Genomic DNA, 144,179 nt, shown 5'->3' with positions numbered 1-144,179 from the left:
CCACAAAGCCACTACTCTCTCTGAGTAACAGCCAAGTGGATATGAGCCTGTGACACAATAGAGGTGACATCACAGACACTACATGTCCCTGACCAGGGCTTCTGCCTCAGCCCCTGCACACAGCTAGCACTGTCATTGTTATATTACTAGATTACATACTGTATGTATTGGGCATATATATAACTGCTTATATGTAGAATAAATGTAACACTATGGGGTCTAGTTACTAAGCAGTGTTAGGAGACAGAGTGAAAAGTGATAAGAAAGTGATAAGGTGCCAGCCAATCAGCTCCCAACTGTCATTTTTCAAACACAGCCTGTGAGATGGCAGTTGGGAGCTGATTGGCTGGCACCTTATCACTTTATCACTCTGTCTCCTAACACTGCTTAGTAAATAGACCCCTATGTAATAAGTGTCACCCCTGTAACTATGGTCATACATGTAAAGACGACTGCTTCCCTGCGTCCCTGGCACAGTAGTCAGACAACACTTACACAGGTTCCCAGATCCGCTTTGCTGCACTTTACTGATTTCCTAAATGGTGGGTGTGCAAAGTCTGCAGGTTTCCTTATAGTGTCACTGAGTTGTACACGGCCACATACTGCACCTAAAGGCGCACATCCACTAGCAGATATTAATGAGCTCTTGCACGATTCCGACATCGTAATCATGCAATTGCTTATTAATCGTGCACTATAATGTCAAAAACTACTAGCAATGTGCGCTCCCGCAGGCCGTTTCCGACATCCTGATAACGACAGATTGACCATGTTCAGGAATGATGGAGGGTGTCTACACTGAATGTCTAATCGGTCAGTGTAGGCACTGCAGGGGAGGGGGAACGATTGTACGATTACAATGTTGTAATTGTACTGTCCTTACCCCATCGCCTAGTGGATGTGCACCTTTACACCAGCGGTTCTTAGTCATGGCCCTCAAGGCACACTAATGCTGGCCATACATGCTACAATTATCGGGGCAATCCGCCTGATATCCGCGGATCGCCCCAATAATTGTAGCGTGTGTGCGGGCAACCGAAGGTTAAATATCGTTCGGTCGGTCATACCGGATTGTCCAGCATGCCCGTCCGATGCGATATTTATGAGTTAAAATGTCGGTGTATGCCCAGCCACGGCCGACATTTCCTGTGTTCCTTCCCATGGAAGGAACAGGGAAATATCTCCTCCCCTGGGGCAGAGCGCAGATGTCGGGGGCTAATACACTGTGAGGTATCTCGCTTTGTATACCGCGGACATCTGCAGCTGGGCAGGCTGCCAGATAAAATGTCTGTCGATCTGTTAGGCATTTTATCTGGACGTGTATGCCCAGCTTTACAGTCCAAGTTTTAAGGATAGCCATACTTGTGCACAGGTGACTTAATTAGTACCTGTTATTTTGATTTAACCATCTGTGCTCAAGCACTAAAACCTGGCCTTGAGGACTGAGGTTGGGAAACACTGCCTTAAACTAGGTACACACTGTAGGATTATCTCTCCAATCTGGCTGGTTGGAATGAGAATCTGGTAATGTATGGGGGCAAATGACAATCGACCGTTTGCTCCCAAACACTGGAATACACAAAAATGGTCTTTCTAACAAATTGGTTAAATCCGTTTAATTTAACCAATTTTTTTGAATTACCTTTTTTGCCCGTATTCCAGCATTTGGGAGCAACGGTCAATTGTCATTTGCCCCTCATACTGATGTATGAGAATCATCAGAGTGTGGAGAAAAAACTGATCAGGGGCGGGATGCACTAATACTTACCGCCGGATACCGCAGTTGTACAGATCATATATGCACTAACATATGTGATCAGTACAGCAAAGGACAGCTCTTCCGATAAGAGCTGTCCTTTGCGATCTCTCCTGCACACTGGACTTCCGGGTTTATGACCCGGGAGTCCATCTGTGCATGTGCAGACTGACGCGGCGGCCGCGGGGCATGCTGGGAGGGATCCAATCTGATCTAGAATGTGTGGGAGGAGACTGGTCAGATCTCTGGGCTGGTAACACACAGTGACATGATGTGAGGAGGAGAGCAGGGGGTGTATTTATAGAAGTTCAGGCTTTTAGAAGTGGAAATGTTGCCCATAGCAACCAGTCAGATAGCTATTATCGTTTAGAAGGTGCTAGATAGATGTTAAGTAGAATCTGATTGGCTGCTATGGCCACTTCTAAAAACCTGCACTTTAGTAAATATACCCCTAGGAGTCTAATAGAGGCTGATAGCTCCTGACTCCTCCACTGGGCAGAAACATTTCCCTCATTAGTCTGTACTGACAGAGGAGGTTGTAGAATGAGAGACTGCGTATAAGCATTTTTTTGGGCATGGTATGGCTGCCGGAGCAGCACTCCTGCTACAATAACGATTATGTAACATTCTCAGCAATAATTTTTTTTTTTGTATATTCTGTTTTTATTAGAATATTTAGAGAAGAAAAAAAATACAGTTGAAATAAACATTGTACAGCTGACAAAACTGAAGCAGATAATAAGTCAACGTTCGTTTGCTTAGAAAAATCAGGTTAATAGCACAAATACCACAATCTATATCAGATATACAATATATCAAAAAAGATGAATCACAAAACAAACAAAAATAAATATAATAAAAAAAAAAAAAAATAGAGAAAGAGAAGGACAAGAATAGAATAGCAGAGAAAGGAAGAGAAGAAGAAAGAAGAAAAGGAGGGACTATCGCGTGTGTAAGCGTAATCATAATTGTTATTCTAAGGATCATAAATTATATTGTGGATGAGGTGGAAGACATATAATTCCTGTATGTATCTGAAGACTTATAGTCTAGCCAAGGAGACCAGGTATTGACAAATTCAGAGGGCTTATCTAGAGAGGAATATAAAATATCTTCCATTGACATAAAATAATCAAGCCTAGAAAACCAGGCTTTACGTGTAGGAGGAGTAGCAGATCTCCAAAGTACAGGTATCACAGCACGAGCTGCGTTACTCAGATGGCGAAGTAGGGATTTCTTGAACTGGGACAATGGGACCGATGAGTGGTTAATTAACCAAAATTCTGGGCCTGTGGGAACGGGGAAGCCTAAGATTTGTTGGGAGATAGAGATAACATCTGACCAAAAATTTGATAGTGAAGAACAATCCCACCAAATATGTCGGAGAGAACCCACAGCGGAAGAACATCTCCAACAGGTGTTGGGAACTGATGGGAAAATGGAATGTAATATGACAGGGTGACGATACCATCGCATTAGAATCTTATATTGTGTTTCCCTAACGGTAATACAAATAGAGCTAGAGTGGGTTTTAAGAAAGATAGTCTGCCAGTCCGAGTCAGAAAGAGTTAAATTTAAATCTCTCTCCCAAGCCTTAGCCCAAGGTGGAATACTAGACACTTGACTGGATAATAATAGTTGATAAAGGGCAGATATTGTATGTGTGGGGGATAGTGGAGTAACACACAATTTCTCAAAATTAGTGAGGTCCCTTTTTGCTAAGGAAAGCCTATTATCTGAGGTAAGGAAATGGCGTACTTGCAAAAACTTCCAGAAATCCGACTGAGGAATGTTCCATCTTTCCCGGATCTCTGAGAACTGTTTAATGCCAGAAGCATTTACCAGCTGACCAACTCTGAAGAGACCCGCCTCGGTCCAGTTGGGAAAAGGGTCAGTACCTGGCTGGAACCTTGAATTAGCCAAAAACGAAGTGAGAGGGCCAAAAGGTGAGGAGATGTTAGGGATAAGCCTTAAAGTCTTCCATAAAGAAAGGGTGGGAGAGATAGTTGGGTGAGGAGGGGATATCTTAGGAAGAGACGGCAACCATGGAACTATCTCAGGGTGTTGTTTCATGAAGCAGCCTTCAATGGCAATCCATTGTTTAATATCTCTGTCTCTGGTCCATTCAAGGATTCTATTTAAATGGGTGGCATGATAATAGGATTTAATGTCTGGGAGCTGAAGACCACCTAACTGTTTTGGGTATGAAAGTAAGTCACGTCTGATTCTAGGTCTCTTTCGAGACCAAATAAATTGACGGATCAGTAAGGTGAGTGAGCGGAACCAAGAATTCCGGAACAGCAATTGGCAACGTCTGGAGAACATAGAGCAGTTTGGGTAGAGTGTTCATCTTCACCACATTAATCTTTCCTAACCACGAAAGCTGCTTCAGGTGCCAGTGGGAATAATCCAAGCGGATTGAGGAAAGAAAGGAGAGAAAGTTTGTTTGGAATAAATGAGACAGATTTCTAGTAAATTTAATCCCTAAATATGTGATATGGGACGGGTGCCAGGTAAATGGGAAGGAACCTTGTATACTCGCTATTGTAGGGGAGGGAGCAGATAAATTAAGGGCACTGGACTTTGAAAAGTTAATTTTAAAATTGGATAATTTCCCAAACTTTTCAAATTCCACCATCAAATGCGGTAAAGATGTGACCAGTTGAGAAATAATAGCTAGGAGGTCGTCAGCAAATAATGCGAGTTTATATTCTGTCCCGCCAGCCTGAACGCCTGAGATATGGGGGTTGATTCTAATAGACCTCGCCAGAGCCTCCATGCAAAGCACAAAAATTAGCGGGGACAATGGGCATCCCTGTCGAGTACCATTACTTATTAAAAAGGGATCTGATAAGGTGCCATTAACCCTTACTCTTGCTGATGGAGACTCATATAGGGCTAAGATCCTCTGTATAGCAAGAGGACCCAATCCCACGTGACCGAGAACAGACCTCATAAATAGCCAATTAATCCTATCAAACGCTTTTTCAGCGTCAGTTGATAGAAGAATGGTAGGTACATTTGTCTGCGACACTAGCTGAATCAGGTTGAGAATTTTAGTTGTATTGTCACGAGCTTCTCTGCCCCTGACAAACCCTACTTGATCGTTGTGAACCAATTGTGGGAAAAGAGGGTGTAATCTATTGGCTATGAGTTTGGCGTACAATTTAAGATCAACATTAAGGAGTGAAATGGGTCTGTAACTCGGACACAGGGAGGGGTCCTTACCTGATTTAGGGATTACCGAAATAAATGCTTCTAGAGATTGTCTAGAAAACTGAGAGTCGGCGGAAATTGTGTTAAAGGCATTTAAAAGCATAGGGGCCAGTTTATCCTTAAAAGTTTTATAGTATGCGATGGTTAGACCATCTGGGCCAGGGCTTTTACCTGAAGGGGAAGAAGATATGACAGAATCGAGTTCTGTCATTGTGAAGGGAAGCTCTAGGGCGTCTCTATCTGATGAAGACAAGGTGGGAAAGGTAGCTGTGGAGAGGTAGTCTAATATGTCTTGGGAAGAAACAGGAGGTGTTGATGTAGAAGAGGAACCCGCCAGGTTATAGAGAGTGGAATAATATTGTCGAAAACAGGAAGCAATTTTAGATGATAGTGAGTGAGATGTGCCTGAACTATCTTTAATAGTTGAGATAAATCCAGATGCTCGCTGAGTCCTCAAAGCCCGTGCTAGAAGCTTCCCTGGCTTATTACTCCACTGATAAAACCGGGTCCTACATTTCCGTAAAGATAACTTTATGTCGTCAGAAAGTATCTTATTGAGTTCCGCACGAGCTTCTGACAACTTCAAATAAACATCGCCAGATAGAGATGATTTATGTGAAGTCTCAAGCAAATTGATACGCTGGAGTAAAGTCGAGATCCGTGCAGATTTCCGTTTCTTAACGTAAGAGCCGAGTTGAATAAATTTGCCTCTAATTACACATTTATGAGCTTCCCAGATAGTAATCTGTGAAACTTCGGGAGTAACATTTAAAGCTAGATAGTCCGAGAGTGCTGCGTCAACTTCTGTCTTACAAAAGGGATCTTGTAGTAGAGATTCGTTAAGCCGCCAAGACCATTGTCCGAACGAGAACCCAGGTAGTGACAACGTCAAAGAAACAGGGGCATGGTCCGACCACGTGATGGGACCAATATTGGCGTCAGCGAGCAAGTGGAGATGTCTGTGACTCAAAAATAAATAATCCAAACGGGAGTATGTCTTGTGGGGGTTGGAATAGAATGAATAGTCTCGACCGGTGGGATGCAAAATTCTCCAGGAGTCGGCCAGCTGGTGATTATGGAAACTCTGTTTAACCTGTCTGTACTTAGCCTGTGAGAATCGAGGGGAATTAGAAGAAGCATCAAGTATAGGGTCCATGGTCCAGTTAAGGTCTCCCCGTAAAATTATAATACCCTTTAACCGAGTATCAAGCTGGTCTAGGACAGATTTCAAAAAGTTATGTTGTGCCTGATTGGGGGCATATATATTAATAAATGTAAAGTCCTGGTGGAAAAGTTGACAAGTAATTAGAAGTACTCTACCCGGGATCAATTTATAAATTTTAGCATCGGAGATGGGTAATCGTTTTGAAAAAAGAATCGCAACTCCCTTAGATTTCCCTTCAGGACTATTACTAAAGAACACCGTAGGATAATGACGGTCAAGAAGGGAAGGGGCGCGAACCCCAAATTTAAAATGGGTTTCTTGAATCATAGCCACATCGACTTTATCTGCCCATAAAGAGCGTAAAAGCTTAGATCTTTTTTCCGGGATGTTTAGGCCTCGGGCATTAAAAGAGGAAACTATAAGCTTGGCAGCTGTAGTCATTTGAGGAGATTTGTAGGGAAGTATGGTAGTGGTCCCTGGGAGAAAGAGAGGGAAAGAAAAAGAAAGGGCAGAAAAACAGGAGAGGAGGAAAAACAGAAGAAAACAAAAAAGAGAGAAAAAACAAAAAAGCATAAAGATACAATATAATACAACATCGAGCACATTAGAATTCCCGCGTCTGAGACAGTGGAAAATTTATAATAAACCAATATCTCAGTAAATGGTAACATAGATAGCGGGTTGGGGGTCATAGGGGGTCCTAGTCAAATGCGGTCCTAATATAAAACAAAAATAAATTTAAACAGTGACATCTTAGCAATAGAAAAAACAAATGCGGATATTAAATGTCTATAAACTAGAAAATGTTAGTGAGATTAGGATTAGAACATGAAAACATGTAACTACAGAGAGGGTAATCAGTCGTCCCCGAAATGTAGGACAGAAACAAATAATCACAACCTACAAGACTATAATGGCCTAGCCAGTGTGATTATAATAAATCACAAATTTAGATATTACATCAAAAATTATTTCCTAGAATACGAATAATATAATAAACCTGAACATATTAGAAAACATTAGGCTTATAGCAAAAATATATTCTCAGGAAAAAACCTCAGGTATCTTCCAATTCAGGCGGAAGAGGATGATTTTGCAATCGTCTTCTGGAATGCTGAACTAAATGCCAAGAAGAGTGGTTTTCTGAGCGAGGAGGTAAGACCAGTTGGGCCAGAGGATCCTTCCATTCAGGCGTTTCAACAGCTGGTAGGCCTAGCATAGAGCAGAACGCTGGAAGATCTGAGGGGGTATGGAGAAGATGTGATTTACCGGAGAAAGTAACCTGAAGATGAAACGGAAAGCCCCAACGGTATTTCAACTGCCTCTTGCGGAGTTCATCAGTGAGCGGTTTTAAGGCTCTGCGAAGCTGAAGAGCATGCCAAGATAAGTCTTGATATATGTGAATAGTCTCTCCATTGAAGTCGACACCTTCCAATTGCCTGACTTTACGCATAATATCATCCTTTTGAGAAAAATAGTGCAAGCGACAAATAACATCCCTTGGCTTATCCGAAGAAAGACCTCGATGACGTAAAGCCCGATGAGCTCTGTCAAAAACAATTTTATCATGTGGGTCATTGCCGAGGATCTTGTTGAATATTTTAGTCAGGGCATCGATAAGGTTAGGAGTTTGGACATCTTCGGGAAGGCCTCTGACGCGGATATTATTTAGTCTCCCTCTGTTATCTAGATCATCCACTCTGGATTTTAGAGATTGCAATTCAGCGGACTGTGATGAAATAATATCTGTCAACTTAGACAGTGTTGTGTCCGTAAATTCTTGAGACTCTTCCAGTGACGTGAGACGGTCTGAAAGTAATGACAAGTCCCGCTTGACAGATGCCATTTCCTGCCTGATGGTCGTTTGTAGGTCCTGTTTGGTAGGGAGTGTCTTGATGTATGTCAAGATTTCTTTAATCTCGCTGCCCAGTTTAGAAGAGGATTGAAGGGTGGAATCCTCAACTGAGGAAGGGCTTGGCGGGTTAGAAGAATTTGAAAGGGAATCTGATGGACTGAGTGCAGGAATCTCTTTGGAAGGGGTTGGGAGAAGGAAGGGTCTCAGGTCCGATTGAGACGCGTTCATTTCGGGGACGAGGATCCTCCCTCTTTTGCCCATGTTCAGATATGATAAAATAATATGAAGGCGAAATGGGCATGCGGAGTGTGGTACTTAAAAAGATGTCACATGGAGGAGCCTCAAAGGAGCATAGACCCCCCGAGGCTGCTGGCTAGGTATTCATGGCGGACGCCAATATCACATTTTCAATGAAGCAAGTATCAAAGTCACGGGTAATTCCGTATATGAGTATAGTAGTATATGAGGTATATATAGCAAAAAAAAAAAAAAGAACTCAATATTTTAAAGTGAAGTGATTGGTATTAGTAATAGAGGATTTGTAAAATGTGTAAATTGTGGTTATATCTGTATACCACAAGGTGGCGCCAAATCTTCAGTCAGGGAGAAGTAGAATTGGGAGACTTGCAGAGTAGCTGTTATTTAACTCCCCTGGAGTGATCAGCTGGCTGGGATAATAGTAATTGAGGACACCAGGGCAATGGAGCATCAACACTCACCAGTGGTGCCAGGAACCAGCAAGACCTCAGGGTCGTCCCATCCGGACCTTATCAGCTGTCAGAAAGTGTCCCAGGGGCTTCAGTAGTGTCCAGCAGCTGTATGACTGGGTGTAGGGCACAGGGACAACACAAGATGTGTTGCAGATAGATTGCCCCAAGCCTGGGGTATCAGCAGCAGCCCCAGCTAAGCAGCCAGGCGGTAGCAGCAGGGAGCCGTGAGCCGCGATCCAGCGAGGATGGCGCGGTACAGGAGAGCCAACAGCCGCAGTCCCAGTCAAGCGGCACCAGCAGGGATCCAGCCGCCACCTCTGAGACCAAGCGGCGTGGCAAGGTGAAGCAGGGAGCCGTGGCCCCAGCTAGACCGCCAGGCAGCAGTGACAGGGAGACAAGCCGGAACCGAGGGCGGGCAGCAGGACCGCAGAGACCAGGAACAGCGGCCTCAGTCAGGTGGTCAGGCGGCGGCAACAGGGATCCGGCATCCACCCCTGGGAAGGCGCGACGTGTAGCAGGAGATCCGGAAGTAGCGGCCCCGCACTGGCAGCCGGGCGGCAGGAGCGGGAAGCCGGAGGTCGCGTCTGGGGCCAGACGGAGATCGCAGCCAGGCGGACCCGTCCGGGGCAACCTCTCTCCACCCAAGGTAGGTGAAGGTGACGCTGAGGGTCCGCGGGGGCTGTGAGGAGACTCCGGGGGAGCCCGATGTGGGATGGATGGACGCCAGGGAGCCGGAATTTCTCTCTGGGTAGGGTGGCAAATTTAGTCCCAGGCTGAGGGAGCAATTAGGCCGCAGTCTGCAAAATCACATAAAGTGATTCCCGACTCTGCTAAGCCTTGTCCCATTAAGTTCAGGTGGGCTTCTGGAGTAGGTGGATCCCCCTCAAGACCAGGGGAAAGACATCAGCGGGTCAATTAGACTCGGTACTTCAGGAGCCGAAGTGATATACGTCCGTTCCCTAGACCAGCCAGGCCACGCCCCCCCTCAGCAATAATTTTATTGCTCCTGCACTGGAATTTATGGAATGTCGTAAAAGTCAAAGCAAAACTCAAGATCCCTTGTTACTCCAGTCCAAATTGGAACATATTCTAACATCCACTAGTGCAGCTGCTTCTATCTCCCCAGCCGAAGCTCTGCTCCTTTGTCTGATATGGACTACTCCATGGCGTCATCACCCCACTCTCCTTGCTCATGGGGCATGCACACTAGATGATAAAAGTTAACAATCGAATAGCGTCCCGCGATCTCCCGTCACTTTAGATGAGAGAACGGGCACGCTATAACAATTGAATAGCGCCCTTTTAAAATCCATCAATATTTGGAGGTATAGCCTCTGTTCCTTTCCATTGATCTCTCCTTTATGTAACCCTGATTCTCTCCTGGGCCTAGATACACATACATTTTGACTATGGAACTCCCCTGAGATTTGAAGGCTAAACAAGTTAGATTGTTCAGGAGGGACTAGGAAAAGGCCCAACTCCATTCCCAGATGTGAGAATGGAGTTGGGTCTTCCCCAGTCAGAATACTGGTCATACCTTCAGCTTGTGTCCTCTGTGAGGAAGGCAAATAAACAAGGTATATTACCTAGGGGGTCTGACTTTTTTTGAGACCATGTGATCACAGAAAGAACCTCTCCACCATTCCATTTCTGTGCCTTATAGATGATTGGTAGATAGGACCTTTACTACATTTCCCAAGTGTACCAGGGCTTGGAGTACTGATCTGAGTGTGTCACTAACTGACCATCAATGGCCTCAGGCCTCTCACTACTTACATGTTTCCTCTGGAAGTGTTTTGGTTACTGAGACGCCCTATAAGGTTGTTACACGGTGGTACAGGTGTCCCAGTGTTTTTAGTGAAATGTTTCCAAGTCTCCCTAATATTTGCTGGAGATACAATGGGCGCCCAGGCTCTGCTGCACATATTTGGTGGCTTTGCCCTGGAACCAAATTATTCTAATTATAAATGACATTATGGAAGACTGGGCCCCTGAGGGCTCAGAATTTTGGATCCTGAATGTTGTTTCTTGGCCTATTTCTAAATACAAAAAGTCCCTCTTGCGTCATATGAACAGTGCAGCCAAGGTGGTTCTACCAATCACATGGAGATCACCATCCCCTCCGTCCATCAGAGAATGGTCACTCCAATCAGGCATGTATATGACCATGGAGGGGATGGCTCTGCCCGCAGAAGATCGCCTTTCTACTTTTACCACAGCATGGTGTTACTGGCTAGTATGTAACATATACTATATAAGGCCTATATGGCCTGACCTAAATTACTACTGTCCCACATTGTTAGTTAGAGATGTGTGTAGTTTGGTGCAGACCTAGGATACCCTCCTTTCCCCCCTCACCATCCCCCCCCCTTGTTTGTGTAACTGTTTGCTTATTATTTAAAATATAGAATCATCTGTATAAATGTGTCTCCGATTTTATATTTAAAATATATCTTTATTGTGTTTGTTTATTGCATTTTTATATAAGATGCACAGGGATTGGGCAGCTCCTGGTAGATGAACTGCCGCAGCCTCTCCACATACTGTGCATAGAGATGAAGGTTATCATGGTCTCCTCCTATCACCCACAGGGGCTCTACAGCCTGAGGACAGTGTTCATACAGCTCCAGCGCGTGGGAGAAATCAATGCTTCCATTTTCTGTTGCATGCATGATGAGCACCGGAGAAGAGATCTTACAGATTTTCTTGATGCTGCAAAGGACAAGGTACAAAGGACATTTTACAATAGAAACAACATGGAGTCATCACAAATAAAAAACTAATTCCTGGGTGTCTTCCCCATTACATTACATAGGTAGAGGGACTATAGGGACACAGAACACACTATATGATGGGGAGTCATCCTGCACATAGCCTTATACTAATTCCTGGGTGTCTCCCCCATTACATTACACAGGTAGAGGGACTATAGGGACACAGCACACACTATATGATGAAATAGACGGCAAATCACAACCAATAATCCCCATAGCTGTACGTACTACTTGCTCTAAGAGCTTACGATCACCCTTAGTGCTGTTTCCGTACCAGACTGTAATACAGTACGTCAATATACTTTCAACAACACAACGATAAAACCTAACCAAATTTTCCTTAGATAAATTTGCTGCGTACAATTTTCTTACAAAGAATAAGCGCTGTTGAGCCTTCTTCGCCATTGATCTAATATTGGAGGTCCACATCCGATCATCGGAAATAAGAGTGCCTAGTAATATAAAATCATTAACTCTCTCTATCACAAAGTTATCGATAGTAAGGGGTAGCAATTCAGACCTACGCTGCTGTCTAAAATCAATAATTATCTTTTAATTTTTTTTAAATAAAGAACGAAGTTGTCTTCAGTCCACTTAATCAACCTAGCTACCTCATCACGGTATGCCTCTTCATTGTTGTCCTTAATAGGACACACAACAGTTGTATCATCTGCAAATTTAATAATTAAATTTGTACTAGACTGGGGAATCCAGTCATGTGTAAACAAGGAAAATAAGAGTGGCCTTAAAACACACCCCTGAGGAGTACCAGTACTTATTCTAATAGCAGAGGACTTCAAACTACCCATTCTAACTTGTTGAGGTCTGTTGATTAAAAAATCTAAAATCCAATTACATAAATTTACAGAGAATCCCAGACTTCATAGTTTAGTTACCAATGTAATTGGAACAATGGTATTAAATGCCGAACTAAAGTAGATGAAAAGTACTCTGGCATAACTATTAGGCTCTTCTAGATGACTAAGAGAATAATGAATCACAGATAACAAAGCATCCTCTGTAGATCTGTTTTGCCTTTAAGCAAATTAATAACACAGGTCTGCGAAATTTAAGGTATTGAAAGCTTTTTAATAACACTTTTATATTCTTAATTATACTCCTATGTACATCAAGAAATAGTATATTAAAAAAAAATTACCACATTACATTTACCTATAAGGAGGTTACATACATTTTTTTTTTATTTTTTTGTGAAATCAGAGGTGTAGATTATATCACTGTGTTTTTGTCTTACTTACATAATAAAATAACAATAAAATCAAACAATAATAGAAACAAAACCATAATTATTGAAAAAAAATCGGTAATATCTTGGTTTTTTTTTTGTCTTCAAACTTTGTTTTGTCGCTTTTCGCTTGTAAGCTTTTTCTTTGTCATGTCTGTGTATCATCCAGCAGTAGTCAGCCATCATGCTGACATCCCAACGGCCCTGGTATCTTCTTTCTACATCTTTAACGTCTTGGTGGAATCGTTCACCCTGTTCTTCACTGTAGTCTCCGAGATTGTTCGGGAAATGTTCAATATGGGAATTCAAAAAATGGACTTTTAAACTCATATTGCAGCCAAGGTTTCTGTAACTATTAAGCATTTCCCTGACAGTTTATTTGTAGTTTGGATCCTTGACATTGCCTAAAAATGTTGAAATCACTTGTTTGAACGAAGTCCACGACGAAAGTCCCACTATAATATTCATTACACGCTCAAAATGTTAAATCTTTTATTAATTTTCTAATGTCAGGGCCTGTAAAAATGCCTTCCTTCAGTTTAGCATCAGATAGGTTAGGGAATTTGGTGCAAATATATTTGAAAGAATCTCCATCTTTAGGCAGTACTTTTACAGATTGTTTCATCAGTCCTATATGAGTGGTGTGTACTGTATATGTACTGTGTGTGTGTATGTGATGGTAGGCAGGGGTTAAACTGAGCAGGCGCAGGGCAAAACTGTGTTGCATCTGTTGTATTTGGTTTCACCTTTGCCAGCTCACCTTGTAGCTGTAGTTGTGTGTATGTGAAATGTTCCTTTAGAGAGTATGGGGTTTAGTCCCTTTGCAAATTTCAACTCCAGGACCATGTGGACCTTAATCTGGCAATGGGCGGGGGGAAGTTTTAAGACGAGAACTGAATTGCAACGTTCTATACTACTGACTGAATTAATTTAAGACAATGTTTTATAATGTAGGCAGAATACATTTATTACTTTAAAGAATATGAAAAAATTACTTATTTATAAATACACGTTTTGCAGAAAAACGTGGTGTGATATGCAAAATCGGGAGTCATTTTCGTGTTCTGAAGCCAAAAATCTATAAGTATCACATAAATTCGTTAAAAAAGTTTTTTCATAGCAGCCCTGTGTAATTGTCAAAGCCAGCAGGCAAATGACCCTTCATCTGCGCCAAAACCATCCTCTCAAAGCACTTCATTATAAGAGGGGTCATAGGCGATAGGACGAAAATCATTCAGGCTCGTAACTTTAGAATCTTTAGGAATAGGAACGACTACAGTAGATTTAAAACATTCTGGGACAATACAAGTTGCCATAGACAAGTTAAAAATGTATGTAAAAACGCTAGCTAACTCACTAGCACACCCTTTCAAAACTTTCCCTGGGATCCCGTCTGGCTTGGACGCTTTCCTAACACTAATGCCTAATCTGTTTCTAACCACACATTCAGCGAGGACTAATTTAGGCTCCTTGCTTGAAAAAGGTAATTTAATTAGAGAAGAGGTATTATCTCTATCAAATCTAGCATAAAAATTACTTAGCTCTTCTACCAGAGAGGCATTAACAGGGCCAGAAGAAAGGGATTTATTTTTGTAATCTATCAGGCCATGGCTTCCCTTCCACATACTTCTAGAGTCATGTACGTTATTGAACTGAAGTTCAATTTTTTCTGTAAACTCCTTTTTTGCCCTATTTATCCCCCTCTTCAGATGCAATCTAGCCACTTTATACACATCATGATCCCCTGCCTTAAAAGCCTGATTCCGCACACGAAGCAGAGAACAAACCTCGCTGGTCATCCACGGCTTCTCGTTAGGAAATTGTTTGAAATACTTCATTATGGTAACATTACCAATACAGCACTAATATAAGATAATACAGAAGAAGCCAGGAAAGCAACATTAACCCAAGAATCCTCCATATGAAGAACAAATAAGTCCCAATTTGTAGACTCGAAACAGTCCTATAACTTAGCCAAGGCCTCTTTAGGCCATACACAAACTGATCTATTTTCCACTTTCATATGTTTAACCAGGGGCCTATACTTTGGGGCAAGAAACAATGATAAATGATCCGAATTTCCAACATGAGGACACATAACTTGATAATCCTCCTTAACACTGCAATAAATCTGATCTAAGTAAAATGTTATCCCCTCGTGTTGGAGCAAATACATTCTGATAAAATTTAGGTAATACAGACTTTAAATTAGCTTTGTTAAAAATGCCCGGCAACAATAAACAGTCCATCTGGGTAAATCAATTACCTTTTAGAGATAGCATTGTATAGGATTTCCAAAGCAGCCTTGGAATCATCCAGCTCAGGAGAACAGTGGCTTTCCAATATTGTTGCATTAGTGCAATAATTGTTGTTATTATACATGCACAATCCTTCACCTTTGGATTTTCCAGAGTCAGCAGATCTGTCGGCCCTGAATAAAGTTATTTCAGGGAGCTGAGCACCACAATCCGGAACATTAGGGGAGAGCCAAGTCTCAGATAGAATAATGACAGAGCAGGAGCTCATAAGGTGGTAGCCAAAGACCCTGAGCAGCAACTCATCCATCTTATTTGCCGGGGAATGAACATTAGCAAGGAAGATGCTAGGCAGGGGGGGGGGGACACTTTTTCAACCTACACATAAGCAGCTTTGAATGGTGCAAAGAGAAAGCGAGAGTGAGTCCGCACTAGTAATATAGCTATTACAGATAACTGATAAATGATAAGATAATTGAAGGAACCAACATACTAGTTAATCACTTGGACAATCCTGGATAACTGATGGTTGGTGGTGCACCCATAGACTTTGTGTAATACACAGAGAAAAAATACCTTCGCACTAGGCAAAGACAAGGGGAAAGACAAATAAATGTCTATACCGGGGTACTCTTTAACAGCAATACAATAGGAAAATGAGGAAAAAAATGATAAAACTTAACCTTTAATAATGAACCTTAAAAAGGGAAAGGTAAAAAGGGGGGATTGAAAAATCTCTGGGTGAAAAAAAATGAATAAACAATTAACTGATCATGGTCGTCATAGAGATGTGCATGATAAACTAGCGACATATAACTATAGTATGAGCATTATGTATTAATCAATCCACTTGAGATAATTATATTAGGGAGACGAGAGCTAGCACAAACAAGATTATAGGATGAATATTATATAGACTCTGTTGTAAAATAGTATCCTAAAGTGCCCTATGTTATGAATATCAGCAGTTCATACAGTATAAGTTATTAAGGTCAGTTTGGTCACTAGAATAAGGAGTTATCTAGCACATAGCACATGTCTATGTACAAACACAAGTATATAACAAAATTGGATATAGATTCTGTACCCAGGAGAAAGAAATAACTTTTGTTTTAACAAATATGAGTTACGTACACATATAACAATTATTAGTATAAATCATCAGGTTAATACCTCACATAAACAGAGTTATGTAAACAAAAATGTATTAAGCAAATTCTGGTGACAAGAGAGACTTATTTATGATACTTATAATGACTGTCGCACAACAACTTTCAATATATATCATAAGGCGAAAATATTACTGATGCGATCCTCTATAGTTTTATATTCACTAATTAAATAAAATTGAGAATGGTGTCACACAATAAAATAACAATAAAACAATGTGCAATGCATTGAATATAGGAAACATCCACAAAGTATAATGCAATATTGGAAAAATTGTAAAATCTAAATCCAATCGCTGCTTCACAAAAATAAAGAATAATAAATGAGTGAATGATCCTATAAGTAAATAATGATAGCCTAAACCAGACAGAAGAAAGTAAGACCTGGGATATAATTGCGCAAAACACACTTCTGCTGTCGCCTGTCTAATCCAACAGGGGATGAGAGAGTGTGTATTACGTTGCTCCCAGGTGAAAAGAAAGGCAACGCTTCTGCTTTCTGGGATTTCTAGGTGTATCTCTCCTCTGATACAGATAGCATTGCAGAGGGAGTAACAGATAGGGGACCCAAATGAGAGAGCTTGTTGGAGGGATAGAAAAGATGTCAGATGTGTGTGCTATAGTGAATCCAATCTGCCCCTGAGATATAGGTGAATAAAGTAGGCTGGTACAGAGATATATCTCACACAAAATAAGTGCTAGGTCAGTGATATAGCACAAGGAGAAAGGGCACACACATATATCTATAAAAAAAATATATAAATAAATGTAATGAAATTAAATATAATTATAGGTATAGAATGTATGGTGGCAAATGTGTAATAAAGAAGGGGGAGGAAGAAAGCAAGTCCTGTGACCCAGGAGCGTGACTCCCTCCGACTGTCCCCGTCTATATCAAACAGGGGAGGAACGGAGGGGTAAGCGCTGCGGTCACAGGAGAAAAAAAAGAGACACTGCTGACAACTGAGAGGGCAGCTGTAACCCAACCCTGTTACCAGCCGGTATTGCAGGGGGAGTCACCCGCTGTTTGCCTCAGTGCAGAAGCGCGGTGGAGAGACAGTGAGATACCTGAGGTCTGCAAAACAGTATGGAGCACATGTGAGTGGAGGGCAGCTTTGAATGGTACAAGATGCATTTTTTCCAGTCTGTATATTTAGTGGCCCTATTACATGTTGGTTCTGTTGTATAATTCCTTTGTATCATGTCCTTTGCAGCATTGACACAATCACCAAGGTGACCTGTCCTGTGCTCATTATACACGGCACTAATGACAAAATTGTGGATTTCTCCCATGGACTGGCACTGTGTGAGCACTGCCCACAGGCTGTGTGGCCTCTCTGGGTGATAGGAGGAGGGCACAATGACTCGGAGAACCGTACCCACTCGAACATGTAGGGCCAAATGTAATAGGGTGAGAGTTTAGAAAAGTGAGAGTTTCTGACACTTTTTAAACTTTGCCAATGTAATAGAGTCCAAAAACAAAGTAACAGTGTGAACTTGCATGTTTTTTTAGACTTAAAAAAACTCTCGCTATTTAAAATCTCATTCAGATGTTTTCCCATTTTGAAGATAAAACTCAACCAATGTGAGAGTTTACTGCTAAACTCTCACATTTTCTAAACTCTCACCCTATTATATTTGGCCCGTAGGATCAGAGTCTGACTCTGGTTTTCCCGCCAAACTCGGAATCCGGGTTTTGGATTCTATAAAGGTCCCAGTGATTGGCGCCATTTTCACTCCGGCTGTGGAACAGACGTGCTCTCGTCTACTCTGTTGTTCAAGGGTGCAGTGTTGCAATTGTTAAAGGGTGCAGTGTTGTCGGACTGGGGCTGCAGTACATAAAGTAGGAGGGTGCTGCTATGTCACTGTTGTCCTGTCAATCAAGGGGCTAGGGCTGCAGTTCATAAAGGTGCTGTGTCGTCCAGGGGTGTTCTGTCAACCCAAGGGTGCTCTTCCCCGGTGTAAAAAAAATTAAAGTTAAAACTAATAATTATCATTCCACAAAAGATTAAAAAAATTTAATTTTATATTTCTTATTTTTTTGTTTTGTTTGTGCTAGTTTGCTATTATTGTTCGGTGACTCTGCCGGCCAGACCTCAGTTTATCATCCACGTATTTGTGACTCTGCAGGTGGTCCGTACAAACTCCACAGGGGTGCTTTGTTGTTCATGAAGGGGTGCTGTGTTGTTCATCAAGGGGCTGCTGCCTCATCCAAGGGTGCACTTCCCATGTGTTAAAAAAAATAGTTAAATAAAATTTGCATTCCACACAAGAAAAAAGGATATTTTTTTTTTCAGTTTTCTTTTGTGTGTGCTAGCTGCGCTATTATTGTTCGGTGACACTGCCGGCCAGACTGCAGTTTATCATCCACGTATTGTGACACTATAAGTCGTACCGCAGTGTGTTATTATTATTAATAAAAAATCTTGTGACACTGTAAGTGGTAGCGAAGTGTGTTATTCTTATTCATAAAAAATCTTGTGACACTAAGTGGTAGTGCAGTGTGTTATTATTTTCTTATTCATAAAAAATATTGTGACACTCATAATAAATCTTGTGACACTGTTAGTTTTAGCGCAGTGTGTTATTCTTATTCATAAAAAACACGACTAAGTGGTAGCGCATTGTTTTACTCATAAAAAATATTTTGACACTGTAAGTGGTAGCGCAGTGCGTTATTCTTCATAAAAATATTGTGACACTAAATGTCACTAACTCCAAGTGTGACATGCCTAACAATGCAGCAAGGTGACCCCTCAAATGGACCTTGGGTTGGGGTCACCAAATGAGGCTTGGTGCAATTTTGCTGTATTTGTTCTTTTCATCTTAAGTTTAGATTAATCATTCCATAGATGTTATATTACTCCTCACCCTTGTATTGTATTAATACTGCCAATTTTGCCTCTGTATTCAGCTTTTCTTTTCTTTCCTCTGGATGTTATACTTCTACAGGTTGCACATTCTGCCAGATTTAACCTATGCGGTGCACCCAAGATGGCTGCCTCAAATGGTGCTGACATTGGCAGGATGAGCAACATGTGGATCTATTCATGCAGTACATATCATACCACACATGTTTCAGTGACCCGTATTTGTTCCTAGTATGATATCTTACACATTGTAACCTTTGTAGTGCACCTAAGATGGCTGCCTCACCTGGTACACCTGTGGATGAGATTAAAAAAAATAATTGGCTCTCCTGGCTATGTAAGGTCTCTGCTCCTAGATTTACTAAGCTGCATCTTCCCCATTTTGTGTTATCTTTCCTAAGTGTTACCTATTCCACCCAGGGTAACCTATGTAGCTCGCCTAAAATGGCTGCCTCGCTTGGTACCCTTCATGTGGAAAAGAGTAACATTGGGGATCCTTAGGTAGTCACCAGTGACCCCTGTAGATAAGCTTTTTTCTGTCGTTCACCGTTGCCAGGCACTTCCACTTCCTTCCCAGATCTTGTGATGCCCTCCTGGCGGCCTCCTGCACATCTGGACAGTACGTGCTACGTGCTCCCTCTAGACCACACCATATGTCTCTGTAGTCAACTGCGTTTAGCTCTTTGTAGGATACAAACTCCATGGTTGCATTAATATGCCTCAATGTTCCCCATACAGTATATCCGTAGATATGATCAGATAGCCTGCTCCTACCAGCATCAGCTTCAGAAGATGTTTCTTTGCCAGCTTACAGTAAATAGCCTGTATGTAAAGTCTGTCCTGCCACTCAGTGCCCTCTTCCAGGTTTATGGCTCTACAGCCCAGGTGAGGAAGGCATCGGTTTATAAAGATGACAGCAGCGGACACAATGTCCATATCCTGGCTCTGCAGTTTGATCATTACTAATTGGCTGTACTCTTTAATTAACCTCTTGATGGGACTCCATGGGAACACACAGTATCTGTTTACTAACTCTCCAAATAATATAGTTGTATACAGCTGGATGTCACGGTTGTTATAGTCCATATATTTTGTAATGTGATGGAGGAGTATGTTATAGCTCTGATGCATTTTATGATGTTGCATCTGTATTACCACCACTAGTATTCTTAGTAGCGCTGGGAGCAGTTTCAGGCTACGCTTATTCATTTTTTGTAGAATAGACGTTATAAAGACATCCCGGTATCGCACTGGGGATGTCCTGGCGGACTTGGAGATGCATTCCAGTACTTTGATGCAAACGTCGAAATTGGTGTTATCCAGCATGCCTAATATCTCCATAATTACACTGTCATACAAGCAGCCAGTGACACAGTTCGGACACGCCATCAGGGTTGCGCAAATACCGGCGCTGGAAGTTTTGGCGAGCATGTTACATGAGTTGCTTAATGGCATCAGGTGACACAAAATCTCCTGCCATTGCCTGGTCTGAATAGGTTGTGGGTGAAGTTTTCAGCATAGAGACAGATCTGTTGGACGCCATGTCAGGTGCAGATGGTTGATTTATTTTACCAATGCCAAAAGGAATTAGTGGTGCTCTGGCACTTTCTTGGTCTGTGCTCCTCATGGATGGCTCAGCCAGTAAAGCCTCTACTTGTGTTATGGTGGTTGCTATTATATCTTCAATTTCTGCGTTATCACTGTTCTGAATTTGCCAGTTGTTGAGCAGTAAAGAGGCTTTGGTGAAATATTGCTTTATTCTGGGCTCTTGCATATTAGTATGTCCCATGGTCAGAGCTGTATTATGAATCACCATAACAAAATTCTCTGGGTCTGGGAATCGGTTGCAGTTTCCATCAGGGGATTGAATGATGAAATATGAATAGGGTAAATTGAGTATTAGTTTGCATGTGATCAGCTGCTTCCAAGGGCCAGTCATATAGTTTGGGGGAGTGGTTATAGTGGACTATATAGGAGCCGGGGGTCCTTGGGATCAGCCTCTTTGAAAGAAATTTTGAAAAAGCTAAGTACCAGTGCCCCTGTTGCTATAGCCTAAGCAGCTCACTTTTCTTCCCCCCTTGTTCTACATGCCTCGCCCACGTCGCTCTGCTCCCCCTCCCCGTCAGCTGGCTGATTATGCTAGCACCCTCAGCTTGCCCCCTGCGCGTCCGCGCCCCCCCCTTTCCCCACCTGTGCTGTCCCCGCATCCTCCTTCCCCCCCCACCTCTCCTCTGATACAGCCGTCCTCCCCGTCGGCTCCCCCTCCTCCCGTGCACGCTGGCGCGGCTGCACCAGCGCCTCATGCGGGTCCCGCTACCACGGCGGAGGTTGTGCCCTCAGCAAACTCCCCGGGCCGACTCACCCCTCACGCGGCTCCGGCAGGAGCGTCCGATGGACGCTCCTTGCCGTCCCACAGCAGTCACGCAGCCGCTGGCACTCCCGCTGGTTACTCTGCATCGGGCCCGCCGACGGGAGCGTCCGATGGACGCTCCTTGCCGGCGCCCATCAGCCACGCGGCGGCTGCCGCTTACGCTGCACCGGCGGGGGCGCGAGTGCTCGCGTCTCCCACTGGTTTCTCTGCATCGGGCCCGCCGACGGAAGCGTCCAATGGATGCTCCTTGCCGGCGCCCATCAGCCACGCGGCGGCTGCCGCTTACGCTGCACCAGCGGGGGCGCGGATTCTCGCGCCTCCCGCTGGCTACTCTGCATTGGGCCCGCCGGCGGTTAGCGTCGTGGGTCACGTGGGGTCATTAGGCTTCGGTCCCTGGGGAGCGGGGGGTCCCGCCGGCCTGGTCTGCACGTCGGGCCCGGTGGCCATCTTAACCCCGGCGGCCATTTTGAGCAGCACCCCTGGGTCAATCAGCCCCATGATTAGTCAACCTGCCCAATTTTGGCCAAGTCAAGCTGTCCCTTCCACCTATCACAATCCATGGTTCCCCGCCAACAGTGCCCCACCTCCCATTTATAATGCGCCCCCCTTGTCAGTCGGCTCATCCTGGGGTCAGGCTTCATGGAGCTCCGGGGCGGCCCCCCCCGTTTGTCCCTCCACCTCAGTTGTGTCCTCTCCGCCTTTTTATCCCAACTACTCTGGGGCCACTTTTGGACCTTACCCTTTCTCAGGTTTTCATCCGCAGCTTTATTTCCCTTATTTGCCAATTTCGCAGCAAAGCGCATCATCGGCTCCCATGCCGATGCTACCTTCCGCATCGCCTGTCATGTACAGTCAAACCTCCACCAGTTTGTCCGCGACGCCCGACTTCCGGCTCGTCTGTTAGCCGCGCCTGCACCCCTTCCGCCTACGCCCGGCATTCCCACCCCCCCCACGCAGACGGTAGTGACTTCCAGTCCTGTTGTTCACCAGTCTACCCCGGTTGCAGATAATCGAAGGGCGATCGAGGCTCCTTCAAGCGAACCGTTCACTGTTGCAGCAGCTGATCCGGTGTGCGCGGAGAAAGGGACGACAGGCGAGTCTTCGGCCACGACGAATGAGCAAGTCGAGGGAGCTGTTCCTGGTACATCTGGTTCTGGTGAGCATGAGTCTTCTTGTTCGTCTATGTCTGACTCCTCCTCTTCTTCTCATTCTTCTGGTTCCCCTGCGCGCCCGCGTAAAATAGCCAGAATGGTTGCCAGGCGTTTAGCCAAGAAGTCAGTGAGTACAGCTGCACAGGGCATTAGTGCTGAGCTAGCTACAGTGGCGGCAGGAGCTGATTCAGTGCATTGTGCGAACACCGCCGTTCTTCGCAGCCTGCGAAAGAGTGTGAGGGGGAGAATTCGTAAAGGTAAATTTGTCGACTTCTTTACGCTTACCGAGGATATGAAAAAGGCTTTTGGTCAGGCTAAGAAGGCGGGGGGTATGGGCGAGGAGGCTTTCTGTAGTTTCACCAGTTGGTTGAAGGGCATGCTGGTATTTGCGGCGTGCTATTTGGAGACGCGAGCGGATGAACATGTAAACATAGTGAGATATATTTTTTTAGTGCTAGACATGTTTGTCCGTTCGCGGGCCTTGGCATGGCGGGAATACGACGTGCAATTTAGAAGAAAGCATGATGGCAGCAAGATTATTCCGTTCGGAGCAAAGGACGTAGAGGTGTGGTTAGAGGTGTCTCAGCAGCGTCGGCCCCCTTTGGACGGGATGCATCCTCGCAAGGGTTATGCTAGTGGTAGGACGGGGGCGACGGGAGTTATGAAGGGCAAATGTTTTGCTTTCAACGACTCCCGGTGTACACGGGGGTCGTCCTGTCGTTTTCGTCACTCCTGTCGTCTCTGCGGAGGGGAACATCCGGCCAAGGATTGCCGTAGAGGGTCTGCTAGTGCCACCCAGGATCGTGAAGGGTCAAAAGGAGCTGGTTAAGGCTCATTCGCCTATTTGTTTAGTTGCACTGGCTCGCTGGTTGGTTCTATATCCTCATAAGGAGGACGCTTCTTTTTTGTTAGAAGGTTTTTCGTTCGGTTTTTCTCTGCCAATATTGGGTCCTTTATGGGTCCGGTCTCCCCGTAACTTGCGCTCGGCCAGGGACTACCCAGAAGTTTTGCAAGCGAAAGTTAGGGCCGAGGTGCTGCTGGGGAGGATGGAGGGTCCTTTCCCTGTTCCTCCGTTGCAGGATCTTTGTATCTCTCCGGTAGGTGTGGTACCCAAGAAGGCCCCTGGGAAGTTTCATTTGATCCAACACCTATCATATCCTGATGGGCGTTCGGTGAACGACGCCATTCCTGATAGTTTTTGTAGAGTGAAATATCAAAGTTTTGACGAAGTCTTAGGTTTAGTGCGCAGTTTTGGGCAGGGCGCGCTGCTGGCTAAGTTAGACATTGAGTCAGCCTTCCGTTTATTGCCGTTGCACCCAGACGCTATGCAGTTTATGGGATTCAAACTAGAGTCAGGTTACTTTGTTGACAAATGTTTGCCTATGGGTTGTGCGGTTTCCTGTGCCTATTTTGAGAAATTCAGCTCTTTTCTACACTGGTGTGTTCATGCTGGCACAGGACAAGTGGGCGTGGCACACTATTTAGATGACTTTCTCTTCATAGGTCCAGGGGAGAGCGACGTGTGTGCAGACCTCCTGTTTTCCGCTCAAGCTCTGTTTCGAATTTTAGGGGTTCCCATTGCGCAAGATAAGACGGAGGGTCCCATTTCTTGTCTGTCGTACTTGGGAATTGAGATAGACACGGTTGTGGGTTGTTGTAGGTTACCAAGCGACAAAGTGGCTAGATTGTTAGAACAGATTGCGAGTTGTTTAGCAGTGGACACGGTAAGATTACGTGGAGTTCAGTCACTGCTGGGTTCCTTTAATTTTGCTTGTCGCATAATTCCCATGGGCAGGGTTTTCTGTAGGAAATTGGAGAGGGCCACTGCTGGGTCGAGACAGCCGCATCGTCATATTCGTTTGTCGTCAGAGATTAAGCAAGATCTTCGGGTTTGGACCAAGTTTCTGGTTCATTTCAATGGTGAACGTATTTGGCCAGCGCCTCCAGTGGCAAATGGGTCATTGCAACTGTATACTGATGCGGCTGGATCATCTGGTTTTGGGGCTTTTTTCAATGGGGAATGGTGCGCTACTGCTTGGCCTTTAGTTTGGCGCGACGAAGGCTTAACTAGTCATTTGTTGGTCTTGGAACTGTTCCCAATTGTTGTTGCTGTGGAGCTCTGGTCAGCACGTCTGAATAACCGGCATGTAATTTTTTGGTGCGACAATTTGGGGGTGGTGCATGCCATTAACAACCAGCGATCGTCCTCTCCGTTAGTTTTGCGTTTGCTTCGTCATTTAATTTTGCGCTGTTTAGAGGCCGACATACGTTTTAGAGCTCGTCATATACTGGGTGTTGTTAACGAGATTGCAGACGCATTGTCTCGTTTTCAATTTGAACGTTTTCGGGCGCTTGCACCGTCTGCTTCTGCTGTTGGTTTGACATGCCCCCCGTTTGTGTGGCAGATCATCAGGCCGGCTTAGAGGCTTTGGCGATGCAATCGCTCGCTCCATCAACTCTCCGCAAATACTCGGCCGCATGGCGGGATTGGAGCAGTCACTGCGCGCGCCAAGATTCGGAGGGTAAGTCTCCGAAGGAGTTGCTGTCATCCTTTGTGTGGGAGAGATATCAGCAGGGGAGGTCCAGGGCCTACGTGGCGTCGGCGCTTGCGGGAGTCTCTTTTTTTTGCAAACTAAAAGGTTTGCTTGACCCAACCAGGTCTTTTCTTCTTGCTAAGGCTCTAAAAGGTTGGGCTAGGCAGGCTCCTGCTCGCGCCGATTCCCGTCGGCCGGTGGACACCCAGCTTTTGGCAACATTGCTTAAGGTTATGGAGAAGGTAGCTTCTGATGCGTTTGAGGCTGCTCTTTTTCGTTTAGCTTTTTCTTCTGTGTTTTTTGGAGCTTTCAGGGTTAGCGAATTAGTGGCAGTTAATAGTTTATCTGAGTCCTCCGGGTTGTTGTATAAGGACATTGTTTTTAGAGATGCGGCGGTGCTTTGTAAGCTCCGTCTCTCTAAAACGGATCAGTCAGGTAGGGGTAAATGGGTCACGCTTGCGCAGCAGCAGGATCGCAATATTTGCCTGGTTCATTTAGCATCGCAATACATGTTGGTGCGCCCAGTTGGGGGATTCAGTGGTTGGTTCATGCGGATGCTAAGCCTCTCACAAAGTTTCAGTTCACTGCGTTATTTAAGCGAAGTTTAATAGAATTGGGTTTAGATCATACAGATTATGGCACCCATTCCTTTCGAATAGGGGCAGCCACTTGTGCAGCGCTTGCAGGGGCATCTCCTTCGGATATTCAAAAGGTGGGGCGTTGGAAGTCAGGGTGTTATAAGAAGTATGTTCGCTGCGACAAGTTGTAGGTGCGCACCCTGCGATAACCCGAAAACGTTGTTTACCTGCCAATTGGGGGTGTGAGGGGATTTTTTAATTTTCCTCCCGTTAGCCATGATCTGGCCCAATTTGGTTCACGGGTTGGTTTTTGTTTTTTTCTTCTTCACTCGGGTTCCTGTTTCCCCCTTTTTTGGCATCCCTGCTAGTTAGTTGCTCTGTTTTGTTCTTAAGTTGTGTCGTTTTTGATCCAGGTTGGGTGTGGTTTCTCATGTTAGGGTTTCTTCTTTTACAGTGTTGACAAAAGAAGACGGGCAGGTGTGGTTGGTTGGCCACTCCTACATTTTTTGGGCGGAAAAACATGTCTCGGGTCGGACTAGTGGCTTGCCAATTGGTAGTCGGAAAGTGCGTTGGATTGGAGTGAGAGGTTTGCGAGTGGACGGTGTCTTGGCACTGATTGTTTCTGCGGTGGCAAAATGGGGAATGCCCGAATGGCTGGTGCTTCACGTTGGTGGCAATGATGTCGGTCAGCTGACAGGCGTGGGTTTAATCGTGAGTCTGCGTGAGATTGTGGATTCGATTCGTACAAAATGGCCATCCATTCAGATTGTGTGGTCAGAGATGACACCCCGCTTGACGTGGAGAGGAGTGCGAAAGTTTGGGGCGTTGGAAAGAACACGGAGGAAGGTGAACGTGGCAGTGTCTAAGCATGTCGTGTCGATAGGTGGCTTGGTGGTGCGTCATGGCTTTTTCGAGGGTGATCTTGTACGTTTCTTTCGTCACGATGGCGTGCATTTGAACGGCCTGGGTATGAATCTTTTTGTTCAGGATTTGTTTTCGTTTCTTGGTTAGTTCTTTTGGGTGGCGGGCCAGTCTCTATTAGGGCCTGGCTTTGGCGGGAGTACGCTGCAGCTCAGTGGTTTTATGGGACGCAAGATAACTGTGGGAGCACTTGCTCTCGATGTACAAGGCGGATTTGTCCTGCTCCGCACGGGGGGACCCGGGCGTTTTTGCATGAAACGCCTCGGATTGGCCCAGGAGGGAAGTGAGACCGGTTTAGGCGTTCCCTGAGTATTTTGGAGTAAGTTAAAAAGCTAGAACTGAGTCTGCAGCGTCTCTTTGCCACCCTGGTTAGGTTAATTGATTCAATTATAAATAAAATCTGTGACCTTTTTTTTAGCCAAGCTATGGTGTCTGTGTCTTTATTCGTAGTTAAGATTAAGTAAGCTAATCAAGGTTGATAAGTTTGGAAGTTATAAACGTATGTAATTCTTAATATTGCAGGAAGCATATATCCCAAGTAAGTGAGCGGCACACTTGTGTATGACACAACAGCAACCAGGGTGGTGGGGGCTGAAAGTGGAGGGGAGCCCGAGGAGGCCTGTATGCAGTTTTGTAGCTCCCAGAAGGTAATGTCCGTATAGTGACTGGCTAAAAGAAAGAGGACTTTACATCCCACAAGCCATGGGGAGTCATGCCCAGCCTGCTCTGCCTCCACCATTAGATTTACTACGAGAGGTATAGTATTCTCAGTAAACAAGATGGCTGCATCTTTCCTCACTTCTAACACGTGGCAGTAAAAATCCAATATAATGTGTGCCTCCCACATAGACAGCCAATTGTGGCGGAGGACATCAGTAAATGCATCCATTTTGTACATAAGATGTTCGGGCGCCATGTTGTCTATGATCTCAGGTAAATGTTCTTTTAGCAGCGGGGAGCACAGAAGCTGCAGAGGCTGAAGGTCATACTTGATGTTTCCAATGAATTCGCTGGAAGGCAGCATGATGGGTCATTTTACGCAGCTTTCTTCATATAGAGCCACATTAGACATGTAGTTTAGTCATAGTTTTCTATTAGAGGTACCGTATATACTCGAGTATAAGTCGACCCGAATATAAGCCGAGGTACCTAATTTTACCACAAAAAACTGGGAAAACTTATTGACTCGAGTATAAGCCTAGGGTGGGAAATGCAGCAGCTACTGGTAGTAATCCTCCCTCTGGTACTGTCCCCAGTAGTAATCCCCCCCTGGTAGTGCCCCCAGTAGTAATCCCCCCTGGTAGTGCCCCCAGTAGTAATATCCCCCCCTGGTAGTGCCCCCAGTAGTAATATCCCCCCCTGGTAGTGCCCCCAGTAGTAATATCCCCCCCTGGTAGTGCCCCCAGTAGTAATATCCCCCCCTGGTAGTGCCCCCAGTAGTAATACCCCCCTGGTAGTGCCCCCAGTAGCAATATCCCCCCCTGGTAGTGCCCCCAGTAGCAATATCCCCCCCTGGTAGTGCCCCCAGTATTAATCCCCCCCTGGTAGTGCCCCCAGTAGCAACATCCCCCCTGGTAGTGCCCCCAATATTAATCCCCCCCCTGGTAGTGCCCCCAGTAGCAATATCCCCCCCTGGTAGTGCCCCCAGTATTAACCCCCCCTGGTAGTGCCCCCAGTAGCAACATCCCCCCCTGGTAGTGCCCCCAGTATTAATCCCCCCCTGGTAGTGCCCCCAGTAGCAATATCCCCCCCCTGGTAGTGCCCCCAGTATTAACCCCCCCTGGTAGTGCCCCCAGTAGCAACATCCCCCCTGGTAGTGCCCCCAGTATTCCCCCCCTCCCTTGTAGTGCCCCCAGTAGCAACATCCCCCCCCTGGTAGTTCCCCCTTTATTAATCCCCCCCCCTCTGGTAGTGCCCCCAGTAGCGATATCCCCCCCTGGTAGTACCCCCCCAGTAGAAAGAAATGTAAAAAAAAAAAACTCTTACCTGTAACCCCGCTCCTGGTCCCGACGCTGCTACAGGCTCCTCCGCCGCTTTGCATAAAGGGAGAGACGTCGTCATGACGACGTCTCTCCCATTACCCACTGCGGGAGCCGGAAGATGGCTCCCGCAGTGGGAGCAGCAGTAGCCGCTGAGAGTCTGACAGACTCTCAGTGGCTGCTGATTTCACCAAACACATAGCTGCCGGCTCCGGCGGCTGTGTGTTTAGCAGTGTGTAGTGCTGACCGAACTCCGTCCGGTCAGCGCTACACACGCGGTGCAGGCTGTGTCACAGTGACACAGTCTGCACCGCGGCCCGCATGGTACGCTACTCAGCAGCGTACCATGCGGGCATGACTCGAGTATAAGCCGAGGGGGTGCTTTTTCAGCACAAAAAATGTGCTGAAAAACTCGGCTTATACTCGAGTATATACGGTAAGCAGTCTTACCCGTTGTTTAATGAAGACGATATCTGATGGTGATGTTAGAAATTGTCATCCAAACTCGTTGTCAAAATCCATAGCCAGTAGTCATTGCCAGAAATCACATCTCATAAGAAAAAGGCAAAAGAATCCCATATGAGTACACACTGTCTCACAATATATTAAATTAAAACATAACCTTTATTATTATTACTTAAAACACAGTGAAATATAAAGAAATCAAAAATCATAAGAGAAAAATCACATAAAATCTAAAATCTGCAGTAGTGCTCAGTCCAGTGTCTCTTACTTATACACGTAATAGTGATATAATGTATATGTGTTCAATTTCATATAAAATAAATCTAGAGTGTCATACCCACTGATATATCAATCTACAGTAAATTGACATTGGGGATCCTTAGATAGTCACCAGTGACCCCTGTATATAAGCTTTTTTCTGTCGCTCACCGTTGCCAGGCACTTCCACTTCCTTCCCAGAACTTGTGATGCCCTCCTGGCGGCCTCCTGCACATCTGGACAGTATGTGCTACGTGCTCCCTATACACCACACCATCTATGTGAGATCACTCTAGTCAAAATGTCATATTGATACCTCAATGTTATCCAATTATCTTGTAGGGGTGCAACTCTGGGACATATCAGTAATCACCATTGCATAAGAAAGAAACAAAGAATCCCATATGAGTGCACAGTCTCAAATAAATTTTAAGTTAAAACATAACTTTTAATTACTTGTTAATATCCACTTATATGGTTCCTAAAAACACAGCAAAATAAAGACAAAAATAAGAAAAATAAATACATACAGTATGATTTAAAATACACTGTAGTTCTCAGTCAATATGTCTTTTATTTATACACTTTATAGTGTTTTATTGTGTGTGAATTACATTTGATATATTTAGTTGTCTAGTGCAGTATATCCATACTTCTGCAATTCTATCAATAAATGTAATAGTGGTGTGACTGCTCTGATTTAGCCACTCCTCGTATTATCCAGATATCTATAATGTCCGTTCCTGTAGTTACTAGGACCACTATCTCCCACAGTGATATGTGAGCAGCGTTCTGTTCGTAATTAAACTATGTTGCATACATTGATCTCCCCCAATGACATCCCTATGATCAGGTAATATGCCAGTCTCGTATTGTGCATGTATTTCACTTCAAAGTTCAAACCTACTAGAAGTGCTTCTGACCTTTATTTCAATTACATGTTACTCATAGTGACCATCTAATTCACTCCCATTGTACTTTTATATTCATGCACAATGCTATATTTCCAATCCGGTCTGACACAGGGCACTGACACAGCTCCTCTTATTATCTTTTGTTATACGGAGCTGTCAGTGTGGACACTATAGCTGACTGTTTTCTATTTAAATTAACATACAGTAGCTGCTCTTATCAGCTTTCTCACCTGTGGGTCAGCATGAGCAATAAAGGCAACTCTAAACCAACACAGTCCCTCTTATCAGCTATCTCCGATGGGCTGGCAGCGTGAGCTGTGAAGGTAGGCAGCTGCTCTATCTAATTCTGCAAGCATTGCAAGAGCTAATATGTATGCAGTCGGACGCTTTTTTGCGCTCTGCGCTTGCATCGCAGCGACCTAGCCACTGCGATCAGGAATGAGAGCGCAGTGTGTACGCAGACCTATTGCAGAGTGATTAACAGGAAGTACCATTTGTGGGTGGCGACCGGGGGGGGGTGATCTGGCGAACACAGGTGTGCCATTGCGTTGGACGGCGTTGCAGGGGTATGCATAAATTATCCACTGCAATACCATACGCAGCCTGAGGTCTCATAGCGTGTACTGATGTCAGCTTTTCCTGAATGAGGTCTGACCTGCCTTATCTGTGCGTATGGGTCTGATGTTACTCGATGTTACCGATTGTTTCGCTATGTTGCCCAAGTATACGGATGCGTGTAAGGGGAAGTGGCCGTCCTTATGTTAGGCTGTGTTCATAATGCAATTGCAAACATTTGCATTTCACCGCTGAAATTAATATTACCAACTGCGTAGCGTGCGTATTAGCAGAATAGCGATCCTTGCTGAATCAAGCCCACATCCCACACAGTTGAATTCATTATTAGCAGATACATGTTAAAAGATCCACTGATGGTCTGGAAACCAGAACGGTTAGGGGTCAGAGTAATTTCAGAAACACTGCAAGTCTAGCAAATAAAATTGATTTATTTTTTTGCCTAGCACTTGTTAAAGATGGGTAAATGTGTCAGGTTACTAAAATAGAAAATGGTCCCTATCATTAAAGGGTTCCCATGAAACAGGCAAATAAAATGTCTTCCTGGTAGTCAGTGCACATTTTAACTATAGGATATGATTTTGGACATTTGTATACAAGAGAGAACTGTAGACAAACGTCTTTATTAATGGCGTAGCTATGAGTGCAGGGTGTGTGGTGCACATGAGCCTCTGGGTGCAGCGGGGCCCACACTGTACACCCTGCACCCATTTCTGCAATACTTACCTCTCCGGAGTCCCTCATCAGCAGTAGCAGCGCTGTACAAATCACCGACAAGATTGTGCAGTGGCCATTTTACCAGCGTTTTGCGCATATGCAGTAGGGAAATCACCGGGAAACTGTCTGATGCGCCATTTCCCCTGTGACCTGCGCATACATAGTAGACTCTGGCAAAGCGCTAAATTCTACTAGTGCCCAGAGTCTACTACTGCGCTCAGTGTTCTGCTGGCCACCAGGTATAGATGAGGTGGCCCCGGACGGAGACTGCACACGGCCCCCCTTCTCTCTTAATAGGCCAATGGAGGGACTGTAGGGGTTATCTTATAAAGAAACATTGCAGTGGTTCCTAAACTATCGGATTGGTGTGCACCCGTACACACTGTGCAATTTTTAGCTCAGTGTGTGTGATGTCTTCAATGGGATCAGGAGGTCAGGAACGATATGACCATTGCAGAATTTGTAGCCGTTTATTAGCTAATGCTCCTGCCAGGAGCGGATTGGCCATAGGGCTCACTGGGAAGATCCCTGGTGGACTGTCAGGCTAGACCGGGAGGGGTTGGGGGCAGCTCCACCTCCCTCACCTCCTCTCAGCTTCCACTAGCTTGGAAGGGTGATTATTGAAGGGACCAGGGAGAGTGCTGTGGGAGGATGATTATTTAAGGGGCCGGAGGGAGTGCTGTGAGGTGATGATTGACGGGGTGCCTCCATCAACCAGACTTCTGCATTTGTCCCTGTCTATAGTTATGGAGAAACGTGTGGTTTCCCTACCCTTGATTTGCCTTATTTCCCACAATGAATGGACAGTGGCAGGAATACGTTTTATACCTTTTGTTCCATCGTTATCCTTCACTATGAAAAAAAGGTGGGTACAGGGTACAAAGGCAACATTCAGCCTCTTGCAGTGTGTGTGTGCTCCGCTTCCCTTCTGTCCTTCTATAAACCTGGCATATTACAGTGCCACTAAAGTAAGGGGCGCTGAGACCCCTTCCAAACGGAAGCAGCCCACAGCTGGCAGGCACATGATACACTGTTCCTGTGTCTGGCTGCTATTTCTATCCTATGATTATTGCCATGATTATACTCACTCTTCCCACTCAGAGCCGTAACTAGACTTTTTGGTTCCCTGTGCCAGAGAGAGCATTTGTGCCCCCCCCCTCCCATTTATTAAATAGGGACATAAAATAGTGCACCTGAAAAAGGGCCATGGCTTCATGGGAAACGGATAGGGGAGAGATAGTGGAGGCCAGGAGATGCTGGGGATAAAAAAAGGAGTAAGCTACAAGTGATAATAAAATAAACAACCTGGCGCCTAATCAAGTAGGGACAAATGTCTCTCTAATGGTGCTTACACACGGTCAGATCTGTCAGCTAAACGATTGAACGATTTTACCAACAATTTGAATGATTTTACCAATGATTTGAACTATTGAACGATTTCAGACAGTATTAAAATGAATGAAATCGTCAAAACCTGACTGCAAACACAGACTATGTCAGATATCGTTATCTGACATGCGGGCACGCGGACCACATGTCAGATTTTCTTTCAGATATGAACAATTGAACGATTTTTAAAATCGTTATTGTTCATATCTGACAACGAATCTGAACCGTATGTATGCACCATAACCAATCAATGGGAATTGCCACACCTTAAAAGACTTGAGAAATAAAGGAAAAATATAGGAAGCGCTGCTAATTGGAAAACTGTTTACATCAATCGTTTTCAATACAGTTTATTAATACATAATAATATGGCCATATCATAGACACAATGAAACACAATAAAATACATAAATGACAATATATAAAAATGTTTTGCAAAATATCAGGTTTATCTAAGCGTTTAGTTTAGCAGCAAAGAGTACAGTCCAAACCTTTACAAAGGTTTCAGTATAGGTTTGCCCAACTTGTAATGTATCTCAGCGGCTTCCTGTGGGTGACAACCCACAGCATTTGCGAGCGGCCAGGTGATGGTCGCGATGGTCGAGACCATCACGACCATCGGGGCTTGCGACGAGACCCTTGCGGTAGGGTCTCGTCCATCGCAAGCCCCAGGGAGCTTCCTGCTCTAACAGAGCAGGAAGCTCTCCACTGACATCACGAGTGATGTTAGTGGTGCCATCACGACATCACGAGTGATGTCAGTGGTGCCTCCCACTAACGGCAGGTGTTCCTGCAGGAACTCCTCCGTTTGGCCAGCCACCCCCCTCCCCACCTACAAAATGGGGCGAGCTGTCGATCAACATCGACAGCCGCCCAGTTTATTACGAGCACCGGAGTGCTTTTTGCGCTCGCTCCGGGGCTTGCGCACACGTAGTGCGCACGCTGCTTGTGCGCACTGGGCCACAATCGACCCGCTTGCGAGCGCAGAGCGCTCGCAAGCGGGTATGAATCAGGCCCAGTGCTCTTTGCTGCTAAGCTGAATGCTCAGATAAACCTGATATATTGCAAAAAAATGTTTATATATTGTCATTTATGTATTTTATTGTGTTTCATTGTGTCTATGATATGTAAACTGTATTGAAAACGATTGATGTGAATAGTTTTCCAATTAGCAGCACTTCCTATATTTTTCCTTTCTTTTTCAAGAATGATAATAAACAGGAAAATTGACATGGCCAAACAGAACCCCCTGCCCTGCGGTGCCCTGTGCCATGGCACAGGTCGCAACACCCCACTCACATTAGTCTGCTTCATAATCTACAACACATTACCATGGATGGCTGCTATAGGCTATGCCAGTGGTTCACAAACTTCTCTGAATCACGGCACCCTAGAGTATCTACATTGTTTTCACTGCAACCCTAGGCCGAAAGTTTCTTATTGAGAAAGTCAAAATAAAATATAAATTAAGCAAATTGTGCTTACCTGTCATACTTAGGTTCAGTTTTGTGGTGGTGGAAAGGGCTACGCTTCTGTTTGTACACTAATATAATGATTGGTAGTCACCAGCACTGGTTTTGCCTATCACACTGACCATAAATAATTTGATTTGGTCCTGGACCACCAAATTGTGGCTACCCTGCAAGTGTCCCCACGGCTCCCAGCTTGGGAACCACTGGGCTATGCCACCAAGCCTGGGTTGGGAAGCTCTGTCAGAATAAGGCCCCACAGCTTTGTGCCGAGTGTCAGCCCCTTCTGTCGTAACACAGAGCAAGTCAGCCAGCGCACTAGTCCTGACTTCCCCATTCCTCCCCTGCTTACACCTGATCCCAGTGTCCCCTCCATGTAATTTTCACCCTCTATTTGTGTCTGTGACTCACTGCTCCCTCCTTTCCCCCAAGTTGTCTTTCTCTCTCACCCACTGTCACGGTCTCAGACTTTATGTTTATCACTCTCCAATGTTGTGTGTATATAACTCTGTCTCCATATAATTTGCTCCTGTCCCCTTTTTTCTCTTCCTTTGTATGTACCCCACCTCAGTTGCTGCCCCTCCTTCCTATTCTATCTACCCCACCACCCTCTGTCCTCTTGCACCACACCTTCTTTCCCCTGCTCTTCCATTACACCCCTCTTCTCACCTTTTCTTGCTCCTCTATTGCTGGAGTTTAGTTATAGGCAGAACCATTGCTGGTGGCTATAGATCAGGCGATGTGGATAAACTGAGGAACAACCATGGCCAGCGCTGGCTATCTGAACCCCTAAGGATAGAAGGTAATATTAAAATAATGGGTGTTTTACATTTTATAATATTGATGAGGTGGGTACCTGGCATGGCATTTTACGTGAGGCTAAGCCCCTACACCGAGAGTTAATCGAATTGGTCCGACCCTTATAAGATATGGAGAAAAGGGCTTGTTGCGAGTTTGCAAAACATCACCGACTACAATCAAAATTCTCCAACTAAATAGTAATATCACCAGGAATTGAATTGGTTGGAATTAGTTTTGTCAACAAAACTTGTCTAAACACCTGCAAATGGCAACATGAATCAAGCCCATTGTATCTATGAGATCGATTCTATTCTCTGCGTAGTGAATAGCTCCGGGAATCAGCTCCCGGAGCTATTGAATACACCGCGCAGCTAACCCTGACTAAGGATTTCTTCGCACCCTTGGGGATGCGAGCAGAAATCCGACAAAAGTTACGGCGCGATGCTGTGTTCTGCCCTTCGCGCCTGGAAAACAGCATCGCGTAGGAAGTTAGGTCGGGGAATGCCCATTCTCGCGCCTTAAACATGGTGTTTAGTTGCGAGAACGGGCATTCTCAGACTAAACACTGCGCACAATTGAATAGCACCGGGAGCTATTTCCCGGCGCTGTATACATCGCGGGCTATTGAATCGAGCCCTATGTTTGAAATTAGATGGTTTAGTTCCCCTTTGTTAGTCCATTTTGTACTGCTATTTCTCCAGTCTCTATCTCTCCTCAGTCAATAAAAGACAAGAAGAGGTGTCGCACATTTCAATATACACAAGCAGGAGGGAGTGTTCTTTGCACAGGAACTTGGTTAAAATGTCCTCTGTTACAGGGTCAGTATTAAGTGGGTATGTGGGTTCTAGTGTAATGATCATTGTTTATAGCACTGAAGAAGACTCTCCAGGTAAAGGGTACAATGCTATGGTGAGTATATATAAAATAACACCAAATGCAAACCAGTCTATACCTGCAATGTATTGCTGGCAATTTATCAGTTTAGCAGCAGTATAGCCAGGTGTCCCAAAGTCTGTGGCATTGGATTCTCCAAACACATTCCATAGGGCCAGGCCAAATTCTGTGATCTTAACATGACCCTCTGTGCTCTGAAAAATGTTTTCCAATTTTAAGTCTCGATGAAGGATTCTTCTTGAATGCATGAACTGCCACCCACAAAGCAGTTCAGCTGCTACAAATTTTATTGTGGAGAGGCCCACCAATGAGGTCTCATTTACAAATTCAAACAGATCTCCTCTGCCAGCCAGTTCCATTACACAGTATAGATAGCTATTGAAGCATAACCATAGACAGGGCTGCACTGCCCATCTGGCACTTCTGGCAAATGCCAGAAGGACCGATAGCCAGATGGGCCGGTCCGGCGTCAAACCCCAGCCGAGCAGCTCCACCTCCTCGGCGCTCTACTCAGCCAGTGATACAGAAAGACGGGGACTTGCCATGAGGCCACACCCCCATGATTTGGAGCACGCCCCATGTGGTGAGGCCACGTCTCTTTAGAGGTGAGGTCATGCTGCTTTTGCAGGTGCATGCGCCCTTTGGTGCGCGCACAAGGGGACTGCCAGGGTTGGCCCCATTCCATCCCTGACCATGGATGAGAAAAATATTCTCATGTGCCAACTAAAGTACCCGACACTCCACCAAACTGTCCTCATATTCCATTAGTGCTCTCTTCTTTAAGATTTTACTGCCACTCTTTCTCTTAGCATTCCATCTGTTGCCAGCATCACTTTACCATAATGTCCCTTTTAAAACATCTAGTGGAAAGTAATTTTATGCACTGTTAAAGGGACAGTGTGTGTGCTTTGATGGCTGGTGGGCAGAGTGCAGCTCTAGCCAGGAGCAAGGGCGCAACGGTGCCACCCACAGAGCCTCTGTTTGGCGGCACCAGTTGCCCATAGCTAGTTACGATCCCGATCGTGATCACTAGGTAGCTCATCACAGAGGTGGGCTGCTGTCTCTGGAACCTATGAAGTTGCTGCACACTGAGATAAATTCTATGATAGTTTTGAATTTAGGGCCTGATTCAGACCCACTCGCGAGCGGCTGTCCGCTCGCAAGTGGATCGATGGTCCGCACTGAGCATGCGCACGACGGAGGGAGCTCCGTCGTGCGCATGCGCCAGACGCGACAAGCGAAGGACTTTCCTTCGCTCGTTGTGTCTGATCAAAGGGGGCGTGCTGGCGATGTTGATTGACAGCACGCCTCCTTTGGTGGGCGTGCCGGGGGCATGCCTCCCTGACGGGGGCGTTCCCAAGGGAACGCCTCCCGTCAGAAGCCGGCCCACTGACATCACTAGTGATGTCAGTGGGAGTGATTTTGGCTCTGATAGAGCCAAAATCACTCCGGGCCTTGCGGTTGAAAACCTCAACCACAGGCTCCGGCTCGCAGTTTCGATGGTCGCGATGGTCAAGACCATCGCGGCCATCAAACTGCACGCTCGTATAGGCTGTGGGTGGTGACCCACAGCTATACGAGCGTCCAGGAGGACGCTCCATAATTATGGAGGGCGGCCCTCATTCAGAGCGTGCGCTCTGCTCAGAGCGTACGGCTCTGAATGAGGGCCTTAGTGTGCTGCTGCTGTCAGATTTTGGATGGCGATCCCTCACAGCAATTACTTTTTCCGGACTACAGTGATAGTTGGGAGAAATACCCTGCTTCATGCTTCTTATATATTTATATTCATGATACATAATGAATAGTGTTACAGGATCATATCTGACTGATCTGAGAGATAAAAAAGTAAAAAACATTGTAGGTATATACGTTAATGGTACAACCTGGTTTGATGACATAGTACTGTTAGAAAAATAAAATAATAATAATAATTTAAAAAAAAAGGTTAAAACGGTTTTCGAAATCCAATTTGCTGTAAGTTACTGGCATAACTTTCTGTATCTTTTACTATATTGCTTTGTTTTTCTGCCTTTATTCTCTACTTTTGAGTTTTGACCCATATCTTTATATCATCTGGCAGAGTTGTCTATTTTTGTTGCCCTGCTATACAACACAATGCTGTGATCTGGAAACAACTATCTGATCTGTATCTGTACAAATGTACCTGATGCACAAAGCACAGCAGAGCAGTATTGTAATCTGAAGCAGAAAAATGAAACCACACTACCTGACTATACAGAATAAACACATGGGGCTTGATTCACTAAGTGACGTTTTTTGCAAAGTTGCTAATTCTCAGCAGGTTTGACCTTGAAATTTAAAACGACACCAATATTATATGTAAATACATTTAAACGCTGCAGAGAGCTATGTAAATACCTGGTAATAAATAATTATATCTATATATTTATTGTTATATGTCCTTTATTGCTGTTATGCAAGGCTTCTCAGCCAGGGGGTTGCTAACCGTCTAAAAATTATACTTTGCTTTCTAAAACTAACCTCTACTTCTTTCTCATGTTATTTATACCGTATTTTTAAGATATCGCAAACATAGAGGGCGTGGCTTGACTCTCAGCCTGGATGGACGTGTCTTGAGGGAGCTCCTGCTTTGACCCTTCATTAAAACGTCCCAGCGGCTATTTGCAGACTCCCACACGGCTGCCTTCGCTCCCCTGGGTGTCCGCACTTACCTTGACCTCCTTGCTGGACTCAGGAGGCGATCTGTGGGGTCCGGCATCCTGAGGTCTGCTCCAATTCCAGGAGCCGCGGCCTTGATTTCTGAGCTCCGGCGGTGGACCGCATGACGTTACCACTACAGCTGCCGCTGTTTTCGCCTGTCTCTGCCTGCTGGCCTGCCGGAACTGCCCTGACCCTCAGTGGAGGCACCTCTCCCTAAGGTACCAGTTATAAACACCCGCGAATCGCGGGAGGCCGCCATCTTAGGTCTTCTTCCCCAAGCTACAGTGTCTCTGTGTGTGCCTGTGTAGTGACTGCCCTGCTCTTTTTACCAGCTGAAACAGCTTCTATGGCCCTAAGACCCCTTGACTCCATCTCTCCCAAGGCTGGTGGCTGAATGCCCCCCAATTACACTCCTCTGCAGGGTTGCCATAAAAACTACCCTTGCTCCTACCTCCATGTCACGTCCGTGAGCTCCTTTCTCCACACACCCATGAAACCTCTGCTGCTCTTACACCTCTGATCTAGAACACAGTGCATCCATACCACAGTCCCTTTTCTTACTACTTGCAAATCTCACCCCGAAGGATTGTCATGCCTGTTAAACAAGGCAAACTTTCCACCCTCGCACCGCCTATTAGATTCACCTCTCAGAAAACGCCCGATCCAGCCACTATTGGAAAGTCTCCTGTGGCATCGACATCCTCGATTGCTGCATCGCCTAGTTCTGCCCCTGGACCTGATCTCTCTGATGATGCTCCACTTACGGTTCGCACGTTGCACCAGATGCACCACATGCTCCAGGCGTTTAGGTCAGACCTCACCTCTGACTTCCAGACCTTTGTCAGACAACTCACTGGTGAAGTGGCAGATATTGGTGATCGTACAAATCATTTAGAGAACAAAATGCAGGAGCTGGTCTCTTCCCACAACGATCTTCTCCTTTCCCATAATTCAGTTCTGGCGTGTTCGATTGTCAAAGACAAGCTTGCTGATCTGGAGGACAGGTCCAGAAGGAATAATGTTAAGATCAGATGTGTCCCGGAGTCTGTATCAAATGACAATCTTCGGGATTATGCTTTGACCCTTTTCAAAAAATTATTGCCTTCTGCTGAGGATCGGGATTTGCTGATTGACTGGATTCACCATCTTCCTAAACCCCGCTCTGCCTCCCCGAGACACACTTGTATGTCTCCATTTTTTTCATATTAAGGAGGATATTCTCAGGGCTGCACGCTTGGTGGAGGACATGGATGTCTTGAATGGCCTGCAGAGCTCTTCCCAGACTTCTGAATCCATACTATAAACAAGAGCAGGTCCGTCCCACCCATTATGAAAGCTCTCCGGGACCATGATATACAGTATCGCTGGAGGTTCCAGGTTAAGCTTATAATACGGAAGGATGGATCCACTTATGTCATCTCATCCCTGGAGGCCGGTGCCAAACTCCTGACTGAATGGAACATTACCGTCTCGATTGCCTCAGCATCTCAGGGACTCCATATTCAGCCTGACTGGTCCCAGGTAGGATGAAGATGTGCCTAGTTTCTCCACTTCGGTTTTTCAGATTTTACATAGAAACATACCAGTATTTGCTGGTTACAACGAAGTTGGCTTGGACTGAACCTCTGCAAACTATTCTATTTCACTCTTTCAGCTTGCTGATGGTTGGCCTATCTCTCGGGACACCATTCTCTCTGCTCCTTCGTTCCAGCATATCCATGTTTCTACCTTGGATGTCGTGTTCTGCCATTCTCGGGCGCAAGTTTTCAATATTTACTGCTGGACTTTCAATGTGCGATATGTCTGGTTTACTTTAATATTTTGACTGTAGTTTTTCTGTTCTCTCTCTCTATTTTTCTCAATACCGTATTTTGCAATGCAAATACTTTTCTAAACAAAAACAAAAAAAAATTCTATGTTTTTGCTTTCTATGATATTTCATCTCTAAATTATATTGAGATTTTAAGATATTGCAATATGTTCAACTTTTATATTGTGCTAATTTCTGTGTTCTTTTTTATAAATGGTCTCAAGGGTGGGGAATTTATCAGCCCACCCCACACGTGTTCATTATGTTGTACTATTTTTGTCCTACGGCAACTACTGTGGCCTGATATACTGGGTCTTTTGGTTTTTTTCTTCCTTTTTTTTGTTATTTTTCCCTTACCTATGTTTATTCTTGTTTTTTCTTTTCATTGTGTTTGACAGGTACATCTAGGGCATCTCTCATTATCTTATATTATATAATGGTTAAAAATGTTTTCCTTAATGTTAAAGGGCTTAACTCCCCACATATGAGGTGGTTAGCCCTTTCCACTTTTCCCCAACATAAGGCCAATATTGTGGTATTACTCCCGTCGGTGAGAGGTTCCTACCTAGGTCAATTCCATCTTGCACCTCTTTTCTTTGCATTATGTGCTGTTTGAGGCATTGCAGACTGTCTTTTTGTGTAGATGACAAACATTATTGTTATAGTTTATTAAACTGCCATCCTGTCTGCCACTGCAGTGCCATTCCTAGATGTGCCATGTAGGTAATTGAACTGCCTCACCTGATCATTGTCTGATCGGTCTCATCGCTCCGTGTGTAATCTATAATGCACTATATATGGCTCCCTGCCGGCTCCCACAGCGTGTCCCTGTCGTTGATCGTGGGTCGCTGGCCCGTCGTTGGTGGGTTGGTGGTGTGCTGGATTAACGAAATCGATCATCCAGCACAGGGAGATCAGTCAGCGATAACGATATCGTGTGTACGCACCTTTAGCCACTACCGAAATGGATAGGGTTAGGCACCAGGAGGGAGGGTTAGGCACCAGGAGGGAGGGTTAGGGTGAGGAATAGGGTAAAAAGATGTCGACCATTTTTTTGTGTCTACCATTTGCACCCATCAACCTTCTTACATGTTGACCTTTAGTGTGTCGACATTTTGTCCCTGTCGACTGTCTAACATCTGGTGTCTATCTAGACCAGTGATTTTCAACCTCTTCAACTCGAGGCACACTACACAAGATTTTAAAATTGCCAAGGCACACTATCTGGCTATGCGGTGTGCGTGACCAATAAAAAAAAAAAATTTGGTTCCCACATGAAAAATATACACACATATTGGCCTCCACAGGGATAAAACACACTACACTGGCCTTCACAGGAATAATACACGCGACATTGGCCTCCTCAGGAATAAAACACACTACAGTACTAGTGCGCTGAGCTGACCACCGCAGCACAATTGATACCTGCTCGCAGCACAGTGGTTGAAAAACGCTGATCTAGACATTGTCAAGCTTTTTACTGTAGATCTTTCAATCCACACCCTCAAAAAAAAACCTCACTTGCATAACTAAATATTGTGCAATCTATACATTATACCTTGCTAGCGAACACTGGCATCTTTGCAGATCTGCGGGATTAATCAGAGCAGCCCAGAAAGTCCACATGCAGCTAAATGGCTGTAAATGCGCTGTAATGTGGTGATCACACTTAGCATAGGCTTCACGTGACACAACTATGAGGGGTATTCAATATGAAACGTTAACTTCACTGTCGAAGTTAACGTTTCATATCGGAGTTTTTACCTGCGTTAAAGTATCGGGCGCGCTCTCGCTTATCTCCGTATTCAATATAAAATTAACGAAAACGGGATCCTCCGAAGTTGGATTTGCGTAAAGTTACGAATTTGTCCTTAAAATAATTGTAAGACCCGCCCTAAAGTTGTAAAAACATGGGGGATCACTATGGGTACCCCCGTTTTAGCCTTTAAATGAAAGTCGGGGATTTAAATAGCCGCAGCAGGTGTTTTTTTCCCGACATTGAAGAAGTGTTGCAGAAGAGCACTTAGGTTATTTTTTAAAAAATTTTAAGTGGTCCCATCAAATTTGGGGTACATGAAAATGGGTACTAGCATATTTTTAAGTCCCTAAAGTAAGTTTTTAAAAATTCTGCAATTGTGCACCTGCCGCTATAAATCTATTCTAGAAAACACCTGCCGCATACTTGCAGAATAGCCCTGAACCTATTTCCCTATTGTTAATGATTTTTTTCCCATTTTTTTTTTTCACCCCAATTTTTAAATTAATTTTTTGGGGTGTCCCTATTTTTTTTTTTAACTTTTTTTTGACACAGTTCTTTTTTAAATGTCATTCCCAGGGGTGCAGGCTATTTTTTTTAAGCCTGCACCCCTAAACCCCAATTCTGCACTTTTTTTCGACACCTATTCAATGGTGAAAAGTTATCCCCGCTTTTTATCAAAGACTTTTCAAAACTGCGATAAGTCTTTGAAATTGAATACAGTGTAAAACTAAAACCTGCGATAATGACGTCATACCTCCGATATTAACACAAAAACAGACTTATCGCTCCCATATTGAATACCCCTGTATGTCTGACTACTGCCGCATGGACATACAGAGTATAATAACAACATATACAGATCCCAGCCAGCGCCCAATGGCATTAACAAACACCTAGAGGTAAATTTACTAAAGTCAGATTTTTAAGAAGTGAGTTTTAGAAGAGATGTTGCCCATAGCAACCAATCAGATTCTAGCTATTATCTTCTAGAAGGTGCTAGTTAAATGTTAAGTAGAATCTGATTGGTTGCTATGGGCAACATCTCTTCTAAAACTCACTTCTAAAAACTCTCACTTTAGTAAAATTACCCCCTAGCATCACCTACTGCTAGTAATCCTAGGCTGAGTGACCATTGTATTGAAAGCACACATTCTACAAAGTACAATGGAAGTACTCATTTATACTGAAGTCAATCCCAGGACAGAAACCTCCTCTTTCAACGCACAGAACCTGCCTGTCCATGATACACAGTACAGATTGGTTACATAGGGCCTTTACCAACAGGAAAACAAGGTCAAAATTATTCATAAGTGGTCGGTGATGTGTTCTGAAAATGGTCTGACAACCTGTTCATAGAGATGATGCTGAAACCACTGTTAGAGCTTTAGAAAAATATATATTCTGCATGTGGACATATACGCTAGGATTCATTATCTCTACAGGAAGCCATTTTGCAAGTAAAACAACATGACACAAAAAAGATGACCAACAGCTGACAGATAACAAAGATACATTTATTCATACCTCACAAACCATCCCATTTACAGCGGAAAAGTCCCACTTTTGGGACACTGTCCTGCTGTCCCACATGCGGGGGTAAGCTTGGGGAAGCAGAGCAGCGAGTGACTACTGAATAGATGCCATGCACATAAATATAAATATCACACGATAGAGAAAAGATTCCCTTCTGCTTTTTATGGAGATAACACCGATCCTTCTGTTCCTGCACTTGTGTCAAGAAAAGCTTCTGTGGATTTTACAAACACATGACTGGGATTATATGGAGTTGGACGTATTGGGTTTAATTATATGAGGAGCAATATGGACAAGGGCCCTCATTCAGAGCCGTACGCTCTGAGCAGAGCGCATGCTCTGAATGAGGGCCGCCCTCCATAATTATGGAGGGTCCTCCTGGACACTCGCATAGCTGTGGGTCACCACCCACAGCCTATACGAGCGTGCAGTTTGATGGCCTTGACCATCGCCACTGCGAGCCGGAGCCTGCGGTTGAGTTTTTCAACTGCAAGGCCCGGAGTGATTTTGGCTCTATCAGAGCCAAAATCACTCCCACTGACATCACTAGTGATGTCAGTGGGCCGGCTTCTGACGGTAGGCGTTCCCTTGGGAACGCCCCCGTCAGGGAGGCACGCCCCCGGCACGCCCACCAAAGGGGGCGTGCTGTCAATCAACATCGACAGCACGCCCCCTTTGATCAGACACAACGAGCGAAGGAAAGTCCTTCGTTCGTCGCTTCTGGCGCATGCGCACGACGGAGCTCCCGCCGTCGTGCGCATGCGCAGTGCACAACATCGACCCACTTGCGAGCGGACAGCCGCTTGCGAGTGGGTCTGAATCAGGCCCAAAGTGCTGTTCCGCAGCAGCATATTGCATCCCTCTACATATAGTAGAGAGGCCTGATAAGGACTTTCCTAGCTGTATTTCTATATAGATATCTACAGTATCCACTACATGTTTTCTTGCGTAAAGGTACGGGCCGCCCCAGGCTAATACAGTGTAGTGTCCCCCACATCAATGTTTATGCTCATTGTCACAACAGACAGACAGACATTTTAGATAACAGATAACTAATACAGAGTGCATATATCTGTTGCGGTCCCCGGAAAATGCATCCAGGAGATACTTAATATTTCAGTGGACCCCCTCCCCCCAATGGTGTTTTCTGGGGATATTACTCAAATATTCCTTGATACATGTACATACTATACAATAATTGGGCCTATCTGCCAATAATCGGGTGATCGGCCTGATTTATTGTACACTGTGTAGAAATTAAAGAGTTTTGACATCACGTCGATAAAACAGTTGAAAAATGTTCACAAGTGCATTTCTTCCATTATCTGATCGGTCGCCCAAGACAGAGAATCCCAGCCTCAATCTCCCGATATCGAGCAGCGTGTGCATTTGTGATAATCTGCCCATATTTCCTAGGTTTTCCCGTGACTACTTCATTCTCCTTGTGGGCGGACATACGCAAAGTCAGTGTGGTGCGGCCGAAAATAGGTGACTTTTAATTAAAAAAATGCATAATGTGTAGCACAGATATTTGGGGCTTTCGATTTGCCGAAAAATCGCCCTATTTGGCAGCCCGATCAAAAATATTGCATAGTGTGTACCTAGCCTTAGTATTGTAAACACTTGCACAATATCGGCCTGATTTGGGCAAATCGGAACGACAAATCGGGCATATCGTGCAGTGTGTATCCCACAGGTCGCATGCAATATCGTGTGATTGGCCGTGCTGCAGATGGCCAATCACACGATATCGCATGCGAGGCTGTACATATTAATGAAGGACGAAACAGTGATCATTCTGTAGTTCTTTAAATCTTTTAAGTGTATACTGGCAATCTCCTTTGGAGCGGGGCAAAGGGAAATCGCCCTCTCCATCGGCACAATTGTCTGTCGCACAAGTCATGTGTAGCCGGCCTTCAGTCTCAAAATTTTGTTTCATTCATTGTGTAACTGGCTGCAATGACAGAGGTACAGCACAATACTTAAACTAACCAGGACATATCTGAAATCTGTCCCACAGGTAACGCTGTACATAAATGTCCCTACTTGTGCATTTAATGAACTTGGCTTGAATATACTTTAAAGTTTTAAAACTACTATTGCTATAGCATACAATTCATTTTAGAACTGAATAGTTTGACTGTTCCAATTGCGGATCTGGATAATCCCACAACCTGTTCCCTCAAACGGGACAGCCGCTCAAGGTACTTAGATCATCCCGGTTCTATGACATTAAGCGTCAGGCTGCTCACAGGGGTCTATTTACTAAGCAGTGTTAGGAGACATAGTGATAAGGTGCCAGCCAATCAGCTCCCAACTGCCATCTCACAGGCTGTGTTTGAAAAATGACAGTTGGGAGCTGATTGGCTGGCACCTTATCACTTTTCACTCTGTCTTCTAACAATGCTTAGTAAATAGACCCCAATCAACTGGCTATTTGTGTCACAGCTTTACGGCTCACTATATAGATAGTCCCGTAGAACCCGGAGAGAAATTACACAATCTTTTTAATAGGACCATCAATCATCAGTCACACAGACCGCCACAACCAACATGGCTGCGCCGGGCGTCCGCCAGGCAGTGACGTAATCGACTGTGCGCCAGCTCAGGGCCGGGACTTCTCCACGTGAAAGGAGTGGGGGACTTGCGGTGACTCGGTAAGTTCCGGGGCTGCTGTACACCGGGGCCCTGTGGCTTTATATAGACAGCAGAGGCTGACTGTGTGTATGGGGAGGTGGGGGGCTCTCTGTGTGTGTGCAACGGTGGGGGGCTCTCTATGTGTATGGAACGATGTTCAGCGCGGTGCTGTTAGTCCCTGTCTGCAAATAAAGCAAAAGAGGAAAGATAAGTACTGTCATATAATGGTGTCATAAAACTTAATATTTATAGTTAAAAAAAGATGTCCGATGAAGGACAAGTGCCAGCGAAATATAGAATTAAAATAACCAACATTACAGATGAGAAAGATTGGTGAGAAGTGTATATCACTTGGAAAAAAAAGTGCTTTAAAATAAAACAATTGTTCCACTGTATGTCTCCTGTTATTTCATTTGTGTTATTATTTAGGTTATATTAACTCTTCATCAATACTGTGGGGTTGTTCTGTTATCACTTAGTTAACTCGATCTATACCTAATACACAATATTGGAGATATTTATTATCTATTGCAATTTGGTGGCAGATAAGATATTTTTGCAACCAATCCTTATCAGTACACACTGACAAATATATCGACCGTTCCATGTTGCTTTTGATATACACTTCTCTGAAATCTTTCTTATCTATATTTTTGTTTTAATTCTATATTTTGCTGGTACTTGTCCATCATCGGACCTCTGTATTAAAAATTATATATAAGATTTGTTGGTTTGTATATCCGGGTACACACTAGACGATCTGTAGTCCGATCCGGTGGATCGGAGCCACATATCGGGCACATCTTCTAGTGTGTACCTGCTATGTCGCTGATGATGCGCGCTACCGCGTGTCTTCAGCGATATCATCCATCTGTCCTGCAGGTCTGACATGCGATATCGTTAGTGGGGCCATGCTGTCGGTCCGTCACTGTCTGCTTCAGCAGGTGTGTATGCACTTGCCGTGTCTAGTGTGTACTGGCCTTCAGTCTGTCCAGTTATGCATTCGATCACCCCTGCACCGATTGGAATGAAACCAACGCAAGTTGGTCCTGTTGCATGCCGGCCAGGTTTTAAAGGGGTTTGGGTCCCGGTTGGACCTCATGTTGGTGTTCACTGGGCAGAACTTTGACCTTGGCAGCATATTCTGGGCCTTCCACTGAATGGATTTAGATGAAAACTTCGCAGAGGAGTGGCAATTGGTCTGGGATGTTTAATGGAGTGCGCAGGGCAGAACTTGCCTGTTCTGGACCTTCCACTGGATGGATTTGGATGACATCATATAATTTGGATGAAAGGTTCAGAGTGGTATTGTTGGATCCCAGAAGACATACTAGGGGGTTGAGATTCGGTCAGATCTCCCATTGGTGTATGCTGGGCAGAACTTTGGCCCAGGGAGCCTGTTATGAGCCTTCCACTGGATGGATTTGGATGTAAACTTCACAGAGTGGTAACATTGGATCCCAGAAGACCTACTAGGGTGTTGAGGTCCTCTCTGACCTCCCGTTGGTCTACGCTGGGCAGAACTTTGACCCTTGGATGCTGGACAGAACTTTGACCCAGGGAGCCTCTTCTGGGCCTTCCACTAGATGGATTTCGATGACATCACATAATAAAACTTAAAGATTTAAACCCAGGCTACGCTGGGTACTTCAGCTAGTAAATAATAAAAGTAAAGATTTATGAAAGTTAGAAAATTTACTTTTATATGTGTGCCATTTTCTGCCGATACTCACCTTTCCTCTTTTGCTTTATTTGACTCAATTTTGTTGTCATTGTCAGCATCCTTGACTACAATACATATTGTGCTTATGACTAATACAGGGTCTCCCACAACCTTTATGGTTAATACAATTGATGATCTATTAATGTGTTTTTGTATCTCTTTTGAATCCCTGAGCTGTAACCTGATGATATAATATGGAAATGCCTTTCTGCTCTTTAAATTAGCGTGGTTGATGATCCTGTATTATTTGGTTCTTAATGATGTTATAAATGCAGTAAATCATGTCTAACAGACATTGAAGTCACTTTGCATTATTTAGGGATGACTCACCTCGGGCTAATGTAACCCAAGGGGGCAGAATGCCTCTCATTCTTTGTATAGCGCCTGCAGACGCTTGGATGTAGACACAATCCCGACAGCGGAATGGCGATTTGGGATTTATGATAGGCGTCAGTATTTTGACGCCTATCTTAATCCCGACGTGGAGGACACCATCCCAAATGAAGATAAGTCCAGGGCTCCCTTAGTCGCGGTGGGGGGGAGGGATAGGATTAGGGAGTCTAGCAGGGTTAGGTTTGGGGAAGGTGGGGGGGGGAGATTAGGGTTAGGCAACCATAGAAGGGAGGGTTAGGCACCTCCAGTTAGAGGTTAGGTTTCAGGAGTGGTATGGGGGGGGATTAGGGTTAGGCACCACTAAGGGAGGGTTAGGGGGGAACAGGGGAGGTTAGGGTACTTACCTGCCCCTGTCGGGATCTTGATCCTGTCGGGCATCCGCTCTTGGGATTTGAACCCCCATTTGAATCCCATTCTGCAGGCACCATAGTGTTGCATTTGCTAACGAGCATAATGGTAAAACAAGGCTGGGTATTAACTAGCTTTTTCTTACAGAATGGGCTGCTTGACTGTGAATAACTATATACAGTAGTATATTATTAATCATATGAATGTGTAGCTATAATATAAAGGTGATGGCCTTTATAAGGTAGGATGTGTTTTATGTAATTTTGTCCTGATGAAAGTGCCATGTTGTGAATAACGGCACTGAAACGTTGATATATATGCCGCTGTAGCTGTGATGGCTTTACACTGGGAGTGCTGCGCCATGTTTGGATATATACATTGAAATTTTAAGTGCGGGCACTTGGGTGACCCCAGGGCAAGCCGGACCCCTCTGTATAATATAATGAATTTATTTATTTTAACCGGCTGCCCTGTTCTTCAAAATTAATTCTGTCATCTAACGTCATTGACCGGTGCAAAAATATGTGTCACTTGCTCACTGTGCCCGCATACATGGCGTGTAAGCCCAGAAGCAGCTTGGGGCTGCTGTTTCCTATGCAGGGCAGGGACTGTGTTTTTACTTGAAGTAAGGGGACCTAGGAAAACATTTTCCATATGTAGTGGGCTAATATAGCAATTCATACATTTACATAATTTTAAGTATACCAAAACTGTATTATTTGCACAACTGTATACTACTACAGTTTATTTAAACGTTCACGTACATCTATCCTCCGTGTGCTACAAGTCTGACTCTGTAGCGCCGAGCGTCTTTTCATGCAATTTTATTTTTTAACCTTCAAATGCGTCTTATTCGCACAGCGATGCGAATAGATAGTAAAAGCAGCAGCTTCTGCTGATTAAAATGATAGACATGCCTATGCTCTGTGTGCGACTGCGGGTTAGCTACAGCCGCTGACACTGTAACGCAGCGTTTTGCATGCAGATACACCCACAGTCGCTCACAGAATATAGGCATGCTGCACATCATTTTAATCAGCATCGCTGTGCAAAAAAGATGCATTTAAAGGTAAAAAGTCGCACGAAAAGACACTTGGTGCTACCGAGAAACTCTCCCTCCCTCACCTCCCCCCACCCCTCCCCCCTCGGCACTAAAGGGACAGAGCGCCATAGGGAAAAAGGAGTGCGGTCTCGAAAGAAATGGGCATGGTCACACAATGGTATCCCCCAATTCAAATGGTGCCACAGTAGCACAATCTTATTCACATTACACTGCACATAGTGCCCCTATTCACATTAATGTCCCTTGTTCATGTTATGACACACAGTAGTGCCCCTTTTACACAATGGCCACAGTAGTAGTGCCCCTAATACAAACAATGCCCACAACACTAGTCTCCCTTATGCAATGCCCCCAGTAGTAGTGCCCCTTACATACAAAAAAAACCCAGTAACAAACACACAATAAGCCCCACTCCTGCGTCCGCTGCAGTCTGCCGCTCCTCGGAACTATGGGAGAGACATCATGACGTCTCTCCCATATTGCACTGCAGAAGCTGGAGCTCAGGATAGATCTCCGGCTGCCGCTGTAGGGAATGAGCTGGACGCCTGCTAGTAACAAAATCTCAGCGGGTGCCTAGCAACTCCCTACAGCGCAGTGCTGACAGCCCGGGTCAGGTGGGTTGAAGGAGGCAGAACTGGTTCCGTCTCCAAATAGTACTGACTGAAAGCAGTTCCGTCCCCTTTAATCCCTGCTTATAGGACTCCATCCAAACCTGATTTAGCCTAATTGCATCACATGAAATCAGAAATTGCATCACATGAAAAAGAGAAATTTGCCTTCAGAGTGTACGTCTGGGCTAAATTAAATCTCATTCAACAGCTCATGAACCCCACAGTTAGCCAAGGACCTGTCACAAAACCGTGCCGGTCTTCAGCTCTTTACCCGGTGCCCACCTGATTATTGCTTATGGAACAGTCTCCAGTACTGGTGCTGCACCAATTTGAAATGTTTCTACAGCTTGTGCTCTTTCCGTTAGGTCATAGTTTATATTTTCCACTAGGGCAAGGCTTTTCTGCGGACTGTTTGAGATGGATACAGTCTATATAGTAGTGAATCTGACAGTATCTGTAAAGCACAGTGGTTTTTTGTCCGGGATTTTATCCCTCAGAACTTATTGCTCTTTCTTATGCAACCTACTGACATCAGCAGGTTTGAATTCTACAGATCACACACCCTAAACAATTGGGTAGGAGGCATATTTTACAAATATGATCATTTATTGGCATTAACTAGTCTTTTTTAATAGTATTGTCGCATGAAAGCAATGCGTTGGGGATTGTAATGTTTGCTTACTCAGAGGGTAAAGGAACATGGACTGTTATTTTGTTCTCCACAGCTAGAACTTACCTGTTGTACATCCTAGATATTGACATAGAGAAGACATCAGCGACTTCATTCTGCCGCAATGGGTAAAAAAGGAAAAGTTGGAAAGAGCCGGAAGGATAAATTTTACCATCTGGCAAAAGAGACAGGTAAGCCAGATATTGCCTTACTTTAACAAAACATTTTACAGATATTATTATATTTTTATTGCATGGCGTTTTTTTCACTATCACCGATGGCATTTCAGTATGTTCCTGTGATGACTCGTATTTTAAATAAACTGCCTGAAAGATGAATATTTTATATAAGGTTTGGTTATGCCGAGTAGAATTCTACACTTTGCCCCGTGGGGGGGGGGGCAGTTGTCCTAAATATGGTATTTATCTGCACATACATTAGTCTTTTATACAGAATCTGTTTAATATGCAGAACATGTATAGTGTTGCCGTTAGGCTGTTTTAGCGGGGTGTTGCGCCCTGCCCAATTTGAAAGCGCTAAAATGTGCCCTGCCCTTATGGCAGCGTCACGCTGAACCAGCCGTTTTTTAATTTTGAGCTTTAACCACTTATAGTAAATAAATCCCATACACTGAGGAACCATCTTTTGCCCACTCGACAGTGTTTAAATACCCTGCATGATAAACCAAAGACCTCACATTTTAATCATTGGTCCATAAGACCACCTAGTGGTCAGTAGACCACTGGTGGTGCTTCATGGTCCAGGCAAGCCTCTCTTTTTTTTATTGCTGCAAAATAGCTGTAAGGCTTTTGCCCATTACTTGTTCCCGGAAAAAGGCCTTTTCTACTTCAGGGTCCATAGGGTATCCACAGGATACCTTGGGGTATAGGTGTGACGTCAGTCGCTGGGCACCATAGAGTTAAGCTTTTCAGCCTCCCAGGATGCACTAGGGTCCCCCTCCTATACCCCGCCCCCGAGCCAAGGCACCTCAGTTTAGTTTGGTGCCCGGCCGGCGTCTGGTGCACCTGTCGGAGTGGGGGGCTAGAAGAGCCCCTGAAGCTTTCTTCAGTGCAGCTGTGGCTGCACATCTGGATGTACAGTATGGACAGTCAGTCCTGACGTCCATGCTGTCTTCCCTACACCCCCGCCGGTACCAGAACGCCGGTACCGATCCGGGGATGCTGGTGAGCATCTGGGGTCACAGCTAGCGGTGACCCCAGATGTTCCGGACCATGGCCGGATCCAAGGGGGACAAAGGTAAGCAGCGGGGTCCCGCGGTGGGTCCCCGCTGGTCACATGGTCCTAAGTCCCCAGGCAGGGGGCTCCCTGGGGACAGGCTGCAGCGTGGAGCCAGGCGACCAACCTGCGCTTTCCACTACCCCCTGGGACAGCGGACCGCAGCAGAGCGGTAGCGCTGCGGCGTCCCAGGGGTTAAATGCATGCCAGGGGAGCGCGCCTTCCCTGTCTCACAGCCGGAGCCTCCCCCGCTGCACACAGCCCTCTCTGCATGCTGCCGACTGGTCCTGTGGCAGCGCTCCTCCTCCAGGCCAGCCTCCTCTCTGCTCCTCGGCTGCCATCTTCTCCAGAACGCATGGTGAACGCTGCTGGAAGCGCTGGACGGAAGCATCGTGGTCTGGGTCCCCCCGCATACCTCTCCTCCGCTGTGGCTCAGGTCTGTGTATGCAGCGCTGTGTCCTACCAGGCCCTGTGTCTGTGTAGTTGAGTGATCAGCGCTGTTAGTGCAGGAATTGTTATTTCTCTGCATTGTATGTGACTGTGCTAGCGCTGCCTGTAACTTTTCTTCTCTAAACTGTCAGCTTTATTACTGTCCCTGTTCTTCTGCTAAAGCCCTTGCGGTGAGGTGCTGCAGGGTGGTCTCTCGCCTATTTAATACTTAATTGGTGAGAGAGGTCACATACGTGGTGCCATCATGTCTGAAAGTGATTTTCCCCTCCGGCTACAGTGTACCACGTGCAAAGTACCGTTAGCGGAGGGGGAGGGTAGCGCGGAGGGCCTTTGCCGGCAGTGTTTGTCCATGGCGCGGCCTATTACGGTTACAGCACCGGTACAGGAGCCGCCCTGGGCTTGTTTCGCTCAGGCGTTAACAGCTTTAGTGGGCCAGTTAGCTCCGCAGCCCGCGTTTACTCCGATGGGTTTGTCCCAGCAGTCTGTGGTGTCGTCACCCATGCAGGGGTTCCCACGACAATTGGTGGTACCCCACAGTCTCCCTATTTCCCCGCTCCCGGGTTCTCAGGAGCCAGCGTGAGTTAACTCCCTGACGAGTTCTGTACAGCACTTGTCGGATGTGTTGCAAGGGGAGTCTGTGATGCGGCCTCATAAAAGGCCGGTGGCGTCTCTGTCCGCTCCTTATGAGGATGACGAAGGGACGTCTGATGATGGGGAGATTCTGGATCCTTACGATCAGGAACCTCTCCATACTAAGGACGCTGATGCTAAGTCCAAAGTATATATTCCTGGACTTATTCGGGCGGTCCGCACAGCCTTGGTGATTGAGGACGAAGTTCCCCCAGCGGCTAAATCTAAGTATGCCTTTTTCAAAGATGTGAAGGGCGATGCCACAGTCTTTCCTCTTTCGGGTCAGTTGGTGGACCATTTAGAGGAGGCGTGGAAACAACCTGGCAAAAGATACCAGCCGCAGAGACGCCTGGCGGTGGCTTATCCGTTCGCGGATAATTATTTTGCTAAGTGGGAATCCCCTCCACAGGTGGATTCTCACGTGACCCGTCTTGTCCGTAGTGCCACATTGCCGATGCCATCCATGTCCTCCCTTAAGGATGCTACGGACCGCAAGGTAGAAATCTGCCTGAAGTCCGCTTATTCCCTTGCAGGCCGGCCGGCTATGGCCATTTGCTGGGTTGCCAGAGCGATGGAGCGCTGGGCGGATTCATTAGAGGCTTCTTTTGAATCCGACTGTCTGGCCGAACAGGCGGAGTTGATTGGCAATCTCCGTGATTCAACCACCTACATCAACGAGGCGGCTCTAGACATTAGTACTCTGGTGTCTAGAATTTCTTCAGCAGCGGTAGCTGCTCGTCGCACCTTGTGGCTGCGATCCTGGAAGGCGGACGCAGATTCCAAGAAAGGTCTGGAAGCGTTGCCGTTTACCGGAGAAGTTCTCTTCGGTCCGGATCTGGATAAGATTGTGGCCACGCTGGCGGCAGCCAAATCTGCCTGTCTCCCGTCGGCCGCTGCTCCTTCTGGTTCGGGACCATCGTCCTTTCGGTCATCTAGGGCCCAGGGCAGGCCCAAACCACAGTCGTTTCCTCGACAGGCTGGCCCTAAGAAATCGGTCAAGCCCCGGAAGCAGGCATGGAGTACCAGACGTCCGGCCCCCAAGCCAGATGACAAGCCTGCGGCCTGACGGTCCGGGCCTCCCTTTGGGGGATCCCAGGGTGGGAGGCCGCCTGCTACAGTTCGCCCAGTGTTGGTCGACCACTACGACAGACACTTGGGTTCTGGAGGTGGTTTCCCACGGATACGCCCTCTCCTTCCGGCACAGACCCCCGGCTCGATTCTTCACCACGGGTCTCCCATCAGACCGGAACAAGGCTACGGAGCTGCGGAAGGTATTGCACACTATGCTCCAGGCTGGAGTTATAGTGGCTGTTCCATTCTCCCAGAGGGGCCAGGGTTTCTATTCAAATCTATTTTTGGTACAGAAACCCAATGGGTCATATCGTCCGATTCTCAACCTCAAAGCACTCAAGTCTTTGCGGGTCCCGAAGTTTCGGATGGAGACCCTACGGTCCATCATTCTGGCGCTGGAACCTGGGGACTACTTGGTGTCATTGGACATACAGGACGCTTACCTGCATGTCCCTATTCTTTTGCGCCATCAACAGTTCCTCAGGTTTGCAATCCGCAGCGACCACTTCCAGTTTCGGGCGTTACCTTTTGGCCTGGCAACAGCACCACGTGTTTTCACCAAGGTGATGGCGGTCATGGCGGCTTCTCTGCGGCTGCAGGGAGTCCGCATGTTGCCGTATTTGGACGACCTGTTATTGGTGGCAGGATCTCCAGAGCTCCGGTTACGCCACTTGGACCTGACCATTGCACTGCTGCAACGGCACGGCTGGCTAATCAACTGGCAGAAGTCCACTCTAATCCCGTCTCGGAGGATTCTGCATCTTGGAGCCTTATTGGACTCGGGACAGCAAAGGATCTTCGTGACGGAGGACAAGATCTCTGCTTTACAGTCAAGGGTGCGCAGTTGCCTGCACAGCCGCCGGGTGTCCTTACACTCGGCGATGAGGTTACTGGGCTCCATGGTGTCGGTGTTCGACATGGTGGAATACGCTCAGTTTCACTCCAGACCTCTGCAGCACCTGATCCTGTCCAAGTGGAACGGGCTGCCTCAGTCTCTGAAGTCCCAGACGATTGTGCTCACCCATGAGGTTCGCCTGTCCCTTGCGTGGTGGTTACAGACGACCCACCTCAACAAGGGACGTCCGTTCTGGGTTCCAAATTGGGTCCTGTTGACAACGGACGCCAGTCTTCGGGGCTGGGGAGCAGTTTCGGGTCCACACTTGTTCCAGGGCAGGTGGACGCCGACAGAAGCGGAGCTTCCAATAAATATCTTGGAACTCCGTGTGGTCTTCAATGCTCTCCAGCAGGCACAGCGGTTTCTCCAGGGTCGCCCGGTGCAGGTCCAGTCGGACAACGCTACCACCGTGGCCTACATAAACAGGCAAGGAGGAACTCGCAGTCGGGCGGCTCTCGTAGAGGTCTCTCGGATCCTGGTTTGGGCGGAGCGCAATCTTCCGGCCATATCAGCGGTCTTCATCCCGGGAGTGCTAAATTGGGAGGCGGACTTTCTAAGTCGCCAGGACGTTCATCCGGGGGAATGGTCCCTGCAGCCGGACGTTTTTCAACTACTGGTGGACAGGTGGGGTCTTCCAGAAATCGACCTCATGGCGTCCCGGCACAACAACAAGTTGCCGGTGTACGGGTCTCGCACAAGAGACGAAGGGGCGTCTCTGGTGGATGCTCTGTCCGTCCGGTGGACGTTCCGGTTCGCATACCTGTTCCCTCCGGTCTCCCTTCTTCCACGGGTAATCCGGAAATTCAAACAGGAAGGAGGGACGCTCCTGTTGATAGCTCCCGCGTGGCCCAGACGGCACTGGTTCTCAGACCTTCAGGGTCTGTCCGTGGACAGTCCTCTGCGGTTGCCGATACGACCGGACCTTCTGTCTCAGGGTCCTTGCCTTCACCCGGACCTGACTCGGCTGTCTTTGACGGCGTGGCTGTTGAGACGGCCATGCTGAGGTCCCGGGGGTTTTCCAGCTCTGTGGTGCGTACCATGTTACGAGCTCGGAAACCGTCTTCCGCGAGGATATACCATCGCGTGTGGCATACGTTCTTCCAGTGGTGTCGACCGAGAGGTTATGCACCGCGGGAGTTTCGTCTGTCTCGGATTCTCGCCTTCCCGCAAGCGGGACTAGATCATGGGCTTCGCCTTGCTTCTTTGAAGGTACAGGTTTCGGCCCTATCTGTCTGGTTTCACCGTAGGATTGCTACAATCCCGGATGTGCGCACCTTTATGCAGGGTGTTCTCCGCATTCAGCCGCCCTTTGTTCCACCTGTGGCGCCTTGGGATTTGGCTGTGGTCCTGAGGGCTCTCCAAGGACCGCCGTTTGAACCACTGGGCTCAGTGGATCTTAAATGGCTAACAGCTAAGACTGTTTTCCTTCTGGCCATTGCTTCGGCCAGACGTGTTTCTGAGTTAGGGGCTCTTTCTTGTAGACCCCCTTTCTTGGTTTTTTATGGGAACAGGGCAGTGCTCCGCAGTCGGCCTGAGTTTCTTCCCAAAGTTGTTTCCCAGTTTCATGTTAACGAGGAAATAGTTGTTCCGGCCTTTAACTCACCGGGTCTTTCCGTGGGTGAGGCCTCTTTGGATGTTGTGCGGGCCTTAAGGACTTATGTTGACCGCACTTCTTCGTTTAGGAAGTCGGACGCTTTGTTTGTCCTCTATGGCTTCCGTAAAAAGGGTTGGCCTGCTTCAAAGCAAACTTTGGCAGCCTGGATCCGTATGGCTATTTCTGAAGCTTATCTTCATGAAGGCCTACTGGTCCCTCCTTCTCTGAAGGCTCATTCCACTAGGTCTGTGGGTCCTTCGTGGGCAGCTCGACGTGGTGCCTCGGCAGTTCAGATCTGCAAGGCTGCTACGTGGTCCTCTGTCCATACCTTCGTGAGGTATTACAGGTTTGACACCTTCGCCTCTCAGGATGCTTCCTTCGGGCGGCGGATTCTCCTTTCTGCACAGGAGCGTCCCCACCCTTAAAGGATACTGCTTTGGGACATCCCCAAGGTATCCTGTGGATACCCTATGGACCCTGAAGTAGAAAATATGAGATATGGTAAGAACTTACCCTTGTTATCTCTATTTCTACGAAGTCCATAGGGTTCCACAGGACTCCCGCCCTGTCGCACCTGTGCTGCAGATGGGCTTTGCTCTGGTCACCGGTTTTCCGTCTCCCTCTGGTGAGAATGTGATTCTTGTATGTGTCCAGATCTTTGTTCTCTCTCTTCCTTCTCCTCCTCCGGCCTATGGCTTGATAACTAACTGAGGTGCCTTGGCTCGGGGGCGGGGTATAGGAGGGGGACCCTAGTGCATCCTGGGAGGCTGAAAAGCTTAACTCTATGGTGCCCAGCGACTGACGTCACACCTATACCCCAAGGTATCCTGTGGAACCCTATGGACTTCGTAGAAATAGAGATAACAAGGGTAAGTTCTTACCATATCTCATATTTTTATGATACTGAAATGTACATTATGTTTCAGTGTTTCCTAACATAAACCCCTTTGTTTAACCTCTAGCAGTTAACCCCTATTATTTCAGGTTATTTCACTGGGGATGTTCTAAAATGTTTGACCTGCCTGATTTCAAAACGGCACCATGCTCCCTGCCCTTATGGCGGCGCCCTGCTGAAGCAGCCTCCCAGGTGCTGTCCCACCCACGGGCCGCAGTGTCCCGCAGGGGGAAAAGTTGCGTTGCAGTGCTCATGGAATCTATTCACAGTAAGGTGAGATCTTGGGAGCAGCCCAGCATGTCTGTAAGTGCTGGACACGCCCCCAAGATTGATGACCCCTCATCTCGTGACCACACCCCCTTTTTGGACGCACGCACGAGTGCCTTTTTTATGGTCCGGTGTCTATAATGAACATAGAGGGCGGAATTCAATTGATTACGCGGTCCGGATCTCCCTTCAAAAGTTACAGGAGATCGCGGGCCGCCATTCAATTGCTGCCATTTTTCGCGCTGATCGCTCCCATAGAGGTCAGGTTTAGCCGCGTAAGGCAGCTAAACCCGACCGCGAAAAGTGATGTTTGAGCACCCAAACAGGTCACATTTCGCACATTCCAGCTCTCATCCCCCTGGGGCTGCGAGCTGAAATGTAGCGCTGGCAGCTGATTGCGCCCGACAGGAGCAAGAATTGAATAGCTCCGTCGGGCGCGATAGAGGCTGGAAACAATTGAATTCCACCCTAAATGTCTAAATAAATGTGATACAAAACGATTATGCAGAGACAATGCTTTGCCTGTACATTTTTTTTTTTTTACTTGTGTACTTTTAAAAAAAATATTTTATCCATAATTCCAGGGTACCGTTCCCGTTCAGCTTTTAAGCTCATTCAACTTAACAGAAAATTTCAATTCCTGCAGAGAGCTCGTGCTCTTGTTGATCTCTGTGCTGCCCCAGGAGGGTGGTAAGTGATTTCCATATTGTATATATAGGTTATAACAATATGTACCAATGCATTTTCAGTCCATACACTTGTTTAAAGTCATAACCTCTGTCGTGTATATTTTTGCCCTGTATATTGTCCTTCAGCAGCACAGCTATAGGCAAGCAGCTAAAACCTCTTAAAGAGGGGGAAAAAAAACAAGTCCCAAGTCGATCATTGGGATGGCGGGTGGAACATAGTGGCCCCTCTAGATCGGCTCCATAAAGCGTCAGAATCAGACCAGCTCAGTGAAATGATTACTTGGTTTCCACAGTCCAGGAAGACAAATATATCATCTTTTTTTTTTTTTCTTTTGAGTATGCATATTTTATTTACATTTGTAAACTATTTACAAAACCAGGTTTGGTTGGGCACGGAAACAAACACCTAGAACATAACCGACAAACATATCCAAAGAGAATAGAAAGGTCTTGTGCGTTTGCCAATAGACACGTTTGTTAATAACGAGTGAGGAGGTCGGCCAGGTCTGCCCAGGGAGGTGCAACCCAAGCAACAAATCAATATATTAGATTATGCCTAAGGGTAACTGGTACTGCATATCCTCCCTCTGCCCCTCTCTCCATATCAAATACACTGTATGTATGCAATTCTACCACAGGGCTAACAAGCAAGCAAAGATTTCATATTATTTACTGACATAAGTACAGAGCAGTGACATAATAAAGGAGCTGGTCACCCTGGGGAGTTATCCAGAAGGAAGATTTTTCCCTGCATATCCCAGACTTTTTCTCAAACATATGGGGGTAGGGGGGGTAAGGTGCGCTCTTCCTGCTAGTACTGGTGATGACTTGTGTGTGTTTGTGAGTGGTGTTAATTAGAATGTTTCTTCTGGTGGTGGTGATGTTTTGGGAGTGAGGAGGGTGTGATTGGGTATGGAGTGTAGTTTGGAGTAATGTGAAAAGGGGAATGGAGTAGGATCAAAATGAGGCCAGCGAGACAGTAATTTTGGGCAAAATCTTTTTTTTTTTTTTTGCATTCTGTTTTTATTAGAGGTTTCAAACAAAGAACGTACATCATACAGAAGCAAAACATTATCAACGTGTACGTGTCCAAATGTACGCAAATTAGAAACCACTTTTTTACATTTCAATAAACACATATCACACAGTATAAAGAAGGTAAAGTAAAAAGAAAAACTATATACTAAGTAACAAAAAATGGGGGAACAGGGAAGGGTCTTCATGTTTTAAAAGTAAGTGGTTAGCCAATATAAAGAAGCTGCAGTCTATATTACGGGGTAATTACGGCTGGAAACATATAATTTCTATATTCCATAGAGTTTTTGTATTCCAACCATGGAAGCCAAGTATTGGTGAGAATAAAAGGGCTATTGATGGAGAGGGTTGAAGAGTCTTCCATTGACATGTAGTAATCGAGTCTTTGGAACCAGTCCCTACGTGTGGGCGGGTTACAAGAGTTCCAAAGAATTGGAATGACAGCTCTTGCGGCATTACTCAAATGGCGCAGCAAGGACTTTTTGTAGTATCCCAGTGAGGACTCAGAATAATTTATTAACCAAAATGCTGGATCAGTGGGGACAGGCGCGCCTAAAATTTGTTGTGAAACGGAAATGACCTCCAACCAATATTTAGATAGCTGTGGACAGTCCCACCATATATGTAGTAATGACCCTGGAGCCCTAAGACATCTCCAGCAACAGTTGGATTTTGTTGGGAACATGGCATGTAATAGTGTAGGGTGTCTATACCATCTCATCAAAATTTTGTATTGCGTTTCCTTGATAATTGAGCAAGTTGAGCTGCAGTGTGCCTTGAGAAATATTGTTTGCCATTCTTGCTCTGTGAGGGTAATGCCTAAATCTAATTCCCATTTTTTAGCCCAAGGAGGTATGATACAGGAAGGGTTGTTAAGGAGTATCTGGTAGATAGCAGAAATTGTGTGGGATGGATCGGTTGGTGAAATGCAAAGTTTTTCGAAAGCAGTGAGATCTCGACTAGAAACATTCATTCTACCCGCAGAGGACAGGTAATGGCGAACTTGCAGGTATTTCCAAAAATCTGAATGAGGTATTGACCACCTTTCCTGGATATCAAGAAATGCTTTGATACCTGACTTAGTCACCAGCTGGCCAGTCCGAAAAAGGCCTTCCCGCACCCAGTTAGGGAATTGATTAAAATCAATACCAGGGGGAAAATCCGGGTTAGCCAAAAAAGAAGTAAGAGGTCCAAAGCGTGAAGAAATATAAGGGAGATTTCTTAAAGAATTCCACACCGAAAGGGAAGGAGAAATTGTTGGATGATGGAAATCTAGTTTAGGAATGGAAGGAAGCCAAGGTGTTATTTCAGGGGGAAATTTCATGAAGCGACCTTCAAGGGCAACCCATTGCTTCACCTCTCTATATCTAGTCCACTCAAGAATTCTATTAAGGTGGATAGTGTGATAGTATGCTTTGATATCTGGGAGTTGGAGACCACCCAGTTGTTTTGGTCGAGTTAGAAGAGTACGTTTAATCCTAGGTTGTTTCCTAGACCAAATAAATTGCTGAATTAAGACATTTAGCGAACGGAACCAGGAATCTGGAATCTGAATGGGCAAAGACTGAAAGAGGTAAAGCAATTTAGGAAGCGTATTCATCTTCACCACGCTTATTCTACCCAGCCAAGAAAGTTGTTTCAAATGCCAATGGGAATAGTCCATTCGAATGGAGGAGAGAATGGGAGAAAAATTAATATTAAAGAGATGCGACATGTTTTTAGGAATTTTAACCCCTAGGTAGGTAATATGAGAAGGGTGCCAAGGGAATGGGAAAGCCGACTGCAAACCCGAAACTACAGAAGCATGCGCAGACAGATTTAAGGCCCAAAATTTTGTGAAGTTAATTTTAAAGTTGGACAACTTTCCAAAACGGTCAAACTCATGCATCAAGTGAGGCAGAGACGTCACCGGGTGGGAAACAGTAGCCAATAGGTCATCCGCAAAAAGAGCCAGTTTGTGTTCCTGTTCACCTACCATAATCCCAGAAATAAGTGGATTGGCGCGTATAGATCCGGCCAGAGCCTCCATGCAAAGGATGAAAATCAATGGCGACAGAGGGCAGCCTTGTCGCGTGCCATTGTGTATGGAGAAAGATCCAGACAGCTCACCATTGACCCTCACCCTCGCCGAAGGACAGGAATAAAGGGCCAGAATTCTATGCAGTGTCACGGGACCCAATCCCATGTGTACCAGCACAGACCTCATAAAAGACCAATTAATTCTATCAAACGCTTTTTCAGCGTCGGTGGAGAGTAGGATAATAGGGATCTTTGATTGAGTAGTAGCAAAGTGTACCAAATTGAGGACTTTTGTGGTATTATCACGTGCCTCCCGTCCCTTAACAAATCCGACTTGGTCAGTATGTATCAGCTGAGGAATGAGGGGGTTTAGCCTATTAGCTATTAGCTTGGCATATAATTTAAGGTCCATATTTAATAATGAAATGGGTCTGTAGCTCGAACACAGGGAGGGGTCCTTACCAGCTTTGGGGATGACTGAGATGTGTGCCTCTAGGAATTGTTTAGAAAATTGCGATTCCACTGAGATATGGTTGAAAGCCTTCAACATCATAGGGATTAGTTTATTCTGGAAACTCTTGTAATAACCTATGGTTAAGCCGTCAGGGCCAGGGCACTTTCCCGTAGGTGAAGAGGCTAATGCTAACTCTAGCTCACGCACAGAGAATGGAACCTCCAACGCCAGCTTATCTAGAGGTGAGATAGTAGGAAAGGAAATGGAAGCCAAATAATCAAGAACGTTTTGTGAAGTAAGAGGATTAGAGGATACAGGATTAGTATTAGGTAGGTTATAAAGAGAAGAATAATATTGTTGGAAGCATTTTGCAAGTTTAGAGGTTTCAACTTGAGGCCTTCCCCCACTATCCTTAAGTGTGTGTATGAATCCACATGCTCGCTGGGCTCTCAGCGCTCTAGCCAAAAGACGTCCCGGCTTATTACCCCAGTGATAAAAGCGACTTCTACACTTTTTAACGGACAACTGTATGTTGTTTGAAAGTAATTTGCTAAGAATATTACGAGATTCCATAAGCTTATGATAGTCCTCTTTAGACATGGTTTGTTTATGCGACGCCTCTAGTAATTTAATTTGTTGTAAAAGGGTCGAAATCTGTGCGGATTTTTGTTTTTTAATATAGGAGCCCAATTGAATAAGCTTACCACGGATAACGCACTTGTGCGCTTCCCATATTGAGATTGGGGAAGTTTCTGGTAAGTCGTTGTGGGTAATATAGTCAGATAGCGCAGTATCGATTTCGGCTTTACAGTATGTGTCCTGTAAGAGGGATTCATTTAATCGCCACGTCCATTGTTTAGAGGAAAAATGTGGAAGGATCAACGTCAATGAGACCGGAGCGTGATCTGACCATGTTATTGGCCCAATGTCAGCTTCAGCGAGCATGTGGAGGTGTCTATGGCTGAGGAATAGATAGTCCAGGCGAGAGTATGTGTTGTGAGGATGGGAATAAAAGGAGTAGTTACGGCCCGTGGGATATAATGTCCTCCAGGAGTCTGCCAGTTGGTAATTATGAAACAAAGTCTTGACTTTTTTGTACTTAGCAAGGGGATACCTAGGCGCATCCTTAGATATATCTAGTGAGGGGTCTAAGGACCAGTTAAGATCTCCTCCCAAAAGAACAATACCCTGAAGTAGGGGGTCAACCATATCCATTGCAGACCGGAGAAAATCATATTGGCCCTTGTTGGGGGCATAAATATTGATGAAAGTGAAGACCTGATTATATATGTGGCATGTAAGTAAGAGGAGTCTACCCGGAATCAATCTATGTATGTTTACATCAGAAATGGGGAGTTTGCGTGAGAAAATAATTGCGACGCCTTTCGACTTCCCCTCTGGGTTATTATTATAATAGGCAGCAGAATAATGTCTATCACACAAAGACTGAGGGCGCGCTGCAATTTTAAAATGTGTTTCCTGAACCAGTGCTACATCAACTCTATTTGCCCATAGAGCGCGCAACATTTGAGAACGCTTTTCTGGAGAATTTAATCCTCGGGCATTGACGGAGGAGATTAAAATTTTAGTAGGCAGGGACATTATGGATGGCAAAGAAATAATGGCATTCAAAGACCCAAGGGAAAAAAAAGAAAAAACAAAGAAAAAAAAAAGAAAACAACATTGAAAAACAGACATTAACAAGATATGCAAGATAAACAATACTGAAAAACCCGCGACTGAAACCACGGAACAACAATTATGGTCCGAAGTCTCAGTAGTAATATACATTAAGCGGGTGAGGGGGCACAGGGGATTGGTGTCAACTTCAACCTCAAAGGTTAGCAAGGTATAAAACTCTAGATATAAACATCAAGACATATTAAAGTTTAGTGAACATTACATTATGGGAAAATATAACACTGTCAATATTAAATATAAATTAGCTCTCTATAGTGAACATTATCCTAGAAAAGGGAAATGGAAATACACAATCAGGTAACTTCTGCTGCGGAATGATCTGGGGAAAACCTGTTTCGACGTTGAGGATTCCTGACCGTCTGCCAAGAGGAAGGCCGTGATTCAGTTGAGGGCAAGTCCCATTGAGCTAATGGTTCTTTCCAATCAGGAGTTTCAATTTTCGGAAGGCCCAGAGCAGAACAAAAGGATAATAGGTCAGAGGGGTTATAGAGAGTGTGCGATTTGCCCGAGAGAGTCACCTGCAGGTGGAAGGGGAATCCCCATCTGTACTTTAATTGGCGTTTGCGCAACTCATCAGTCAGTGGGCGTAGAGCTCGGCGCTGTTGCAGAGTGTGCCACGATAAGTCCTGAAAGATGTGAATAACATCGCCATTAAAATCCACACCATCTAGTTGCCTGACTTTCCGCATTATTTCCTCTTTTTGGGCAAAGTAGTGTAATCGGCAGATTACATCTCTCGGGCGGTCGGATGAGGAGCCACGCGGCCGCAAAGCTCGATGTACTCGGTCAAATTGTAGCTTGTCGTTTGGGTTATTGCCGAGAATTTCATTGAAAATCTTTGTTAAAGCATCGATTAAGTTCGAGGGGAGGACATCCTCAGGCAAGCCCCTGACGCGTATGTTATTTCTTCGGCCACGATTGTCCAAGTCTTCCATTCTGGTTTTAAGCGAGAGTAGTTCCCTTGATTGTTGGGCAACTATTGTTGTCAACTTAGACAAAGAGGAATCTGTGTGTTCTTGACTATCTTCTAGGGACGTAAGGCGGTCCGACAGTAAAGAAAGATCTTGCTTAACAGACGCCAATTCCTGACGAAGAGTATTTTGGATGTCTGACTTTTTTCGGTAATGTCTTGACGTATGTCAGAAGTTCTTGTATGTCATTGTTGGACTTCGCAGAGGATTGCATTGCTGGGGTCTCCATTGACATAGGGCTAGGAGGATTTGATGGATCTGGTGAAGATGCTATTGAGTCAGAGATAGAGTCTTGTTTAGCAGGAGTTGGCAAGAGAAATGGACGTAGGTTAGATTGAGATGGTTCTGTTCTAGGATGAGGAGTCTCTTTCTTGTGAGCAGATTTCCCGGTTTTGCCCATGGCATATAGGTAGCTGAAAATGTAGGTTAATGATAGGCAGTAAACGTTCGTTTAAATGTTACGATGTCATATGAAAAGTTGAGGCAGTCGATCACCAACCCCCAGAGGCCAGGGGATTATTATATAGCCATTATGGATGTATAACGCCTTGTTTCATGGTAGTATGTTAGAGACAGTCATTGTGGTTAAGAGCCCTTTTTACATAAATATCGCTCAAAAGTGTTGTCGACAAAGGTGAAAAATATAAATCTACTGCCAAGTGCTGTTATGGCATGCAATAAAAGCTATGACCACCGGGGGGAGCACCAGTATCACTGGATCAGAGAACACTGTAATGGAGAATAATTACTGAGTCCAGCACAAGTTAAACAGGATAACGGACACCACAGAGGGTTATACAGAGAAAGAAGGCCCAGTCATCTCTTCAGAATGTTCCTTAAGGCAGACGACTCCCTGGAGACAACAACCCACACTTATAGTGAGTATGGACTGGGAGGGGTGTTATAGGTTTCAGTTGGGGCTGGAGGCTGTGTACATGTAGCCAGGGGGACACATCCGTGCGGCCTGCAGGGCTTTGCAAGACCCCCTTAAATGGTCACCAAGGAGGGCGGTGGGGCAGAGCCCAGTGTTAAAGCCTCTTCAAAGGGGAAAGAGCTGTGGGCTGATGTGTCACTTCACGGGGCCCAGCAGGAGCCAGCGGCGGCGGCAGCCGCGATTAAAATAGCGCTCCTTAAAGCGGTGTCCAGGGGGCTTATAAGACGGAGTGGGAGAGGCACTCACCGGAGGATCCCCACGGAGGAAGGTAGCGGCACACCCCGGAAGATAGCTGGGGTCAGGAGCGGCAACATTAGCGGAGGCACAACCCGCGGACCACGGAGGCTCCAAACTCGAGGCCGCGGCTTCAGGGGGAGAAGTAGGCCTCAATCGAGCAGGGGGCTCAAATCGCTCCAATAGTCCGGGCTATGGAGCCAGGGTGGTGTGGGCTCCCACAGGTGTCTGAGCAGCGATGTGTCAAGTGGGTAAGACGCAGGCTCTTCTCTATAAAGGACAGGTAAGGCAGGAGCTGTATAAAGCCACGTCTGTCCACTCTGCCAGTTAGGCCACGCCCACTGGGCAAAATCTTTTATTGAGTAGTCACAATGCTGCTCTGTTAAGATCCCGGGCAGGTGGGTGGGGTTCAGTGATTGGTGATGAGACTGGGGAGGTAGGTGGACCCTTTTAGGGGGCTCCTTCCCGTGCGGTTCAGTGACCTTGCACGTCACCCCTGCTGGACCTATGGTCGACAGTCTAGGAAGTCTCGGGGGGTGGGGGGATTTGCAGAGTGGGTTGGAACACCTGTGCGGCGTCCCGCGTGTTGGTGTGAGTCTTGGCAGAACTTACCTACCGGTAGGTTTTTTGTTGTGGTGATGTAGGTCGACGTTGCGGCCGTTGCAGATTGGTTGGAAGCTGCAGGTTTGTTGGTGAGCTGGATCAGCGTGTTGCTGGTGTGCTGCAAGTGCACGGCTGTTCTGATTGGTCTGCGGAGGTCAGCGACCGTAGTATGCAGCCGAAATTGGCTCTTGGTCGTGCCGCTGGTGGTGCGGAGCCAGAGGTGTGGCCCAAACATACCCACCCATTGCAGTCAGCTCCCAGTATGGCCGTCCACGACCTGGCACTGCGGACCTTGACCAAAGTAAGTAAATTAAACTCATTGTCTGTAAGATTTACCCAGAATCCACTGCCGTGTCAACCCAAATATAAACATTTTTCTCTTTTGAATAAAGAGGTTGATGTCCATGTGGTTATAGTATATATGGTTACGTCAGAAACATTATAGTCACCTATTGTCTGAATCACAACAGCTTGAAAGCAAATAACTACTTGTCCGGTGGTGTCGCATCAGAAGCCACCACGTCAAGCTGGGATTTCCCTGATACGTTCGCATCTGATGCGACAGTGTCAGCCCACCGTCGGATGCTGGAAGGTAATCCTCTCGCAGTCACCGAGCTAATCTTACCCTGCCGGGCCCCTCTACCCTGGGTACAAAGGGTTAGGATCACCCACCCATGGACATGGAAAGATAATCTTCAACCTTCCTGCAGGCCAAGCTTAAGGGGCTCATGGCAGCTGGCACTTTCAATTGTGTAAAGCAATTTTCCAAAAATGTTCCAGAATTCACTCTGGTTTTAATCGCTATGATTTACGTAACTTGGTAATAAAAAAAAATGTCAATTTGGGAACATTTTTGGAAAAAATATCAGTTGGGTGGTTAATTTTCAGAGTTTTTGCAAACCAGCGGCCAAACTCCTACTTCATAGTAGAAAATGGGCTACAGGAGATGTCGGCTAGAATGTTCAGAGGTCTGTGGTGCATTTAAGTGAAAGGCCTTCTCCATTACCCTGATCACACGCAAGAATTTGGCTTAAAAAATTATGACCGGTATCTTGTATGTTTTAAGAGAAAAAATATCATGAAATCTAGACATTGGTTCCAACAAAAGGCACCTGGTGCAAGAGCCCGTCTACTGGGCAAAGGGGACAGGTGCATCAGACCAGACATGCAGAGCTGCCATGCGGAGCGCTACCAGCACCTTTATTTTACATATTCCGGTTGGATTAAGCAATGCCTTAATGTACAGACATCAGTGGCGTAACTAGGGTATTTGAAGCCAAGGGAAAGATGAAAAATGGAGCACCCCTCCCCCCCACCCACTATGTGCATGTGGGACGTGGCCACTGAAAAATGTTTGTAAACATGACACACAACTGTTTCTCGTCACTCTGGGAACATGTAGAGCCCCTCATGGAATGCCCACTATAGTAGTACCCCTTTTGCAATGTCCTCAGTAGCAGTGCCCCCTATTGCAGTGCCCCGTACACATAAAACACAGTCACACATTATACTTAGCCAAATCCTCGCTACTGCGCCCGTCGCCGTCATAGCTTGGCACTATGGGAGAGACGTCATGACGTCTTTCCCTTCACCCACTGCGGGAGCCAGAGTCTGTCTGACTTTCACTGGCTGCTAAAACACACTGACGCCGGGTAGTACACTCACTGTCACTGAGTGTACTACCCGGTAGCGGTGTGTTTGTTTTACTATGTACGGTCCGCACTAAACACTGACCTGGCCGGCGGTGCTTCAAAGGGCCCCAGGGCACGTGCCCTGCCTGGCACCCCCCCCCCTCCCTTACACCACTGACATACATATGTGTCTGCTTTTGTTTATGGAACTTCCTTATTCCCTCCTTTTATATTTTAGGCTCCAGGTTTCCTCAAAGTTTATGCCAGTCTCCAGTCTTATAATTGGTGAGTGGAATTAGGGAGCAGAGGAGATAAGGTAAGAGGCCATGTTTCCTCCAGTTATTTTCATGCTTTTTTTTTGTCTTTCTTTCAGGGATTGATCTGGTACCTATTAAGCCAATTCCCAATGTTGTGACTATACAAGAGGATATAACCAGTGACTCCTGCAAACAGGTGATCAAATGTGCATTTTTGCAAGACACTTCCTACTTTCTTAACAGTAGCTTTGGTCTGTTTTATTATTATTATATTCCATGTCTAATCCACCACAGTGCTATGCAGTACCAGGCGGTGGGGAAATAATACGTGGCCATACTAGGTAGACCGAATAAATGCAGACATGAAAGCTGTCTGGTGTGAAAGCAGCATGTTTGCAGTTATACTGCCGACACTGTTAAAATGCTCTAATTAGCATTTTACTTGGGCCGACATTGTGATGTCGGGATTATAAGAACATTGTTGATGATGATCTTGGTGACATTATGACTGCGTACCATTCTGGTAGCTTACATGAGGGTAATACAGGGTGGGGAGTTTTGGCAGTGGTGAGGGTACACCAGTGTAGACCATATAGGTAGGAGCAGGGTGAGGCCTAAGAGCGATTAACGTGTGTAGGCTGCGGGAGAGTCTGATCAGGCATGGTAAGGAATTCCATAAGTGGGTAGCAGCACAGGAGAAGCCTGATAGGTGGGAGTGATGGCTGCTTACCAGCGGCAGGGTGAAGGTCGGATAGAGATATAAAATGGATTCAAGGACAGTATTTATTTAGTGATGAGATCTGTGTAGGAGGAGGTAGTGCTGGTAAGGGATGGTGAGTAAGTAATTTGTATTGTGTTTTGAAGGAGACCGTAGCCAATGTAGGGGTTTGCAGATGTGGAGTGGCAAGAGAAGAAGCTAAGTCTTGGCACAGATTTAAGATACATTGGTGTGTAAGGTGAAAGGGGTGCCAGATAAGGATTGCTGTGGATGGTGGTGATGATGTGAGAATGAGGAAGGAAAGAGGGCGTATTCTGGCAATATTTATAAGGTGGAGGTGACAAGACTGGGAAAGAGACTGGTTGTGAGGAATAAAGCAGAGGGCGGAGTCAGGTGTGACACTAAAGCATTAGGGTTGGAAGACAGAGGAAATTATGGTGTTAGTGATGATGAGGGGGATTTAAGAGGAGTTGGTGACTTAGGGTGGAGGGCAGAAGATAAGATCTGTTCTGGACATTTTGAACTTTAGGTTCAACCATATGCAGAAGAAGCTGATAGTACATATATAAAAAAAAATATAGTTTAAACCACACTGATAAGGTCTTGGATAACCGCACTCTGCTACCTTGTGTAACTTGTGGCAAATAGGAAGTGTGTTCTTACTTGGGTCCCTACCCTTTCGTGTAGCACTGGGACTTTATCTTTCAGAATTGTGTTTTTTGTTCATGGTGTTCTTCTAAAACAGTTCATTGCTTGTTACATTCTTATTGTACGCCGTGCTCCGTGATATCCATATTACGGGGCATCTACCTTTCCTTTCTCTTGCCCACTTTCTCTCCTTTTGGGTAGTTTTTGCTGCATCTAGTCCTCTTGAGTGCTTCTGCAGTGCAGTATGGCTACTGGTGGCTCCCAGCTTAAGGTAACTGAGGTTGGATCGTGTCAGAAAGGCCCAGATTTGGTTTATGGGGGAGTGGCAGGTGCCATTTCTCCTTCATCCACTAGGGGACACTGGAGCCTCAGTACAGTGGGGTATATAAGTGGGCTAACCGGGAGCTGGCACCTTTTAATAAAAAACTTGAATGGTGGCTAGCTCCTCCCCCTCTATATAGTCTAAACTGTGCCCTAGGGGAGCTGGAAAGTAAGGAGAAGAAGACAGAGAAGCCACAACAAGTCGTGACATTGTATCATTGATGTAACCACAAGATTAACCTGAATTAACCTTGCGGCTACGTTGCGGTTCCCAGCATAGACTTCAATGGTGAATTCTCACCATAGAAGTCTATGGGAGACACAGGCTGACCGCATTCAGCCAATCAGGGAGCTGCTCCAACGGAGATGCTCCCTGATTGGCTGGCGGCCTCTTCAATGAAGGGGCACACGTGTGCCCTGTTCATTTACGCGGAGCAAAGATTGGAATCTTGCGTGGTTTTTTTTTGTTTTTTTTTTAACCCCTGGATTGCCTACTTGGACAAGAGGACGCGATCTACGCATAGGAGAGGTGAGTATGGATTTTTTTTTCAGGTACCCCTTTGGATTACTTCGGATACTACGTGAGTATGTGTGAGTGTGCATGTATGTTTTATTAAAATTTTACATTCACGGTGTCTGTTTTTTTATTTACCTATTTCTTTAGTTGTGGAACTACAAGTGCCAGTGGGCCCGTAATGCCCCGCATGCTGGTATTTGTGGTTCTCCAAATACCAGCATGCGGGGGAGGCTTGCTGGTACTTGTGGTTCTAAAACTAAAGACAATATTGAAACTTTGCTTTTACACAAATCACTAACACTAACCCGGCACCCACCGCCCTAGGGTGCTGGGGATAGCCCCGGGCTATCAGTCTAGGCCTGGGGTGCCGTGGAGAGGGGTATTCCTTTATTGGGGGGGGGGGGTACCCAACTCCTCAGGGATCCCCTGCCTGGACTGAATAGCGGTCAGGGATAATGCTTTGGCCGGGGAAACCGGTGAAAGGTTTTCCTTGGCTGTGGCATTATCCCCCCGCTAGACAGAGTTCGGTGCTGGTTTTGGAATTTTCAGGGGACCCCTGCTCGTTTTATCTCCTGATTTTCTGGAACCAGCTCAACAAAGCCCTGTGCTGGTACTTTATATACAGGGGCCCCCTACGCATTTTGGCCCCTGTATTTTTAGAACCAGAACAGGCTTTATAAAGCCCGGGGCTGGTTATGCTTTTGGGGAGGGGGTGCACGTCATTTTTTTTATTTTATTTTTTTCTACTTCAGGGTCCATAGGGTATCCACAAGATACCTTGGGGTATAGGTGTGACGTCAGTCGCTGGGCACCATAGAGTTAAGCTTTTCAGCCTCCCAGGATGCACTAGGGTCCCCCTCCTATACCCCGCCCCCGAGCCAAGGCACCTCAGTTTAGTTTGGTGCCCGGCCGGAGTGGGGGCTAGAAGAGCCCCTGAAGCTTTCTTCAGTGCAGCTGTGGCTGCACATCTGGATGTACAGCATGGACAGTCAGTCCTGACGGCCATGCTGTCTTCCCTACACCCCCGCCGGTACCAGAACGCCGGTACCGATCCGGGGATGCTGGTGAGCATCTGGGGTCACAGCTAGCGGTGACCCCAGATGTTCCGGACCATGGCCGGATCCAAGGGGGACAAAGGTAAGCAGCGGGGGCCCGCGGTGGGTCCCCGCTGGTCACATGGTCCTAAGTCCCCAGGCAGGGGGCTCCCTGGGGACTGGCTGCAGCGTGGAGCCAGGCGACCAACCTGCGCTTTCCACTACCCCCTGGGACAGCGGACCGCAGCAGAGCGGTAGCGCTGCGGCGTCCCAGGGGTTAAATGCATGCCAGGGGAGCGCGCCTTCCCTGTCTCACAGCCGGCGCCTCCCCCGCTGCACACAGCCCTCTCTGCACGCTGCCGACTGGTCCTGTGGCAGCGCTCCTCCCCCAGGCCAGCCTCCTCTCTGCTCCTCGGCGGCCATCTTCTCCAGAACGCATGGTGAACGCTGCTGGAAGCGCTGGACGGAAGCATCGTGGTCTGGGTCCCCCCGCATACCTCTCCTCCGCTGTGGTCAGGTCTGTGTATGCAGCGCTGTATCCTACCAGGCCCTGTGTCTGCGTAGTTGAGTGATCAGCGCTGTTAGTGCAGGAATTGATTTTCTTTGCATTGTATGTGACTGTGCTAGCGCTGCTGCCTGTAACTTTTCTCTAAACTGTCAGCTTTATTACTGTCCCTGTTCTTTCTGCTAAGCCCGTGCGGTGCGGTGCTGCAGGGTGGTCTCTCGCCTATTTAAGTTATAATTGGTGAGAGAGGTCACATACGTGGTGCCATCATGTCCGAAAGTGATTTTCCCCTCCGGCTACAGTGTACTACTTGTAAAGTACTGTTAGCGGAGGGAGAGGGTAGTGCGGAGGGCCTTTGCCGGCAGTGTTTGTCCATGGCGCGGCCTCTTACGGTTACAGCACCGGTACAGGAGCCGCCCTGGGCTTGTTTCGCTCAGGCGCTTACAGCCTTAGTGGGCCAGTTAACTCCGCAGCCCGCGTTTACACTGATGGGTTTATCCCAGCAGTCAGTGGTGTCGTCACCCATGCAGGGTTTTCCACGACAATTGGTGGTACCCCACAGTCTCCCTATTTCCCCGCTCCCGGTTTCTCAGGAGCCAGCGTGGGTTAACTCCCTGACGAGTTCTGTACAGCACTTGTCGGATGTGTTGCAAGGGGAGTCTGTGATGCGGCCGCATAAACGGCCGGTGGCGTCTCTGTCGGCTCCTTATGAGGATGACGAGGGGACGTCTGATGATGGGGAGATTCTGGATCCTTACGATCAGGAACCTCTCCATACTAAGGACGCTGATGCTAAGTCCAAAGTATATATTCCTGGACTTATTCGGGCGGTCCGCACAGCCTTGGTGATTGAGGACGAAGTTCCCCCAGTGGCTAAATCTAAGTATGCCTTTTTCAAAGATGTGAAGGGCGATGCCACAGTCTTTCCTCTTTCGGGTCAGTTGGTGGACCATTTAGAGGAAGCGTGGAAACAGCCTGGCAAAAGATACCAGCCGCAGAGACGCCTGGCGGTGGCTTATCCGTTCGCAGATAATTATTTTGCAAAGTGGGAATCCCCTCCACAGGTGGATTCTCAAGTGACCCGTCTTGTCCGTAGTGCCACATTGCCGATGCCATCTATGTCCTCCCTTAAGGATGCTACGGACCGCAAGGTGGAGATCTGCCTGAAGTCCGCTTATTCCCTTGCGGGGGGGGCAGCACGGCCGGCTATGGCCATTTGCTGGGTTGCCAGAGCAATGGAGCGCTGGGCGGATTCATTAGAGGCTTCTTTTGATTCCGACTGTCCGGCCGAACAGGCGGAGTTGATTGGTAATCTCCGTGATTCGGCCACTTATATCAACGAGGCGGCCCTAGACATTAGTACTCTGGTGTCTAGAATTTCTTCAGCAGCGGTGGCTGCTCGTCGCACCTTGTGGCTGCGATCCTGGAAGGCGGACGCAGATTCCAAAAAGGGTCTGGAGGCGTTGCCGTTTACCGGAGAAGTTCTCTTCGGTCCGGATCTGGATAAGATTGTGGCCACGCTGGCGGCAGCCAAACCGGCTTGTCTCCCGTCGGCCGCTGCTCCTTCTGGTTCTGGACCATCGTTCTTTCGGTCATCTAGGGCCTAGGGCAGGCCCAAACCACAGTCGATTCCTCGACAGGCTGGCCCTAAGAAATCGGCCAAGCCCCGGAACCAGGCATGGAGTACCAGACGTCCGGCCCCCAAGCCAGATGACAAGCCTGCGGCCTGACGGTCCGGGCCTCCCTTTGGGGGATCCCAGGGTGGGAGGTCGCCTGCTGCAGTTCGCCCAGTGTTGGTCGGCCACTACGACAGACACTTGGGTTCTGGAGGTGGTTTCCCACGGATACGCCCTCTCCTTCCGGCACAGACCCCCGGCTCGATTCTTCACCACGGGTCTACCATCAGACCGGAACAAGGCTACGGAGCTGCGGAAGGTATTGCACACTACGCTCCAGGCTGGAGTTATAGTGCCTGTTCCATTCCCCCAGAGGGGCCAGGGTTTCTATTCAAATCTATTTTTGGTACAGAAACCCAATGGGTCGTATCGTCCGATTCTCAACCTCAAAGCACTCAACAAGTCTTTGCGGGTTCCGAAGTTTCGTATGGAGACCCTACGGTCCATCATTCTGGCGCTGGAACCTGGGGACTACATGGTGTCATTGGACATACAGGACGCTTACCTGCATGTCCCTATTCTTTTGCGCCATCAACAGTTCCTCAGGTTTGCAATCCGCAGCGAACACTTCCAGTTTCGGGCGTTACCTTTTGGCCTGGCGACAGCACCACGTGTTTTCACCAAGGTGATGGCGGTCATGGCGGCTTCTCTGCGGCTGCAAGGAGTCCGCATGTTGCCGTACTTGGACGACCTGTTATTGGTGGTAGGATCTCCAGAGCTCCTGTTACGACACTTGGACCTGACCATTGCACTGCTGCAACGGCACGGCTGGCTAATCAACTGGCAGAAGTCCACTCTAATCCCGTCTCGGAGGATTCTGCATCTTGGAGCCTTATTGGACTCGGGACAGCAAAGGATCTTCGTGACGGAGGACAAGATCTCTGCTTTACAGTCAAGGGTGCGCAGTTGTCTGCACAGCCGCCGGGTGTCCCTACACTCGGCGATGAGGTTACTGGGCTCCATGGAGTCGGTGTTCGACATGGTGGAATATGCCCAGTTTCACTCCAGACCTCTGCAGCACCTGATCCTGTCCAAGTGGAACGGGCTGCCTCAGTCTCTGAAGTCCCAGACCATTGTGCTCACCCCGGAGGTTCGCCTGTCCCTTGCGTGGTGGTTACAGACGACCCACCTTAACAAGGGACGTCCGTTCTTGGTTCCAAATTGGGTCCTGTTGACAACGGACGCCAGTCTTCGGGGCTGGGGAGCAGTTTCGGGTCCACACTTGTTCCAGGGCAGGTGGACGCCGACAGAAGCGGAGCTTCCAATAAATATCTTGGAACTCCGTGCAGTCTTCGATGCTCTCCAGCAGGCACATCGGTTTCTCAAGGGTCACCCGTTGCAGGTCCAGTCGGACAACGCTACCACCGTGGCCTACATAAACAGGCAAGGAGGAACTCGCAGTCGGGCGGCTCTCGCAGAGGTCTCTCGGATCCTGGTTTGGGCGGAGCGCAATCTTCCGGCCATATCAGCGGTCTTCATCCCGGGAGTGCTAAATTGGGAGGCGGACTTTCTAAGTCGCCAGGACGTTCATCCGGGGGAATGGTCCCTGCACCCGGACGTTTTTCAACTGCTGGTGGACAGGTGGGGTCTTCCAGAGATCGACAACATGGCGTCCCGGCACAACAACAAGTTGCCGGTGTACGGGTCTCGCACAAGAGACGAAGGGGCGTCTCTGGTGGATGCTCTGTCCGTCCGGTGGACGTTCCGGTTCGCATACCTGTTCCCTCCGGTCTCCCTTCTTCCACGGGTAATCCGGAAATTCAAACAGGAAGGAGGGACGCTCCTGTTGATAGCTCCCGCGTGGCCCAGACGGCACTGGTTCTCAGACCTTCAGGGTCTGTCCGTGGACAGTCCTCTGCGGTTGCCGCTACGACCGGACCTTCTGTCTCAAGGTCCTTGTCTTCACCCGGACCTGACTCAGCTGTCTTTGACGGCGTGGCTGTTGAGACGGCCATGCTGAGGTCCCGGGGGTTTTCCAGCTCTGTGGTGCGTACCATGTTGCGAGCTCGGAAACCGTCTTCCGCGAGGATATACCATCGCGTGTGGCATACGTTCTTCCGGTGGTGTCGACCAAGAGGTTGTGCACCGCGGGAGTTTCGTCTGTCTCGGATTCTCGCCTTCCTGCAAGCGGGACTAGATCATGGGCTTCGCCTTGCTTCTTTGAAGGTACAGGTTTCGGCCCTATCTGTCTGGTTTCACCGTAGGATTGCTACAATCCCGGATGTGCGCACCTTTATGCAAGGTGTTCTCCGCATTCAGCCGCCCTTTGTTCCACCTGTTGCGCCTTGGGATTTGGCTGTGGTCCTGAGGGCTCTCCAAGGACCGCCGTTTAAACCACTGGGCTCAGTGGATCTTAAATGGCTAACAGCTAAGACTGCTTTCCTTCTGGCTATTGCTTCGGCCAGACGAGTTTCTGAGTTAGGGGCTCTTTCTTGTAGACCCCCTTTCTTGGTTTTTCATGGGAACAGGGCAGTGCTCCGCACTCGGCCCGAGTTTCTTCCCAAAGTTGTTTCCCAGTTTCATGTTAACGAGGAAATCGTTGTTCCGGCCTTTTAACTCACCGGGTCTTTCCGTGGGTGAGGCCTCTTTGGATGTTGTGCGGGCCTTAAGGACTTATGTTGACCGCACTTCTTCGTTTAGGAAGTCGGACGCTTTGTTTGTCCTCTATGGCTTCCGTAAAAAGGGTTGGCCTGCTTCAAAGCAAACTTTGGCAGCCTGGATCCGTATGGCTATTTCTGAAGCTTATCTTCATGAAGGCCTACCGGTTCCTCCTTCTCTGAAGGCTCATTCCACTAGGTCTGTGGGTCCTTCGTGGGCAGCTCGACGTGGTGCCTCGGCAGTTCAGATCTGCAAGGCTGCTACGTGGTCCTCTGTCCATACCTTTGTGAGGTATTACAGGTTTGACATCTTCGCCTCTCAGGATGCTTCCTTCGGGCGGCGGATTCTCCTTTCTGCACAGGAGCGTCCCCACCCTTAAAGGATACTGCTTTGGGACATCCCCAAGGTATCCTGTGGATACACTATGGACCCTGAAGTAGAAAATATGAGATATGGTAAGAACTTACCCTTGTTATCTCTATTTCTACGAAGTCCATAGGGTTCCACAGGACTCCCGCCCTGTCGCACCTGTACTGCAGATGGGCTTTGCTCTGGTCACCGGTTTTCTGTCTCCCTCTGGTGAGAATGTGATTCTTGTATGTGTCCAGATCTTTTTTCTCTCTCTTCCTTCTCCTCCTCCGGCCTATGGCTTGATAACTAACTGAGGTGCCTTGGCTCGGGGGCGGGGTATAGGAGGGGGACCCTAGTGCATCCTGGGAGGCTGAAAAGCTTAACTCTATGGTGCCCAGCGACTGACGTCACACCTATCCCCCAAGGTATCCTGTGGAGCCCTATGGACTTCGTAGAAATAGAGATAACAAGGGTAAGTTCTTACCATATCTCATATTTTTACATTTACAACCTTTTACATAAGTACACAAGAAACATGCACGTATCTCATGGATATGTGGACGTTTCTATGTTAATCTGACCTGCTCAGGATATACTCGCTATCCTGAAGCAGGTCTAATATTTGGGGACTTTTGGTAATCTTTTTTTTTGCGAGTCTAAAAGAGACACTCTATTACATTGGGCGAGTTGATTGTTTTCAAAGTGAAAACATCTGGATGCGAGTTTGAGAATGGGGAATTTTAGTAACTCTGAAAAATGCGAGTTTTAGTGAACTGACACCCTATTACATTGGAGAGTTGTGAAAAATTGCAAGTTTACCACCAAACTCGCAATTTACCAAAACTGACACCCTATTACATTTGGCTCTTTGAGTCTATCTTACCCCCTATTTTCATTAATCGGACGGGTGTCATATATACTCTATGTAATATGAAATATTGTATCTGCTGGTATCTTATAGACATAGTGGCAAAGCGGGGACTGGCAAGAGCTAGACTCCAGTCATCTTCTGCCAATACCCCAACGTAATTTTCCCATTGTCGTTTTATGGACATTAAGTCAGACTTATGATGCTTGTTCAATAAATTAGTAGAGATCACAGATATTAATCGACCAGTACTAATGGATTGTAATAGGAGATTCCTGTATATTCAAAGGAGCTTCAGAGAATTTGGCATTAATAGCACGTCTGAGCTGGAGATATCGGAAGAATTGGGTACATCAAACTCTAGTTGCAATTGGCGAAAGGACTTTAGAGCCCCCTCCTGAAATATCTGTCCCAGAGACACTACATCCCACTGACCCCATGCTTCTCTGACCTGGGGGCTATTGGCATGAGCTAGCGGAGTATCTGGATCTATGCCTTCCGCCTGCAGTATACGTGAGACAAGTCTCCAAATAGTGATGGCTTGCTTAATTAAGGGCATATTAACTATATGTATTATAACTTAAAAGTACAAGCAATGGCGATAAACCTGTCTTGGATTGAGCCAGTATAAGGGCAGGTAAGAATTCAGCTGTTTTATCATTTACCCATTCCCATATATGCGATAATTGTGCGACATAATAATATAATTTGAAAAGGGGTAGCGCCAGGCCACCACAATCACGAGGTCTGGTTAAAGTGTCCAACTTAATCCTAACTCTTTTGTTAACCCAGAGTAGTGAGGACAATAGACCATCAATCTGTTTGAAAAATTTCTGAGGGATATATACCGGGGAATGAGTCAAGGGGTAAAGGATTTTAGGTTGGAGAACCATTTTGACTAAATTTACTGTGCCCGTTAAAGTTAGTGATAATTTACCCCAGACCGGGGCACGGGACTTGAGATATTCAGTCTGTGGCTGTACATTCAGTGATATATACTTTTGAGGTGCATTAGAGAGCCAGATTCCCAAGTATTTAAACAAATCCACCCACTTTAGGGGAAGGTTTATGATCGGATCTTTGGGGCGGGACCCCCCTGAATGGAAGAATACAGGATTTGTCCCAATTAATTAATAATCCTGAGTATTTCCCAAATAAATCAAATATTTCAAGGGTCTTAGGCATAGAGATCTCATATTGTGAGATAAGTAGTATGTCGTCCGCATAAAGTTCAATTTTACCTATCCTTGAACCTAGCTGAAACCCATAAATATTTGATTGAGCTCTAATCATACAGGCCAGCGGTTCAATAGCCATAGCGAATAAAATGGGTGACAGGGAATATCCCTACCTTGTTCCCCTATGAAGTGAAAATGAAGTAGACACAAAACCGTTCATGGACACCCTCGCCACAGGATCCGTATATAAGTTCTATCCACTTAATGTATCCCGGGCCAATACCAAAGCGTTCCATGGTTTCCCAAAGAAACAGCCACCCTCTTTGGTTTTCATAAGAGGGGTTGGCCTGCCAACAAACAAACTTTGGCCCGTCGGCTTCGTTCTGTTATTTGTGAGGCTTATGCACAGGAGGGTTTATCTGTGCCAGCCTCGGTTAAGGCTCATTCCACTCGTTCTGTGGGTCCCTCTTGGGCTGCTAGACGTGGCGCCTCTGCTGTTCAGCTATGTAAGGCGGCCACTTGGTCTTCCACTCAGACATTTTTGAGGTTCTATGCATTTGACACCTTTGCCTCTCAGGATGCATCCTTCGGTCGCCGGATTCTCCTTTCCGCACAGGAGCGTCCCCGCCCTTAGTTGAACTGCTTTGGGACATCCCCAAAGTCAAAACAAGAGATATGGTAAGAACTTACCTTTGTTATCTCTGTTTCTACGAAGATCATAGGGTCCACAGGGTGCCCGCCCTGACGCACCAGGCTTCATATGGGCTATGTGACTGGTCACCGGTTTTCCGTCTCCCATTTCTGTGAGTATGGTTTCTTGTGTGTTCCAGTCTTCCTTCTCCCTGTTTAGTCTCCTCCTCCAGCCTTGGCTGCTTATCAACTGAGGCGCCTGTGGCTCGGGGGCGGGGTATAGAGGGGGATGGACCCAGTGCATCCTGGGAGCTAAAGCTTTAACTGCGTGGTGCCCGTGGATCCAGATCCAGCTATACCCCAAGGTCAACTCTATGGACCCTATGGACTTCGTAGAAACAGAGTTAACAAAGGTAAGTTCTTACCATATCTCTTGTTTTTTTGGGTCGCTGGTAAAAAAGAGAGGAACCCCCTTACTGGGTTACCATGGTGGCTCTTGCAGATCGTCACCATAGAGGCCATCTGTCCCGATTAGGCATTCCTCTTGGTCCAAAGTCCATCGACAAGCAGCCAGCACAGTAAACCCTGTGTGGTGGAGGCCTGTCTTTCGTTTTCGGACTCAGTGGATGGCGTCTCTACCCCAACGTTACTTCACCACACCTCTTCCAAGAGACAAGGTCTGATGCATGGCCTTGCAAGAAGTCATTCTGTCATCACTGCAGTCAGGAGTCATAGTCCCAGTCTGGAAGCCCCAGGAAGGATTCAGTTTTTGCTCCAGTGCTCATTTCCATTTACAGGCACTTCCATTTGGTCTAGTGATGACTTCATGGCAGTGATGGCTGCACTTTTGTAGTTGAAAGAGATGACTGTTATCCCGTAGCTTAACGACCTGCTTATTAAAGCAAAGTCGGCAGCACTTCTCCACGCTCCTCTCCAATTGATGATCGAGACTCTGGAGGGACATGGCTAGGTAGGTTATTGCTCCAAGTTTCACTTTGTACTGGTGCAGCATCTCAAGTTCCTGGGTTTCTTCTTATGCATCACATTGTTCCGGGCTTTCTTGCCCAAGGACAAGATTTTGTCCATCTTGCGTCCGGTGTCGGCATCCTTGGCTTGCACTTGAGTGTCAATTCTCCAGTGCATGCAGGTGTTGGAAAGAATGGTCTCTTGCTTCGAGGCAGTCCCATTTGCACTTTTTCAGATGTAGCTGCTGACACGTTTGTAACGGGCTGAGACTCGACCAGGAAGCCAGTTCTTCCGGCTGTCTATGGTGACTCTCCGTTCTCTTCTCTTGTGGTTGAACAGACACCACATCTGCCATGACAGGATCATCAGAAGATTCCAGTCTCTGAGGTTGGGGAACGGTGACATTGTATATTTGTCCACGGGGACTTTGGTACTGAGACAAAGCTCTTCTTCCAATAAATATCCTCAAGCTACGTGCTGTGCTGTAGGCTCTTCTCCAGGCTCAGCCGTTCATTCGGGGGTAGACCTACTCGTATCCAATCCAACAATGCCAAAGTTGTGGTGTACATAAAGTATCAAGGGGGCCCTCAAAACTCATTGGTGATGTTACAACCAAGATCTCTAGCTGGGTAGAGAGGTATGTTCAGGAAATATTGGCAGTTTTTATCTGAGGCATGGAAAACTGAGAAACCAGTTATCTCAGACAACATCCCGCTCATTCTGGGGAGTGGTCCCTAACCCCAAAGGTGTTCGGTCAGGATCTTTATTATTAACATTGATGACTTGCTTAATATAGTTAGTGGCACCACTTAATGTGTTCTATACCAATCGTGCATGACATTGTTTTTCTTTCTGTGTTCATATCCTTGTTTTACCTTTATAGGCACTGAAGAAGCAGCTTCAGACATGGAAGGCAGATGTCGTACTGAATGATGGAGCACCAAATGTGGGTGCCAACTGGGCACACGATGCATTCTCACAAGGTTGTGTTCAAGTTTATTAAAAACAATTGTTCTCTTCAACCTATGGAACTTATTTCAAGTAACTTTCTGAAACAGTCCATATTCTTATTTCTTCTTCACTTGTCCATAGGGGACACGGGGACTACGCGGGGCGTATAGCCTATAGAATCTTTCTATGCACGCCCTTTGAAGATAAATTCTATATTGTGGTGCATCTCCCTTTTCATCTTTCCTGTTCTAGCTTTCTTTTGGGTACTCTACATCTTGTGTCTTATCCTGACCGTCTTTATATTTCAGTGAGCCTGTCTCTTATGGCACTCCGGCTGGCCTGCGACTGTCTCTCAAGAGGAGGCTGGTTCATTACAAAGATTTTCCGCTCCGCTGATTATCAGTCTCTACTTTGGATCCTGAAGAACTTCTTTAAGAAAGTGAGCTCCACAAAGCCCCAGGCGTCTCGTAGTGAGAGCGCTGAGATCTTCGTCGTGTGTCAGGGTGAGTGGAGAATAGAGGAACAGTTCAGTGTATTGTCACCTAGAGTTAAATAGTAGTATGGTTTAATGAGAGGCAAGATGTCACTGACGTGAGGACGTATTAATTCATTTTAAAACCTGTTCTTTCGTTAAAACAAATAACCTATGTTGTGGGGGAAGAAACTTAATATTCAAATGGAATTAAGAGACGAAAAAAAGCAGTCACACCCCAAACCCATAAGAAAGTAACCATTTACAGCATCACTTACAGAGAGCACATGCTCATCTGAGGATGGAAAAAAGCCTTTGTGGCTTTAAGACCCACTGGACTTGCACAGGGGCCTATTATTCACATAGAGGTGTCAATAACATAGCTAAAATGTGACCTTTTTTTTTTTTTTTTTTAATTTTCTTTAGGATATTTGGCTCCTGATAAAATAGACAGTCGGTTCTTTGACCCTAAATTTGCCTTCAAGAATGTGGAAAGCCCTGTGCAAACAGTCTCGCAGCTAATATCTCATAAGAAGCCCAAGGTTGGTTACTCGCTGTATCGCTTTCTCTCATGTGCCTCGCAGGCATTCCAATTCTCTGGATTTAGATTAAGGGATAAAATCTGGATTTGGATTAAGGGATGTTTTCCCAGTGGTTACCTACACTATATCTTCTCCCTGCTACCAGTCTCTCCCCTCCTGTCCTCCATTTCCCCCTCCTTTCTTCCCTGCTATCCATCTCTCCTCTCCTGTCCTCCCTGCTCTCCTTCTCTCCCCTCCCGTCCCTATATCCCCATCTTTCTACTCTGCTATCCATCTCTGTCCTCCATATCCCCTTCCTGTCCTCCCTACTATCCATCTTTCCCCTCTTCTGTCCTCCATATCCCTCTCTTTCTACTTCAGGGTCCATAGGGTATCCACAGGATACCTTGGGGTATAGGTGTGACGTCAGTCGCAGGGCACCAAAGAGTTAAGCTTTCAGCCTCCCAGGATGCACTAGGTCCCCCTCCTATACCCCGCCCCCGGGCCAAGGCACCTCAGTTTAGTTTGGTGCCCGGCCGGAGTCGGGTGCACCTGTTGGAGTGGGGGCTAGAAGAGCCCCTGAAGCTTATTCTTCATGCAGCTGTGGCTGCACAACTGGATGAACAGCATGGACAGTCAGTCCTGACGTCCATGCTGTCTTCCCTACACCCCGCCGGTACCAGAACGCCGGTACTGATCCGGGGATGCTGGTGGGCGTCTGGGGTCACAGCTAGCGGTGACCCCAGATGCTCCGGACCATGGCCGGATTCAAGGGGGACAGAGGTAAGCAGCGGGGTCCCGCGGTGGGTCCCCGCTGATCACATGGTCCTAAGTCCCCAGGCAGGGGGCTCCCTGGGGACTGGCTGCAGCGTGGAGCCAGGCGACCAACCTGCGCTTCCACTACCCCCTGGGACAGCGGACCGCAGCAGAGCGGTAGCGCTGCGGCGTCCCAGGGGTTAAATGCATGCCAGGGGAGCGCGCCTTCCCTGTCTCACAGCCGGCGCCTCCCCCGCTGCACACAGCCCTCTCTGCATGCTGCCGACTGGTCCTGTGGCAGCGCTCCTCCCCCAGGCCAGCCTCCTCTCTGCTCCTCGGCGGCCATCTTCTCCAGAACGCATGGTGAACGCTGCTGGAAGCGCTGGACGGAAGCATCGTGGTCTGGGTCCCCCCGCATACCTCTCCTCCGCTGTGGTCAGGTCTGTGTATGCAGCGCTGTGTCCTACCAGGCCCTGTGTCTGTGTAGTTGAGTGATCAGCGCTGTTAGTGCAGGAATTGTTATTTTTCTGCATTGTATGTGACTGTGCTAGCGCTGCTGCCTGTAATCTTTTCTTCTCTAAACTGTCAGCTTTATTACTGTCCCTGTTCTTTCTGCTAAAGCCCTTGCGGTGAGGTGCTGCAGGGTGGTCTCTCGCCTATTTAATACTTAATTGGTGAGAGAGGTCACATACGTGGTGCCATCATGTCTGAAAGTGATTTTCCCCTCCGGCTACAGTGTACCACGTGCAAAGTACCGTTGGCGGAGGGGGAGGGTAGCGCGGAGGGCCTTTGCCGGCAGTGTTTGTCCATGGCGCGGCCTATTACGGTTACAGCACCGGTACAGGAGCCGCCCTGGGCTTGTTTCGCTCAGGCGTTAACAGCTTTAGTGGGCCAGTTAGCTCCGCAGCCCGCGTTTACTCCGATGGGTTTGTCCCAGCAGTCTGTGGTGTCGTCACCCATGCAGGGGTTCCCACGACAATTGGTGGTACCCCACAGTCTCCCTATTTCAGGAGCCAGCGTGGGTTAACTCCCTGACGAGTTCTGTACAGCACTTGTCGGATGTGTTGCAAGGGGAGTCTGTGATACGGTCTCATAAAAGGCCGGTGGCGTCTCTGTCCGCTCCTTATGAGGATGACGAAGGGACGTCTGATGATGGGGAGATTCTAGATCCTTACGATCAGGAACCTCTCCATACTAAGGACGCTGATGCTAAGTCCAAAGTATATATTCCTGGACTTATTCGGGCGGTCCGCACAGCCTTGGTGATTGAGGACGAAGTTCCCCCAGCGGCTAAATCTAAGTATGCCTTTTTCAAAGATGTGAAGGGCGATGCCACAGTCTTTCCTCTTTCGGGTCAGTTGGTGGACCATTTAGAGGAGGCGTGGAAACAACCTGGCAAAAGATACCAGCCGCAGAGACGCCTGGCGGTGGCTTATCCGTTCGCGGATAATTATTTTGCTAAGTGGGAATCCCCTCCACAGGTGGATTCTCACGTGACCCGTCTTGTCCGTAGTGCCACATTGCCGATGCCATCCATGTCCTCCCTTAAGGATGCTACGGACCGCAAGGTAGAAATCTGCCTGAAGTCCGCTTATTCCCTTGCAGGGGGGGCAGCACGGCCGGCTATGGCCATTTGCTGGGTTGCCAGAGCGATGGAGCGCTGGGCGGATTCATTAGAGGCTTCTTTTGAATCCGACTGTCCGGCCGATCAGGCGGAGTTGATTGGCAATCTCCGTGATTCGGCCACCTACATCAACGAGGCGGCTCTAGACATTAGTACTCTGGTGTCTAGAATTTCTTCAGCAGCGGTAGCTGCTCGTCGCACCTTGTGGCTGCGATCCTGGAAGGCGGACGCAGATTCCAAGAAAGGTCTGGAAGCGTTGCCGTTTACCGGAGAAGTTCTCTTCGGTCCGGATCTGGATAAGATTGTGGCCACGCTGGCGGCAGCCAAATCTGCCTGTCTCCCGTCGGCCGCTGCTCCTTCTGGTTCGGGACCATCGTCCTTTCGGTCATCTAGGGCCCAGGGCAGGCCCAAACCACAGTCGTTTCCTCGACAGGCTGGCCCTAAGAAATCGGTCAAGCCCCGGAAGCAGGCATGGAGTACCAGACGTCCGGCCCCCAAGCCAGATGACAAGCCTGCGGCCTGACGGTCCGGGCCTCCCTTTGGGGGATCCCAGGGTGGGAGGCCGCCTGCTACAGTTCGCCCAGTGTTGGTCGACCACTACGACAGACACTTGGGTTCTGGAGGTGGTTTCCCACGGATACGCCCTCTCCTTCCGGCACAGACCCCCGGCTCGCTTCTTCACCACGGGTCTCCCATCAGACCGGAACAAGGCTACGGAGCTGCGGAAGGTATTGCACACTATGCTCCAGGCTGGAGTTATAGTGGCGGTTCCATTCTCCCAGAGGGGCCAGGGTTTCTATTCAAATCTATTTTTGGTACAGAAACCCAATGGGTCATATCGTCCGATTCTCAACCTCAAAGCACTCAACAAGTCTTTGCGGGTCCCGAAGTTTTGGATGGAGACCCTACGGTCCATCATTCTGGCGCTGGAACCTGGGGACTACTTGGTGTCATTGGACATACAGGACGCTTACCTGCATGTCCCTATTCTTTGGCGCCATCAACAGTTCCTCAGGTTAGCAATCAGTAGCGACCACTTCCAGTTTCGGGCGTTACCTTTTGGCCTGGCAACAGCACCACGTGTTTTCACCAAGGTGATGGCGGTCATGGCGGCTTCTCTGCGGCTGCAGGGAGTCCGCCTGTTGCCGTATTTGGACGACCTGTTATTGGTGGCAGGATCTCCAGAGCTCCTGTTACGCCACTTGGACCTGACCATTGCACTGCTGCAACGGCACGGCTGGCTAATCAACTGGCAGAAGTCCACTCTAATCCCGTCTCGGAGGATTCTGCATCTTGGAGCCTTATTGGACTCGGGACAGCAAAGGATCTTCGTGACGGAGGACAAGATCTCTGCTTTACAGTCAAGGGTGCGCAGTTGTCTGCACAGCCGCCGGGTGTCCTTACACTCGGCGATGAGGTTACTGGGCTCCATGGTGTCGGTGTTCGACATGGTGGAATACGCCCAGTTTCACTCCAGACCTCTGCAGCACCTGATCCTGTCCAAGTGGAACGGGCTGACTCAGTCTCTGAAGTCCCAGACGATTGTGCTCACCCAGGAGGTTCGCCTGTCCCTTACGTGGTGGTTACAGACGACCCACCTCAACAAGGGACGTCCGTTCTGGGTTCCAAATTGGGTCCTGTTGACAACGGACGCCAGTCTTCGGGGCTGGGGAGCAGTTTCGGGTCCACACTTGTTCCAGGGCAGGTGGACGCCGACAGAAGCGGAGCTTCCAATAAATATCTTGGAACTCCGTGCGGTCTTCAATGCTCTCCAGCAGGCACAGCGGTTTCTCCAGGGTCGCCCGGTGCAGGTCCAGTCGGACAACGCTACCACCGTGGCCTACATAAACAGGCAAGGAGGAACTCGCAGTCGGGCGGCTCTCGTAGAGGTCTCTCGGATCCTGGTTTGGGCGGAGCGCAATCTTCCGGCCATATCAGCGGTCTTCATCCCGGGAGTGCTCAATTGGGAGGCGGACTTTCTAAGTCGCCAGGACGTTCATCCGGGGGAATGGTCCCTGCACCCGGACGTTTTTCAACTACTGGTGGACAGGTGGGGTCTTCCAGAAATCGACCTCATGGCGTCCCGGCACAACAACAAGTTGCCGGTGTACGGGTCTCGCACAAGAGACGAAGGGGCGTCTCTGGTGGATGCTCTGTCCGTCCGGTGGACGTTCCGGTTTGCATACCTGTTCCCTCCGGTCTCCCTTCTTCCACGGGTAATCCGGAAATTCAAACAGGAAGGAGGGACGCTCCTGTTGATAGCTCCCGCGTGGCCCAGACGGCACTGGTTCTCAGACCTTCAGGGTCTGTCCGTGGACATTCCTCTGCGGTTGCCGCTACGACCGGACCTTCTGTCTCAGGGTCCTTGCCTTCACCCGGACCTGACTCGGCTGTCTTTGACGGCGTGGCTGTTGAGACGGCCATGCTGAGGTCCCGGGGGTTTTCCAGCTCTGTGGTGCGTACCATGTTACGAGCTCGGAAACCGTCTTCCGCGAGGATATACCATCGCGTGTGGCATACGTTCTTCCAGTGGTGTCGACCGAGAGGTTATGCACCGCGGGAGTTTCGTCTGTCTCGGATTCTCGCCTTCCTGCAAGCGGGACTAGATCATGGGCTTCGCCTTGCTTCTTTGAAGGTACAGGTTTCGGCCCTATCTGTCTGGTTTCACCGTAGCATTGCTACAATCCCGGATGTGCGCACCTTTATGCAGGGTGTTCTCCGCATTCAGCCGCCCTTTGTTCCACCTGTGGCGCCTTGGGATTTGGCTGTGGTCCTGAGGGCTCTCCAAGGACCGCCGTTTGAACCACTGGGCTCAGTGGATCTTAAATGGCTAACAGCTAAGACTGTTTTCCTTCTGGCCATTGCTTCGGCCAGACGTGTTTCTGAGTTAGGGGCTCTTTCTTGTAGACCCCCTTTCTTGGTTTTTTATGGGAACAGGGCAGTGCTCCGCACTCGGCCCGAGTTTCTTCCCAAAGTTGTCTTTCCGTGGGTGAGGCCTCTTTGGATGTTGTGCGGGCCTTAAGGACTTATGCTGACCGCACTTCTTCGTTTAGGAAGTCGGACGCTTTGTTTGTCCTCTTTGGCTTCCGTAAAAAGGGTTGGCCTGCTTCAAAGCAAACTTTGGCAGCCTGGATCCGTATGGCTATTTCTGAAGCTTATCTTCATGAAGGCCTACCGGTCCCTCCTTCTCTGAAGGCTCATTCCACTAGGTCTGTGGGTCCTTCGTGGGCAGCTCGACGTGGTGCCTCGGCAGTTCAGATCTGCAAGGCTGCTACGTGGTCTTCTGTCCATACCTTCGTGAGGTATTACAGGTTTGACACCTTCGCCTCTCAGGATGCTTCCTTCGGGCGGCGGATTCTCCTTTCTGCACAGGAGCGTCCCCACCCTTAAAGGATACTGCTTTGGGACATCCCCAAGGTATCCTGTGGATACCCTATGGACCCTGAAGTAGAAAATATGAGATATGGTAAGAACTTACCCTTGTTATCTCTATTTCTACGAAGTCCATAGGGTTCCACAGGACTCCCGCCCTGTCGCACCTGTGCTGCAGATGGGCTTTGCTCTGGTCACCGGTTTTCCGTCTCCCTCTGGTGAGAATGTGATTCTTGTATGTGTCCAGATCTTTGTTCTCTCTCTTCCTTCTCCTCCTCCGGCCTATGGCTTGGTAACTAACTGAGGTGCCTTGGCCCGGGGGCGGGGTATAGGAGGGGGACCTAGTGCATCCTGGGAGGCTGAAAGCTTAACTCTTTGGTGCCCTGCGACTGACGTCACACCTATACCCCAAGGTATCCTGTGGAACCCTATGGACTTCGTAGAAATAGAGATAACAAGGGTAAGTTCTTACCATATCTCATATTTTTTATCCCTGCTATCCATCTCTGCCCTCCATATCTCCCTTCGTTCTTCCCTGCTATCCATCTCTCCTCTCCTGTCCTCCTTGCTATCCTTTTCTCCCCTCCCGTCCTTATATCCCCTCCTTTCTTTCCTGCAATCAATCTCTGTCCTCTATATCTCCCTCCTGTTCTTCCTGCTATCAATTTCCCCTCTTCTGTTCTCCGTGCTATTAATTGTCTACTGTGGTTGGCTGGCAGAGGACCAGACACTGCGTCCGCCAGTGAGAAAGTGAGTATCCTACTGCAAACAGGCCCAGTCCCCAGTGTGTTCAGGATCCTGTAATACCCAGGATTATAAATATTACATTTCAAGACCCAAAAACTGTCCGGAATCAAGGGATCCCGGTATTGGTATCCCTAGTGCCTTGTCAACTCTATAGGTGCTACTTGTAAATCTATGGTATCAGTTTTTTTCTAATTGGGAGCAATTTTTTTTTTTTTTTTCCCTTTTGCAAGGAAATATCTGGACCTTATTTTTCTAATGTACTATGTATAGTTAAAATAAGTTATTCTCATTTGAGTGTATTCAGCAGCTATGTAGCTGCTTGCATCTCACCCACCCATTGCTTGTGCTGCTATGAAGAGGTGCACACACAGCAACCTGACAATTACTTGCAGACTTTTGTCTCACTTAAAATCTCCCAGCATTCTGTTTGCAATTATATTGGACTGCTAATGGGCAAGCACTTAAAACCGTGTGCCTGATCAGTAGCCTTTCTGAAGCCTTTTCACGTAGATTATTGGGCTGTGGCCGTGGAATAGTGAGTTGCCCCCCTATGCGTTCTCTTCACGGTTTCCACTGTCCCTTTTATTAGGAAAGAAAAAAAAATGTTTTTGCATAAAGAACATCTTTAATCGTTTTCCCTCAATATCACTGTCTCTACCACAGGCTGAAGGATATACCGAGGGATCTCTTTATCAGCGAGCCTCTGCAGTTGATTTCATAAAAGCTCCTAATCCTGTGGACTATCTTTCCAAGATCAGTGAGGTAGGAGAAATCATTTGTATAGAAGTCATGGCCACGGAAACCATGCATAGGGCTATTGGGTGTAGATAAAAATGGTATTTTGTGGAGAATAACGGTGGATTGCCTCTTGGCACTGTAATGTTTGTTTCCAGATTGTCATAGATAATGAAGAGTTTGAGAAACATCCAGCCACCACCGCTGATCTCAGAGAATGCTGCAAAGATATCAAAGTGTTGGGACGTAAGGAGCTGAGGTATTGATCAGTCTGGTTATCACCAATGAGAGGACATTCCTTTTCCCTTGCAACTGCTTCTGATAAATGCTCTCACACCCGCAGGTCGCTCTTGAGCTGGAGATCCAAGTTACGCAGACATATGGCAAAGAGATTGAAAGAAGAATCCAAAGATACGTTGGGAGAAATAAAGTGAGACTTGTGCTTTTCTGTTTCTGTATAAGTTAGCCTGTTGCATTGGTTTAACTGCCTCCTTTTTCTGTTTGTGTTTTTCGTTACTTTTATGATGATGATGCGGTTCTACACTGTTTGGCTAGTCAGGCTCTGTCTCTCCTGGCTATGTCCCTGGAGGTGATCTACCTTGCTCTTTCCTTTTTAAATGCTTATTATATTTATGGTCGTGGTAGTCTCCCTTTTTTTTTTTTTCTTTTATATACCCTTCTGACTAGTTTATTTGCAGCCTCAGCTCTGATGAAGAGAAGGAGGAGTCTGAGACTGAAGAGCAAGCAGAGGAAGATGAGAATGAGAAACTTGACAGAAAGTTGACAGAAGTGAAGGCTGAAGAACTGGCAGTGCTCAAAAGGTCAGCTACGGTTGTCTGGATAGAAGATAGACAATGAATAGGTCAACATTCAATAGATCAACACCAGATGGTCGACGGGTTCAAATGGTCGATACGTTTTTTAATGGGTTTTTTTTTCAACACTTACGGGTTAAGGTTAGGCACTTGGGCGAGAGTAAGGGTTAGGCTGCCAAAGGAGATGATTAGGGTTAAGCACTAGGGAGAGGTTTAGTCACCAGGAAGAGGGTTACAATTAGGCACTGGGGGAAAATGCCAGAATTGAAGTTAAATGACAAAAAAAAAAAATTGTCTACTATTCTTGTGTCAACCATTTGAACCTGTTGCCCCTATCGACCATTTGGTGATGACCTATTGACTGTCGATTTATTTATATTTTTAATTGATCTTTTAGCCCAGCAACGGCTATAAAAGGCAATTCTATATGTTCTAACTAAATCCAGTGAGGACTTATCTCTCTGTAACATACAGGAAGAAAAAACAGCTGCTGAAAGTTCAGCGCCGACAGAGATTAAGGATGGAGCTAAAGATGGACCTGCCAGGGGTTTCCATTGCTGATGACGGAGATACTGGCATGTTTTCCCTAAAGACAATTGGCAAAAATGAGGTGAGCTGGACCTTATTATCATACTTCCCAGACCTTTCTCACCATAATTATGCTACACCTGTATCATGACAGCTCACACATAAGCTTAATCATAATGTAATACTCCTTTCTTACAGCCAGCAGTAACCCAGATTATTCCACGTGAATGCGCAGCAACGTGGGTTATTGTGCAGTGTGAAAGGACCCAGTTGAAATAACTTGGGCCAAACGACCCGGCATTTCATCCTGGGTAACTAGCAGGGTTGAACACTGGTTCAACCTGGCTCGCAGTGCAGTGTGAACGGGTAACCCAGGTTGATGCGACTCTGGTCCTGTTCACAGCACAGGAAGAGCCAGCACTTTCAGATGATCACATTTCCAAGTGCCGGCTCGGTAAGTGATGGCGGTGATGTAATCAACCCGGCAAAAAGCCGGGTTAGGCCGCCAGTCTGAAAGGGGTCGCACTCGGGATGGACCCATGTACAAAATCCCAGGTGCAACCTTGGCATTGCGATGTGAAAGGGGTATTAGTGTTAAGCAGCCTGTCAGAGCAATTATTTAAAAACTATTTCTGGCTATTCATTAAATTAAGCGAAAGGAATCACTGTACAACACGAGTACAAGTGGTTATAGTCATCTGGCAGTTCTTTATTCCTGATGGTTAACAGTCATATATTAGTATAGTCCAGTGGTTCTCAAACTTGGTCCTCAGGACCCCGCACAGTTCATGTTTTTCAGGTCACCCAGCAGGTGCACAGGTGTAATCATTACTCACTGACACATTTTAAAAGATCCACAGGTGGTGCTAATTATTTCACTTGTGATTCTGTGAGGAGACCTGGAAAACATGCGCTGTTTGGGGTCCTGAGGACCGAGTTTGAGAACCTGTGATATAGTGGACACATTCAATCATTGATAATTCTTGAAGAATGCTAGATTAAGGGGGACACCTATCAAACCTTGTAAGGAGCAAAAGTGGAGGTGTTGCCTATAGCAACTAGATTCTAGCTATCATTTTATAGAATGTACACAATAACTGGTAACCTAGAATTTGGTTGCTATGGACAGCAACTTCACTTTTGCTCTTTAGAATGTGTTACTTTTTACACTAAATTGGTGAATCCTTTTTTTGTTTTCTATAGATCTGCCCAGTGTTTTATATATGGGTTTTCTTTAGGTAATTTAATAGAAGTCCAATAGGAAAAATACATTATCCAAAATATTTTTGGGGACACAGGTAATCTTGGTGTGCAATCATACCCTGTATACTCCTCCATCTAGGTGATCAGTGTCAATCTCTTGTCCTTGGAGTGAGCATGTATTTCTGTGGCTACTCACGCAGCCTGTCGTTTATTTCTTTCCCCGCAGCTGCAGTGATCTCTAGGAGACCGCCGCTCTGCTTCATTTGATAGAAGAAGCGGTGAGCACACTGCAATATATTCTCACTTGCGGTGGTCACTGACTGAATTCCATTCTATCTTCGCTTACAGAGCAGTGGTGTTCTCTGTGTATTGTTCTGATCTGTGTTCCTATTCTCAGCGAGAATGTCACTCTGTGTTCCTGTTCAGAGTAGCAATGTTCTCTGTGTTCCCTCTCTCATGCTGCTTTACCTGGTCAGAACTCTGTGTTGTAAGTAACGGTAAAACTGCCCCTTTACAGGCACTTATCTGGCTCCGCCTACGTTCTCAGAGGCCTTTGGATTTGGTCGCCTGGTCACGTGTTAGGTGCAGTGTCCTCGGACCCAGTGTCTGCCGTTCATGGAGCACTGGAGTGCACATCTGGAGCAGTGGTTGTGAGGGCAGCCAGTCTCTTCTACTGCAACTGGGATGCGGATGTCTGTGGTTCTTAGCCTTTGTGCGATGGTAGCTGACATCATGCTTGCCACCTGCTGGAAGCAGCGTCACTGCGTTCCCTTTCAACATCAAATATTGGCACCTCCTCTTGGTTTAATTTCCTATGTTTATCCCACCAGTAACCCACTAGTAACCCTAGACTGTGTTGACCAGAATGCAGCAGGTTTCAGTGGACCAGGAGTTGCTGCTCTTCATATGGGACACTTGCATGAATTGTGATAGAAAAAAGTGTTAGAATTCTGACTTTATACAGCTGGTATGTTGGTCTCCTCATTTATGTTGCGTACAGACCTTATGTAGCTTTTACTTCATATCCTCTGTGGAGAGTATTGTCCTTATATGGCTATTATGCTATGTCATGCTACTGCCCACCACACACCTTCAGGGTCCATAGGGCTCCACAGGGAGACAATGGTGTAGATAGTACTTGGAGGACCGGACACCAACAGCAAAGCTTTTTCTGTCCCAGGTTGCTCCGGTCCTAACCCCTATACCCCGCCCACAGCCTGAAACTGCGTTTTCGTTTATATCTGGCAGGAGCTGGATCACAGTTATACAGTGAGCCTGCTTTTAAGCAGCCCAAGCTTTGTTTTATGATTTTTATTTTGTTTTACTATAACAGAGCAAGCAGTGCAAGGTACTCTTAGCGGGACTCCGGGGGGATCTAGCTAGTATGGCTCCTCGGACCCCAGACTGCAGCTGGGACTCAAGGGGACAGGTAAGGCCTATGCGCAGTCTTACCTCCAGTCTCAGGAGACAGACCGAAGGCGCTGATGTAGACACCAGTTCGTCCAGGACTACACTAGACCACCAGGGCATAACTTTATACTGGCACAGGGGATAGCTGAGTCCAGGTTCCATGTGCTTGATGACAGCCCTCTCCCTGTGGCCTCTCCCCCAGCTCAGAGCGCCATACCACTGTGCTCTTGCCGCCCCTGAGCTGCTCCTCCGTCCACTCAGAGACTCACGGCAGCCGTTTTCTGCAAACAGCCACAAGTCTTTGGGAACGCTGGGTCCAGTCTCCTTGTATACCTCTCATAGGAGCCAGGTTATACAGCACTATTTCCTACCAGCTGCTGCGGTCTGTGTGGTTGAATTTAGTGCCACTGCAGTTATATACTCTGCATTGTATGTGACTTGTGCTAGCGCTGCTGTCTATTTATTTTTCTCTCAACTCTCAGCTTATACCTTTCTTTCACTATAACCCTGGAATACTGAGATATAAGGGGGGGTCACTGTACCTCACTTGTATTTGTGAGGGCTATCACATACTGTATATATGTTTTTTTGCGCACTGCACTGTGCCAGATTGTACATATATCTCTGTTGCTCACTGCGCTGTGCCATATTGTGTGCTATACTATCCTTGCAGCTATGTCTAGCAAAGGCAAGAGTAACAAGCGAGCTACTGCTCCTACTCTGGTTTATTGTAAGTCCTGTTCAGCAGGTTTAGCTCCAGAGGATATAATTCAAAATGGTCTATATGCATGCTGTTATATGGCACCTGGCCAATCGGCCCCTGCAGCCTCTCTCCTCAGGACCCCCCTGAGCATACTTTTCACAGGGGTTGCCAAAAATTGCGAACCACCTAGTGGTTCTTGTGGTAGCTCCCATTTATGGGATGGCCACAACACGTACTCCCTGCAAATCCAGTGCCTCCTTTGCCTCCTCCATCGGTAGACGTACTTTCTACCTCAGTGCAGAGTCTGGCGGCTACCTCTACAGCCTTTCAAAAAATGCTGCAAAGGAGAGACCTTTACCTAGTAAACCTACTAAGCGTGCTGTTACCTTCCCAGTCCACCCAGCTATCAGATTCTGAGTTATCGTCCGGGGAGGCAGAAGGCGCAGACCTCTCCCCCTCTCTCTCTCTCTGTCTCTCCCTCCCTCGGGAAGAGGAGCCTGTATCTACATTGAATATACCTGCATTAGCGAGAGCTGTAAAATCAATTCTTCATAGATACAGAAGCCACTGCTAAGGCAAAAGAGCCAGTATTTAAACGACAGAAGGTAGTTTTGCCGGAGTTTCCACACTCTGATCAGCTATCTGATCTAATGAGTGAAGCATGGAATACGCCAAATAAAAAGTTTCAGCTGCCTAAATGCTTGATTTCTTTTTATCCTGTTCCAGCTACTGATTGCGCTAAGTTCCCCCAGCCGTAGATTCCCACTTGACATGCCTGGTTAAGAACTCTACCTATCCATACAGCAACCTCCTTGAAGGACACTACGGATGAAAGCTTGCCTGAAGTCTATATACTCTCTTACAGGAGCTATTACTCATCTTGCCATCGCTATGGCCTGGGTGACAAAAGCCATTGAGAGCTGGGCTGAGGCCCTAAAAGACACATTTCCCTGTGATGCTTCTCAGGAACAGCTGTCCTACATCTCTCACATTAGGGATGCCGCCTCCTATTTAGGAGAAGCGGCTTTGGATACTGGTCTCCTAGCTTTCAAAGTATCTGCTACTTCGGTGGTGGCCCGCCGTATCATTTGGCTTCGGTCATGGAAGGCAGACTCCGACTCTAAAAAGGCTTTGGAGTCTCTGCCTTACTCTGGAGAGATCCTGTTTGGCCCAGAATTGGACAAAATTGTGACTACTACTTCTTGCCCTCTGCATCTACTACGAGGGCAAGTTTCGTGACTTTCGTCCCCAGGGAAAGGCTAAAGGCCAGTCCTTTCCACGGCAGTCTACATCCACAAAGGCCTCCAAGCCTAGGACCAAACAGACTTGGGCAACTAGATGTCCAGCTACCAAATCTGAGGACAAGCCTTCAGCCTGACTCTGTGGGAGGTCGACTTCTTCATTTCGACCAGTTCTGGCGTCAGACCACCACAGACACCTGGGTACAAGAAGTGGTCTTCCTCGGGTACGTCCTCTCATTCCTGAAGCGCCTCCCCCCCCCCAACAGTTCTTTTGCACAGACTCTCCATCGGACCCAAGCAAAGCCTTGCTCCTCCAGAAGGCCATTCAGTCCTGGCTGCACTCGGGGGTAACAATTCCGGTCCCGTCATCACAGCGAGGGACTGCTTGTTACTCTACCCTTTTCTTGGTTCAGAAGCCCAATGGGTCTCATCGGTCTACCCTCAACCTCAGGTCTCTGAACAAGTTTATTAGGGTGCCCAGGTTTTGTATGGAAACCCTACGCTCAATTGTCCTGGCTATGGAGCCAGGGGACTTTATGGTGTCTCTGGACATTCAGGACGCTTACCTACATGTACCTATAACGCCCTCTCATCAGCGATATCTCCGGTTTCCTGTTCTACAGCAACATTACCAATTTCAAGCACTGCATTGGACGATCTCTTGCTTTTAGCAAGCTCTCCAGAGTTTCTTCACCGCCATCTACAGGTAACCATTGCCTGTCTACAAACACACGGCTGGCTGATCAACTGGAAAAAGTCTTCCCTGACCACTTCTCAAAGACTGGTGCATCTGGGATACTTTCTGGATTCTCAGACACAGAGAATCTTCCTGACAGCAGACAATATCTCCTCACTACAGCACCGAATGCACAGGTTACTCCACAGTCGCCGAGTGTCAATTCATTCTGCAATGCAGACCTTGGGATCTATGGTGTCCACCTTCAACATAGTGGAGTTCGCTCAGTTCCACTCCAGGCCCCTACAACTCCTGCTACTCTTCAGCTGGAATGGGATGCCCCATCTGATGAGATCCCAGACGATGGGCTTCTCTCCGGAGGTTCGCCTGTCCCTCTTCTGGTGGCTACAGATTTCTCACTTAACAAGGGTCACCCCTTTTGGATCCTGGAATGGGTACTCCTCAACACGGACGCAAGCCTCCGCGGGTGGGGTGCAGTGACACCAGCGGAGGCGATCTTACCAATCAACAGAACTCCGAGCCATCTACAGAGCTTACACTCTGGCTCAGGATATTCTTCAGGGCAGGCCAGTACAAGTACAGTCCGATAATGCCACTGCAGTGGCCTACCTCAATCACCAGGGAGGCATTCGTAGTCAGTCAGCAATGGCAGAGGTGTCACGCTTTCTCACATAGGCCGAACGCCATCTCCGCTTGGTTCGTCTCGGGGATTCTCAATTGGGAAGCTCATTTCCTCAGCTGTCACGATGTGCACGCAGGGGAGTGGTCTCTACACCCAGAAGTCTTTCAGCTCCAGGTGGACAAATGGGGTCGTCCTGATGTGGACCTCATGGCCTCACGGCAAAATCATAAGCTTTCATTGTACGGCTCCAGGACAAGGGACCCCGAAGCAGCCTTCGTGGACCCATTGTCAGTTAAGTGGACTTCTTCCCTCTAGTCTCCCTTCCTCGGGTTCTTTGGAAGTTCACGCAAGAAGGGGGCACGGTCCTGGTGGTAGCTCCGGCTTGGCTCAGATGCCATTGGTACTCCGATCTTCAAAGTCTATCCATAGACGCTCCTCTCCAACTTCCTAAATGATCGGACCTGTTGTCTCAGGGTCCCTCCCTACATCCAGATCTGGCCAGTCTATCTTTGAAGGCGTGGCTCTTGTGACATCCCTCCTAAGGTCTAAAGGGTTTTCTAGCTCTGTGGTCCAGACCATGCTCAGAGCTCGTACGCCGGCCTCTGCCCAGATTTTATCACCGGGTGTGGCATACATATTTCCAGTGGTGTGCTACCAGAAACTGACCCTCAGGTTTTTAGGTTTTCTAGAATCCTTGCCTTTCTTAAAGCTGGATTGGTTCTCGGACTCCACCTGGCCTCTGAAAGTGTCTTTGCCCTGTCCATCTGGTTCCAGCACAGAATTGCTCCACTGCCGGATGTTCACACCTTCCTGCAGGGTGTTCTCCGTATACAACCTCCCTTTGTCTCTCTTGTGTCTCTGTGGGATTTGTCAGTGGTTCTCCATGCACTTCAGGAACCTCCCATTTGAACTCCTGGACTCTAGACGTCAAATGGCGCACTGCAAAGACTTTTTCTTCTGGCTGTAGCGTCTGCCCGTAGGGTATCGGATTTAGGGGCGCTCTTCTGTCGCTCCCAATTTCTGATCTTTCATCAGGACAGGGCTGTTCTTCGAACGTGCCCTGGCTTACTTCCCAAGGTGGTCTCTCGTTTCCACCTTAATGAGGAAATTGTAGTTCTGGCCTTCCAATCTCCAGACCTCTCAGCAGGAGAGGCCTCCTTGGATGTGCTCCGAAGTTCTACGTAGACTGTACTGGTTCCATCAGGAAAACTGATTCCCTCTTTGTCCTATATGGATTCCACAAGAAGGGATGGCCAGCTATCAAACAGACTCTTGTCAAATGGCTTTGCATAACTATCTCACAGGCCTACACACAGGCTGGCCTTCCTGTGCCGGCTACAGTATCAGCTCAGGTTTATCAGCACTCTCCCACCCAGGAGGGAAGCTTCGGGACGTCCCCAGTGTCTTGAACTCCAGCGTCCCCTAGTAGACGAAGAAAACAGGATTTTGGTACTTACTGGTGAATCCATTTCTCTGATTCCACAGGGGACACTGGACGACCGCACAGAGCTGCTTACCTGCTTCACGGTTTCCTGTTTGAATAGTTCTGCTCCAGTTCTGTTGCAGTTGTATGTTTTGTTTGTGCGACTGCCTGAGTTGCTTGTTTGGTGGTGGTCTGTTTCCTCCGGTGGGCTGTTCCTTTCAGGGGTGTTCTTCTCCTTTTCTTTCTGTCTGTTCTCCGTCTCCTCCCGGGCTTAGTTTCCTTAACTGGCGCTGATGGGGTTTTAGATTATTTAAAGTGCCCTACCACCGTCTATACCCTAGTGTCGAGCACTACTGTCCCCTGTGGAGTCAGAGAAATGGATTTACCAGTAAGTACCAAAATCCTATTTTAAAGGTTGGCCCACATATTGGAAATTTTTGTATGTGAATAAGTATATATAATATTAGAACATATTTATTATTTGTATAAGTAGTGGGTACATAGGAAAAGTAGGTGAAGCTGCTTCATTTTGTTGTTTGTGTTTATTACTAACACTGTTTGCGCTCTCAGCTCTTACAGACACTGACACGTGGGGACATGTCCATTGCAGACGCCCTTTTGTCAGACCCAGCCCATAACGATGGAGATATCTTCCTGCCCGATAACGAGAGCATGGCGGATGATGAAGTATCACTCGCCAGTGACCTGGATGAGGAGGACATGTATGAACTGAGAGAGCAGGAAAAGAAGCTGAAGCGTAAAAGGTAAGCTGGGCCGCTGTCTTCATCTCTTCACGTTTCTCCTGCCACTTCTTACCCCCTTCCAAGTAACTTATCGTGCCTCTCGCCTCCAGGGATCCAGTTTCAGTGCCGAGCGCACCCACAGATGAGGAGGTGTCCAATCCCCTGCTATTATCCCTGGAGGACAAGTCAGAGCGTGAACAAATAGATAAAAATCTGTGGTTTGGAAAGGTGGGTCTGATAGTGATACATGTCTTGCTTGTGTGCCACTTGGAGGGGAATAAGATTTCTGCCTGGTGCATACTGTACCCTCTCAATTTTACAGGAGTTTTACCTGCATCTTATAGCCTCCATCTCCTTGTCAGGCCACATCTGCCATCTTCATACCTCCCTTTTCCAGCACCCCATGGCACAGAGCATTGTACGGCTCTCTTCAGCCGTTTTACAATGGAAATTACTGTACTTGGTATTAAGTTTTTCTCAATTTGAAACAATGTATAATATAAACAAATCTATACGTGTGCTTGCTCTCTATTAATATACAGGAGGCTTGTTTAAGTTCCACCAATAAAAAAGGTTTTATTCATAAAAACACACACACAGAAATACATTGATGTTGCATGTGAAGCAATAAATCCCACACAGTATATGTAGATCTATATTCACATATAAACTACAGAAACTTCAGGCATATATAGATTCCTTGTATCACTTGGATTCTAAACCATATATAAACTGCTTTCTTGTAACAATTGGGTTCGCAACTTGGATATACAGTGTCCATTTAGTAAGCATGTGGCAATTTGTTGCCAAACATTCCATTTTTGATAAACAAGTAAGACCAATTAAAATAAGATAAAACAAAAATGTAATTCAATTAAAAGGGTTACTTCTATTTCTGCTAGAAGAAACAGAAGGTTTGTTTAGATATTTTTATGTATATTTTATCTATGTATTTTTAATTCCTTTTTAAAAAATGTGTACCGTATATACTCGAGTATAAGTCGTCCCCCCCAAAAAATAGAGAGATTCGTAATAAAAATAAAAAATCACTTACCTGAAACCCCCGCTCCTGGTCCCGCCGCTAACAGCTCCTCCGGCCGCTTTGCATGGGAGAGACGTCATTACTCATGACGTCTCTCCCATTACCCACTGCGGGAGCCGGAAGATGGCTCCCGCAGTGGGAGCAGCAGCAGCCGATGAGAGTCTGACAGACTCTCAGCGGCTGCTGATTACAGCAAACACACAGCTTCCGGCTCCGGCGGCTGTGTGTTTGTGCTGTGTAGCGCTGACCAAACTCCGTCCGGTCAGCGCTACACACTTCACTCGAGTATAAGCCGAGGGGGTACTTTTTCAGCACAAAAAATGTGCTGAAAAACTCGGCTTATACTCGAGTATATACGGTATGTGGTTTTTATGAATAAAACTTTTTTTATTGGTGGAACTTAAACAAGATTCCTGCATATTAATAGAGAGCAAGCACACGTATAGATCTGTTCCATCTTTTTTCAAATTGAGAAAAACTTAATATCAAGCAAAGTAATTTCCTTAAATTTTTTTTGTTCAAGAGTGTATTCTCAGGGTCCTAACTAGACCCTAATTAATTGCAGCAGGTATTAAGTACATCACAAAATATCAGCGCCAGGAATAGCAGCACCCACTGCCTAATTTGTTAGCCTTTTTACAGTGAATGTTTTTTACACCAGTAGCTTTTTGTTACTCTGACACCAAGAGTATGAAAAGAAATCTAAAAGAAATATGCCAGTGCACCGTTTTATCCATATTGTACATGATACCAGCTGCTCGTCAGTATTAATGCCAGATAGGTGTACAGAAAGACTTTTGCTATTGACGCTAACAATATACTGTAAATCTGTGTATATCTAGCAAATAAAAACATGGGGGGGATATGTTCATATTTTGATCAGAACATTTAAGCTTGCAGTCCGACCCAAAATCTCAGCAAGTTCTACACTAGCATATATGCCCAACACACCATTACATAGCAGTTACATGCACTCTGAATGTTCATTCTAGCACCCTGCACCTGTCACAACCCGTGAAGTTCCTCTTTTCTGCCTGGGGTGTCGCTAACTGCTCTGGTGCTTCTAGCACACTCTGGCCTGTATCTCAGCAGTTTGTTGCATCAGCTGAATGTGCTAGAAGCACCAGAGCAGAGAGCGACACCCCATGCAAGAAAGAGGAAATTCACAGGTTGTGACAGGTGCAGGGTGCTAGAATGAACACTCTAAACAAGGGCTGGCTTATGAGCCACACCCAACTAGGCCTTTTATAGCCTTAACTGGAGGCAGCCATAATAACACTAGGCAAACAAAAAATAAATATAACTGCACTTGGATTTGCCCTTATTGTACACGGTACAGCCACCGAAAACTGAATGTTTGGCTAGAACATCTACACTGAAGCGCCAAAAGTCATGAGATAGCAGTATGTAATGGTAGGTGGCATCACCGTACTGTGACGTCTTGATAATCCCCAGACCTGCATCAAGTGTAATCTAACATTTTGTGAGTCAGTTTGAACATCACCTAGGCTGCTCATGGCAAGGCGACTAGCATTATCGGAGTTTGCATGGGGCATAATAGTGGGTGCCCGACGGATGGGACATTCCATTTCGAAACTTCTGCGGACGTTCAACATTCCCCGATCTACGGTGTCACATGTATGCCAGGAATACCTTATGGAAGGCATTACCACCCACAGTGGTCGACTATGGGTGCTTAATTATCGTGAATTGTCTGTGGTAGCAGACAAGCAACACTGGCTCAAATCACAAACAAAGATAAACAATAGACTATCCCTATAGAACTGGCGCTGTGTTGGTAAAAAGACACAATTATACACAAAATATATATATATATATATATATATATATATATAATATATTATTATAAATTCCATTCCTTGTTTGGTGGAAGCAGTTTTTGTTGTTGTCCTTCCCTTGTATAGTAATGTCTCAATCAATCGATTAAAATTCCATATATGATGAAGCTGATCTGATGTGGCATGTATAGGCGTACCCCTACTCACAGTGAGACACCACTGAACGTGCACATAAAGGTTTTGTTATATCGCTATAGTTGGCGGAACACTCATACCGTCACCACGTTGTCATGAATGGAATTGCGTGCCCAACTCACATGGAGGAGGATGTAAACAGGTGTATAAAGGTTTCTTTATAAGAGCAGTGGTTTCAATCAGTAGTGGATCTGCATACCATACTAACAATTTGCTAGATGTATTCTTTCATATAAAGGTATCTTTACCAAGAGAGGCCTAATCACGTCCACTATATATTCGTGATATTTAGGCACTCTGTATATAATTTCCAAAAAAGAAAAAGAAAGTATGCCACAAAACTGTGTATATATCAAAAATAGGTTTATTCATACACACAGCATCCCGTTCAAGAACATACAAACTACAAGACTATTTAAAACGGAGTCCCAAGAAAAAAAATACCATGGAAACATAGATTACCTATGAATGTCAAAAAGGTCAGGTTCCACAGCATCCAAATCATGTCAACGCATTTCAGCCCACACCTGGGCCTTTATCAATGCTGCTAACTGGATCCTTGAGAACTGGCAACATGTGGCGTGGTCCGAAGAGTCACAGTTCCAGTTGTTTTGGCTGATGATAGGGTTCAGGTGTGGCGAAGACCCCATGAGGCCATTAACCCTAGTTATCAACAAAGCACCGTGCAGGCTGGTCGTGGTTCCGTAATGGTGTGAGGTGTGTTCACGTGGCATGGGTTGGGTCTGCTATGTTGCTTTGTTTGATGATTATTTGCAGTCCTTCATGGACTTTATGTACCACAGCGATTATATATTCCAGCAGAATAATGTACCATGTCATCAGTCCCAAATTGTCCAGAAATGGTTCGAGGAGCATTCTGGGGAGTCCTGACGAATGGTGTGGCCACCATGTTTGCCCGAACTGAACTCATTCAAGGATTTATGGGGTGTGGTGGAGAGGTCCATTCGCACCCAAGGGCCTGCACCTACAAAATATCAGGGAGCTGTGGGAAGCTATCCAGACAAAATGGGACATCTCTACAGAGGTCTTCCATCCACTTACGGAATCGATTCCACGTTGAGTTGCTACGCTATGGCGGGCTAGTGGGAGTCCTACAAAATACTAGGCATCTATCCCATGGGTTTTGGCACTTCAGTGTACAAAAAAAATAAAACACTAGTTCACAAATGCTGCTCACCAGCTTTCAGATATCTGATGGGTACTGTAAGCACTTGCGCCTGTCCCTTGTGTTGGTAGATTACAAGGTATTTAACTGATAAACTCCAGAACAAGGGGATAAGGTGTGGAATGTCAATAACATATTTTTAATCTTTCCATATGCTTTGTTTCAGGGCATTTTCTCTTCTGTACTGCATTCTGATGCAGATGAGGAGATGGAAATTAAGCAGACCAAGATTTTACAGGAGACCAAAACAGGTAAGCGGAGAAGGGAGAGTGGCACATATGTATAATGTCAGATTGGAGAGCGTTTTATGGAGCCAGTAAATAGGGAAAATAAGTCAATTAAATTACTCTTTTAGGTTCATTAAAGTATAATGGGGACATGACACGGATTATTAACCATGTAGATGTAAAGCGCTGATGTCTTACAATGAGGGGATCCTGACATGACAAATTACACACAGTGCCCAAATGAGCTTACGGTGAAATGGGTGCGGGGAACACATGATACAGAAGGCAGCTGAATAACAGTGAGGGACTATTGTTAGACAGCAGCATTACCAGCTTACCGTAATCATTGGTGACTGGTATTTGTGTGCAGCTACCGGCAGAGACACAAAACCTGAGCCAATCACTGAGCTGATGCCCGCATGCAAGAATTACAGATACAATTAACTGGGCGTTGGAAAAAAAATAAGACCAAATGTAAAAGGTGGCAGCGAGAGAAACGGTTACCTGTATGTGGCCATCTTTTGTACATTTACCTGTAGTAGAAAAAAAAAGTCCCTCCCCTGCCATGGTCTCTATTCCATGTCACTTCACTGGAAAAGAGACCTCACCAGGGATGCATTGAACAACATGGTGACTAGGCTGATTAGAACTCTAGGTGGGTTTATTATTACGCTGATGGGGATGTGGTTTGAGTTGCAAAGTCTGTAACTAAGAAAAGAGGATCTTTCCCGGCTACTCTGGGGGTGATGCGGAGTTCCCAAAACTACTTATGCTCCTCCCATCTTCTATATGCCTCCTCTTGCATCCATCTGGGGGACACTGGTAATTACGTTGGGCACAGTTAGGTTGTCAGATGCTCAGTGTGTCCAATGCAGTCTCCAAAATATGGAAATTCTCCCTTTTTCAGTCCATAGACCCATTTTTATAGTTAGCGAAGATAGAAATATGCTAATATTGAGCCCTTGCATTGGGCATATAGAACTTGGAATTGTAAAAGCATTATCCAAAATTGCATGGCTGCCTCGGGCTTTTGTAATTGTCAGGAGCTTGCCCCATCTACTTTTAAAATGACACTTTGTTTATAATTGGAATGACTGCTTTGGAGCTGCGGCAATGAAATGAAGTCGCATGAATATGGTGAACTTAAGGTTTTGGAGAGGAGATTTTTTTTTAGTTGGTTCACCCTGCTGTAATTTTATAGGGAAAAAGACAAAAGGGAAGACTAAGAAAAATGAGAAAACCATCCAATCCGTGCAGAAAACAGAAGAAACTTTCCCAGAGAAGAGCCTCAGTCAGTCATCGGGAGCTCCTGGAGGCTCTGATGCGTCTAAACGGCCTGCGACCGCGATAGACTCCAGTGATTCTGAGAGCGACAGCAGTGAGGATGAGAAGTACGATTGCTGGAAAATACATTTGTTGTCTAGAAAATTATCTGGTAATGTTACATTTTGGAGCTTTTTTCTTCCAGGGACATTAAATCTATGAAGAGAAAACTAGGGAAAAAAACAGACGAGGAGAAAGACGACTTTGATGTGGTTCCAGTAGAACGGCCAGGTTTGGAATTTTTTTTATATAAGATATAATTATAATAATTTCCTAAACCACATGACAAGGACTTTCCAAAGCAGAAATTGTTTTTATATCGCTCACCACTGTTTTATTTTGTACCTGACCGATTTCGCTGTCAGTGGTCTTAAGCTGGGTACACACTGGAGCATTGTCGGGTCGATATGCAGTTTCGTAACGATATATCGCCTACATAGCTCAGTGCGTACGCATGTTTGCGAGCTCCCGCGGTTGCTAGCAATGGTCGCCCAGTGCAGATCGTTACGTCGTTCATTAAAGTCACCCAGTGTGGGTGCACAATCACTGTTGTCGTTCATTCGTTCCGATGTCGGAACGAATGACCGTCACTCCAGTGTGTATCTAGCTGTACAATCATAGACACCATCATCATTGTATATAGCAGACGTTTTCAAACTCCACCATTACAGTCCATGTTTTAAGGATATCCATGCTTGAGTACAGGTGACTTAATTAGTACCTTAGTCAATTTGATTTAACCATCTGGACTCAAGCATGGATATACTTAAAACCTGGACTGTAATGGTGGAGTTTGGGAAACTGTTATATTGTCAAATTCTTATGTCGTTCTATCTTCGCAGTTAAGCGATCTCGTGTTTTGGACCCAGAAGGTCTTTGCCTTGGAACAGTCATTGCTACATCTAAGAAAGCTACTCGGGATCTGATAGACAAGTCTTTTAACAAGTTGGTACTTTTGTGTTCGAGCCCAGGAAATGCATGACGGTGCCTAGTACATGCTTTTTCATCTCCATTTCCTGCCCCCTTTAATAGGCGTTCATTCAATGAAGTTGAAGATGAGCTCCCAGATTGGTTTGCTTCCGAGGAACGTAAACATAGAATTGTTCAGATCCCTGTAGACCGTCAAACGATGGATGAATATCGCAAGAGGCAGCAGGAGCTTAATGCCCGACCAATCAAAAAAGTGGCAGAAGCAAAAGCCCGGAAACGGAGAAGGGTGAGGCCTTGCATTGGTGGGGAAGTGTTGGGATAATGAGGAGAGTAGAAAACAAAATCGGCGGAGTGTTGAGTGATGAAAGAATAAGCTTAAATTTATTTATTTATATATATTTTTTTCCATATAGGTCATTGTGTGTCCTCGTTACTGTATTTTTCCATTGCCCTCCTCCCAATGCAGGACATCTCTTTTCTGTTCTGCCTGTTCTACTCTGTGGGCAGAATCAGGGCCGGACCGGCCATCTGGCACTTCTGGCAAATTCCAGAAGGGCCAATTGGCCAGTCCGGTGTTAAACTCTAGCGGAGCAGCTCCGCCTCCCGGCACTCTGCTCGGCTGGGATACTCAAAGATAGGTGCTTGCCGTGAGGCCAGGACCCAGTGACTTGTGACACGCCCCTGTGAGACTTAACCACGCCACTTCTGTGGTAAGGTCACTCCCTTGTTACAAGCACGCCATAGGCAGGGGGACTGCCAGGGCTGATCTGGAGCCCCAGTCCGTCCCTGCTCCTGTCACAGCCTTTATCTCCTTCCAGGTGAAAAATGAATTGTCTAACACTATTATAAGTTATGCATTGTACGTATTACAGTAGGAGTATATATATTCTAACTAAACACCATCCCTACTAAGGTAGTAGGCTTCTCCAATGTAAGCTGTAGGGAACACACATTAGGAAGTGGTAGATATAAATGCAGTAGATCGTAGATATTTCTACGTCTATTTGCCCTTCCATCCTAACGGGGCAAAGTTTTATCCAATTACTCTTACTGGGATTATGGGTTTGTCTGACATTCCATATCCCTCCTATACATACGCTGTAACTATAGCATCTCTTAGTCACTGTTCCTCCTTAGGGCGAATCATGTACTCCGCACTTTTTTTTATATATGTATATATACATATCAATATTTACATAGGTATGTTCTACAGTTTATGTACATAAAGGAGTTACTGGGCTGTATATCTGTTTCTGACTCCTCATCCAGTTTTCCTTTAGCCCGAGAGTTTGCGTTCTTCCCCCATGTGAGTAGATAAGGATCCTTTTAATTCTGTGCGCTGTTATTCTGTGAAGCATAAATTGGGATTTATTAGTGTAACCATACATGTCTCCACTGGCACCTCTGTTGGTTTTGCACTAACACCTCTGTTAGGTTTCTTACACAGGGCACATCTACTGAAAGACCAAGAAGTAGAGAGTAGAGTGTAGGGTCTCGAACCTACTACGGCAAGACTTTGTTAGTCTACCTGCCTGAAGGTGCTTGTGTCTGAAACATTCAATACGGGTTAGTTCATCTACAAGGCAACCAATCAGTTCTTGGTTGGTGGCAGGTAGCTTACTCCACCCATTCTTAGCTGGTCACTCTTGCCACAGAATCTTTTTAGTGCCCTTTCCCCAGGTACACCGCATGAGCCGGTTAGGTTGACATTGGCATCTCACGGTGATGTCCCCCTGCAATTCTCCTTTTCACGCTGCTTCGGCCTGCCTGTCATACACTATGACGAGTTGCAGGGCAGCAACATTGGCATACTTGGCTGCAATGGCCAAATGGGCTAACACTGCATAGTGTTATGCAGAAGGTTATGAGTTTGAATCTACCTTAGGAAGACACATTTAATGGGCAAGGTTCCTCTCCAGCTTCATCTTCCTGCCATGCCTGCTGCATTGTGCCATCCTTGGATGGACCCCACGTGAGGTCTAACCACACTCCCCTATATTGTGTGGTATAGTTTATTGATAGGGGCTGACTCAGTGGAGCAGGGCATTAGTGTTCTGCTCCCCAGACGCCGCATGCATGGGATCGAGTCCCACCCCTGTGCCACTGCCCGAAGGAGTGTACAATCTAACTGACCCCCTTGCAGGAAGCTGCTCCCTGAGTGCTGGTAGGCCAGGGTCAATATGTCTATGCACTCTGGCTTGTGTATTTAAAGCTGGTTGCTTTTACTGGTATGGGCCAAGGCAAATGGGTCACTCTGACTCGGAAATAATGACTTCCTGAGAGCGTCCTTCTCTCTTCCCATCCTTTTGTTTGCCTTCAGCTTTGGTATTGCCGGATTTTTTTATTTTTTATTTTTCTGTTATTAAGAAAGGGGGAACAAAAAGAACAAAGTATTTCTTTCCTTGTTTTTTCTGTCGTCTGGTGTGCTAGGCAACAGGAGTTTATTTAGGTTTTGTGGATTTCTACCTGCTCTACATGACACCTTTAGGGCATGCCATATAGCTACCCGTCTTTGTTGCTATTGCTCCTTGATGGTTTCTTTTTCTCGTATTTTCTTGACCCCCTCTTTGGTCAGGTGCCGTGAACATATTTACTGGTGTACTGGTGAGGTTTGCTTTATCGGCTGTTTACATTACCTCCTTGTTACCTTTTTAGTTTCTCCAATCCAAAAATGTGGTGGTCCTCGGCGAGGGGATTTTGCGTGCTTATTTTTCCACTCCTAGGTTCTCTCTTTTTCTTTACCTCTTATTGCTGTTGTTTTTGGCCCATGTTCCTAGCTGGTGTGATTATTGGTCTTTGTCTGGGCTCACTCAGGGTGCAGGTTGCTGCCTTATCCATCGTATTTTAGCATCAGTTGATCCTGCTACAAGGTTTATAAATTTTCTGCAGGGAGTTTTAGGGCCCAGTCCCTTGAGTGCCTGCAGCCCCAATGCGATCTTACATTTGGTTTGAACCAGAATGTGTTTGAACCCCTAGTCTCGGTGACTCTCCACTATGGTCCTGGAAGTCAGTTCTAGTGTTGGCTTTCTCGCCTTATCTTGGTCGCTGTCAGAGCTTGGTGCTCTGTCCTGTCACTTTTCCTGTCTCAGTTTTTTATGACTATCGGGCTGAGCTTCTCACAGTGTTGGCCGTTTGGCCCAGAAGTGGTCCCTGCCTTCCACATTAATCCGTTTTCTTGTGATTCTTGTTTTGTCAGATTCTGGTGCATCTTCTCCGTCTCAGGAGGTGGTAAGGGCTCTTTGAGTCTGTTTTCTTGTATTGCTTCCATGCGCAGAAAGGTGGTTTGTGTTTCTCAGGCCGCCTGACTGGGCTGGCCTACTTCTCAGCGGACCCATTCCAAGAACATCCATCCGGTTCTCTGTCTGGGCTTCTGTATACAAGGGGTCGGTTTTCCCCTCATTCTAACACTTATTCTCAGTGTTTGGTGGGGGCCTTATATAATGCCAGACGTAGAGCTTTTGCTTATCACCTATGCTGTGCGGCTATTCGACCCGCAGTTCATACTTCGGTTCGAACTGTATGTTTGTTTCATTCTACAGTGTTGCTTCCTTTGCAACCACTGCATTAGGTCGTAGGGTTCTGCAGATTCTCAGTGCCTTCCCACCAGGAGGTCAGCACATCTCCAGTGTCCCCTACTGGATGAAAGAGAAAACGGGAGTTTCTTAGTTGGTTCCGGTTTCTCTTCTCTCCTCCTTCTGTTGACTCTGCTCTCCATCTCCACTCAGGCTCGGTTGATCTTAACTGAGGCCAGTGGGGTATAGAGGTGGGAATAGCTAACTTCTAATGAATTCTGAAAGTGCCAGGCTCTACTCATCACCTGTCTATATACCAGTGTATATATGGTACGGAGAAAGTGATCTATCATTTTCCATGTTACCTTTTACAATAAACCAATTACTAAACCTCTTGCTAAAGTACTACCACACCTGCTTTCTCCCCAAAGGACAAATCCCTTTAATCACACAAACCCATTTCCTCTCACCTTGGTATCTGATTTCCTTTTCCAGAAACATCTGTTTGCCATTTAGTAATCATTATAGAGGACAGTTTTTAAGTCTCTGCATATATTATATCATGGATTCAATATTGGCACTTTATATTTCTCCTTCATCCACTAGGGGACACTGGAGCTTCATGACAGTGGGGTATAGACGGTGGGTTGAGTTGAGCCTGGCACTTTAAAAATCTACAAGTGTGACTGGCTCCTCCCCCTCTATGCCCCATCAACCCCAGTTTTTAGAATGTGCCCGAGTAGAGCCGGTGCACAGGGGCTGTCTCCAGCCCTTATATTAATTTTTATATGATTTGTAAAAGAATCAAGCAAGAGGACAGGCAGACTGTTAGCTGTGACAGTCTGCCTGCATCGTGGGAGCCGCCAGAGAGGGGACCACACGGCTACTGCAGCCTGTGTCCGGTCACCCTATGGAGGGGAGGCTGCTTTAGGCAGTTAGGAGTCATCAGACTCAGCGGGGCCCGCCACAGCTACCACTGGCTTGTGTCCGGGTCCCCGCTCTCCCCTCACTGCCCAGCGCTCTGGCCGCAGCAGCTCGGTGAGTAGCACACCTCTCCTGACTAGCAGGAGAGGTGAAAATAACTGCTGGGTCTGAAAACAGCGCGCGGCTGTCAGCCCCGCTGTCAGTTGCCACGCTGGTGTTGTGATAGAACACCGGCGCTGGCTGTTAGGTAGGCGCGCTCACAGCGGTCCTGCCTCTGCGTGCCGGTGCTTGTGTAAAAGGCACCGGCACGGTTATCACTGGGGCGGTCGTGCGCTTGCCCCCGCTGTTAGTGCTGGGACAGAACGTCCCACTGTATAAGTGTATGCCGCGCGCATACAAAGCGGCGGCCATTAGGGGAGGAGCTTATGGGTCCCTCCTCCTCTTCCTCCTTCACTGCCTGGGCTAGTTTGGCGCGCTCTGAACGGGAGTGGCGCCTCAGACTGCAGGCACTGAGCGGAGGGGGAGAGGAGCAGATGAGAGCATCTACAGGGGGTCTGTAAATACAGAGGGTGGTTTTTAACTACTTTCTGGTCCTATTGATTGCTCCTCCCTTATATGCCTGTCTGCCCCTGTTACTGAGTTGCATTTTCTTGAAATTCTGCTCCTCTTATACTGCTCTGCATGCAATTTGAGTAGCATTATTATTGAAATTCTGCTCCTCCCTTATTGCTCTGTCTGCTCCCATACTTGAGTAGCATTATTATTGTAATTCTGCTTCTCCCTATACTTCTTCTGCATTCCTGAATTGTATGTGGTGCTTGTCTGTGAGTACATGATGACATCCAGGACAGAAAAAACTGCATCACAAAAGCTGTTTGCCTGCACTAAGTGCAGGAAGAAGTTTACCCATGCTCGCTCCGAAGGGTCTTCCCTGTGCGAGACATGTGAAGCAGACAGTGCTAACACGCAGTCTGTCACTCCCTCCTTCATAAATAGTTTGGCCGGGGTCATGGCGGACCTTTCTTCTGAATTAGCCGCTTCCCGTAGGGAACGGGAGTCTGCCAGAGATCTACCTGGCACATCTCACCCTTCTTTTCTAGCAGAACCAGCGTGGGCTCAGAATTTAGTCCGCTCGGTGAATAGCCTTGCTCAAGCGATGGGTTCTGCGTCTAAAGCTCCTGAAGCTACGGTAAGTCGCTCATCTAAAAAGAGGGCTCTTCCGGCGGTTCTCCAGTCGGATGAGGATTCGGCAGCGGATCACTCGTCTCAGGAGGAAGGGGAGATGCTGGACGAATCAGACGTAGAGACTTACTCACAAGAACCTGAGGCATTGCAAGGTATTGACGCACTCATTCTAGCGGTAAGGGAAGTTCTTAAGATTTCTGGCCAGGAAGCTCCAGAATCGTTAGAAGACTCCTTATTTGCCAGGTCACAGAAGATGGCCGTCACATTCCCTGTTTCTCTCCAGTTGGATGAACAGATGACGGCAGCCTGGCAGAATCCGGACCGTAAATTCCAGATTCCTAAGCGTTTCTTCTCTCTTTACCCATTTCCTGCGGAAAATAGGAAGAGGTGGGAGACCCCGCCACCTGTGGATTCTTCGGTTTCTCGGTTGTCAAAGAAGACCACGTTACCTGTTCCAGGAGCTACTACATTGAAGGAAACCTCAGAGCGGAGATTAGAAACCACTTTGAAATCCATTTATACGGCCGCAGGTGCACTTCTCCGCCCGGCCTTGGTAGGATCTTGGGTCAACAAGGCTGTGGAAAAGTGGGCGGAACAATTGACTGAGGGTCTTAGATCCAGCACTCCGCGAGCAGATCTGATTACCTTGGCAGAACATATTCAGGAGTCTGCTGTATACTTAGGAGACGCCTCCAGAGATATCGGCCAGGTAGGCGCTAGGATTTCTGCTTCGGCGGTCTCTGCTCGCCGGGCACTTTGGCTTCGTGCCTGGCAAGCGGATGCGGAGTCAAAAAGAGCAGTGGAAGCTCTTCCTTTCACAGGCGATATTTTATTTGGTCCAGAGCTGGACAAATGGATTTCGCTGGCCACTGGAGGTAAGAGTACTTTTCTACCTTCATCAGCACCTCCTTCGCGTCGCTCGTTTAGGGGACCTTCCTTTCGTTCCTTTCGAGCATCGGCAAGATTTCAGGGACGATCGCGAGGTTCGTCTTCAGCGGGGCGAGGAGGCCGTACTAGAGGACGTCAAGCAAATATTGGCCGCCGTCCAGATCCCAAGCCAGCAGACAAGCCTGTGGCATGACGGGCTCCCATCCCATCTCGGAAATCCGAAGGTGGAGGCACGCCTCCAGCGTTTCTCGGAGGTTTGGAGACGGACTTCTCCAGACACTTGGGTTCGAAATCTGGTATCTCAGGGGTACAAGATCGAGTTCGCTTTCACTCCTCCTCGGCGTTATTTTACAACAGGTTTGCCCGTCGATCCCTTGAAGCAACTAATTTTGCGTCAAGCGATCGAGAAACTTTTGCTGGCCGAGGTCCTTGTGGCGGTTCCCACTGCACAAAGGCAACAAGGGTTTTACTCAAACCTTTTTGTGGTTCCGAAACCAGATGGGTCAGTCAGACCCATTTTGAATCTGAAATCATTGAACCAGTATCTTTCATTTCACAGGTTCAAGATGGAATCTCTCCATTCTGTCATTGCAGGACTAGAGGCAGAAGAGTTTCTGGTGTCGATAGATATCAAGGACGCCTATCTGCATGTCCCAATTTGGGTTCCTCACCAGGCTTTCCTCAGATTTGCCATCAGGGAAGCTCATTTCCAGTTTCAGGCCCTGCCATTCGGTCTCTCGTCAGCTCCCAGGGTATTCACCAAAGTGATGGCCGTCATGGTGTCTCACTTGCGCTCTCGGGGGGTGACGATAGTTCCGTACCTAGACGATTTACTCATCAAGGCTCCGACGGCAGAAGTCCTTTTACACCAAGTGTCCCTTACACATCAGATTCTCATTCAACATGGATGGATTGTGAACTTCCAGAAGTCTCAGTTGATGCCGTCCCAGAGACTTCAGTTCCTAGGAATGATTCTAGACACTGTTCTGCTTCGTATATTCTTGCCAAGGGACAAGGCCATAGCCATACAGGAGCTGGTTCGTCTAGTGCTCAGACCCAGGAAAGTATCTGTGCATCTTTGCATACGTCTCCTGGGGAAAATGGTGGCTTCCTTCGAGGCCATCCAATTCGGCAGATTTCACTCCAGAATATTTCAACTGGATCTTTTGTCTCAGTGGTCCGGGTCCCACCTACAGATGCATCGGCTGGTGCGTCTGTCTCCCCGGACCCGCATATCCTTGCTCTGGTGGCTTCGGACGGAGCATCTGTTAGCGGGTCGCCGCTTCGGAATTTGGAATTGGACCTTGGTCACCACGGACGCCAGCCTCCGCGGATGGGGAGCGGTGGTTCTGGACAATCACTTCCAGGGGCTTTGGTCGCAGCAGGAGTCCCTCTTACCAATCAATGTTCTCGAACTGCGGGCAGTCTACAGAGCTTTGATACAGGCTGCTCCTCTGTTACGAGGACTTCCGGTTCGGATACAATCAGACAACGCCACGGCAGTGGCATACATAAATCGCCAAGGGGGAACCCGCAGTCGGATGGCAGTGAGAGAAGCCAGTCGCATCCTTCTGTGGGCAGAAAGACACGTAGAGGTCATTTCAGCAGTGTTTATTCCGGGGGTCGACAACTGGGAAGCGGACTACCTCAGTCGTCAGGATCTTCATCCCGGGGAGTGGTCCCTTCATCCCGAGGTCTTTCATCAACTGGTTTGCAGATGGGGGAAGCCACAGATAGACCTGATGGCATCTCGGATAAATCATCAACTACCCCTTTACTGCTCCAGGACCATGGATCCGGCAGCGGTGGGAGCGGATGCTTTACTGATCCCTTGGCCGTACAGCCTTGTGTACCTGTTCCCACCGTTTCCGCTCCTCCCTCGGATTCTCAAGCGGATCAAACGAGAGTCGTCCACCGTCATCCTAGTGGCTCCGGATTGGCCTCGTCGGGTTTGGTACTCCGATCTTTTATTCCTTCTGGCAGACGAACCTTGGCTTCTTCCGCTACGATCGGACCTTCTACAACAGGGTCCATGTGTGTACCCGGATTTACGGCGGCTTCGTTTAACGGCGTGGCTATTGAGACCGCCATCCTAAGAAGCCATGGAGTTCCTAGGTCGGTCATTCCTACCATGCTTAGGGCTAGAAAACCGGTAACATCAGCGCATTATCATCGCATTTGGAGGGCTTATATCTCCTGGTGTGAAGGTCGTGGATCCTCCACTTCCTCTTTTCATTTACCACGTCTTCTTCTTTTTCTTCAAAAAGGCCTCGATGCGGGGTTACGCTTGGGATCGCTTAAAGTGCAGATTTCTGCTCTTTCTATTTTTTTCCAGCGTCGCCTAGCTCTGATTCCGGAGGTTCAGACCTTTTTTCAAGGGGTTCTTAGAATTCAGCCCCCCTTTGTGCCACCCACGGCTCCTTGGGACCTGAATCTTGTTTTATCTTTTCTTCAGTCATCCACCTTTGAGCCTTTGCAGGAGGTGGAATTGAAGTATTTGACTTGGAAGATGATCCTTTTATTGGCCCTGGCTTCGGCCAGACGTGTGTCGGAACTTGGAGCCTTGTCCTGCCGTTCCCCTTACTTGATTTTTCACGAAGATCGGGCGGAACTTCGTACCCGGCCTTCCTTTTTGCCCAAGGTGGTCTCGGGTTTTCATCTGAATCAGCCGATTGTAGTGCCAGCGTTGTCGGACTCTTCTGGGGATTCTCACTCCTTGGATGTGGTTCGGGCACTTCGCATTTATGTGTCCCGTACTGAGGGGCTACGTAAATCAGAGGCTCTATTCGTCCTTTATGATGCTAATCGGCGTGGCTGGCCGGCGTCTAAACAAACTTTGGCCAGGTGGATTCGTCTGACTATTCGTCAGGCATATGTTGCTTCTGCTCGACCACCGCCGGTATCCATTTCTGCGCATTCTACGCGCTCTGTGGGTACTTCTTGGGCGGCACGTAGAGGTGTCTCGGCTTCACAGCTTTGTAGGGCAGCGACGTGGTCTTCGGTTCATACTTTTGTACGTTTCTACAGATTTGACACTTTTGCGGCTTCTGCTTCAAATTTTGGTCGTAGTGTCTTGCAGGGCGTTCAGCACTCTCCCCCCCAGGAGGGTAGCTTTGGAACGTCCCCACTGTCATGAAGCTCCAGTGTCCCCTAGTGGATGAAGGAGAAAACAGGATTTTGGTACTTACCGTTAAATCCATTTCTCCGATTCCACAGGGGACACTGGACGCCCACCCAGTGCTTCTTGCCTGTTCTCAGTTGTTTGTTCTGCTTCAGTTCTGTTGCAGTTTTGTCTGTTTTATTGTGTGACTGTTTATCACTGCAGCCTGCTGTGTTCTTGCAGTGTGTCAGTATGTTGGATGTTTCTTTTCCTGTTCTCCTTCTCTGTTCTTCAGTCTGTTCTCCGTCTCCTCTCGGGCTCAGTTCTTTAAAACTGGGGTTGATGGGGCATAGAGGGGGAGGAGCCAGTCACACTTGTAGATTTTTAAAGTGCCAGGCTCAACTCAACCCACCGTCTATACCCCACTGTCATGAAGCTCCAGTGTCCCCTGTGGAATCGGAGAAATGGATTTAACGGTAAGTACCAAAATCCTGTTTTTGGATACCACTTTTTTTTTTTTTTTTGTTTAAATGGAACTGGGTAGTTTATCCAGGCAGGGAAACAGACAACCGTTTTAGAACTATGCTCCATCTAGAGTATAATACTGTTTCCATTAAAAATATACATTAGTAATGTGTACAGATAGGTTACTGTAATACACTGACTACATATAGCTTTTATTCATGTTTGGAGCATTAACACATTAAGGCAGAGGTTCCAAAACTCTGCCATTACAAGCCACATTTTAAGGATATCCATGCTTAAGCACAGGTGACTTACTTAGTACCTCAGTCAATTTGATTTAACCATCTGGACTGAAGCATGGGTATCCTTAAAACCCGGACTGTAATGGTAGAGTTTGGGAACCTCCGCATTAAGGAATACTCCAACTTACTTCCATTGCTTTTCATTAATATTATTTCCTTTTATTTATAAAGCACCTGTCCTATTACTCAATGGTGTACAGAAAATATGTAATCATTTAGTCTCTCTCTCTTTGGGGCTTAGTATAAATTGCCACTAACACTCACCCCCCACCTCCTGGACTTAATGTGGGTACACACTTGTGCGACCCTCAATTGTGCTGATGTGCAGGGATACCCTGGACATGGCGTGATTGCTGTTACTCACTGCAGGGCTTAATAAAGGACGGTACGATCAATCGTTCCATCCTTCATTAACATGCGCATGCAATATTCTCAGGTTTGTTGTGCAGCACATCAGACCTGACGACGTGGCATGCGACCGCAGGAGTGCGCATATCGTGGATACACTGTGCACGATTTATCATTCAGATTTGGCCAGATCGGAATGACATCGCTCCAGTGTGTACCCGGCATGAAAGGTGGCAGAGAAGTTATATCCTTTCCCACAAACGATGAAATGCCTCCTGTAATGACCACCATTTCAGCCTCTTGATAACATTTAAATATTATCCCTCAAAATTCCATTTCACTTCTGCTAAAGTAGACACATACGTGTGTTTATCCACACCGGAGCCTCACAGTGCCTCCCATGTGATCCCTGCAAAGCTAAGTGCCCTTGTGAAAAATGAGGTGAGGGATTTAAACAAGAAAACGGCAGTTTTGCACTTTGTGGTTTGTAAATTACCTTTTTATGTGGAGTTTCTGAAGTAGAATTACCAGTCTTATTTACTTAGATTCTCATAATGGGTCCTGTATGTACAGGAATAACTTGATAACTTAAAATAGGATTTATTCCTGGAATCACCTGTTGATAACTCAGAATCCGGCAAGAATACATTGGCAAGCTACAGTATACTTAAAACTCCAGAAGTTGAACTGGGTTAGTACTGTTTATGTGACTCTTGTAGCTGTGTGTCATATAATAGATTGCTCTTACTAAAGGGCTCTGTTTGAGAGCAAACTATAACCAGGGGTTATAGCATCTTAGCTTACCACTGTATCTGACAGTACCACCTACACCATATACATATGACATTAGTAGTACGGTCCTCATTGCCGGCAGTGGGGACCCAGCAAACGCCTTTCCGGCTTCAGCAAGGTCTTCCGGCTTTGTAGAGTGCCAGCCAGCACGCGATGCTAAAGGGACATGCACAGATGTCCATTGCACAAGCGCAGTAACCACCAGGTGGCGATACGGGAGAGTATTCCGTGGGGCTTTACCAGACAGGGAAGTTATGTTAAATACCAATGGCATATTTGTAATTGTCACCACGATACTAAACAAAATATGTAGTCAAATGGAGCCCAACTTCTATCAGAACATCTGTATATAGTGCAACTTCTTCAACCTGGTAACGTAGATGATGATCTAGTCAGTGGCCACATCCTGAATATAACATGTACGGCTTATGGCTGGCTGTCAGTCTGTCCTCTATTGGAGCAACTTTATTTTAAAAAGTTCAGCTGTGCACTGTATATGTACTGTATATCACTTTATCTGATGGGATTTTTTTATTTTACTTTAAACAGATGTTAAAAAAGATGGAACAAGCCAAGAAAAAGGCAGAAGCTGTAGTTAACACCATTGATATCTCCGAGAGAGAGAAGACCGCTCAGCTGCGCGGGTAAGTAGCTCATCAACAATGTGGAGACTAATGCCGGGTGCGCACTTTGGCTTGTGTGCAGGTCCGACAGGGGATATTGTTTGAGAGGGCCATGCTGCCGAATGTACCGTCGTTGGCGGCCGACCCCCATCGCTGAAGGTTTCGGGCACACTAGACATCGTCTATTGTGTACCTGGCTTTACTGTATTTTGTCCTGACCTCAGTTTCCTTTATGGAAAGGGATGCTATTTAGCCTGACCCAGTAGGAATGTATATGCGGTTATGCTGTACTTGTGAGATTAGCATTGATTGTCATTAGGCCTGATTCAGAGCTGTACGGTATTGCAGGAGGCATCTGATGTAAATGGACACCTCCTGACTGATCAGATCCGGGTCCTGCATCCTAAGACACCGCATCGGATCTCCTGCGATACCATCAGCAATCTGAGTAACCCTGAGGTTATTTATATTGCCCCGCACAGCTACTGTGCCAAGGCCAGTAAGTCTGTGCCAGAAGAAGCAGATCCTGGCCTCTGTACTCCCAGAAAATGGGAGCGACATGCCCCGGTTTCAGGGAACGAAGGCCATTCTCGCTCCCAAACAGCCGCAGCCTGATTGATTGAACTGCGGGGGATCTTGCAGTGGGAGACCTGCACATGCGCAGTAAAGAACAAGTCTCTCGCAATCGGAGTAGTTGGTGAACCATCGGGTTTGTGTACTACCCTGGATCAGGCCCATAGGCTTTTAGAAGAAATATAAGTAATAATTTTACAACGACACGAAGCAGCTGCAGGAGAATCTCTATTGGGTGTGGTATTATCTAATAGAATGGATGTTAGGTCCAGTATGTGCATTCACAGTGATGATGTCTGACGAAGGGAGAAAATAACGAAAGTGTTTGTGAGAGAGCCGTATGTGCTCATTCTAGTAATGCAGATTGGAATAGTCTCTGAGATGTGTTAGATTGTAGGCTGGGATAGTAACCTCTAATATAAACACACAGACAATATGGGGCGTTTAATAAACATCACAATAAATAAACGGCAAAGCATCCGTGAGTAGAAGAATAGTCCATGTACTTCTGACTACCTTGTCCCTCCAATTTGTCTCTGCAGTATATATAAGAAAGCCGGCCTTGGAAAAGAGAAGCGCCAGGTTACTATTGTGGTAGCCAAGAAAGGCGTTGGACGGAAAGTTCGCCGCCCAGCTGGAGTGAAAGGCCAGTTCAAGGTTGTGGATGGGAGGATGAAGAAGGACATCCGAGGACAACGGAGGAAAAAGTAGCCACACAGAAGCCTGTGTTACATAAACACTCTTATTCCATGTGCCTATTGTACAGATATCACACTCAGATCCCCCCAGTGGTTACATCTGCTGCTATTACCTTTTGTCTCAGCATAAGGACGATCTTTCCAGCATCACAAAGTCCTTTGGTTTATATCACTGAGATTTCCAATGGGAAGTACCGGCTTGGGCTGGTTCAGTTTCTTGCATACAATAATAAAATGTAAGAATATATGTGTACGGGTTTATTCTCTGACTAGTATGCATATAACTTGTGCTGTAATTGCAAACACTTTGTTTTCTGTCTTCCATAAATGCTTGGTTATTTGCCCCTATTAACTAATCGGTCTTTCAGCGTCCTTTCCAGTACAGCTGTGACCACATACTCTATTGCTGCAGTCACGCCAAATGGCCCTTCTTGGCGTGCCAGGTCCCGTGCAACTGGGCTGAAAATTGTAATGCAACAAAACCTTTCACGGTTTCCATTGATATGCAACACTTGTACAGTATAGCTGTGTGTGACTGAGACTATATGGAGCGTTACAATGCAATGATCCCCCCGCGTTACATATTGAGACTACGTATATGAGGACACATCTGTATCTCAAATATATTTTGGGACAGTTACATTGGTAACTGAGCGCCTTATTGTGATAGTAGCTAAACAACTGTTTGCCTGTCACTGCCACGTCCCTTTATCAGATTTTTGAAACTGCGATTCCCCTTGCGGCCACCTGGGGGACACTGGTAATTTCGTTGGGTAGAGGAGCAGGCCTATAGGCACTAAAATGTATAAGCTCTGCCACCTCCACCAACTAGACCTCAGGGTTTTTCTTTTTCAGTGTAATAGGAGTAAGGCACAAATTTAGGAAGCTAGGTAGGTTTATTTTATTTAGCCTGTTTTTCTTGCGCCTCAGACCTGTTTCCAGGGCTCAGAGCGCCTGCCAGAGTGGGGCTAGCTTAGTGAGCGGGTGTGCGCTCCTCTCCCTCTGTGCCCAGCTCCAAAGGAGAGTCACCGCTTCCCTGCCTGAGTGTCTAGGGCTTTAGCTATGCAGAAATAGCCTTTCCACACCTGACTAAGGAGCTCTGAGGTCTGGTCAGACAGCTGTGACACCTATCTACGCACTCCCAGGAGGACCACAGCAGTATTCAGCCATCGCAGGAGAGGGGATTCCAGAGTTTCTGTCGCCATAAACGCCCCTATCCCAGTGAGGATGGCAGTTGGCTCCTACCCCTTCCCTCCTTGGCAGGCTGAACAGATGCTCCGGCGCTATCCTCTGAGACTGCAAGTATCAGTAAGACTTGGGGACCCGCTTTTCTAGGGTTGTTGGTTCCTAGAGACATATTGCCTATAAGCAGATAGATGGGAATGGTGTGGTGGATATATGTGGGGATTAGGTGGTTAGCATACTGTATGTTAAGCCTATTGCTAGGTGTGTTTGTGTTTTTGCCTGACTATTGTCTATTGGTGCATACCTCCCAACATGACCCTCTCCAGGAGGGACACAATGCTCTGGTCCTGGACTTCACTGGTAAGAGGTGGGGCTGCAGCGCAGTTCAAAATTCAAATAGGGGAGCCACACCAACTGTCATTTCACACACTGCCAAACATCACTGGCTGGGACTCACTGGCAGTTGGTGTGATTCCCCTATTTGAATTTTGGACTGTACTGCAGCCTCACCTCTGGAGCCGCCACCAATCATACATTACCAGGGAAGTCCAGGACCAGAGCATTGTGTCCCTCCTGGAGAGGGTCATGTTGGGAGGTATGTTGGTGGGAATTAAGAACTGTTCTTATTACATAAATTACCTACTTTCTCTTACTCCTCCCGGGAGAAGCCCAGAGAGAAGAAGCAGTTAGGCCATGTCCATACATTTTGTCATTAAGCACCACCCCCTCGCTTTTTAAATAGGGGGCGGGGCCAAAATGAATTGCGTCATTAACTCTGCCACCTACCCGCCGACTGCCGTTCCCTGAGAAACTTCTCCCCATCCTGCCCACTTCACTACTACTTTATATGGCGCCACAAGTGTTCTGCAGTGCCTTACAAAGTACATAAACATAATAAGTGAACAAGAATCCAAGTGACTTACAGGACAAGTACATGGGTTTAAAAAGAGAAGAAATAATCTGCTGCGCTTCTCAATAACCACTACAAAGTTTAATATACATTACAGTATATGTAAAAACATGAACAATAAAAAAGTACAATTCCATGCATTACAATCAAATGTAAAAATATAACTGTTCATTGTGATGACTATGAAAAAAAAATACAGTCAATTTGGTTTTGGTATGCGAATATCAACAGAACAAGTTGGATAGGTGTTGTACATTAAAAAATAGTTCGTAGCAACCGTGCTTATTGCCAGTATAATATGACCAAACAGCAGTTGGAGGATTCTTACTTTATGCCGGCTTAGATTGAAAAATTGTGTATATATGAAATGTGGAAAACAATTGTATATGGTGGTTTTTGTAAGTTGGTGAGTTCACCCGTTTGGAATTGTAGGGCCGCGGCGTCTGTGAGGTATCCTGGCGTGTTATCCCGTAGCAAGCTGCAAAGGGATGGAAATGGGCACATCCGTGTGTTACCCGAGCTGGTAATCTCACTACGGCAGAGATTACACAGCCACGGCACAAGGAGTCTACACAGCCGTCTTTAATCTTTTCAGAGGTATCCTCTACCCTGCCGCCACTTGGCCCGCGCACCTGACACGGGAGTTCCCATTGCTGAGATACTAACAGTTCCTGATCAAGCGGCTCGCACAGTCCCAGCCCAGACTGCTCTGAACACCGAGCGCCACACAAATTGAGGCAGAGCTGCACAGCACTTCCACTCACCAGGCTCGGGTTACACTGCTGGTTCCTGTGTGCCCATACACGGAAATTCCCGACACCACTACCTAACGTGCCAACCTAACAAGACCTATCCGCGGTGCAGTCTGCACACCAAAGGTCTATCTTGCACTGCACAAGCACACGGATGTGCCCACTTCCATTTCTTTTATCACTCCCAGATGTGTAATATATGATCATTTTCCTAAAAAAATTTGAGCATGTCAAATTATTTTTGTTTCGTGTTTGATTTGGTTCTCCTTTATCTGCTTTTGAAAATGAGGTAGTTTAATGGTGCATACCCATGGTCAGATTTGTCAGATGAACGATTTTTACAATGCTTTGAACTATTTCATCAACGATGAACGATTTCTGACAGTAATTTTAATACTGAAATCGTTAAAATCTGACTGCAAACACATTAGATTTCAGATATTGTTATCTGACATGCGGGCACGTGCATCGTTCGCCCATGCATGCCCTACATGTCAAAGATATGAACGATTTTTACAATCGTTATCGTTCATATCTGAAACAAAATCTGACCGTGTGTATGCACCAAAAGACCAAATTTGCAAAGGGTTCACAAACTTTCAAGCACCACTGTATGTTATCCTACACTGCTCATTAATGCTGGGCATACACTGAGAGATAAAATCATACTTACCAACTCTCCCAAAATTGCTGGGAGTCTCCCGAAATCGGGTGTCGCTACCGGACCCAAGGAAGAGTGGGCAAGTCTACCGGCCGGCGCCACCCACTCGCAACCCCTTGCGGCATCTGCTCCCTCCTTACATCAGTGGACGGTCCAGGGGGAGCTGATGACGTGATTCGCGCAGAATTGCGCAATCGTGGCCCTGGCTACACATTGCCTGTACTCTGCATTGTGTAGCCTTCAAAATCGTGTCACGACCCCCTCCCTGAAAAGGCAGCCAGATTGTTGGCAAGCCTGGATAAACTGCCTGTCAGACCGGGATACATTTTATCTGGCACTCAGCAGTCATCGTGGGCATACACTGTATTGGCCCCAATATCTGCGCTCCGCCCCTGGGGAGGAGACAATTCCCTGGGAAGGAACCGGGGAAATGTCTGTCGGCCGCGGCTGGGCTTTGGATGACAGGCAAGCCCGAACGATGCACTACAATTATCGGGGCAATCCACTGACATCAGGCGGATTGCCCCAATAATTGTATAGTGTATGCCCAGCATGAATTTAGAGGATATTTTGGCAGGCTTTTTGCCTTTGCTTATCTATTGTATAGATTGTGATTTTCTTTGCCTGGAAGCAGAAAGGCTTCCTGAAGTAAAACCAGATTCTCCTGCTGCACTCATTTATGTATGTTCCAGATGTGTAACAAATATAACCTGACATTTATTCTTACTGCTCAGATGTCAGGTTTGCATGTAATGTGGAGGGTTGATTTCTCTGCTCTTCCCCCCACAGCACAGCTCTGACAAAGTAACTATTTCTCCTTCTGCCTTGATGCAAGTTACTGTAGCTTAAGGTGCCTACACACCTGGCGATATTTTACCTGATCTGGCCGATTTCGACGCATAAAAAAAGCCCAAATCGTGAGTTCACGATGCGATGCACGTCCCCGCTGGTCGCACATCGCATCTTCAGATCTGCCAATGTGGGACACAATGCTCTGGGAAAAGTCTGGATGCACAATAGACCGTTTGTAAATTGGACACTTTAAACACCAAATCGTGTGCAGAGCTGCCAGGGAGGAGTTTCAAGGGAAATCGTACACAGCGTGGGATCGTGTGCAGACCGCCAAGTGTGTAGGCACCTTTAGAGCAAGCAGAGAGATCAGGTTACTACAATGGGTACTGAACAGGTGCTTGTATTATGTAATATATTTCACCTATATGATCACTTATGCTATATAAAGGGGCTCATACATCAGCAATCACAAAAAAATATTCACAGATTATATGACCCCCCCCAGCACAAAGATCCATTTGTGCCCATACATTACATATATATTTCAGTGATTTGCAGATCTTTTTCATCAAATACAGATTTGCCAATCATGATATAGCGTTCCCGCTAGGCTGTTTTAGCGGGGCGTGGCGCCCTGCCCTCCAGGAGGAGGGCAAAAAGCGCCCTGCCCTCACAGCCTGCGGGAGCCGTTCTCACCCGCGGGACGCAGTGTCCCGCGGGTGGAGAAACATGCGGTGACCCGGTCACCGCCGGAGAATAGACGCCGGGCGCATGCGCCCGGCGTCTATTCTCCTTGTCTGCAGGGCTTGGGGGCTGCCCAGCGTGTCCATAAGTGCCGGGCACGCCCCCAAGAGTGACGAAAAGGGGACGCGTCTTATAGACACGCCCCCTTTTCCAATGACCACGCCCCCTTCTCGGTCGCGCGCACGCCGAAGCATGCCCTCTCTAGCTCCGGCGCCCTGCCTCCCGCCGGAGCTAGAGGGAACACTACATGATGGGCTCATCATCTTACTAGCAAAGGTCTACAAATTTGCTGAGCGTTACCACATATTTGCCTACCCTTCCAATTCGGCTGGGAGCCTCCGGCGACGTGTCCACACACCCCCCCCCGCAGATGAAAGTATAAACGGGGGTAGGGCGGTGATGCGAATCGCGCTAAATCGCATCATGGTAGCACCGTCCCCTGCTGCACAATTCCACTAATGTTGCCATTTGAAGAGGGGTGGAGCCATGATGACGTGGTCGTGTTATCACTTCCCCATGCTCCACCCCCAGTGATTTTTTCGGCTATCGGGCCCTGTCCCCTTTTGACAGCATCACGCTCCCAGCTGTGTAAGCCCGACAGCTCCCTCCCGGAAGGAGGGAGCTAAATGTTGGCAAGCCTGCAATTACCGTACACTAGCAAACTACAGCCCCAATTGATCTGTGAAATCCAACATGTTGGACAACCTGATTTACCAGTTCCAGTCACTTTTTGTTTTTACACAATCACCTGCAAAACGCCAAATTGTCCCAATTGATTGCTGATGTATGGGCTCCTTTGCTTGTTTGAGTTCAGGCCTATGTTACTATTATATAATATTGTACTGCTGGCTTGAGTAGTCCAGTATGCTAATTACAAGGGGCGTTTAGGTTTCTTGAACCAAGGCCCAGATTTATCAACAAGTGATATTCTTGCTATCACTCGTTACTAATCTTAAATGGTGATCCAACAAATCAACTTCTAACTGTCATGTGTTTGAAAAATGAAAGGAGCTGATTGGTTGGAGGCTTGGAGCACCATTTAAGATTAGTGATTACAAGAATATAACTCATTGATAAATCTGGGCCCAAGTGAGAATCCAGCTCCAGTGGTGCTATGGTCACTATGCAATTAGATACAGTTCAATCTCCAGCAGGGGATGATACTTTATTAAAATACCACAGAAAGAACTTTGGGTGAATAGACATCTGATACACAAAATATGTATAATAAGTGTTTATATATCACTGAGTAGCATACTTACCAACTTTGTATAAGTGCTTTCCGGGAGCAGCCCGGAGAGCTGCTGCTGCAGGCTGGTTCGGGGACGGGGCCCTCCTCGTGAACTTGGGAATTCCCCATTAAATCTCCCCATCTTGCCCGCTTCACTAGGAAGTGGGCAGGATGTGGGAGATCTGCCCAGACTTCCAGGGGTGCGGAGGGCTCCCCGTAAAAACTGGAGCCTCCCAGGAGTGTAGGCAAGTATACTGAGGAGTTATACCAGTAGTTCCCAAACTTTTTAAAATCATGGCGCCCTAGAGTATCAGCATTTGTTTTCACGGCACCCCTAAGTTTAAGTTTGTTGTTGACAAATTCAGAAAAAAATGTAGTAAAGTAGTAAATGGTGCTTTACTGTCATCCTTAGGTATAGTTTTGTGGTAGAGGGCAGGTTTGTGCTTCTGTTTGTCCATATATTTACATAACATTGACCATAAATTGTCACGGACTGGGGAATTTGGTGTTCTGAACCCGAGCTGGGTTGTAGTACAGAGACACCTGGACCAGTGATTAGTTGGAATTTAGAGGGTTTAATGTAATTTCTGCTCATACAGATATAATAGGGACTATGGTATGAGATGTAACTTATGTGCAGAAATAACGCAACTAGAAGATACTGAATAAAACTGTAAAGCAAAAGTCACTGAACTTGGAAACTAGACTGTAGACAAGAACTGTAGACTTGGGAGTAGTAGAACTTGGAGAATATAATTAAAAACTTGGGATATGAGTCCGGGTTGGAGTTTGCTGGATTGGAGTTGAGAACTTGAATATGACTCCGGGCTGGAGTATGCTGGATTGGAGTTGAGAACTTGAATATGACTCCGGGCTGGAGTATGCTGGATTGGAGTTGAGAACTTGAATATTACTCCGGGCTGGAGTATGCTGGATTGGAGTTGAGAACCTGAATATGACTCTGGGCTGGAGTATGCTGGATTGGATTTAGGAACTGAAGTACTCCGGACTTGGAGTATCTTGGAACAGACTTAGGCACTGGAGCAATACAGGAACAAAGGTTTCATCCAAGGGGCACAGGAACAAGCGTCATGCTGTGGCAATGGACATTGTTGTACTGGCAACCAGTCTGTGTCACCGGAAGACCTTTTATACCGTCAGGTAGATGTGGATTGGCTGGAGCCGGCGGAGAGTGTTGTTGACTGGATGCGCATACACCACCTGACCTGACCCAAGATTGCCGTGCCCATGATCCGGAGGACTTGCACGCTAGCGCGCCACGCGCGCATGGAACTGCAGCAGTGAGACACAGGCAACAGCGGGGACGCTGTGGACAGTCCTCAGGCGGAGGCCCCACACAGGAGACCACTGGGTGAAGCGGCCGGTGGCTCAGCATGCCGCGATGACACAGACGCATGGGAAAATGCAGGGGTCTGAGACGGAGGTCTCTAGCACGGTTTGTGACATAAATAATTTGATTTGGTGCTGGACCACCTACTTGAGGCACCCTTGCAAGTGTCCCAAGGCACCCCAGGGTGCCACGGCACACAGTTTGGGAACCACTGAGTTAAACTATAATTTTAGTATGTTATATAAAGCTGAGTATGTACTATCGCACCTTCTATACATCATATATAATATGTTGCATGAGGCTGATGTACTTTCTCTTGCTTTGAATAAATAGACTTGTGGTATAATCACTAAGGTGTTATACGTACTATAATCATATGTATAGTATGTTATATTAAGCTGAGGATATACTGTCACTCCTGAGTAACTAGACATTTGCTTTAAATTATATGTAAAATACATGTCTATATATCACTGGTATGGTACGGTATACATCATGAGTATTCTCTCTTCCTGAGGGCATAGACTTTTGCTCATATGTCTGGCTTATGTTTATATTATATGTATAGTGTGTTATATCCCTGCTGTCCTCTTTCTCTTCCCTGAGCAACTGGACAACTTATATACATCAAAGATATAATATCTCTTTATATGACACAGGTGATGTAAGATTATATAGAGATGTGCGCCGAACCCCGTGTTTTGGTTTTGGATCTGTATCTCCCCTGGTTTTGGATTTGGATTGGTATTGCCAAAACCTCCCCTCCGTGTTTTGGATCTGGATTTGGATTTTTTGCTTAAAATCATAAAAGCAGCTAAAATCACATAAAATGGGCCTGTTTTTGTTCCTATAGTATTTATTAACCTCTATAACATTTATTTCCACTCGTTTCCAGTCAATTTTGACCACCTCACAATATTGATTTTTTTTTTGTCTAGTTAAGGGCCAAAAGGTTGCATCCAGCTAGGTGGCTCAAAGCTGAGTGTTAAATAGAGTTGAGGACTGTGCAAAGATGATGGTTGGGGTACCCCTTGAGGACTGAAGAAATGATAATTGATGGTCACTGACTGAAGGAGGAAACGATACTTGATAATTGGTGCAGCCACTGGTTGAAGAATTGATAGTTGATAGTTGGCGCAGCCACTGGCTGAAGTAAGAAATGTTGATAATTGGTGCAGCCACTGGCTGAAGTAAGAAGAGTTGATACTTGATCATTGGTGCAGCCACTGGCTGAAGTAAGAATTGATAGTTGATAATTGTTGATGCAGCCTCTGGGCTGAGTAGTAGTGGAATGGTTCCACTATGATTAGGAACCAGTCCTGCAACAGCCTTGAGGGCTGGAACTCTTGGCAAGTTGTGGCCGTTACAGCCTTGAGGGCTGGTGAGGAGTGACGACAGGTGGCCTTTGGGCCGTGCAGCAGGATGCGACCTTTGGGCTGTGTAGCAGCCTTGCGGGCTGAGAACCCTTGGCTGAATGTCACTGTTGTGCAACTTGAGCCACCGGGTTGACACAAGCAGCACTTGGTTCAGAATTTTCTTTAAAAAAAATGAAAGGGGCATGCAGGAGATGCTGTCTGTGGCCATTACAATTTCTGGACATTCATAAACCATAACATTAAAAATGTCAGGCAGCAATACCCCAAACATTATGGAAAGGAAAAAGGTGCAAGATGGAATTGTCCTTGGGCCCTCCAACCCACCCTTATGTTGTATATATGAAAAAGGACATTCACAGTTTAATAAACCAATCACTTCAGCGACAGGGACTGCCACTTGCTGCTGAAATTATTGGTTTGTTTGGATCCTCCACAAAACAAGTTGCCAATGCGCAGTGGATATTGGTGGCAATGATCCCATACACAAACTGGCTTTACAACATGGGTAAGATCAGATATCGTCATCCCCATCAGTGTATACATCCTCTTCTTCACATAATATTAATTTGTCCCTGCTGGAATCCACCATTACAGACGCTTCTGTATTTTTTTTACTTATTTGCTGGTAAAGGTCTTCCTCTGGGAATTTGTAATTTCATTTTGATGAACATCATCTTTTCCACATTCTGGGGAAGTAATCTCCTACGTCGATCACTGACAAGGTTCTCGGCTGCACTGAAAACTTTCAGAGTACACACTGGAGGGTGGGCAACTTAAGTACAGCAAAGCCAGTTTGTGTAAGGGACTCCAAATTGCCTCTTTTTCTGACAGTAGTGAAACGGACTGTGTGACATGCCTATTTAGACGCTATCCCTAAAATAATCATCCACCATTCTCTGAATGGTGACTGTATCAAGGTCACGGTAGACATGTCACTCATTCTAGGCAGTTCTTTAAGACCCAAACAGATGTCATTAGTTTTTGCTGACTGATCTGCAGCACCACCAGCAGTAGGTCTCTTAGGAATATGTAGTTTTTGCCTGGAAGCTGCAGAAACTGGAGGAGATGATGCTGTGTGACGTGTCACTTGAGCTGACAACTTTTTCACCAACAGCTTTTTGCATCTTTTCAGATTTGATGTCCATCTGAAAGAAAGACACAAGGTATGACTTAAACCTAGGATCAAGTATGGTCGCCAAAATATAGTGATCTGATTTCAAGAGATTGACGACCCTTGGGTCCTGACGAAGCGGATGAAGGGCTGGATTTACCATTCCGACATACTTAGTGTAATCACTCCGTTTCAGCTCCTTCAGTTTCTCCAGCTGATTTTGCAAAAGTCTGATTAGGGGAATGACCTGATTCAAGCTGGCAGTGTCTGAACTAACTTCACATGTGGCAAGTTCAAAGGGTTTGAGAACCTTGCACAACATGGAAATTATTCTCCACTGCGCTTGACTAAGGTGCATTCCCGCTCCTCTCCCTATGTCATAGGCCGTAGTGTAGCCTTGGATGAACTTTTGCTGTTCCTCCATCTGCTGAAGCATATAGAGGGTTGAATTCCACCTAGTTACTACCTCTAGCAATAGCTGATGGCAGGGCAAATTCAACAGTTCTTGCTGGTTCTGCAATCTTCGACATGCAGTTGCTGAATGTCGAAAGTGTCCAGAAATCTTTCGGGCCACCAAGAGCATCTCCTGCACGCCTTTCATTTAAAAAAAAAAATGTTGCACCACCAAATTAGTTGTGTTAGCAAAACATGTGATGTGTTCAAATTCGACCACATGTAATGCTCGCACAATATTGCTGGCATTTTCAGAAATCACAAATCCCAAGGAGAGTCCAAGTGGGGTAAGACATTTTGCAATGATTTCCCTGAGTTTTTCTAAGAGGTTTGCAGCGGTATGCCTCTTAGTGAAACCGGTGATACACAGAATAGCCTGCCTCTGAATGAGCTGGCATTTGTTAGATGCTTCTGCTGCTGCTGTTTGCACTATTGGAGGCAATACACAACCCATTGGGCTGTCACAGTCATGTAATCTTTAGTTTACCCTATTCTACTTGTCCACATATCTGTGGTTAAATGGACAGTGGGCACTCCGGCATTTCGGAGGAGATTAATAAGGTTTTTTTTAATGTCCATGTACAGATTTGGAATTGCTATTCTAGAGAAGTGGAATCTAGAAGGAACGTTGTAGCAGGGACACAGGACCTTCATTAACTGGATAAAACCCACTGCATTAATGGTGGATACTGGACGCACATCTAAAACCAGCATAGCTGTTATAGCATGAGTAATCCGCTGTGCAACTGGGTGTCAGCTGACATACTTGTTCACCATTGCAAAGGATTGTTTGACAGTCAATTGTTTTGTTAAACTAAAAGTAGTCTTCTTTCTGGTCCCCTTCTGGGATGAAGATCCACTGACAGCAGCAGCCGGCGTAGCACTTAAGGATCCTTCTGAGGAACAACGGATAGGAGAGAAGTTAGCACTTATGTAATTGGATGCAGGACTACTTCAGATCACGAATGAGGATGTTGATGATAATGCAGGTGTTAGTAGTGGAGATTTCAGGTGCTTGGATCCAGATAGAAGGGAGCAGCTAGCTGACACTGGACTGATTGTTGTTCATTTTTTTGTCCCCCAAATTTTCAGAATTTGAAATACCCTTTCCAATTTGATGAATGCTCTGCAAGTGACGTAACAGGTAGCTGGTTCCTAGATGGTTAAGGTCCTTACCTCTACTCTCTGTTACTAGTCAATGGTCACAAATGGCTTGGCAAAGGTTGTCTGGATTTTGGTGTAAATAATTCCACACATGAGAAGTGGATTTTTTGGTCCTTTGTCCAGGCATGGCAACAATGGGATTTTTTCCAACCATGGGCAACAACTGTTGCCTGATTTACAGTTGTTACACAAACATCCTCGGCATCAACATCCTCATCATCCTTGTTGTTATCGCCAACTACGAAAATATCCTCCTGGTGCAATTCCACAGAAGCATCCTCGATCTCTACGTCATCATGTTGACTTGTGCAACTCATCCTCACATTTGCAGAGGGCACACAAATGGTGGAAGGAGGATCCTCTTCAAGTACAGTATTAGAAAGGTCAGGCTCACACATGGCAACCGCGGACACACTTGGACTCTTTTCTGGGATCTGTGATTTTTCGGAGCACACGGTTCTGGTGTCTTACTCATCTTAACAATTAAAAAATTTTTTTTTGTACCTCATGCAAGCAGAAGGGCTTAAATCATCACTAGAACCACCAGTCATAAATAAAGGCCAAGGCCTTATCCTTTCCTTGCCACTTCATGTAGTGAATGTCATATTGCCAATTTTTTGTTTCTCTAAAGCTAACTTAGCTTTAAAAAAAAAATTCTTGAACAGAGTAAAAGTTGATTTTTTTAATTTTTTTTTTAAACATGGCCTGACTTAAACCCTGGTGCATCGGCCTTCACAGATGACGTTGACAACCTTACCAGTTGACAGCCTTACCAGTCTTGACATTGTGCATTAGTTGACGGCCTTACCAGTCTTGTAGCTGCTGGCAGCTACAAGACTGGTATGTGGATATGGCTCTCCAGTCATGTGACTGTCCTCCATACTCACTGTGGTCTCGCATCCCCAAGCAATTATAGCGCAGCTAAGTTGCTGCTAACGCACACAACCAGATCAAAGAAATTATATATTTTTGAAACTGAGGGAGAGGCAGCAGCCCCTTGATAAACATCCGCACACAGAAAAAAAAACACTTATTTTGAACTGAGGCGGGGGGTTGTAGAGCACCCCTGTAAGAGGCAGCAGCCCCTTGATAAACGACACAAGCAGCACTCTCTCCTGCACAGCTACTTTGCTGATAAGTGTGGCTAATGCACACAGAAAAAAAAAAAATTTTTTTTTTTTCTTTGCACTGTGGGGTGGAGAGCACCCCTGAACTAGGCAGCAGCCCCTTGCTAAACATAGGCAGCACCCATGCACAGCTCACAAACAGAAAAAAACAACTATTTTTTTCACACTGGGGGCAGATGTACTAAGGTCTGAAAAGTGATAAACTGGAGAGTGATAAACGAGCAGCCACTCAGCTCCCAACTGTCATGTTACAGGCTGTGTTTGAAAAAATGACAGTTGGGAGCTGATTGGCTGGTGGTTTATCACTCTCCAGTTTATCACTTTTCAGACCTTAGTACATCTGGCACTGGGGTGAAGAGCACCCCTGATAGACAGAACACCTCCTGGACAACACAGCAGCACCCCTTATGGACTGCAGTGTCACAGGAGGAGCCACTGAAGCCTCCTAGTAGTATATACAATGTAACACAGCCCTTATGGACAACCGGCTTAGCACAGCAGCCAGCCCTAGTATGGACGCGGAGTGGACAACAGCCAGCCAGCCCCTATGCAGTATGGACATTGAGTAGCCAGCCCCTATGCACACACAGCAACAGCACAGCGATCACAGCCCCCTCCTTCCTATTCACTCTCCACAGCCAGAATAAAACTTGGGGGGATCGCGGGACCTTTTATGCAATCCAAAACCCGCGACAATCCGACAGCAGGATGATGATGTTTTGCCTCGTTTTGAGATCCGAGTCAGGCGGGAAAACCCCGAGCCGACTCGGATCTGCCTTGTATATCCTAAGATGGGGTGGGTGGATTCGGATCTCTGAAATCCGAACCTACTCATCTCTAGTATGGTACATGTCATATGTATAACTAGCTGGCATACACAGCTTTGCCTCCTACATGCATTACTGATCAGAGCTGCATCCAAGGACGCAACATCGGATTATTTGCTATCTCCTCGGCTGTCTGAGGTCACGCAAGCTGGCTGCCACAGATAAGTGAAAGAGACCAGGAAATATCCATCAGCTGAATGAGATCCTCCTCCACCCCTACCCCCCTGTCAATCACTGCTGGACTGGACTAGTGATGTTACTTTCGGGCTTAACGCATGCGCTGACAGCATCGCGGATGGTACTTGTCTTTTACTGCGACTAAAAAACCTACATCTCCAGACTAGAGGTGCAGGGTGCGATGAGGACAATGAAATAGCTCTGTATTAGATCTGCACGTGCGCAAATGAAAAATCATCGGAGATGTACGCAAAGCACAGGGTTTGCTCACATCTGTGTATCAGTCCCAGGAGCAGGAATAATGGGGCCCATACATCAGCAATCACGAAAGAAAAAAATTCAATGATTCTGTGTTGTTGTTTTTTTTTCTTCCCCTGATTTCGTGATTCTCCAAACCACCAATCTGCACCCATACATTACATATAGATTTGCAGATCATTTTCAGTAAATAATAGATTTGCCAATCATAAAAGGCCCATCATTGTACAGGTCGGCAAATCGACATGTTTACTATTAGTTACATTTCTCAAAATATCAATACAAAAATAAAAAAAAAGACTAATGCTCTCTTCTGGGAGGGAAAAAAAAGTTTGAGATACTGATGTTCTAATGACGTGAATGCAAACATGATAAAAATGGCTTCAACACAAGGTGACAAAACCCACTTGTATGAAGGGGTTAAAAGAATACAAGATTGGAGGCGTGGCTTGGAAGCCATATCGAGTGGACGCAGGTCTCCAAAGCTCCAGGCTTCCCCTTCTATTTTATGTTCCCCCCTGGGCTAATTCCCACTGAATTGTGCCCACTGTGCTCCCACGGTCACCCGCCTACTAGGTGGACCGTTTGTGGTGCCCTACAAAGCCCTGCTGTAGCGGTGAAGGCTCAGGCCTACCTACCTCCGTGCCGGATCCTTGGAGCAGCAGATTGGCTGCACTGCCTTACCGTCCGCCCGCCGGCGCTCCCATAACCTTAATGGAGATCCTCCCAGCAAACTCCACTGGTTCCATGTGTAGTGTGCAGTCCTCTCCGGCGAGCCGTGGTACTCTTTGCAGGCTGCCGCGGCTTCCCAAGAACAGAGAAACCCGGAAGTGCTCTCTCCTCCCTGCTCCCCAGGCTATCTTCTGTCACCGCACCTGCCTCACAGACCACTACTGGGAGTGAGATCTAGTTGCTGGGACTGGGTGCATTTGCTGGTGAACACTCTCAGCTGCAGATCTGTCCTCCATATTTCATGCTGCCAGCCTGAGTGGTATTGTTGAGAGCCCTGCTGTACTATATGTAATAGCAGCTCTAACAGTGGACAGCTTTTCAGTCTGGGCTCCTTATACAGTGTCCCAAATTCTTATTTGTATACTGGGATAACAGAGGCCAGCCACAGGATTTGTGCCTTATGAATATTTTTTTTATTATTTTTATTTTTCTTCTTTCCTGAACTCTCTCTGCTTATATTCTTACTTGCTATACAATATGCATCTGAATAATACCAGAGGGGGAAAAAACAGTATTCAGCAGGGTATAATCCCACACCTATATAGCTCTGATTCCCGTCAAACCTCGATGTCTCCCGGAGACCCACTTGGTACCGATGTGCCACCAGATGCTGTCTATGCTACCAAAAATTACATTCAAGTTATGTTGGCTGACCTTAATAAAACTCTCACTTCTAATTTCCAACACCTCTCTGCCGACCTCCGCATGAACTTGCTTCTTTATCCAAACGCACTTCAGCAGTGGAGGCCAAGACGGAATCACTCTCCCGGGGTTTAAAAGATGCCTCCCATGACATAGACTTTTTGCATCGAGAAGTGGAGTTTCTCAGAGTCAAAAACGAGGATCTTGAAAACAGGGAAAGATGGAACAATTTGAGTATTTGCAATATTCCTGAAACGATATCTCCCCAGTCTCTCGAACCGTACTTGAAACATTTTTTTTCTGATGTTGGTACCTTCTCTTCCTGAGCAATCAGTGTTTATAGAAAGGGCTCACAGGGCCCTCAGACCAAAACCGAAAGATGATGCTCCTCCCAGAGATGTTATTCTGAAGTTTTTATCCTTCAAAACTAAAGATCAAATCGCTCACTCCACAGATTTTTTTTTAGGATTCTCACTTATAGATTTTTCAAGACTTAGCCCCAATAACTATTCTTAAGCGCAGAGATCTGTGCAATGTTACCAAAGTATACGGGACAATGAGTACAAATACAGGTGGGGCTTTCCCTTTCGATTGATTGTGGAGGTGAACAGAAGACAGATCTCAGTGCATGACGCCAAGGAGGGCAAAGAACTTTTGCATAGACTCCAACTATCTGATAACGATGCTGCCATTTCTCTTACCGTCCAAGATTATTCCCCTACTTGAATAACGGGTTGTGATGGAGGATTTTCGACATTGTTCCTTTATTCTCTAAGGTCACGTTATTTCTGTTATCTTTTCCCATTGGATATCCGGATTGTTGTATTCTATTATATATTTATATTGCATACTTTTTTTTTTTTTAATGGTATTGCATAGGTTTACTTGGATTATTTGATAGTGCCAGGTAGACGGAGTTCAGTCCACTTGATTTCCTATAATTCCCCCCAATATGTGGGACTAACGAGAGGTGACTCTCGCCATTCAATAGTTAGTTTACTAGTAGTTTGCCCTCCCAAATAAGGCACCCAGTGGAAGTACTCTTTCTTTGGAGTGCTTCCTATCTTTATTTTCCCAAAGGACTCACTCATTGTGAACTTTGTACCCCTTTTTAGGAGGTAGAATTGTTCACTTTCCTGTTTCTTTGTGTATTTTGTATTTTCTTTTTTTCTTCTGTTTTCTTTTTCCTTTATCCTGGTCTTAATACTCCCCATGAAAGGTCACTTTTATTTAACACAATCTATTCTCAACGGGGAGATATAATTCTTTTGCAGGAGGCCCATTTTAAAAAGAATTCCCACCCCTCCTTGGTATCAAAATGTTTTTCATTCTTCCCACAGTTCTAAAAAACGGCGTGGCTATTATAGTCCACTTATCGGTCCCTTTCCAACTTCTCTTTTCCAAGAGTGATTTAGAGGGGAGATATCTTATTTTGGTTGCACGTATAGGACATCAAAATATAACCATCGTGAATCTGTAGGTCAAGCCCATTTTTTTTGCACATTATTTGCAGAAATTCATAAAGTACGCAAGGGTCTGGTACTAGTGGGAGGGGATTTTTAATGCGATTTTGTCTCCCGAGTTGGACAGAAGCCTTTCCAAACATGCCCACCCTCCTTGCTTACCTTCGTACCCACATTAAGGAATACTTTGATTTAAATGTTAGCCAAGAAGTCCCTTACCCAACACTATGGGAAGCACATAAGGCCATTATTAGTAATTAAATATGCTACCCATAGAATAAAGCAACAATCTAAAATAATTGTTGACTTAACTACACAACTAGAGCAGCTGGAACGCTCCCATAAACAATCCCACTCCCCATTGGTGCTCAGGCAACTTCAGAGTGTCAAAGGCGAACTTCAGTCCATATTATCTGAACAGAAGTCACTAAGGTGGGCAAACCAAACATTATACGAAAAGAGCAATAAATCCAATACTCTGTTAACGTCGCAGTTGAGGACTAACAGGGCTTCTCAAACTATAGCAGCCCTACGAGACCATCAAGGTACTATTAACTATGATCCTGTAGATATTAACTGCTCTTTCTAGGATTACTATAGACCATTATATAATCTTGATAATCTCCACCAAATTTCGCTTCTTCCCTCTTCGGTCGCTCAGGAGTATCTTGAGTCCTGTAGACTTTCTGACTCTGTTATAGCAAAACTAAATATGCCTGTCACCGAGGAGGAGTTGGAATTAGCCCTGAAATCATAGAAACCGGCTAAGGCTCCTGGTCCTGATAGCCTGCCTTTGGGTTACTATAAAACATTCTCAGCCCTGTTGTTTCCTAACCTGGTTTCTGTATAAAATAGGATTTTGGAGGGGGAACAATTCCATCCCGACTCTCTTAAATCTGTTATTATAGTTCTTCCCAAACCACAAAAAGACTCCACTTGTCGAACTAACTATAGACCGATCTCCTTGTTAAACGCTGATGTTTAGCTACAAAACAGTAGTCACCCAAGCTCAATAGGGATACACAGTAACCACAGCAAAAACTTCATATATAACCGAAGTAAAGTTATAAATCCAATGGAATAGAAAGTCTAATTAAGAAGAAGGCGAGGTTTTCCTCAAACTCCAACAAGGATTAAAATTGTAGAAAAATCTTCACACTCCCATGGGTTACGTCAGTTCATATAAAAAAGAGAGGGAGAAGGACTATCATAGTGTAGTACCTTTTAATCAAAGGTAATCATATAAAATATGTATATTAAAATCCACCGTAACATAAAAAAGATTCAAGGCGTACCAGATGGTGTGGGTGTACAGAATACACCTTAAGTCGCTTATATAACACTTGCTGGGAATAGGAATCCGTGGTATCTCAGCAAACTGCAGTGCTTCTTAAACAGTTCCTGCCTCCTGGGTTATAGTCTTGTAACCGTTCACCAATGCGTTTCAATGTGAGTCTTTTTCAAGGTGATGTTAAGCTGTTCGCAAGGTCCTGGCTAATAGGCTGAACTTATACTTATTGCAGCTGATTAATGCCGACCAAGTCGGTTTTGTAATTATGAGACAGGCCCTGGACAATACCAGGCGGACGATTAACCTAATCTCCTGTATTAATAAATGTAAGATACCAGCTGTGCTGCTGTCACTCGATGCAGACAAGGCCTTTTTTATAGGTTATGTTGGCCTTTCATGTTTCAAGCCTTACAGACTTATGGCTTTTGTGACAGCTTTATGTCGGCTATTACGGCTCTATACCATAATCCGTCAGCCATGGTTTCGACTAATGGCCTATCTTCGCAGTTGTTTACTTTAGGTAATGGTGCAAGAAGGATGTCCCCTATCACCTTTGCTTTATGCCTTAAGCATAGAACCTCTTGCGACCAAAATTCAGGTCAATCCTGATTCCTGATATCAAGGGTGTTTCAGTACTAGGGTCTCAATACAAAATATCTCTGTTATCTATTACTAACCAGCTCGGGGCGTAAAGTAAATAGCACTAAATCAGAGGCCTTGGCGTTCAACCTCCCTCCTCCCACACAGAAGCTTTTAGAGATCAATTTTGATTACACCTGGCAACCTAAATCTTTTAAGTATTTAGGGATTACCATTACAAAGACATATGAAGAACTATTTCAGGCTAATTATACCCCTCTATTTCAATTGATCAAAAAGGAATTGGCACTCCTATGTATTTCATGGACAGGTCGTGTTAACACATTTAAGATGAATATTCTTCCCAGGTTATTATACCTTTTCCAAACAATCCCAATTGTGGTCCCGGCTTCTTATTTTCACGAGGTTCAATCATTGTGTGGTTCCTTCGTGTGGTCTGGTAAAAAACCGAGACATCGTAGAGCCTGCTTGGCCAAGTCACTGAGTAATGGTGGTTTGGGGCTACCCATCTTTGATGGATATTTTACTGCAACACAATTGAGTCACATCTCCTCGTGGCACTCAGAGGAGAGGAGTAGGAAATGGGTATTACTTGAAAATGATTTGGTGGGCACCACTTAACTAGTTTTCTTCTATGGCTGCATCCTAATATGAGACAAGCCTCGGCTCCGGAAGTTCCCTGTGTAAGGACTGTCTTGCAAGTATGGGACAAACTAAATAAAGGTTTGTAACTGGCACCCTACCCATCCCCCATGACCCCTTTATGGCGCAATCCTCTTTTCTCACTAGAGTGCACGCACTCTTATAAGCATCCTTGGATATTGGCTGGGATAACTAGATCATGCATATTCAGGGAGACTTTGCAGCCTCCAAATTTTGCAAATTTGTGCAAAAAACATGGTATGTCTTCTAACTGCCAGTTTGCAAATTTGTAGTTTTATTCGCTCGCTCAGTAAACCCCACGAAATGTGTCAACCTACTGCATTTGAACATATATGTATTTACAACCCTGGTCGCAAGGGAACCATTTTAATCCTGTACTCATGGTTAACCCCCATCCTCTGACTTTAGGGAAGCCTTTGAGCAGACTTGGGAACAAGACCTGGGGATTAATTTACAACTACCCGGAATGGAATGAAGTGGTTTATTTCTGGGTGCTATACTGTGCTGTACGTTACCTGTCCCACCCCCATTTTTTTCTCTCTTCTCTTTTGTTTTTTTTATTTATATATATATATATATATATATATATATATATAATTTTTTTTTATTATTTTTTTTTTTGTACCCATTTTTCTTGTTAGAAATTAATAGTTGTATATTGATAGTGATGTATTCACTATATTTTTGAAAATAATATTTTGCTTGTAATTATTTGTACACAATATGTGTTGGATAATTATTATGTTGTATTTTGTATCAACTATTATAAATAAAGAGATAAAAAGAAAATACAAGATTAAACCAGTCAATTATAAACTTGTCTGACTTCTGACATTATTAGAAGATATTCTGAGAGATTCTGAGGTTAGCTACTTGAAATATGTTGTAGAAAATAGTTTGATAATACTTTTTTGCTTGGTTTCATGACGAACTGGTCAAATCAATAAGTTCTAGAGTGGATCTTTGCAGTGCCCTTCATGTCATGCACTTTGATTATGCGGAAGTAGTTTATGCTGTTACACATACATACCTGTTCTGGTGTAACTGTATACAGGTTGAGTATCCCATATCCAAATATTCCAAAATACGGAATATTTTTAGCATGACTGAGATAGTGAAAACTTTGATTTTTGATGGTTCAATGTACACAAACTTTGTTTAAGGCACAAAATTATTAAGAATAAAATATAAATTGACCTATAGGCTGTGTATAAGATGTATATGACACATAAATAAATTTCATGTATGTTCACAAACCTTGTTTGAGGCACAAAATTATTGAAAATATTGTATAAAATGACCTGCAGGCTGTGTGTATAAGGTGTATATAAAACATAAATGCATTCTGTGTGTATATTGGGGTCCCATTCCCAAGATATCTCATTATGGCATGCAAATATTCCAAAATATGGAATATTCCGATATCCAAAATACCCCTGGTCCCAAGCATTTTTGATATGGGAGTCTCAACCTGTAATATGAGCACAGTAGCACTAGATGGGAAGACAAGTATGTAGATGAGTAAAGAACTGAAGGGTTTAAAGTTAATGTTATTAGAGGTGATCTGCAGGGGCCAGTATTGGGCCCTATTTTTCTCAATCTCTTTATTAATGACCTGGTAGATGGCCTAGTAAGAGAGGAGTCTGTATTTGATGACACACTACATGATCCGGTGTACAGCGGTGCAATATATATCGTTCCATGTTGCATGTTACAGCATGGCGCCATTCGTTGCATCGTCCCATCTGCTGTGCAGCGCAGCAGATGGAACATTGCGATTAACAACCACCGTGCATGCGCAATCTGGCATACACCCTATGCAATCTGCACTGTATATTGCTCCGATCCCCATCGCAAAGGTATAAGCTACAATACATGTTATATTTAGTGTACCCAGTTTTACATTATAGAGAGTGATTGCTAAACTGGTTTTGTTTACTTACAGGAGAAAGCCGCCTTAGAAGTGATTTAATAAATGTGTATCAGTGACGTGCAGTGAGCTCAATGGCTGGGGAGGCACACATGGAGATGGGTCTGAGTGAATCAATGAAGTTTGCTTTAAACTCCGAGTGCTGGGAGCCTGTCTCACCCCCTACTCACTGTAACTCTCCCCTCACTATACTAATCTTCGGTGTCCATTGATTCTCCTGCCTGCATCACTGTGTCTTCTCTTGCTGTTTCTGACTGAGCACTGATCTCTAAACACTGCAGTGCAATTCCTTGTCACATGACACATCAAAGGTGTCCATACTCTGAGGCATGCCTCTATTAGTTCTCTTTCTGTGCAGCTTACTGCCCGTGGTGTGGCCCCACCCCTAACTCTGCAAGCAGTAGGGATGGCCATCTGCACATCTCCCATCGATGGCTATTTTAGCAGGAACCGCGATGGTATGAAAGTATTCCACTGTCTACCATCGATGGTTCGTACTATCGAATAGCCGCGCATGCGCAGAAAAGGCTTTGCTGAAAACCATCAGTGCCAGGGGAAAGTTTCCTCTGCGCATGCACAACGGCTCCATCAGCGTCTGACTGCTGTATGTGCACTTTGCCGATGCGATGCTTGCGCGTTTGTGCGTCGGCAGCACTCAGTGCAGCGGGCGGGGACCCACAGACAGGCAGCGTGCAGCGATGACTCTGAGACGGTAAATCTAGTCTAGGTTACAGCAGGACCGGGCATAGGGCAAGCAGCAAAGCCTTACTACAAGGTACGCACCCATTACCTAGTCATACTAGCTGGCAAAGCTCTCTCCTCAAGTTCTTCTCCACGTTGTTAAACCCGGCCCGTCCTGGCTGTGCAGCACATAGTATTATTACACATGATGATGTTGGTTGCTGTGGGTCAGTATGGGAGGAGGAGGAGCCAAAGAGGAGACAGGAGATTGACAGACTAGTGTTACAGTTGTCACTCATGATGAGTCTCCTCCTAGCAGGCAGGGCTGCCGCTGACCGTCCCATCCACAATAGGCAGGAAAAGTCAAGATGCAAGTACGTACATAGCCTGCTGCCTTAGCCTAGCATTGCCAAAAGAGATTATTACAGTGTTCGGGGAGAGGTGGGATAGGACGGACCTTTTGAGTTATGGCTGACAGGTTGCATGTCTGCATTTGCAGTGACAACACAGCAAGTAGTACTCAATAACTAGCGGCCAGCAGCGCTGTCAATGCATTGAAAATAAAAAACATTGCCATTGGCACCTATGCCCGATGACTGAAAACCATTGAGCTTTCAACATTGATGGTAAAACCATTGAGTGCTAGGTCCCGACCATCTATGTTTTGTAAACATCAATAGTCGATGGCCATCCCTAGCAAGCAGTGTCTGGCTATACAGAAGTGAGGCTGAGCTGTTGCTGCCTCATCTCTCGTCTCCCTGCAGTCCCAGGGAGCTCCACAAAGCTGGTGAGTGTTAACTATAAAAATGATTACAATAAACAAAGAAGATGTTTATAAGTTATAGATATCTTCTTTGTATTATTCTAATCATTTTTATATCAAATCTCAGGAGTATGAGAGGGAAGGCTCTGCCTCCCCTTACTGCAAGTCCCTGATGTGTATAAATGTTTCTGGGGGCAGTACAAAGATTTGTGCTATAACCTCCTATTGAGGACCATACAGAGGACAAAGAGTCATGGGCAAAGGTCCAATAAAACAGGAATATGGGTCCTTCTTCATATAGAAACACTAAATTAATATAAAGACCATTATAAAAAGACAGCCATATCCAATCAGACAGGGTCAATTCGAGGCCCTTTCCAGCAGAGCAGACACACAAGGACGCCACCTCATAGTGAGCGTAGTGCGGCCGATGTCGGTACCCACACCCACTGTGCACAATTTCAGTTCCTTGAAGCCCAGCCCGGGCAGCGTTGGTCTCTTCCAGGTGGCTCAGATGCGGCCTAGGCATGACACTATACACTGTGACGCAGCGGCATGACCTGACATCATAGGTCACATAGTTGCACGGCACCTACGCACAGTTATGCTGTGATTCAGTGAGTGAGTTACTGACACAGGGATCTGCTGTCCTGAGAGTGTGGTGCTGACTCCGTCTGAGGTGCTGAAAATGAAATGTATGTGTATGTATATGTGTGTGTTTATTTCCTGTGGGGGAAAATGTGTTTTTGTTTTTTTTCTCTATGGGGGCCAATGTGTGTGTGTGTGTGTGTGTGTGTTTGTTCCTGTGGAGACCAATGTGTGTGTGTGTGTGTGCGCGTTTTTATTCCTGTGGGGGGCCAATGTGTGTGTGTGTGCGCATTTTTATTCCTGTGGGGGCCAATGTGTGTGTGTGCGCGTTTTTATTCCTGTGGGGGCCAATGTGTCTGTGTGCGCGTTTTTATTCCTGTGGGGGCCAATGTGTGTGTGTGTGCGTTTTTATTCCTGTGGGGGCCAATGTGTGTTTGTGTGAGTTTTTTTGTTCCTGTGGGGTGCCAGGTTGTGTTTATATCCTGTGTGGGGCCAATGTGATGTTTTTTTACTAATAAAAATTACTCTGCAGTCAAGAAATGGCTGTCACGTATACTGTAGTTGTATGTTGAATGAATCCCATCTCAGTAATGGCTGCATATGAACCTTACTGAATTGAGCTATTGGCTGGCGTCTCAGGACAGGGTTCCCATACAAAGTACTAGCTATAGGGAAATGAGGAAGGGGATTCAAAAGTTAGGTTAGTGGAGACTGCTTTATATATTTGTAAGGTAGCAAACAGAAGGAGCGCCTATGTACTGTAGGTGGTAGAAAGCAACTTTCCTGACTTAGCATTGATCTCACACTTGAATTTCACATTGCATGAGCCATTATCATCTCATCCTCTACTGCAGAGGAGGAAGCAATCCTGGGCCTCAGAGAAAGGGTCAGATGAAGAAGCAGTGCCTGTGGGATAACTGAAGTTTGCTTTTAACTCCGAATCAGCCCTGACTGAGTTCCATCTGCATGTTCTGCTGCTGGGCTACAATCCCCTTGGAGGTAGCTAACCAATTGCACAAGAAGAGTTGTACAATAGAACAATGGGCAGCATTTCCATGGAGACCGTGGCACAAGTGCCACCAGTTTCTACACACAATCAAAGCTTACAGTGGTTGTATCTACTGCGCTGGAGGTGTATGTGAATTGCACTAATGCTACAGCTTTCTGTGATTATCTGATGTTCCCCCTTTTAATACC

General features: G+C 46.3%; 2 protein-coding genes across 4 annotated transcripts in view; both read left to right on the top strand.

Moving 5' to 3' along the window:
* LOC148522909 (alpha/beta hydrolase domain-containing protein 17C-like) overlaps positions 1-17,541 on the top strand; it is a 541,817-nt gene extending 524,276 nt beyond the window's left edge. Inside the window, exon 3 of the mRNA XM_088473538.1 lies at positions 17,361-17,541. Coding sequence (XP_088329664.1) covers positions 17,361-17,541 — 181 coding nt within the window. The remainder of the gene's footprint in view (positions 1-17,360) is intronic.
* Positions 17,542-46,329: 28,788 nt separating this feature from the next.
* FTSJ3 (FtsJ RNA 2'-O-methyltransferase 3) lies at positions 46,330-119,757 on the top strand. Of its 3 annotated transcripts, none has more exons than XM_088473502.1 (22): positions 46,330-46,471; positions 51,342-51,450; positions 58,882-58,987; positions 68,807-68,853; positions 68,942-69,021; positions 81,719-81,818; positions 82,095-82,289; positions 82,685-82,800; positions 89,942-90,040; positions 90,172-90,272; positions 90,357-90,443; positions 90,712-90,834; positions 91,303-91,438; positions 99,226-99,419; positions 99,509-99,626; positions 103,787-103,871; positions 105,049-105,238; positions 105,316-105,401; positions 106,013-106,115; positions 106,203-106,386; positions 118,166-118,260; positions 119,355-119,757. In XM_088473502.1, the coding sequence occupies exons 2-22, from the start codon at positions 51,384-51,386 to the stop codon at positions 119,521-119,523; spliced, it is 2,481 nt and encodes an 826-aa protein (XP_088329628.1). In that variant the 5' UTR covers positions 46,330-46,471; positions 51,342-51,383; the 3' UTR covers positions 119,524-119,757. The 3 variants fall into 3 exon arrangements, with proteins under 3 accessions (XP_088329628.1, XP_088329626.1, XP_088329627.1); XM_088473500.1 differs by having other exon boundaries at positions 51,315-51,450; XM_088473501.1 differs by lacking the exon at positions 46,330-46,471 and adding an exon at positions 46,509-46,534 and having other exon boundaries at positions 51,315-51,450.
* Positions 119,758-144,179: the final 24,422 nt, after the last annotated feature.

This window comes from Taudactylus pleione, unplaced genomic scaffold (assembly GCF_031769625.1).
Source record: "Taudactylus pleione unplaced genomic scaffold, aTauple2 ptg000136l, whole genome shotgun sequence".
In the NCBI taxonomy this organism is placed as follows: domain Eukaryota; kingdom Metazoa; phylum Chordata; class Amphibia; order Anura; family Myobatrachidae; genus Taudactylus; species Taudactylus pleione.
This window is presented reverse-complemented; position numbering and strand designations above follow the sequence as displayed.

What these genes read in the sequence shown, in the direction of transcription:
- FTSJ3 (XM_088473502.1), top strand. Translation starts at nt 51,384, where the DNA reads ATGGGTAAAAAAGGAAAAGTTGGAAAGAGCCGGAAGGATAAATTTTAC. An exon ending in TTGGGACGTAAGGAGCTGAG is followed by an intron (nt 90,273 to 90,356) that starts GTATTGATCAGT and finishes TCACACCCGCAG; the next exon opens with GTCGCTCTTGAGCTGGAGAT. An exon ending in GACAGCAGTGAGGATGAGAA is followed by an intron (nt 105,239 to 105,315) that starts GTACGATTGCTG and finishes TTTTTCTTCCAG; the next exon opens with GGACATTAAATCTATGAAGA.